The sequence below is a fragment of the Lineus longissimus genome, chromosome 17 (assembly GCF_910592395.1).
Source record: "Lineus longissimus chromosome 17, tnLinLong1.2, whole genome shotgun sequence".
In the NCBI taxonomy this organism is placed as follows: Eukaryota; Metazoa; Nemertea; class Pilidiophora; order Heteronemertea; family Lineidae; genus Lineus; species Lineus longissimus.
Window position 1 is genome coordinate 8919551 of NC_088324.1, and position 121896 is coordinate 9041446.

A 121896-nucleotide genomic window follows, 5' to 3' on the forward strand; every position below is an offset into this window, starting at 1 on the left:
TCTCTTCTTCGATCTGTTTGATGACATTTCGTGTGTGATTTATCAGTTGGACGTCAATGTCACTTGGCCGTAATCGCCAGAGCAAACCTGAAGAAAAAGTTTACAAAATTGGTCTGGAAGTGATAAAAGGAATGCAAACGTGAAAACAAAACTATCAGAATTACACACCTCTAAGAGTCTGACCTATTTTTACACGTCAAGAATCAGAAGGTCAGCTGGCCCAGATCTAAACATCCTCGATTACTAGGTCAGTCGTATGCTCTTCCCCTCGCATGACAATCTCCGTTGCGGTTGGTGCCGAGTATCGGCCTGAGTTCAGGATGAGATCTGAAGGGTCTCTAAACAACCTTGTTGCACTATCAAAGAGCTGTACAGATGCAGATACGCACCTGGTCGAACACAGATCATGCTTTTACTTTGATGTGCTACACTCAAAAGCAGTGTGCCAGGTAGTCGAAGAGGCCAGCTCATCTTTATCAATCAACTCAGTGTTCGTTACACCGTGCTTGACAAGATCACACAGTACTCACCAGCAGTGTGCCAAGTTGTCCCAGCCGTCAGCTGGTCTTTCTCAATCAACTCAGTGTTCGTTACACCTTGCTTGACAAGATCACACAGTACTCACCAGCAGTGTGCCAAGTTGTCCCAGCTGTCAGCTGGTCTTTCTCAATCAACACAGCGTTCATTACAACTAGCTTGACAAGATCACACAGTACTCACCAGCAGTGTGCCAAGTTTTCCCAAGCCGTCAGCTGGTCTTAATTCTCAATCAACACAGTGTTCATTACAACTAGCTTGACAAGATCACACAGTACTCACCAGCAGTGTGCCAAGTTGTCCCAGCCGTCAGCTGGTCTTTCTCAATCAACACAGTGTTCGTTACAACTTGCTTGACAAGATCACACAGTACTCACCAGCAGTGTGCCAAGTTGTCCCAGCCGTCAGCTGGTCTTTCTCAATCAAAACAGTGTTCGTTACACCTTGCTTGGCTAGATGATACAGGGTGTTGCAGCCAAGCGATCCGCCTCCAATAATAACAACATCGGCAGACTGGGGGAGGGACGAGTCGCCTGCTGTTGTACTTTGTAACGTTCTAAAATGAAAAACAATGCACAAGTGAGTTTTTGATCATCGCACACTAACTCTAGCATCGAAATTTGACATAATTCTGGACACATGTGCAAAGTGATTTACAGGTAATTGATTTTTTTGGCTCTGATTCATCTTCTTCAAAAAGGCCTTATTGTCATATGGTGGTTACTTACTTATAAGGTACACCAGCATGCACATGCTCATCCCCTGTGGCCCCACTGCATGCCCTGGATGCAGGTGGCTGCAACCTTGCGATGAGAGATCGTGAATGGTATATGGCAGCTCGCAGCATGGTGATCGCCTTACTCTTTATACTCCGATACTAGTTGTAGTAGTTAGAGGCACTTCGACGTCTGCCAGGAGCGTTATAGTGATCCACCGCACACAGAACAAGGCTTAAGCTTACCAAGAGAGGTTGGCGGTCTAAAAAGTTAAAGCAGAGAATTAGGGGTAATATCAGGGACATTAGCATAGGCATAGTTAATTGACATTGCGTCATTGGCATAATTTACGCGAAACATAGAGAGATCAGGCACGTCACTGGCGCGCAACTCGGCACGTGCTCGCACATACATTCCGCGTCCACTGACGTGAAGAAGGACGGATGTTAATTGTGATTTGGACTGTAAGTGGAAAGTGTGTGGTAAGTGGTGCATGGAAAGTGGTAAGTCAGTGCTTTCTCAAGTACCCTACCGAAGTGTCACAATAACTTACTTGCTAACTACATTGTTGCTTGGCATTGGAATCGAATGTATCTATAATTCTAACTTTCTCTAATAATAACTATAGACTAAAATCGGATAAAAATTTTCTTACGGAGCTGAAATGTTTTTTCTCCACCCCTCTCGTCTGCTTTTATAGTGCTTATCAATAGTGTAAAAAAGATTTGGTGGCACTGCGGTTCTTAAGCAGTCATGAAGTTAAGAAAGTAATTTCTGCTAATTTTCTTTCCTTTCTTATCAATTTTACCAACGATTGGCAATTTTAGATCGGTGGATATGAAAGGAAAATATCAATTATACATTAAGATAATTAAAAGGGCTTGAATTAACAATTTAGATACTTGTTCACTACACGAACTGTTGTAATATTGCATAGCTGTCAAAACCAGGAAGTATATTTTTCTTCGTACATGGGATAAGCGTGAGCTCAATACATTGCCACTATCAGCTGCATTATGTATACAATGATATATGTTGCATGATAAGAAGGCATAACACAGTACTTAGTCTAAGATAACGCTACGACGTTACAGGACCGGCACCAGAAGAATACCTTTAAAAGTTGTCTTTTGAACCCTCGGGCCTCGATCAGCCTCGATAAGCCTCGATCAGCCTTGATTGGCCTCGATCAGCCTTGATTGGCCTCGATCAGCCTCGATTGGCCTCGCCTGTGCTGCCCGGACAATAAATAATTGATGCTCCCCTAAAAACTATGTGGTGTCACGTTATGGAGCCAAAGTGTAGCTGGGTTGGGAATTCTACCTGGTGCCGAAGTTAAAGATTCGCGAAATACGACAACAAAGCCAGACTTCCATTAGAACCGTTACTTACACAGTACTTAACAAAAATAACGATAATGGTGTCGAAAGATATAAGCTTAGTTTGTATGCATTTTCAGGTGTTTGTCTACAGTAGTACCCCAGACTTGCCACACGTACAGGCATGACAGAAACATCTGTAGGCCTAAGGAGCTGCCAACTCTTTAGTGATGGAGAATTAATAAAGACTAGTCTTATATTCTTGATTAAATGTTCGTTTACAGAGTCTCACATCTCGCCACTGTAGAACTTCCCCAACCTGTGTTCTCTTCTCTGCCCCCCAATTTGGTCTGTGGGCCAGCAGACAAATTGCACTTGAATTTACATTTACCACTAGTACAATACCATAAGACCATATCTGTTGCAACTTTACGAGAATAACTAAAGTCTTTCTCACCTCAACTTTAGACCGGCATTTGGGCATCACAAGAGTATTAAATTACCTATCACTATCAGGAACTTCCTCCCACTGAGACAACCAGAGCAGTGATCATAGTCTGTACAGAAATCATGCAGAAGTGAAACAGTTGCATTACCTTTGGTCATAGTGCTTAACAGTATTAATGTAACTCCTGTACTTCATTCTCCCAGTCACTTTCACTCTCTTATTCAAGTGGGGAAGCCAGGGGATTCCCCACACCATAGCAACAGGCAGGAAATTCCATGCAAATCGGTTACATCTGAAACTAAGAAATATGAAAATACATGTACCTTTATCACCTCATCTACCACTACAGGAACTTCCTAGTTGTCAATTGGTACGCAAATTTGAATTTGATTGACCCACAGCCAGAGATAATGATACATAACACTCAGACAACATAGTCATTATCTGGTGTGCCCAGGTGTGTAAGTTAAAGTCAGGTTGTCGTTCATTAGAAATTTGTAATTGAATTTGAAAATATCCAAATGCGTAAATATACAGTCGTAGGCCTTTTTGAAGGTCTTGTTTGATTTAGAGATATAAAACTATGGTATTTGTGGAACAAGTATGAATAATGCTGATGTTATATAGAGACACCTAGTTTATCAGCCCCTTTCACCTGACTTAATCTGGGCGACATGGCTCTATAGTCTGCCTTTAAAGGTTGTGACATGTCCAGGTTGAGTGTTGCTTAAACCAGTTCTGGCCGACCTTGCTATAGCCTTCCTTTAAAGATAGGGTAATGACCGATTGAGTGTGAGCTTGAAACCAGGCCTATCTAGCCTTCCTTTGAAGATAGGGTAATGTCCGGGTTGGAGTGTCAATTCAAACCAGTTCATATTTAATCTTACTTCGGATTTATTAGATTTAAAGTTATTGTCAAGTATTGGTAGGCATGATCAAGCGAATCCCCCCCCCCCCCTCCCCCCGATACTGTGCTTATCAACTTAGAGTAACCAATCTAAGTTATTGAATTGTATGCAGTCCTAGTCACAATTGACATCCCTTCTGCTTCACATGCAATTTGCGTGCTGAATTGCACTCCAGTCTGGTGCGCAAGTGACGAGGTTATCGCTCTATCTTTCGCAAAGGTTGTGTTTGTTCTAATAATATGCACTTTCAACATGGCAGGTTTTTTATGATATGATATCTGATGGCCTGTAGGCCTACTTTGGATTCAAATTGAATGTCTTCCAGGGTTTACTGACCTACACTACATACTATGTGAATGAACACCATGCCATGCATTGACTGTCATCTCGTACTTAAGTAATGCCATTTTTATGATTGATGGGATGTCATAATTGTGACCCTTTTTTGAAATTTTTCCATATGGCACAAATGTATTGCTATAATAATTGATTTATCAGTTTTTCGTGGCACCATTTATATAAATTTATCTATCATTCGGCCTGCTGGCGTATACCTTTTATAGTTCATTTGGCCAGAAGGACGTGTCCCAGTTTAAATTTTACTCATCATCATCATCATCAAAAGCATGTGTGCTTCTTAACCATGATTTTCCTGACCATCATGAAAACAGGTGTGCTGCTTTTTTACTGAACTTTCTTCAATGATTTCAGGTGGTGACCCCAAGTCAAAGAAAATATTTACCAAAATGGCCTCCCCTGGAGAAAGGTTGATTAGTCTTGGGGCAGGCATACCCTGCACAAGTGTCCGAGTTGATGCTGCCAAGGTTGTCCAGAAAGCTGTTGAGGCGCGCATAGTAAGTGTTCTGACTGAAGGTGTTCAAAAGGTCTTAGCAGGGTGGACTACGGAACTGGGGATGTCAGATTTCCACTTTAAGGTGAATTTCTGACTTTTTCCTCTTTGCTGAATGAAGGATAAACACCCTTTAATGCCATAAGATTTACAATACAGTGTCACCTTTTTCTGCCTCAAAAGAATTGTTTCAAAGAACTTTATTCATTTAAAAAAATGTTTTGTACAGAAAGAAGAATTGGAGACAGGAGCACAATTCTTGACGTACCTGTCCACAGGAGAGGGGCACCCAGAGTGGAGAGAAGAGATGTCAAAATTCTTATCTGAGGAGTACGGAGATCCTGTATCAAGGTAGGTACAGTTGAGCCTCTCTATTTAAATGCTGTCCTTAATAGGGAGGTGTCCCCAATGGTGGTCAAATTGTATAGAAATGACTCTGTTTGGGGACAAAAATCACTATCCTGCTTTCATAATATTGCACTACGATATTTTGTACTTCTGTTTTCTTGAGCCACCAGTAAAATACAACGAACACAAGCACCATAACCCTTTTAGTTCAAAAAGCCGGCATGGACCTAATCCCTGTCTACTATAAACAGAAAACAAAACCACTTTTTTAACATAATTTTATTGCACCTAATGATACCTGTCTATTTTCATTTTTCAGCGACGACCTCCACTTGACTGCTGGCGCCACCCATGGATTGCATCTGGCAATGACTCTCCTCCTTGAGAAAGGCTCACCTTGCTTCACTGAGGAACCCCACTATTTCCTTGCTGCTGGCGCCATCAAAGACTCTGGTATCCTCGGAGTTCCAGGTAATTATGAGGCGCTATGTGGGAATGAAATTATTTGGCAAATTGATTTGAAGTAACAGTAATATTATGGGGGACAATAGAGTGACGAATGGAAGAACTAAATGGGCGTCCAAACATTCTGTTGACTTGTTATGATTTAAATTACCAAACTTTCATCCATTCAGAAAAGCTGTGACAAACTGCTTTCCTGTTGATACTACTCTCAGTAACATAATGATGCTTTACCCTTGATATAAAGTTGCCTTTTAAACAAAATCGTATTCAGGTTTGATTTAAAATATCCTTCAAGTTGGCGAGAAAAACCTATCATTGAAATTGTTAGTCACATTGCCCGCTGTTGAGTGGTAAGATTCCCAGATGCGGGCTGCGAGAATTTGCATGATGTCAGGCTGACGTCATTTTGTTGACAAACTATTGATGCTGGTTTTTTTCTTCTTTCAGTCGAGATGGACGATGATGGACTCAGTGCAGACGACCTTGAGAAGAAAGCCTCGGCATACGAATACACGTGGGACAAGACACCATCTAATAAACCTTACCGCGGTGTAGTCTACATGGTGCCAATATTCCATAATCCCACTGGGAAATGTTACTCCCCAGGTACATATATAGCTCTGTAATGTTTGCTTGGTCTACATGGTGCCAATATTCCATAATCCCACTGGGAAATGTTACTCCCCAGGTACATATATAGCTCTGTAATGTTTGCTTGGTCTGCATGGTGCCAATATTCCATAATCCCACTGGGAAATGTTACTCCCCAGGTACATATATAGCTCTGTAATGTTTGCTTGGTCTACATGGTGCCAATATTCCATAATCCCACTGGGAAATGTTACTCCCCAGGTACATATATAGCTCTGTAATGTTTGCTTGGTCTACATGGTGCCAATATTCCATAATCCCACTGGAAAATGTTACTCCCCAGGTACATATATAGCTCTGTAATGTTTGCTTGGTCTGCATGGTGCGAACATTCCATAACCCCACTGGGAAGTGTTACTCCCCAGGTACATATATAGCTCTGTAATGTTTGCTTGGTCTGCATGGTGCGAACATTCCATAACCCCACTGGGAAGTGTTACTCCCCAGGTACATATATAGCTCTGTAATGTTTGCTTGGCCTGCATATGATGCTCACTAATCTCTCATTATTATTCAGAGAGATGTCGAGCGCTTGTTGCTATCGCCAGAAAACACAACCTCCTGCTGTTCAGTGAAGACGTGTATAACCTTCTCTACTACACTGGCAACTTGCCACCCAAGAGGTTTTTCTTCTATGACAACAAGTAAGTCGTATGAAAGAGACTCGCGATGCAGTTGCGGTGTAGTGGCTGGGACTCTCGACAAGCAGTCTGGAGATCCTGGGTTCCATCCCCACTGTTGGCGTGAGACTGTAGGCAGGTCTCTTTGTCTTACTTGCCTCTCTGCACCTAGGACTATAAATGGTTACCAGTCAGAAATGCTCAGATTGTAGCCCTGATTGAGCAGCTCATTTGAGGTCTACTGAAAGGTTTCAGGACAGACCAGGGTTTCAGTGTAAAGTCGGATGATAATCTATATCGTAGTTGATATCAGACTATAAACCCTAAACTTTGACATTTCGTTGACAGGCAATCGTGGCATGTTTTCTGGCCAGTCAAAAAAGTGTAGGAAAAACAGACACCATGTGAAAAAGGCACTGATATTTAGTTGCATATCTACACAATTAGAAAATTTCAAAGTCAAGATCAGTTTTTCAAATTTTCACTGAACGCTTTATAATGCCTGTACTGTGTTTTCAGATCAGATGCGGACTACGTTGGCAGCGTGATAAGCAATGGCTCCTTCTCGAAGTATCTCGCGCCTGGAATAAGAATCGGATGGTACGAGGCGCCCAAAAGAGCTATGGACTGCTTTGAGAAATCGTAAGCATAACCTTGTGATTTACTGAATGGGGGGTGGGATATATGAGACGTTCGCTGGCAGGAGTTGGTGTGGTTGTCACACAGAGAAACGAAGAATATTCTTAAAGGACTGGGTCATGTTTGATTAAACAATGAATACATGTTCCTCATCCAATTGGAATAGATAATGTGCTGCGAGAGATGGGAGAGACTCCTATTGGCAACTTTCGGTAACTCTAATCTACCTGGCTCCGGCCTATACTCTCCCTTTAATATTTCAGCGCCCTTCTAAGAAGTGGTGGCCCTGTAAACCATTTTGGGTCGGGCATCATCACAAGTGCCTTGAAGCTCGGCATCCAACAGGATTTCATCAAGAAACTCCGAGCTAAATATGCGGTGAGTCGATTGATTTTGCTACAGGTAGCTGTTTAGGGAGAAGGTCAAGCTATAGTGAAGCAAAAAACAAACACTGTCTGTTTTGGGGGAGGGTGTTGACGAAAACAGCATTATGTGTTCGTCCCTTTATCATTTTTGGCGAAAACTAATAAGATTTTAACAGAAGTTTGAGAAATTCTCCACTGAACAAAAAAAACGTTTGGTATTCATTGTATCAATAGACATAAACATTGCCATAATGCAATGATTATCCATGCAAATTCACTGAAACTTAACAGCATTGTTGAAATGTATATTTGAAACGCATTTACACGAGAAGAAGTTTTCAAATTCAAGATCAGTGTTTGAATTTCTCAATGAAAAGGGAAGGCCTTTTATTAGTTTTAATAAATCTTTTATTCTACCTTTTCAGAAGCGAGTGTCGTTATTCGGTCAAGTCCTAGAGGAGCGCCTGCCATCATCCTGCTCATTTAAACTGCCCAAGGTGAGTATGTGTATTTATTCATTAATTGGTATCATATTTCAAAAAAACTATTGAGTTGAGAGCTGAGCACCACTTAGGACAGGATTAGCTCTATAAACAACTGTGGGTGATTTGTATTGTTAAGTAGGAGGAAACCGGATACCTCGGAAACCTTCCCTGACAAAGAGAGATGGCCTCTCTATCACATTATCATCGGGCTGGTACAGCAATCGAAATTGTCTATGGAAAAATGTGATTACAAAATGAAGGCAGGTATTTTGCCAACATGAATGTTTACTTAGGGGCCATCCCTAAGATATGGACGCATCAAACTTGGGATTTTGAGACCCCCCTTCCCGTCTATGTACATTTTGGACAAAATGTACAGGCCAAATGTACAGGTGTACGCAATTTCCCCAAAATTCCTAGACCCCCTCCCCATTCAGTGTGTACGTACTAAATGGATGGCCCCTCATGTTATTTTCCTTATCTTTTTTTAGGGTGGATATTTTGTCTGGATCCAGCTGCCAAATGGTGTAGACGGCATTGATATAACTAAGAAAGCAGAGACCGAATTCAACGTGATGGTTCTTACTGGCAGTCTGTAAGTGTGAAGTTGTATTTTAGTCTTCGGTCGTCAGTCACAGTTTTGAGAAACCACAATCGTCTTCAATGTCGTCATCATCATCATCACCCTCTCTTTTACAATCAAAATGATGCAGAGGGGTGGTCAATCTTTGGCCTCTTCGACCAATCAAGGTAATAGCATTCCGCGAAGATGACGTCACTGCAGCTGCTGGCCTCTATTTCCCCATCGCTGAATTACAGGCAATGTCGGACAAATATGCGGTTTCGTAATGGATTCAGGCTTTCTAACTGGGGCAGTTAGATTCAATCTGGCACATGTCCGAGTGTTGGAAATACTACATAATTGTTCTGAATATTTCTCTCTCTGACTCTATGGTATCATTCATGCTAAAAACAATGCAGGGTCAAAGATAATTGACTTTGAAATAAGCTCAAATGCGTAGAAATAAGTGTCGATGTCCGCCTGTCACGTGACTAAAACTTCATCAATATCTTATACAAATGACCTTGTGAGCTATAAATAGTAACTTCGCGGGATGCTATTAGGGGTGGTCAGAGGGTCTAACGACTTGATATCTAGGTGACAAGGTGTCTATCCCTAGAGGGGGGGGGGGAGTATAAGCTATGAATGGAATGGTGATGGCTGTTATGGTGTCTTCTCTGAGTTAAATCATATTCTTTTTTGCAGCTTCTCGCAAACTGCTGGTTTCCGAAACTGCATCAGGCTGAGTATTTCGGCAGTGGAGGATGAGGAGATTGTTCCTGGACTGACAGCCTTCTGCGACTGCTTAACCAAGTATTTGCCTCAGAAGTTGTGAAGATGGCATTACAGCCGAAACAAAAGAGAAATGAATAATGCAAGATGTGTTACATATCGTTACATCTTACAAGTGTACGGGTGTTTACACAATGGGTGATATGAATAAAGACTAGCAAATGCTTTTATCTAAAACTTTATGTACATTTACACTAGGCCTTTCTGTACTGAATTGAAGTAAAAGCATTTGCTAGTCTTTATTCATATCACCCAATGTGTATGTGTGTAAACTATTTTTTCTGCTGATTATTGGGTGCTTTGCAATTTTCCTTAATTTGTTTTTCAAAATTTCTATCATTTGATATTTATACTTAATTTTTGATGATAATTAAGTCCTCTGTGAGGACAGAGTGTTTTAGGGGTGTTTTTCAATTAAAAAGTGTGACCAGTGTATTCATTTTACCTTGTTTTTTGTATAAAAACTCATAAATGATAAAAACCACATGAAGAAAATGGATTAAAATGGTGATTTTTTACAAAAAAAACCACAAGAAAGGGGGTCAAAATTTAGATGGCAATCCCTTCTGAAGGGGAGTCATTTTAGAATATTTTGGTGGTATGAGCGCTGGTCCCCCTTAAATTTGCTGAGGGGTGGGGGAGGGGGTAGTGATAGCCAGTTAGCCCATAGGGAAATTAATGCAAATTGTTGGTGAATGAGTCTTAGATTGTGATTTAGAAATACATGTATGAAGTTTATTTGATGAATAAATATTTTCATATGGTTTTCATATGCCACATAAAGGCGCAAAACAGTAGAATCTCCTCTATTAAGGACACACAAGTTTTTGTCCCACATTGCTTGTTCCCATTCGATGTGATCTCTCTTTCAAGGGCACCCTCGGGACTGACAAGTGCTGTCCTTGATAGAGAGGTGTCCTGATTAGAGAGGTAAAATTGATGGAAATGACCAATTCTGCTGTATTTGTTGTTGCGACCTGCAATCGTGATCACACAACAAAATAACGCTTGATTTTCGTTGGTCATCTCCAGCACCTGCAACAAGAATCGGTGAGCACAGCGACCTTAGATCATTATCAAATCTGGCAATAACCAGGTTGACCCGCGAACTAGAGATGTTTTTGTATGTTTACGAACTTCATGGTCTGTCTGACCAGACCAGACTCGAGGACGACTTCAGCTTATGAATAAGACACATATAATAAGATAAGATTTTATTAATATACTATGTTGAATATAATTCATGAGAACAGAGTCAGCCCAGTATGCAAATGTAGCACAATCAAAAGTTGTGCACAGTTAGTTTGATTGCCTCGCCTGTGTGTGGAACGAGCAAAAGTCGTAACGGCTCCTGGTCGGGCTGTTGAATGTTCCTGAAGTAGTTCTGACTTTAGCTATCAGATGGCGACACTGTATAATTCAAATGCGGGTCATTTTGTACGACGATCGGGCACCGTTGAGACTTTTGTTTGTTGTTTGATCTGTCTAATATCGTGACAGATGATGGCTATCAGTACTTTTTAAAGGCATAGGCCGAAGGACCCCCCCCCCCCCCTCCCCCCGTTATTGACAGCCCCACTAAGACCGTGTTACAAAATGATATCAATAAACTATGTTGAATATAATTCATGAGAACAGAGTCAGCCCAACATGTAAATGTAGCACAATCAAAAGTTGCGCACAGTTAGTTTGCCTCGCCTGTGAGTGGAACGAGTAAAAGTCGTAACGGCTCCTGGTCGGGCTGTTGAATATTCCTGAAGTAGTTCTGGCTTTAGCTATCAGATGACGACACTGTAGAATTCAAATGCGGGTCATTTTGTTCGACGATCAGGAACCGTTAAGACCTTTGTCAGTTGTTGATCTGTCCTGTCGGGGGAATATCGTGAATGATTGATGTCGTGTCTTGCTTTACAGTATTCCTACATGTAGACCACCCCTATCCCCTTACCTACAAGTACCAATATCACCGCTTAGATACTGGCAGACCGTCTACTGGACAATTCATTGACGAATTTGACAGCCAAGTGTCGATGCATTTTTCATGATATCCATGCCCGCAAGGTAGAATTTTCATCACATCTCCAGTCGAGAAAGATTCCATGCAAATTGGACACTTATCCTCCCGTTTATCGCAAACTTTCTCAGTCCTAAATCTACTCAGAGTCTTTGAATCGATTGTCTTTGGTTTCACGCACATGTCTAATGTCAGAAGAAGTTCGTAGTCGTTGGGTGTGACTTCCCTGTGCTGAAGGTCAATGAGAAGACGGATTAAGCGCATCTCTGCGGAGTTCTGAAGCGAAATGGGGATGTTTCCCGGGGTAAGGGTGTATCGTTGGGTGCGTGGGTCCAGACTGGCAGGTGCAGGCCCCGGCGCAACGGGAGCGCCGGGTTTACAGTCAATATTTTGCTCCGTATTGGCACGTTTTGGTGAGGGTGTAAAATGCAACTTTTTAGCCTCTAGATTCATCCCTTATAAACAATATGCTTGACGTATAATCGTTTCCTGTTGTTATTTTTCACGCTCCTGCAATGTTTCGTTTTGACTTGTTTGTGAGCTTTTTGTTTGCGATGGTTTTTTGTGTGGCGCAACCGACGCTTGGCACCAAAGCCAGCAAAATTGTCAAGGTGTTCAAACTTTGAGAACTTCTCTTCGAAATCTATTGAGTCTTTTGAATGAAAGTATTCCTCCTCCATCTTGTGAGTTAATTCAGTCACCGGTTGTCTTGGAAACAATGAACTATCCGGCGAGCTTGTCCATCCCGAATCCTCCCATGACGACACGAGCGCGTTTTCATTTGAAGTCCAACAATTCTCTGGTGACGCGGCCTCAGCTTTCGATTCCTCTTTGTCACCAATGTCCACTGATATGACAAAGTCATCATGAAATCCAGCAGGGAAATCACAGGAGTCCCACGATGTGTCACTAGCATCACTTACCGGCTGCCTTGGAAACAAAGAAGAATTGAATCTCGTCTCCTCCAAAGACAACACGCGCCATTTCATTTTGGGAGACGTTTTCTTTTTCGCCGAATGTTTCGCTTTCTTTTTCGGCTTCGGAAATTGTTTAATAGTCTCCAAGAAGTCTTTCGTGGGACTGAGTTTTGGTCCCACGATATCTGAGTCCCTAGTGTCCGACATAAGAAAGTATGAGTTGCCCCACCAAGATTCCGACGATTCAATAGAATAATCCGTGACATCGTACTCTGGCTCCGACCACCCGCGACAAACTTCAACACTGTCCATGTTTTCGTCGCTGAACTGCCACGTCTGAAGATCTAACTCCTTATTTCGGTCGCCGTGGTTTTCACTAAGTTTTTTCTCCTCAGTTCGTTTTATGACGATTTCTTCGAAATATTCTCCAGGCATTACTTCCCCAAAGACTCCGTGGGTCAGGTTGCTTTCGGCGGGAACGTGGTCCTCTGTCTCGGTTTCGGTGGCCACCATATTTGTTTCAAAATGGAATGGTCGTCTGCTCGAGGAGGCCAGATTCAGAAGCAGAAATTGTCGAGGATTGGTTGATAAAATTCGGGCCCAACCGACCGGTTCAGACTTCGGTTGCGAACTACCGCTTGGTCAAAACGGTGTCCTACTTTTATAGAGCAGACGACGCGCTGATTACGGCCGAACACCCACTTCACGCATACTACAAAGCCGCCTGCTCGGATCGATTTTGAGCTAGAGTTCGGGCAATTAGCGGTATTGCACCACTCTCTGTCAATCGAAGGGAAAATCCTCGTTCGCTCAAAATAGAACATCGCATAATGAATGTCCTGTCACGTGTCACAACAGTGTACCGTTTGATCAATTTAATGATCCAATTGAATGCGAATATCAAATGAGGACAGTCGTGTTTGTGATTGTGATACATGTTAAGAAGTGTCCTTTCTCGCGATATTCATTGGCCAAATGACATGTTGAGAGGGAGAGGGGGGGAGGGGGCTTGATAATAATTTCCATCCGTCCCAGATCGGTCTTTCAAGGACAAAGTCACCACCAAAATCCAAGTATACGACCGCTTGAGGACACAGTCGCGTTAGGTCGATTGCCTCTCTCTCTTGCTTTTGGCTTTGATGTCTTGTCGTCGAATGATATCCCATTTATGAGTCTTTTTCATTAGGCCTATTGCCGGAATCTCAGTCTTGTAGCTTGCTGGGCTATACGCCAGCACACCGGCGAGTCGCCCAGCTCAGTCAAACTATGTGAGCAGGACACTTTTATTTGAAGTCAGAGATAATGGGCGATATGACTAAAGACAAGTAAATGCTTTTACTACAATTTTGTACAGAAAGGCCTAGTGTAAATGTACATGGAGTTTTAGATAAAAGCATTTGCTGGTCTTTATTCATATCACCCAATGTCTGCGTTTAAGACAAGCGACAAGGATGATATCACAATGTGAACCGAATACCGGGGACAAATGACCACGCATTCAATCGAAAGCGATAACTAATGAATGAATTTGGAAAAAAATATCTATATTCTGTTAAATTTATTTCCAGTAATTCATATGATGAACAGAGATCTTAACCTGTGACTAGGACCTGATAATTTTGAACGGTAGACGTACGCTATAGGGAAGTTGAGATTGACTCCAACTACGTGAACGAGTCCCTAATGTCACAGCTCGATACATTGATTATGGCCTGAACTTGAGACGTGTCTCCGCTTGATATATCTCCCTCCTGTTAAACGCTTATACAACGGCACATGTGACGGGTAATCCGTCCAGAGGACAATTCATTGACCTCTCCATCAACCAAGTGTCCACACAGCGTTCATGGAACGCATGATCACACGGCAAGTACTTCATGGTTGTCCCAAGCTCGTATGGGTCCATGCAGATAGGACACCAGTCGGTGGAGTCAGTCATAACAATGACTGTCCGAAGCGACTTGACTATGTCCGTCTCCAGTGTCTTCGGCGCGACTGATTCATCCAAGCGGAGGAGGAGTTCATAGTCTTCCGGCGTGAGGTCCCTTGTCATGAGGTCAATCAAAGTCTGATTTGCGGCGTTTTCAGATGTATTGGGCACGTCCGGCTGTGGAGGCGGGGCAAGGAGCGCCCGCTCCAATTCCTGCAACTCCAGTCTCCGTGCTTCGGACATCGTCTCAACAAACGTATCCTGCATCAACCCGCCCTCCAACGACAACAGAAGTACTAAATCGTCATCCGTGAGATCTCTGTGCTGCAAGTCCACAAGACTATTCAGAGTTTCATTGTCTAGTTTACGTTTTAGATCAGAACTAATTGTTTTCGAATCAACTTCGAATTTTGGTTTCGCGATTGGCTTCCTGGGCGGTTGTGCCGCTGATGCAACGGCGCGTTTCCTCTGCAGTTCTGCATTTGCGGCTTGCATCTTGGGGCTCGGCAAAAAGTGAAAACCACGTTGGTCCATATTAATTTTCTTGTAAACAATATGTTTGATATAAAGTCGTTTTCTGTTGTTATTTTTCACACTCCGACAATGCTTGTCTTTCACTTGATTCGCCGCTTTTCTTTTCTTGTGTTTGCGCGTCATGCGCAGACGATGTGACGTCACAGCATCTTTGGTGCAAATGTCCAAATCTGCAATGTTTTCGAAGGCACTGCACATTGTCTCGAACTCTAGATACTCAGAATCGCATTCCATGAGGCACATATCCTCGAAATCCTCACTACAGTTACTGGCGCAATAACTGGGAATTGGTCGGGGAAACAGCGACATTTTAAACGACGTCACATCCATTACGTCTGCAGGCTTCCATTTCTTTCGTTTGGTCTCAGTGTCTGTAGCACCATAGATTATAGAATCCGCCGCATCACTCCCCGATTTCTTTACTCGAAAGGATGGACGGGTCTTTCCCTCTTCCGAAAATGACGATTTTGCGGCACTGTCGTCGTTATTGAGGCTCGTCTTTGTCCAGTCGGACAGAAACGGTCCGACAACAACACCGGGCGACCGTTTGAAACGAGACATATCATAGTTATTATCATCAACTGAGTCAATGCCTATTTTCATATTCAACTTCGCACATCTGTTTCCCAATAATTCAACTTTCCTGGTATCAGTAGATATTTTGCCATTGTTCGCCGTAGAATTAGCATCAACGACAGATTTAGGTTTAGCACCGTTTGGCTTGGAGACCAAGTTCGATATTAAAGATGCGCCTGGGTTGGGCAGGCAGGGCCAGCCGATGTCATCAATGACTTCGAAGCGGGGCGGAAAACACCTAAGCCAAGGACCCGGATCGTTACAAGATATTTCGGTCTCGCCTTCCATAACGTATCTGTTGAAGGGCGTAAGCCTGTGAGAAGATTTTTGCGTTATCCGCGGTTGAATTGGCACCGGATGAACAGACGAATAGGGTCTCTTACTCTCCTCCCTTGAGACTCACACCTCGATCTTTTTATCCCTTGAGAATACAGATAGAACGTATTCCTTGGTCCCTCAAAGGTCCACTTCTCGTTGACTGAGCTACAAGTGCTCCCGATCCTGGCTCCCTCAAAGTTAAGTTATTGTCCAGTTCAATTCCACTTTACTTCAAACCCGCTTTGCTTTCGACGGAAAGAACCTCTCCAGCCCTCTGGTCGTCGTATGAGACAATGAGACTCTCGGCTGTCTCATTATAAAGCCAGCAAATCGAAATTTCCCAATCGTCAGCAGTATTTCGTCACGGATATTATGCCAAGTTTGAGTGTAATCAAGAATACGTCATCAAATAACTATCTAGGTCAGGATTATTCAAAATATCGATCATTCATGCAATATCCCAGGGTATTTCACAATCATTGCCAAGATTGTGCAGTTAAAACCACGTGTTGCATCTGTTTACATGCTATATGCAGATGCAGCGTTTGCTGATTGGTGGAAACGTCGAGTCTGTTCACAAAGTCATGTGACCGGTCAAAATGGCAGCCGCCATGAAATCGAAAAACTCGTCGATTCCGACCAATTCTTCCCCAGAAAACCACACAAAGGTTAGTAATCTTCAAATATTTGCTGTGCATTAGCTAGAATATTTTAGTATGCTGAGATACGATATGAGTTTGTTGATATTATTGTCTTAGATTTGCGATAAAAGTGGATTGCTGGGCGCTAAATTTATTTGGGACGCTAAATTTATCTGGGGCGACATCTATAAATTTATTGTCACACTAAATATGTATCGCGTGCCGCGGCATGCTGCCTTGGTGTGGTCACACTTTAACACGTGTTGTATAGGTTCTCACTGCTGACAAATACAGCATGAGAAGATATTTCTATATACAAACATTTGCGTTGCCTACTTCGGCTACTTTGCCTTCGACAAGAGTTTGTAGACATGATTTTGAAACTAATGTTTGCTGTGTTCTTTTAGCGGTGTTTTATTAAGGTTGGGGCTGTTTGAAACTCAAATAATGACTATATGTTAAAGGTCTACATCTTAAGCAGTTGAGTATAAATTGGTACCAACATTTGTTACCCGGTACCTTAATTATTTGGGAGGGAAGTGAGCCGAAAGACTCTGCCAAGCAAAGCAACTGCCTGGTAAACCCACGCGCCTCCGTGTCAGACCTTGCGATACATTGTAATCTTTCCCCTTTAAAATGTGGTTAACAATCCAACCTGGCGCCAGGGCTTGGCGGAGGCGCATACTGATTTCGGATGAGGGTGCTGCAGAGACGGCCTGAGCTCGAGCGATGATACCGGTGACTCTATTCTTTTCAGTTAATTGAAATAAAGGATTATGGATACGAAGATGTTGGGCAACAGACAGCATGTTTTCAAGTTTATATGGATTTATGTGAAGGTACAACTCGAATTCTAAAATTCTAATTCAAAGCCATTTTCCAGGAACTTTGGCACTTCTTCTGTCTCGCTGGTAAAAAAAACCCGGAAATTGTATTCTGAAAGTTTCGTGGCAAATATCATAATTGCAATATATACTTTGTAAGTCAAATGTCTAAGTCAGTTCACATGGCAGTGATGGTTTTTGGTCTGAATGGTAATTGACATATTTTTGAAAAATTCTTGTTTTAACATATTTCAGTTCGTCAGTGGTATAATGTGGTCATCCACCCTTGCGAGTCTCTACAGATGGTGTTCATATCTGGGCAGTATCGTCCGTCCGATCCATTCGAAGTCGTACTACCCCTTCCCGCACAAACAGTGCTGAGTTTGGAGAAATTAGAGCAATACATTGAAAACATACGACCTCCTGATGACAGCTTTACAAATAAAAGGTACGTTTACAGAAAACATTTTGAAAGCTTAGGAAAATTCGACTCCTGGGGCAGTTCATTTGTCAGCACAAGGCTGGTCCACTGCGTCAGGAGTGTACGGAAGATAAGACTCCACGGATAATCCCTTCACACCTACCGATAAATACAACTCAAAAAGCCATTCTTAAAAACGACACCTCCCCGAACAAGTCGAATACGATCCTCGTATCATGTGCATGCTCCTTGATTTTTAGCTCACCTCTTAGCAGAGGTGAGCTTATCCCATACCGTGGCGTCCGTCGTCCGTCGTCGTCGTCGTCGTCGTCGTCCGTCGTCGTCCGTCGTCCGTTAGCAGGGCACGTTTCGTAACTGTTAGAGCTATTGAGTTGAAACTTGGTACACATGTACCCTTATGTAATGACACCTTGGAGACCAAGTTTCGGTCCAATTCGTTTCATGGTTTGGCCACCAGGGGGCCAAACGTTAAAAGTGAAAATATGCAATATCTCCCTTAATAGTAGTCGGGAAATTTTGAAAAAAATATGGTAGGTACTTCTAGCAAAGGTGCATCATATATCCTCCGGGTTTTTGATTTGACCTCCTTTTCAAGGTCACAGAGGTCAAATGGTGTGAATTGGCCGTTAGGATGTAACGATGGCACGTTTCTAAACTGCAAGGGCTATTGATACCAAATTTGGTACACATTTACCCCTTAGTCAGGTGATCTCAGGGACTGAAGTTTGGTCCAATATGATTCACCACTTGACCACCAGGGGGCAAAACCCAAAAACCTTAAAAATGTGTTTATTCCTTAACTTCTTGCCCGATTGCCACCAATTTGATATCATGGGTACATCTAACCACCATACAGTATATGTCACACAGGTTTTTAATTTGACCTTCGTGTCAAGGTCACAGAGGTCAAATGGCGTAAATTCGCCGTCAGGCCGTGACTATGGCACGTTTCTTAACTGCAATGACTATTGATCACAAATTAAGTACACATGTACCCCTTGGTCAGGTGATCTCAGGTACCGAAGTTTGGTGCGATCTGATTTGCCGTTTGGCCTCCAGGGAGGGGGCCAAATTCTAAATTCTTCAAAATGCCATTATTCCTAGTAATGACTTGCCCGATTGGCACCAATTTTATATCATAGGTACATCTAATTCTAACAACCATTCAATGTGTCACCCGGGTCTTCTTTGATTTGACCTACTTTTCAAGGTCACAGAGGTCGAATGTATTGTAAATTGGCCATTTTGGGGAAATTGTAATTGCTTGGACCTACATCAAACCTAACACTACATGACACAATACCATGCTCTTTATCCATCTTTCCTCCACATGAGGTGAGCACAATGGCCCTGGCCATTTCATTATGTGAAGTATCCATTACAGCGGACACATGCTCTCGATAGGCTTTTTTCAGACAAGTGGAAGTAGGTACATTTCCACAGCCCACAAAAAGTACTTTTGTGGAAAATTCATATGCCAGGATATGGTTACAATATACCTAATAAAAGGCTCTGGAACTCAAGATGTGAGATACCCACTTTATGGATAATCGTCGTAGTCTTTATTCGTACTGACTACGTATTTGCAAAGTCTTTATCAATTCTTGGTATTTGTTATGTAATTTGTTATGTAATTTGTCTTGCAGTCTCACTCTTGCCATTGTCGAAAAAGACACCTCGACGGTCTACTATCGAGTATCATCGGGTTTGGTACCGCCAGATTCGGCAGAAGTCAACCAGGGAAAGAAACGAAAACACCGGGATGCATTCCAGAATAGAAAAGCGCTGTCTTCCTGGGCTCTCGAGCAACATGAACAAAAATTTAGCGCAGGGTGTGAACAAGCTGAGGCGGAGATTTCAAGTGACCCTGACCCCCAGGGTCTCGATCCTGGCACTGGACATATAGAGACAGAGGGTTCGGACGTGTACCGTACTAAAATTCCTGAATTAAAACCGGAGACTTTAAGTGAACGAGACTCAAACTCGTGAGAAACATGCTCAATTCCCCTACTGAGAATTCAGATATAAAAACCTCTGATATGATGGCTGAACTCTTTGCACGCAAGGGCTGATGCGTGTTCCTGATGGTACATTTCTATCTTTGGAGACCATGTTTGGTTACCCGTCAAACAAACACAAATGATTTTGATGTACTGCGAGATAGGAGAGACCCCATTTGGCAACTTCGTGTAACTTAATTGGACCTACCTATAGTCTCCCTTTAAGTTGATTAATATTTGAATTGCGTGTCTGTCAATAAAGGATATATACAAAATGTGCACCATTTCGGAGAGTTGTTTTTATTTTTTTTGCAGCATCATGTTAAACGATCTCGTAGGCATCAGTATAGAAGGTATGCGTGCGCCCTCTTAGCGGACGATAGCACGCACGGATACGTTTATATCGCGCGCAAAAACGGAAGCATGAATGTACACAGTATATTATCTTGAGACTGACGGTTTGGGCCTGACTAACTGCTGAAAATCGCCCTGACCCAATTTTGGTCTACCTTGTTTACAAAGATAACATATCGAGGTTGATGAGAATCTTCGCCTCTGCCTCTAGAATCGAGGTTGCCACCACCTCGCCCTTCTCTTGCCTGGAGCTTGGGTGACCTGGCTTGGCTTGTGTCGGTTCAAGGAGCTAAGCGCTGGAGGGAGTTTTGTGGACAGCAAGACATGATGTTTGCCAGGATGGAAGGAACGGCTTTCGTGTTGCTTTTGACAGCAGTTGCGGTATATGCAGGTAAGCAGTTTTTCTGCTGTTGCCATGATAAAGATATTGGTACTCTTATCATTTATTATCCACCAGATAGTAGGCATTCACGTCATGCAAACCCATAAGGTTTTTGTCAGATGCGAAAATGCATGATTGATACCGACAGGCCTCGCCGGTATGTCGGTCGTATGTCCCTCAGGAAAAAGTGTCCGTCCCTCAAACTTCATGGTGCATTGGCGGATCATAAGGTTCAATAAAGACCCATACCTTCACGATACAAGAGGAATAACGGGGCATAACATAGTTCTTCTCGGATTTCATCCGAGGATATTAAAAACTAATAAATCGGATGATTTTCATCATTCGTTGGTCAACAAAGAGGTAGCATGAGAAATATCATTCACGATGAGGACTCGGTGGCAATTATTCTGATAATTCATGCCCTCCGTTATTGAAACGACAAAGATACCGGTACGTGCTATGGGGGGAAACTTGCTCTACTGAAATGTCTTTTGCCAAATCCAGGAGCTATATCGCTGTCAATAAAGAAATGCCATCCAGCAAACACAGGCCTATCCTTCTTATTAATTAACCGTGGCCTAGTATTTGATATTGTTTCACTCTCATCACTGTGCGGCCGGTATAGGTTTATCCGCCAGAAAAATAGCGGGCATTGTCAGCGTCTCTTCATTATCTAAACATCTTCGGACTCTGCATCAAGGCCGCGCCAAGAACGCATAAACAGGGTTATGGAATTCGACAAACGAATTCAATCTATACCGTATGACTATGGTCGTCCCAAATTTTACTCGACGCATTCGGGCTGCTTATACTTCATTTCACGAGATGCAAGCAATTGATATTATGTCCATCTATCCAATGGTCAGTTAAGGCTGTCCTCCACATTTGTGAGTCGGTCCACGCTGCGTATTTTAACGCCGGTAGGCGTCTGTCCTTGTGCAATGCGACAAAGGTACATGTCGTTAATGCCAAAACGTGTCATACGCTACGTAGCACGGTATTGTGGAGGAAGGCCCTCAGGTACCAGTTCCCGCTCACCACAGACAGCGTCTGTTGTTATGCGTTATTATGTGGTACATTTTATTTTAGGCCGGGTCTATTTGGCAAGCCGCTCGCCGAACAGGCATCTTTTTTTGTCCTGTTTGGAGAGCCGCTTGCCAAACAGCACTAAAAAGCCACCCTGTTCGGCCAGCCGGGCTTGCCAAACAGGTAAAAAATCTACCCTGTTTGGCGAGCTGGAGACTTTACTTTAATATTAATGAGTTCGGCTCTCCATTCAGGACAAGAAAAAGTCGCTGTTTGGTAAGCCGAGCTTGCCAAATAGTCACTTCCTTTATTTTAATCCCGGAGTACAGTAATAGCCGCGCTGTTGTGTAGAAATACATTTCAGTACACTTTTATAAAACACGTATCGGCTATAATCGTACCTTACCTTATAGGTTAAGTTTTAAACCTTTTTTCTGCCCTCCCCTTGTGCCCGCTCTTCGGAACTTTTCAGGTTCCCATTACCAAGTAACTGACATTGCTATATAGATTGTAGCAAGGGGTTCTAGCACAGGTTGTGTTTTGTTTCAAGGCAAAATACATTTACATGTATAAGCTATATCTTGACATAAAGAAACAGGTGAGATGATATAGGCCTGAAAACATACCTTCGTGCCATGTCAGGTTCGTTTTTACGAAGAAACAAACACATTATAAAAATGATAAAAACAACAATAAAAAATCAACAGCTTTTCTGGATCATCTGTCTTGAAACAACGAATTTCCTAGTTCTCGCGAGAAAAAAATCAAACCAGTTGTTGGGTTCGACAGGGATGGATTTGTTTACATACCCTCCAGCCCGGGGCTATATGTTACATAAAGATATAAGATACAGAAATTGTTTGGGGGCCACTGTTATAAAAGGGATGTGTGCACACTTGTGACCAAGAGTAACCATCCTGAGATCGGGTGTTTGATACTCCTACGTTATAAATCGAGAGGCGGAGTAGATTGAAAACCGCTGGTGCGAGGATGAAGAATATACAGGCAGCATCAGCTGCTATAGAGCTCTCCGTCATGACGGACTACTCCACATTTGTATTAAGTGAAGTCCCAATACCAATATGACATTTAGGCTCTCTTCTATCCGCTATCCAACTTCCAGGAAACAAAAAATCAAGTTGTGATATCCGACTACTAGATTTTATCTATGATGATATTTGGTATGTTGTTGAGAGAATTTATACGCCTAATGACAACACTGAATTATTCTAACTGCATAACAGGGTGAAAGTTAAGCCTGCATCCACGATGATTAGGTTTAGGATTCCACGCTGTAAACATCGTACTACGGTAGAACTGTACGAGTAACTGTCGAAATTAAGCACAAGAAGCTTGTGTCGATGCATTATGCTGTTACGACTGTGGCTATGTGAAAGCAGCCACAGTAGAACACATTCAAACAAATCTGAAACCCATCAAAGGCGGAGAAAAAAGAAAACTGGATCTGAAGGCCAAGCTCAGATCAAAACATTGCTCTGTGGGCGCATCTTTGAAACAAAACCAATTTGAAACAGCTACTCTCGCTTAGTTCTGACAATGCCTGCATCCGCGCATCTGCAAACCATCTCATTAATGCAAACATTGATACACCAGCCGCATTTTTCCTCACCGCAAACTAGAATATTAGTAGCTAGGAAAATAACAGAATCTGCCTTAGAGGTGATGATGAACTGCGCAAGGTCTATATCCCGCGCGGAAAAAAACACAACTTTTTTTCGAAGTGGGCTATTGGTTAAGTGAGTTCACAAGAAAAGTCATCAGGTATTGAAAGTTCGCGAGAACATGATGGGGAAGGGGATGACGTCTGGTGTCACATCGCCTTCGGGGAAGAGGGCAAATTTATAAATACAAATATGCACAAAGTATACGTTGTTGTTTCCAAAAACCACTACTGTCACTCTTAAGTCGGAAAATCGGAAAAATATACCTGACCAATGTCGTTTGGTATCAATAATTGATACCAAACATAAGCTCTTACTAAGAACTGCATACAATTTACAAACGAAAATAGAACGCTGGGAAGGGGGAGGGTTGGACTGATCCTAAAGATGATCATAATCAAAATAAAGAAGTTACAATATTGTCCACTCGATTGTTATAACCATCAGAGAAAAACAAAGAAAAACACGAAAAATAGTAAAAATAGTAAAAAGCTTGGTATGGAGCGTACTATACATGTATCAGTCTCGCAGACCCATGACTGTACCAAGCCACGCCCAAGAATGCCTGGCGAATGTTTTGATAACCACAAATCGGGCGCATAAGTTGCTATGATGTGGAACAGAGATGTTATTTCTCGCCAGTTTTGCACTGATTAAGGTTATGAAAGCATAGACAGTGTTTCTACGTTTATCTTCAATGCAGTATGCGCTATATGCGCTGTACACACACTGGTCACACACTGCTCTAGAAGGTTGCCTAACTTCATTTCTTTGTCTTTCCAGTTCCAGTGAAATTAAAGGCAGTCTCAATTTTGGTAGGTCGTTTTACGAATGTTAGGTATAAAAATGACCACTCGCAACTTCGACTCGATTCCTGAATAGAATCGACTACTAACATGTTCCTCGTCCGCCGCCATCTGCCCTCTGATATTAGAATGAAAAATGACGGTCCTAATATCATTCTCTCGAGCTGAATTGTGATACCCAGGCCTTAGTATCAGGTATGATAGAATACATTTGAAACTAATGAATCTTTACTCCAGTGCTTTTTAGAGTGCTCCATTCGCCTTAGTGTCGTTCTGCAATGCAACTTTCTTTAATGCTGGTAAGGAGATCGAAAAAAGATATTGGTTTCAGCTTGATGTACATGTGTGAACATCTGGTAAAAAAATTGGTAAATATGAGGATTCATGTTTTTTGAGTTATCAATGATCTAATAGTAGGCAATCTTTTTTTGTCACCTGGTATTACTGTCAATGAATGATGATGTCAGAATTTTCTTTCAGCAACCACCTTTTCTCATGGAAAAGGACGACGCCGCTAAGTTCTCGGGGAAAGACAAGTACGAGGGGTTTGTCATAGACTTGCTCGACGAGGCCTGCGCTACAGCTGACTGCACGTACGACATCCAACTGGTGGCGGATGGGAAGTACGGGCAGAAGTTGGATGGCGGGAAATGGAGTGGTATGGTGGGCGAGGTTCTGGACGGGGTAGGTATTAATTCAAGAAGGAACTGGGTGGGTTTTGACCTCTTTGGATGAGAAATCTTCAAGCATTCAATCCTTATGTCTTTTTGGACACTCTCTGTAAGTCAGTTAAGATTGTCTTATTTACATAAAAGGTTACCTCCTGGCTAAAAGAACAAAAAGTCAAGGCATGGAAATGAGTGGCTAAATGCCTACCAAACCTCTTGATTCTAAAAAGTGATATAGTATCAAGCCATGCTTTTGTAAGCGAGTGCGCTCCTTCCCACGAGTCAACTTTATACACCATTTTTCCTTCTTTCCAGAAAGCGGACTTGATAGCCGCTCCACTTACTCTGAACACGGAGAGAGAGGCAGTCATCTCTTTCACTAAACCGTGGATGACCCACGGCCTGACCTTTATGATGAACCGTGAGGATGTCTTCGGCGAAGCCGGACTGCCGTACAACCTCGCATACTTCTTGTCTCCCTTCTCAGTCGGAGTCTGGCTGCTTATTCTTTTGGTGTTCTTTGTGGTAGGTTTGTTGTACCAAAATCTTCATAACTGACTCCCGAGTCGTCAGTTTGGTTCACATTCGGTCAATATTGCGTTCAACGTGACGAAAGATTGATGGAATAAACCGGTCATATATGGGTACTACAGAGAGTAACGCCGAATTGATTTTGAAGCGTTTTTCAAGCAACGAGGTACGGTTCGTTGGCACTGAGACATGGGTACACTCCCTTTATATTGCAATTGCACAAAGGAAAAGTTAAAACTTGCTTTGTCTTGAGCTAAAACCTTCTGTCGGATATACCGGGGTATGATAAAATTGTAATCGATCTAGTCAAATCTTATTTGTTTTTTTAGGTGAGCATGATCATAGCTTTATTTAATATGTTTGACCCCTACGAATACGGGAAGAAGGTGGATCGTGGGTCGCTCAAGCAGGGGCAGTATGGGACGTTTGACCTCAGAGAGGCTCTCTTATTCTGCTTCGCAGCGCTAACATTCCAAGGTGAGGGCAGTAGAGAGTACATATTTATGAGTACAGTCTTACCTTCTAATTCGATCATATAAAAAACGCTCGCTCATCCATTGTTTTATCATAAAGTGGTGGTGGATGAGATGGATAGCCAATCACAAAAAATAACCAGAGGTTTCTCCTGTCCAATCCATTTTATGAGAAAAAAGCTGTCAGAAATTGTTGCATTCTTCATGTTGTCTCTTCATTCCAGGGGTGTACAAGCCGCCACTGTCCATCGCATCCCGAGTCATGGCCGTCTTCTGGTGGTTCTTTTGCGTCGTCACTGTAGCAACCTACATCGCCGCCATGGTGCAGACCACAGCCCTCGCCGGATCCCTTCAGAGTCCGAAGTTTGCCGAGTTCCGGGACCTTGTGGCTGCACCCGAAGACTTCAAGTTCGGCCCGATGGGAGGCGGTTCAACGGAGGCCTTCTTTAAGAAATCTAGGATACCTGAGTTTAGGAAAGCTTCCGAAAGGTGGGTTCAGGCTGGTAGAAAGAAGTTAACATCGCTGGTTTCATATCATTTACGTGGTCTTTGCAGAAATAGCTTGAGTTCTCGCCCGCCTTCCCACAATGTCACTCGCAGGAGAGTAACGCGTTATTTCATGTAGATCGAGCACCGGATGGACATCTGCCTGCCTGAGTTTTCCAGCCGTCTCAGGGGTTTCCCTCTCCCCGAACTCAATCTGGAGTGGGATGCTCAGCGAAAGATCCCTCGCATATGACAAACGAAGTCTGTTTCTCATTTACAGAATGAGTAAATCCAATGACAGCACCTCCGAGAGTACCTCGGCAGCAGTGAAGCGAGTCCAGGCCGGGAAGTACGCTTTCATCGGGGAGTTCGCCATGATCGACTACGTGGTCTCAAGGAAGTGCGACACGGTGATGGTAGGGAGTCTTTTGACCAGCCTGAGCTACGCCTTCGGTCTGGCCAAGGCGTCCCCGAACACCGCCAAGCTGAGCGCAGCCATACAGGAGCTGGGAGAGGCGGGCAATCTGAATGCCCTTCATGATAAGTGGTGGCACACAAACCAGCACTGCAGGAACTCCAAGGTTGATGCGGACGAAGTCACAGGTCAGTATTCGTGACTGTAAATGGTACATTCCTATTAGAACGCACTTTGTTAGAATGATGCGTTCTCCGATTTTGACGGAATAAAAATGCATGCGCTCTTTAAAAAAATGGGCGGTGCTGATACGTCATGTCCACTGTTGTGAGATCTTTCGGTCGTGCTGTTTAATCATAATTTCCAAATTCATCTCATTCGTTTTATTTTAGGGAGGGATTCAATGTACGAGGGAACTGGTCTGCCCATCACGCTGAACGAGTTTGGTGGTCCCCTGATCGTATTACTCATAGGTGTTCTTTGCGCGGTCATCGCTCTAGTTGCCGAGATAGTCTACTACAAATTGAAGGGAAAGGTAAATATACAGAATGAATAAAAAAATATGCTAGTCTATTTGCAGAAATAGCTTGAGTACTCGCCCGCCTTCCCACAATGTCACTCGCAGGAGAGTAACGCGTCTATATATGTTTATTTGTGGACAGTATTACTTTCGAATTTAGCAAGGAACATTATTTGGCGCTAACTTCGTCCACGTTCATTTTCTCTGTGACTGGTTTGGACAGAAAAAATGTGTGAGTCTAGTGCCGAGGGTTTGCACACCTGTCATTGCCTGTCAGCGACTTTTGGTGACTTTATCTGGCCCATCTAACTCATGCCTATATTCTCCCTATAACATTGGAATTTGTTTTTCTTTCAGAAAGAAGGCAGCAACAAACGCCCGCTAAACGAGACAGGCGGGAGCACGCATCCACTTGAGGAAAAGGCATAGGAAGCCGCTGCTATCACGAGGAATGATCGAAAGCTGACACTTAACGTACTACTGGGTGTAAAAAAGCATTATTGCCACTTTAGATTCTACTTAGTACGTAGTTAGTATTTTGATATCACAAATTTGAAATGTGGTATAATGATCCGACGCGACCCATGTCAAATTGTGAGGACAGCTGTTGATATGTGGACAGTATATTGGTTGCGGATCGATAAGACCCTGTTTCATTCTGAGCAAATATCTGAAGTCAAAAGTGGCTTGATGTGGCTTCTAAAGTGGTGTTTACACTGTTTTTTTATTGTTGTTGGTGTATACAATATATCAGGCTTTGTTATATTTTCACTCGTACTTACATGGCACCTCATAGTTATGTTATGTGAATTTGCATTTAAATATGGCGTAGGGAGATAGTGAAGTAGTTGCTTTTATCATAAGCCCTCTGTAAGGGGATATAACTTCGCTTTGGTAGAGCTTTTAGATGTGGCTTTCTTCATAAATAAAGGATGACTGTGTATGTGCATACTCTTGTTCTTTCGAGGCGTTAAGGGAAAAAAGTGAGATATGTGTTTTTCATCACGAAAAAGGTACACGATTTCTTGTAAATTGGAAAAGAAATAATAATCAAGAAAATACTCCTATTCGCAATAAACAAGTCAATTATGATATTTGTAATGGTGTCGAGGCTAATGATATTCAGGTGTTCTGGAAGTACTTGTACTCTGTTATTCGCAGAAATCGACCTTCTTTTCCGTTAGGCCTACATGTATATGCACGTCAGACACGAAAAGACCCTGCACAGTACATATGCTGAGCTGAATCCACAATATCTAGTTCATCAGAGTAGGCCAACGTTCTCATAAATCGATCGGAAATATTTCTGTTTGGCGAAGAGCTGGCCTAATACCATTAAGCCCCATGGGTGGCGCCGATTGGCTACCGTCACAAATGTAATGTACGATTCTGCACGTGACAGACCAGCAGAGAGCATATGTTGGTTGGTGAGAATTCCCTATAGAGAAAACACTAGGTATTTTCATCATGGCCAACCAGGAAGAACCTTCAACCGAGCCGGAGAAAATCGTGGCGATTGCAGTGGACTCCAGCATGCACTCCGAGAGGGCTGTGAAGTGTGAGTATCAATCCTTACAGGCATTCCTTAAATTGAAATTTGGAATTCAATTGATATTCATGATATTCATGCACAAGCACCATTGAACCACTTTTAGTGCATCACTATCATAGTAGGTGACACAAAAAGATTGACTCTTTCGATTTAAACTCCCAAAATAGAAAAAATGTTATTCCTGAAATCATTTCCTTTTTAGTTTATTGCGATTTTATTCACAAACCAGAATACAAAGTTCTACTGATCCACACTACGGAACCAATGTACTTGACGACTGTAGCGGCGGCTGGATATGTGAGTCAGGGAAGCGGATGTAAGTATGTTAGTCTCTGGCATCCAGCCGACGATACGTATGCGAGATAAAGTCAAGTTGTAGTGAGGTCATGGCTACTGCTACTGTCGTGTTTTACCTAATTTAGGTGAGAACTCATTTCTCGACAAAAAGTGCAGGTCTCGGCTGACCTCCTATGAATCATGACCTAGGCTGACCTACTTTAAAACCGTTGGAGCCAAAACATTTTTTGTTTTGATAAGATAAGTCGTTCTTGATTAAAAAACCTAGCTCTTCTGCACGATGTAGTTGGGATCTATTTTAAGTATTATGCGTGTGAAGGAAGACGCGCATGTGTACAAAATTGTCAAAAGGAATAATGGCGGTCAGCCTCGGTTCTTTTTATTGCCTCTGTCGCTTCAGTGTCCATGAAACAACTGCAGCAGATGGAAGCGGAGCAGAAACGTCGGGTCCACCACCTCAAGAAGCAGCACGAAGAACACCTTAAAGGCAAATCTGTGAGTCGCACTCGCACTTTTCAGAATGGGCAGACAAGTTGGTAATGAACGTAAATCGATGAGAACAGGCGTGCCAGCGGGGGGATGGCGATGCCGATTTATCGAGTTATAATGTTGTTTTGCACTAACATCTCATATCTTCTTAATCATTGTAATTCCAGGTACACGTTGACTGGAAAATCGTCGAGGCTACTACCACTGCCGGAGATGCCATCGTCACGACTGCCGGGGATGCCGGCGCTCTTATGATACTCATGGGGACACGAGGACTCGGCGCATTCAGAAGGACAATTCTTGGCTCAGTCTCGGACTATGTTTTACACCACGCGAAGGTCCCCGTCATGATTTGCCACTGAGCACACTGAACGAACTGCTCAATGCGCCAAAAACTATGTCATTGTCAGCAATTCCGAAATTATGAGGTCTTCCGTCACTAATGCAACACCCGTCCCCAAATACACAATGATGCACAGTAATGCATTGCATATGCATTGTAATAGTGCATTGTAGACAATTTGCCGATAGAAGAGAGGTTGATCTCTGTGGTAAATAAAATATGTTTCTCAAAAATAATATATGATTTTCAATTCATTTTCCTTGTCCAGCGGAGGTTTGAAGGTTGGGCGAGACCACTGACCCGATTACTTTTAAGTGTGGTTGTTTGGAACCTAACATCATTTCTAGGTGGGCAAGAGGTTTGCAAATCAAGTGAAGACATTTCTCTTCAATGGAGTCCTTTGACGTTTGTAAGCGAAAGATCGAAAGGGAACCCCGTTTTATGACTTTAATTCGGACATCCTCCCATTCCATGCATGTTCCCTTTTCTTTGCTCATACTCCAATCGTACGTTCCGCCGTTCTGACGGACGTTGATCGACTAAAACGCACTGATCGCAGTTCAAAATGTTGGACTGCTTCCACAGTAAATAGTCTGTCATTTATTAACCATTTGTATGTTCTAAACATATTCTCGTGTCGACATAACCATCAGAGTACGCAGATTTTTATCGCGTTGATTCTGCAAGGCAAAATGAGGGTATTCGGAACTTTGGGAAGTCAGTCGGGAACTTAACTAGAAGTCTTTTTGCAATGCTGTAAAGAAAATGGCCGGGTCTATTTGGCAAGCCGCTCGCCGAACAGGCATCCTTTTTTTGTCCTGTTTGGAGAGCCGCTTGCCAAACAGCACTAAAAAGCCACCCTGTTCGGCCAGCCGGGCTTGCCAAACAGGTAAAAAATCTACCCTGTTTGGCGAGCTGGAGACTTTACTTTAATATTAATGAGTTCGGCTCTCCATTCAGAACAAGAAAGAGTCGCTGTTTGGTAAGCCGGGCTTGCCAAGTAGTCACTTCCAAAGAAAATATAGTTCGAAAGATCAATGTTTGTTAAGCACGCAGCATACTTTATGGATACGCAGCTTACTAAAAAATCTGTCACTGGTTGGAGAGTGATTGAACAGCAACCATACGAGTCATACTATAGTTGCAGTACAAATAATTACGACTGTCGATTAATTGAAAATACCGACGTTTATTCGTTTTATCAATCAGATTTGACAACATTGGAAAATTAATCATAATATTGTGAAGTGCATCTCTTAAACCATTGTTTACAAAGTTAAAGGTCAATCGTATCCTTATTGACCGATAGCAATAACGCCCAACGTTTTGCCCAATGACTTCGGGCTGCTGATCAACACGTAGACGTCAAACGCTCTAAATCGCGTATGTGTGTATGGGCCTTAAAGGAGCAGCTCCATACTCTGGTGAAGACTTCTATCGTTGAGGTTATAAACTAGAACACTACATAAGTATCCCTCTGCTTATTGTCTACATGTAGATGAAATTGTTTTATGATTCGCTATGAGTCGTTTTTATTTTAAATGACATGTCCATGTAATTTAATGGCGTCCGTGAGAGACCAGAACGGGAACTTTAGCATGATGTAACACGTAATCTGAAACACTTCCCAAAATTGTCCTCCTGACCGCCCCTTGGCCGCGACTGCCGACAACAATCAAACTCGCGCCAACCTCATTTGCGGTTGCTACAATTGCCTCTCCGGGTGCTGCCGTTGTTTCTATCACCCGCCAGTGTCGTGGAATCTGAAAATACATTGTTCTGGTGAGTCGGATGTTCCTTTAAGAAACTAAAGAAATGAGATGGGTGTCCTTTTAACATTTTTAATGCTGAATATTCATTAAACAGATCAGAGAAATCTCGCAAAATCTTCCCAAATTCACACCTGGTTTTGACACCAATAGACAGAACGAATTGGCAAATCATCATTAAAATCAACAAGGACATTAAGTAGCAAGCGTTTTTTTTGTGAAAACCTTTTTCAAAAGGACACTGGTTCGTGCGCCCGTTCAGGATTTTAGACTGGCGGTAGTCGAATCGGCGGGTTTGAAGTGCGAAATAACTCGTTCGGGCGACGACTCGCCGATCGGGGATATCTTGCCTGACTGATAACTAATGAGGTCTCACGAAAGTCAGTCATCTCTCAATATTGTAATCATCTTCCAAAATCAAGAACAAACGTCAACAAAAAAACACCTCTCACCGATTTTCCCTCAAAAAGAGGCTCCAACTTCGTCTTCAGCTGCCTGATCTTCTCTTTCTGCTCTGCTGCCATTTGCTGCCAATGGCTGGAAGGAAGAGCAGCCACTAAAACGAAACAAAATCAAACTTTAAACTGAGGACAGACACCGCGATTAGAAAATGTTACGCCAGATAAAATTTTGTCAAAGACAGTTGATTTTTTAACCGCATTTAAACTGTTTATTCACCTCACAGAAGACTAGGAGAAACGGGCCGTACGAAAAGCCTGTATAGTACTTCGTCGTTGACCTTGACACGGGATGACGTCACACATACGTGTTGGAAGTACAGGTAACTATAGGAGATGTAAATGAGACGACAGCTGAGTTTTTTTTTTTCGCCTTTTTTTATTACACGTATTTGTATATCTGACTTCACAATGGCTGTGTAGAAATGTATATTCACCGCATATTTGCACGATAATAAATTTTCAAACTTGCAGTCAATTTTGTACGATGGATTACCCGAATTACTGTCTTCCTCAGAAGTCGATAAACTTACGAGCACCACCCTGACCAAAGCCAGCCGAAGCCACAAGAGATGTTAAATAGAGTGGGTCGACAATGTGTAAGACTAGAACTTTGGAACCTGGCTGGTGGGCGATATTGCAATAAACTGAAAAAGCAACAAAAAGAAAAAGCTAACAGAAAGAAGTAAATACCAGCAAGATAGACACCCAGGGCGGAGACAAGAGAGCCACAAATTCCTATTAGGTTAACACCATGCCTATATGATGAGAGAAAAAGTTGCAGGAGACAGGCCTACCTCGCGTTCTTACTAAGTATGCTAAATATTTGTGTGCGTGTGTGTGGGGGGGGGGAGGGGGCTAGGCGTGGCGTTCCCTCAACACCAGGTAACAGACCATGTGCTCACCTCGGGTAATGTAATGCATGTCATTTGCAGTGGATATGGGAGAACAGTTTCTGGCTAATTTCACCAGTTTTGATTCCATTGAATAATATTCTTCTTCTCGGCTCAATGGCACAAACGAAAACTACCGCTACCATCTAAGTACAGTATAGCATTCTGGTTATAAAGTTGACTAAATTTCAGGGTTATAGAAGAGTGTACATGGAAATTGGTTGACATCTGTTCAATCATTTATTCTTCTAAATATCACGAAAAGACAACTTGATCATGTTCTCAAAATATCAACATTTTTTGAAAATTTTCTTGATGACGTGGTAAACAATGTCAGTCTTAGTACTGAACCAAGATTTGGGGTGAAAACATCAAAGTCTAGTTGATTGAGAGGGAATATCGTTTTCGTGATATTTGACGAATAACTGCCAAACCAATATTGATATGAAAATTTCGCTTTAACATCTATCAGATTATGTATCTATCATCAATATCCCGCATTTTCAACGTTATATCACGCACAGTTTGCGGATGCAGACCACTTTTGAAATACCTTGTACCCAGGTCTTACAGGCTTTTCAGTCCTATACATTCTTGCTCATGGAAGGTCATATAGGCCCTGGATCCAAGGCCCATTTTTGAGTTTGATGACAGAATTTTGCAAAAATTTACCAAATGTTTGAAAAACCATGAAGCGGTTGGAATTTTGAGCTGATTTTTGCATGCATCATCTGTACGACATCAACAACTACATTGGCAGTGTTTCATTGGTTCTGATATGTCTATATATCAATTATAATAATATATCATTTTGTGTCATTTTTGGATGGATTTTCAGGGCAGACACTAGCAACGCTAAGTTGCTGAAAATTTTGGAACATTATGATAGATACATAATCTGATTGATGCTAAAGTGAATTATCGATATCAATGCTAATTAACCATTTATTCTTCCAAATATCACGAAAATACAACTTGAAAATTTTCTCAAAATATCCACATTTTTAAAAATTTCTTTTAATGACATGGAAGACAATGTCAGTCTGAGTACTGAACCAAGATTTGGGGTGAAAACATCAAAGTCTAGTTGATTGAGAGGGAATATCGTTTTCGTGATATTTTGAAGAATTACTGCCAAACTAGTATCGATATAAAAATTTCGCTTTAACATCTATCAGATTATGTATCTATCATCAATATCCCGCATTTTCAGCGTTATATCACGCACAATTTGCGGATGCAGACCACTTTTAAAATACCTTGTACCCAGGTCTTACAGGCTTTTCAGTCCTATACATTCTTGCTCATGGATGGTCATATAGGCCCTGGATCCAAGGCCCCTTTTTGAGTTTGATGACAGAATTTTGCAAAAATTTACCAAATGTTTGAAAAACCATGAAGTGGTTGGAATTTTGAGCTGATTTTTGCATGCAGCATCTGTTCGACATCAACAACTGCATTGGCAGTGTTTTATTGGTTCTGATATGTCTATATATCAATTATAATAATATATCATTTCGTGTCATTTTTGGATGGATTTTCAGGGCAGACACGAGCAACGCTAAGATGCTGAAAATTTTGGAACATTATGATAGATACATAATCTGATTGATGCTAAAGTGAATTATCGATATCAATGCTAATTAACCATTTATTCTTCCAAATATCATGAAATTACAACTTGGACATGTTCTCAAAATATCAACATTTAAAAAAAAATTTTTTGATGACATAGAAGACAATGTCAGTCTGAGTACTGAACCAAGATTTGGGGTGAAAACATCAAAGTCTAGTCGATTGAGAGGGAATATCGTTTTCGTGATATTTTGAAGAATTACTGCCAAACTAGTATTGATATAAAAATTTCGCTTTAACATCCATCAGATTATGTATCTATAATCAATATCCCGCATTTTCAGCGTTATATCACGCACAGTTTGCGGATGCAGACCACTTTAAAAATACCTTGTACCCAGGTCTCACAGGCTTTTCAGTCCTATACATTCATGCTCATGGATGGTCATATAGGCCCTGGATCCAAGGCCCCTTTTTGAGTTTGATGGCGGAATTTTGCAAAAACTTACCAAATGTTTGAAAAACCATGAAGCGGTTGGAATTTTGAGCTGATTTTTGCATGCAGCATATGTACGACATCAACAACTACATTGGCAGTGTTTTATTGGTTCTGACATGTCTATATATCAATTATAACAATATATCATTTGTGTCATTTTTCGATTGATTTTCAGGGCAGACGCGAGCAACGCTAAGATGCTGAAAATTTTGAAACATAATGACATATACATAATATCGTTGATAATAAAGTGAAATATCGATATCAGTGCTAATTAACCATTTATTCTTCTAAATATCATGAAATTACAACTTGAACATTTTCTCAAAATATCCACATTTTAAAAAATTTCTTTTAATGACATGGAAGACAACGACAGTCTGAGTACTGAACCAAGATATTTGGGGTGAAAACAGCAAAGTCTGGTTGATTGAGAGGGAATATTGCAGAAGCAGTTACGCGAGTGGAACCCTTAACATAAGCAAATAATAGCCGACTCACTGGCTCCCATGGTGTACCCCGACGCCGGGATACAATTTAAGTCGTGGAGTGGCTTAAAGATGGCTATGAGGACGAGTTCGAATCTACTCGAATGAATATTTTCCAGGTAAACTGAAAAAAGAAATTCATCTTCTGGCTGGGAAAATAAAGTTACTTCAAACATTACACACGAGCCTTTGATGTAGTGATATTTTTCATAACGTAACGTACATTTTCCCTTCCTCGGACCGTAGTAGTCTTTACCGGACGTCTATACTAAGGCCTCTACAGATATGTAGACTTCATCAGCCGGGGACATTGACCACTGGGACACTGGCAAGCAACCATCCATGTGTGTGTTCTTATTGTAAAGGCCAAAAATATTATATGGGGTAGGCATGGTGTTTCCCTCTGGTCATCCCTCAACACCAGTGCAGTGAGAACACCAACCATAAAACGACAAGAAAACAAAGCCAACAATCTTAGAAAGCCGCAGGTGGTGTACTTTTGAAAACGGCACGCCGGTTTTCGTTGTTAGGCCTACAGGACTCCATCACAGCCGCAAGCTTCCTCTGTACATTTTTACACACAGAACTCTACTGATCTCGATGGATTTTCACAAGATGAATTGAAGCACTGTCGTGAGCTACCAAATCTGATCAAGGATCTCCTCAAACTTGGTTTTTGTAATGTATTGAGTACATTCGAGCATTTTAGTTTTCCTGTAGGTAAGGTTGCATGCCGTAACCAATAGTACACCACCTGTAGAAGCATGCGATCCCTTAACACGATAACCGACTCACTCCCTCCCATGGCCGGGAAAAAGTTTGTGTCGTAGATGGGGTCCAGAACAGAGATGAGGACCAATTTGCTTTCTCTTGAATGGATCTTTTCTAGGTAAACTGAAAAAGAAATACACGCAGCTTCCATTGCAATACTCAGTATGCAGACGAGGTTTATTGTCGAAGTTGTTTGGTCTACAGAACTATAACATTTTGGCCAAACAGCTCCTGTACGCATGTGAGTTCCGCTGAACCTGATCACAATGCCTTAGCGATATATCAAATAGATCATTCAAAGAGCGTAACAAATAAAGCGATGTTTCTTTCGATGACAAGAATGGAATGTCGATCCTCTCAAAACATCATCTATACCGTGTCTGTGGGTCTTTATGTAACGAAATGTGCTTCAAATGGCCTTGCACTCTCCAAGCATACCTCTGTCACGCAGTGCCACAGTATCTTTTCGAGTAAAAGTAGGATGTAATGTAGATAGGGAGTTTTCGCAGAGCCCCCGCCGAAACGTCCACTAGAACGCCTATCCCATTGTTCGACCTCCTTTATCGAACAATGGGATAGGTTTCGGAGGCTTTACGAAAACTCCTTATCGACAACGTGTTTTTGAAAGAAAAAGATTTACCAGTGTCGCGCATAAATACCACAAACATTCGTACTTAGTCGTATATCGACGTTTGTATACTTGGCTTGAGAAACCTTATCGGTGACTGACCATATATCAACGATGTCGGTCACGAGGTCTTTCAGGGGATAACCTTAACGAACCGTCAACGACCAGGTCGTGTATGCTTAAACAATATAACGTATAGGTATACCGCATGTGAATAAACTTCATGAAACATCATATTCTGCCGACATATCGATCCGTAGTGTCACGTTCATTACAATTGGGATAACGGCTGTTGCTTTCATAGGCTAAATACATATCTCGCATAGGCCTATCATGTGCAGAAAACTACCATTCTGCATAATACTCAAATTATCAGTGTGGTGTCATTAACGTATGCAAACCAGATGGAACCGGTGGAATGCAAATAGACATTGCAATGAGACATTGTGTCGTTGACTAACTTTTGCGTGTTATTTGGAATAAAAAGAGAAGGTGATAAATAAATGTAGCAAGAATAAGTAATATTAGTGACAACATTAGCAAGAATAAACACAAACTTGGCCTGGTTGACGTCACTACAACGCCATCAGCACGCAAAAGCACACAACAACTCGCAACAAAATAAAGGGACACCAGGGCGCTGACTTTGTACATGTGTATATTGGTAAACATACGAGACATAACTGATGTAGTTTGTCGCTTAATTCGTGCAGGCCGTTAGAACGATGCAAAATCTGCTCAAGTCAGCATGACAGGCGGGTTATTCAGGATGTGCGCCTTTTACCCTACTTGAGAACTCAAATCTGGACTTGAAAACTTACATTCCAACGCATGCCGGAAGTATTCGCTCTGGTCTATAGCAATTGCGACGGTTCGGGTTGGTTCTGTGTCTGCCATGGTCTAGTTTCTGAAAAAGAACGAGTGGTGATTGTGTCAGCTGGAACCGTCTGTAAAAAGGCGTTAGTGAGACATTTATGTTTGTTCCTTTATGGTAGGAACAGTCAGGTGTCCGGTGTAACGTTTTTGAGCGTTTCCCAAGATTGTTTGGACGGGAACGCTGAAAGATAGACAGGTTGAGATGCTTTTCTCTGTTTCACCCTCAGGCCTATGTAGGGTAAGCAGGGTCTTATTTGATAAAATGAAATCGTCTTCACTCTGTGTAGAATCAGAAGAAATGCCTTGAAGAGGTCGATAGCCTACACCGGTGTAGCAGTCTGAAATGTCCGGTGTGACAGCGGATATAGTCCCCCTGGAGTCATAGTCCGGTAGCATTGTATTTGACCAATTAAGCAGCATGATCTATTGTACCGCTAACCCTAACCAAAACATTTAGCAATGCGGGCTATTGTTACACGGACTATCAGCCCTAGTACTACTATCCCTTGCACACCGACCTTTGACTAAAAGTTTCCGACCCTATCGCAGCATGTGTATACATGTATATATATGCATATATGGTGACGGGCTATAAGGTAATGGCTCATCTATATTTTTATAGCCCAGGTCCATAAGAGGTCAAATGTGCAATGATTTTGTGGAGATGACAAGGAAGACCTGCATGACGGCGCAGCCTCCCCGCGGGAAGCCTAAAAAGGGTTACACCTACCTAAAATATAGATGCGCTCGATCAAAAATGTCACTAACGCTATTAGACAGCGAGCAGACGACAAGCAAGACTCTCCGTGACCTTTCCCGCTGCGGTGTACTAGTCTCGCGCACGGCTCAATTACGTCTCTATCAATGCGTATCTTTACAATTTCCGCAGGTGCGCGAGATTTGATATAAATGGTGACCTAATTTTCCCGCTTTTACGTGTAAACAGCTGCGGAAAGAGGCCGTCAGGTCGATTTATTATCACTAGACGTATTCTGTACATTGATTGTTCAACATTTGCTCGATCTGTGTAGGTTAAGGTCGACAGATTTGGTGGATCGAGGGAGGAAAGCGGTAAGGTTTTGAAGTGTGGAAGGTGGGGCAGTGCAACTGCGACAACTTCTTACCGACCACGTGTCTACTTTAAGGGTTGACCATAGGTCCATAGGTACCGCCATTTTGGGTAGAACTTGAAATCATGAAGCAATTCGAACTCCTTCAAAACGTAGTGAATGCTCATTTCTAGGGCTGTAGTATGTTCTTTGTGTTCCAGTGAACAGACTCCAGCCCTAAAAATGACCATTCAATACATTTGGAAAGAGTTTTATTGCTTTAGGATTTGGAGGTCTAGCTGAAATGGCAGTAGGCCTACCCATGCTATGGTCAACCCTCAACTTACATGTATCTGAGTAGGCTACTGCATGGGTATGGGGCTATCATCTTGGGGGTTCTAGCTGATGTGTAGGCTATATATACTAGGCCTACCATATTCACCAATCACTAGGGACTATTGGTCCTCCAGTCAGTGCCTGTGCTCTCCTCATGACAAGTGTAGGCCCTATAGCTTGAACCATGGCATTGACAGAGGCCAGGGGCAAGGCCTTGACCTTGCTTATGGCCAAGATTTATAGCTGTTTCTGTGTATTCTGTTTGTTAGTGAGAGGCCGGATGCTGGGGCCTGATAGGCCTACAATAGGCCTACAAAGAATAATACATGTACGTGTAAGCCCGGTGTTCATGGTGTAGGTGACTATTGGCATAGTTATAAGCTTTAGTCGGGTCATTCTTCAAAAGACCAAAACGTGTACATGTATATAGGCTACTGAATATCAGTGGGCAAAGGTAGGCTGCCTAACTGCATTTTCCTCATTGTGATACATAGCCATGTATAGCCTACTACTCGACTAATAGGTTCCAGTGATGACCAGTATGGAGCAGGCATGTAGATTCTCTGCCTAACCACACCATCAAAATGCCAGCAGGCCTATATCTTTACCGTTGACCAGCAAAACGATGACTTGAACGTCAAAAGTATGATTCTACGAAAATACTGTAGAATTTTCTTCTTTTTTTTTCAGTGACATAGCACAAGAGAATCGTCTTGCGAGCCAGAATGACAGAAACTGAAGCGCCTATGGACACAGCCCAGGAAACTGAGGCGCCAGTGTCACCAACCGAAACACATGAAAAGCGCTTTGTAGCTCTAATCGCTATTGATGCCAGTGACCATGCCAAAACTGCTTTTAAATGTAAGTACAGTAGAACCTCTCTATCAAGGACACCCTCGGGACTGACAGGTGCTGTCCTTAATAGAGAGGTGTCCTGATTAGAGAGGTCAAATTGTTTGGAAATGATCCATTTGGCTTATGTTTGGGACCAGAATCACTGTCCCTATTAATAGAGAGGGTGTCCTGGTGGTTATAGAGGTGTCTACTAAGGGAGGTTCTACTGACTTGTACAATGTTCATGTTCAATGTACATGTAGCTGTCTTGTCAATACATCTATACATCTTATCTCGGGCTGTGCTATCACAAGTTTTCCAAGATATATTAAAAGTAAGTTGTTTTGTTTGCTGCCAAAATTGCTGATACTCGCATATAACCTAAATTATAATAGGATGTGACAATTGGCACACAGAAAGTATAAACTAGTCATCTGACCTTCATTTGACTGTAGATTAATTATAGGACAGTTTGACTGCCTTGTTCATCAGGTATTGTATGAAAATGACTTTATGTACTGTTGTATTCTCATGGTGGAAAAAACACTGTACGAATATAATGTCGATGCCTTGAAGTCAAGTTGTTCGTTGAAGTCAAGAGTAGGTCAACAACTTGACTTTACAGTACACAAGAACTACTCAGTTAGGCCAGGAAAAATTGTTTCACGTCCGAACATTTTATTGAAATTGGGGGGGGGGGTACTTTTTATCTTTTTCCTCTATGATGGTAGGCAGAGTCAGCACAATTCAAGAGAAAATACGTCCGCACCATGACCTTAGGACATTATGTCATGTTTCTAAATGAACCCTCCTCCAACGGAGACACAGAATATTAGAATATGGCAGGAATGAAGGAAATCCACTAATTTATGGAAATATGTATGAAATTAGTACAACCTAATACTTGTAAATAGAAAACCCTTTGTATTTGGCAGTTGTTTGAAGATTTTTTTCAAATATTCTTTCGAGCCTGTTATCATTTTCATTATCTAGCCGTGTGTTAGCAGGCACCATTATTAATTTTTTTTGCAGATTATATGGAAAATATCCATCGCCCAGATAACCGCGTTGTCTTTGCCCATAGTTGTGAACCTCCTCATCTCCCCGTGGGGGTTGGTGCAGTTGGATTTGGACGTAAGTATTCTGGCATTGTCCTTGGAAGTAGTATTTGTAATTGCAAGCACTGATATTCCCTTTTCTTTGGTAGATGGATACCTAGGAGTTGCACTGGCGTGTATGGCAAGCCAAAGCGGAATTTATTCAAGACTTTAGAATTACCATTCAAGAAGCTAAATATAAGTTCAAGAAGGAAATATATGTTCAAGACTAAAATATGTTCAACCTTGAATCAAATGTTTTCAACCTTGAATAAAATATGTTCAACCTTGAATAAAATATGTCCAACCTTGAACAAAATATATTCAACCTTGAACAAAATATATTCAAGACTCACGTGACCATATTCAAGACGCACGTGACCACAAAATTGATATGGTACTTGTGTTGCGTTTCGGAGCTCGAATTGTTCGCACGAGGTTTTGACACATGGTTGTACACGTACCTAGCCGCCTACACCTGACATGTACTGTAATCCTACACATCATGACATGGATGCCGAGTGAATGTCAGAGTCGATACATGTTTCACAGACATATCAGGCAAATTATAGGTTCAAAATGCGCAATGCCTCTCACCTTTGCCGACACCACTGTATCGGATTCTCGTTGTCTTTTGACATGTTCGAGTGTTATCATGTCGTGAAACAGAACGCATCAGAAATACCACAGATTCTACGCTCTACGTCATCAATTTTGTGGTCACGTGCGTCTTGAATATGGTCACGTGAGTCTTGAATATATTTTGTTCAAGGTTGAATATATTTTATTCAAGGTTGAACATATTTTATTCAAGGTTGAACATATTTTATTCAAGGTTGAAAACATTTGATTCAAGGTTGAACATATTTTATTCAAGGTTGAAAACATTTGATTCAAGGTTGAACATATTTTAGTCTTGAACATATATTTCCTTCTTGAACTTATATTTAACTTCTTGAATGGTAATTCTAAAGTCTTGAATAAATTCCGCTTTGGCTTGCCATAGGCGTGAAGCCGGCCCTGGAATCTTACACCTTTAACTGTGTTTTTAAACTGTGGCTCGGACTGCATCATGACGTGGTTCCATTTGAAGTGTGCCCTTTTTCTCCAGACTAAATTGCTGTGCCCTTCTGTAACGAATTGTGACCCTGCATCGCTCTGTTGCATGACTCCTTTCTTGACTCTTCTGTGACTCCTGCGTTTTGGCACTTCTTTTAGGAAGTGGTGTCTTAATCACCCTGGCAACCCAAGATGAAGGTAGGCCTAGTCATTAGGTCTGTTCCCTTTGCATCCATTGTGCCGGTTACCTACGACGATGAACTTGCCGGAATCCATTGTGGTTTGGTGAAATTAAGAGGGAAATGAACTGAAAAGAGTGACATGTATTCTTATGATAGTGCGACTGTACAACTGTACTGTCTCAAAGTATATTCATTCCCCAGCCTTCGTATCAGGGAAACCTTCCTGTAGAAACCAACGTTGTTTCCCTTCCCCTTACAGTCAACAGATTATAAATTAAAATTAGAAAAAAACAGGCCTTTTGTGTGATTTTGATGTACATTTTTGCAAGCTAGATTCATCTAAAATTAGAAAAAAACAGGCCTTTTTATGTGATTTTGATGTACATTTTTGCAAGCTAGATTCATCTCGTTATAGTCTCTACTGTAGCTGAGTCTATTTGTTTCCTTTTCAGAAATGGCAATCCCAGCAGCTCAATGGGACGAAATGGTCGTCAAGAAGAAGCAGGAACTACGTCAGCTGAGAGACCACTATGACAAAATGATAGGAGATGGAAAGGCAAGTTTTCTCTTTCATGTGTATTTTGCATCAAAATCTTTTTACAAATTTGTGAGCATGTTGGCAAAACTGGGTGGCTCTAAGAGTCTGTGTTTCCTTACGGAGCCAATGGTAAAAATCTAACTTATCTATTTTATCTGCTCCAGGTGAAGCATAAGCTGCATGTTCTCGAGCATGTCGGCAAACCCGGCGAAGCAATCTTAAAAATCGCCGAAGAGGAGAAGGCCAATCTGATAGTCTTGGGCACGCGGGGCCTCGGTGCCGTCCGACGTACAATCTTGGGCAGCGTAAGCGACTACGTTCTCCACCACGCGCATATTCCTGTTTTGGTGTGCCACGAGGAGGAAACTCATGATAAGCACCACCATCATAATAAGCACCATGGACGCTTCCATTTTGGAAAAAGCAAGCAGAGTAAGGAAGAAGATGAGGAGAAGAAGGCTGAGTAGATTGTTTTTGGAACACCCTGTGGCATGTTAACATTAAAGGCCAGTGCTCTCTCGTTCATTATATTTCCTTGTTGCGCAGGAAAATGGAAAAAAATCGTTGCTGTAGTGCTTGGTTGATAGTTTGCAGTACATGCAAAGTCGATGAAACCTGGGATTTTAGAATATGTATATTCATGTTTTGGTTGTAAAACAATCGTTTCCAGTTTGAAGTACTTCATTTAATTTTGTTACATTTGACATTGAAAATAGTATATGTACTACATGTATAATGTGTGAAAGTGAATATTCTAAGGTTACGGACTATGTTTTACATGGTTGAGTTTCATTTTGGTGGCCTTATTTCTGTATCTCTGAAGCATAGAATAAACCTTGTATCAAAAACTTTTTTCTGCGACTTCGTGTTGGTGGTGGTATATGTTAACTCTCGGTAAATGAATGTGTGCCGAAAGCTTGTGACTCTGCTACTACATAATTTGCCAGCAGGCGTCAGGCAAGAAGCATTACTTTCATTTTGACAAATATTCGGGCCCTGCTGTGCCCATCATTATGTCTCCCGCCGTGGCCCTTGAAATGCTGAATATATACCCCCTAACCCCCGCCCTATTGTTGGGAATACTCCCTCCTCCGGTTGACATATAAGAATGATGCATAAAAAGAGATGAGTGTGAGCTTATGTGTGTCGTGCAGGAGTGGCAATAGATGGAGACGCCATGTGCGTGATCTCCCTGCGTGCTGGTTGTGACTTTGTCCTCGTATAGTCTGTGTCCACGTGTGCCTGATACCGTGTCATGGTCGGTCGTCAGTTTTTGGCCATTCGGATTTACCGAACGCCCCTTATTTTTGATCATGTCTTTGACGAGGGGGGGGGGGGGCTTACACTCGATGGCATCTGCAGAGCACCCTACCCCAAAATGTGTGACAGGCGGCGCTTATTTGTTGAGGAAAGGATGACGACCCATGCAGGACAAATAGACGCACATCTTTCAGCCACAAGCTCCTCAATACGCCTTCGGGCATCTGCCACCACCTCACCAGTGCCTTTATCTGGACCTAGCCACACCATCATTCACGTAACGCCAACTTTAATGCAGAGTTGTGGACTTGTCAATAAGAGATCTAGTGTTACTGTGCTGTCCTATTTCCATGTTTACCGACACTCGAGCTGAAGATGCGCTCATGAAAAAAAAATGACGCAAAGTTGCATGAATTCTCCAAAATAGAATCCGTCACAAAAGATTTAATGAAGTTGAGCTTGAAAAGGAGAGATGTTATCAATGGAAATTTCTCGAGAATGTCAACACTGATAAGTTGTCACAATGGATGGAACGCATCCTATAGTACTGTAGTACAGTTCGGTAGTAGACGCTTGGGCGACTTCCAATTTGAGTTGGTTCGAAGTGGTTAGAGGAATTAGCAAAACGACTTTGAAATGGACGCAATAACGGATTAATGTGGTGTTTAAAGTCATTGGTGGGGCGCACGGCAACACCACTGAGGCATCAGTGCGAAGACATTCAAGGAAAATTACCTTGCTTTCGCTGGGCGTCCCACACTCCCAAACTAGCCTTCAACAAGAGAGCGTGAAATGCGCAGTACATAAAGCCGGCAACTAGAAGCGTTATGCAGAAAAAAAAAAGAAAAAACTTTTTGAACCCGTGAAAAGCTCGCTAGAAATGTTCATTTTGCTTGAAAACGAGTTCTAGGGCCTAGGCCCCGAAATTCCCCACACCTCTCATTGATTCCTTAACATTCCCGTTTCACACAAGAGTTTAAAAAATGATGCTTTTGAAAGTCGCTCTTCTGCGGTGATTAAGGGCAGCCTTCATTTACATACATTGCTAGTTAACATTCTCTATGCGACAGTCTCGCCCGCATCCACCCACTCCTGTTAGGCACGAGGTTGAAATATCGATTGCGGGCTGTGTAGGTAAATTTAGCACTGTGCGCATTTGCAGCAAGCCGGCTTGAGGATAAGACTGGCGGGATATCAAATACGAACCTGAATACGGATACATACGGATTAGCGTTTACAGGTAGGTGATATATGCAATAACATTTCACCATATCGAACGTCTGATAGTTTTTCATAGGCCACCTTAAGGGTCGATTTTATCAGGGATTAAATTGTTGTCTCCTCTCCTCGCTTTGCTTTTGATTCTTACCATCAAAAGAGGTACCGCATTTTTTAAGAGAGCTTCATACCTCCCTTTTAAAAAGGCATGCGCTGCACGGTGGTTATTTGAAAGTAATACGTAAAAGTTTGGACATTCCAAAGAAGGGCGCAGTATCGTTTCCATTTTATAATGTATCTGTGTGATATTTGAAATATGCACCAACCATGAATAAAACGGTATTATGTTGTCAGGAGTATGCCTACATGTACTTAGAGTGAATGTATGTGTGTTTGTGTGGCAGCGCTTGTTGAACATGCTGATAGTTCCCGCTCACCACTCTGATATTTGGCCCGAGACTAGATCAGTCACCACGTTGCCTAACTGGGGGAGTGGCCACGCTTCTGCAACTGACCCTTGTCCTACCATGAAGCCGGCTCGATGATGGTCTTATATATATAGCCCTGCTGTATGCCATACGTCCGTAGTTGGGTCGGCAGTCGCATTTCTTTACCTCAGTTTGTTTGTAATTCTTCAGACCATTTAACGTTAACCGTCCAACATTTGTCTAAGCCCTACTGATCCGTAATGACCATCGTTTTTACACTGTATAGAGAGTATGAGAGGTGGGGGTCATGTTTTTGTGACAATTGCTTTTCTCTTTTTTCATTGTGATTGTCAAACGATGGGCAATAATAGTCACCTTTTTTTCTCAAACAATGTACGTTGTACTTGTTGATAATGTTAGCAGCTGGCAGTCGAACTCCCGTAAACGCCTGCCCGGGCATTATCATTGATTTATCGCGCTTTATATTTGATTTATTCGCATTTTATACTATTATATTGCTGGAACGTCCTCAGTGCGGCAGCTATATTTACATGTACACTCTGTTAAAGGCGTGATCTTTTTTCTCGAAATTATCTGTAATCATGTCAGTAGGTAAATTCTGAATGATTTCTGTCCGCTTAATTTCGTTTCTGGTAGAACCAGTCATTCCAAAGCACTTCTTTTTTTATCAAATAATCATTATGAGCTTTCAAGTGTTAAAGGTTTTCTCGATACCAATATTGCCCATAATATCACATTATCTCGATGATAACTACATTGTATACTACTGTACCAAAAGGGACCAATGTCCTATACATACTCTTTATATTCCTGGGAAAAAAACGTGCCACGCTGGGAAAGTAGAAACGAGGACACTACTAATACTTTTGGTAACCAGTCAGTTCACCACCAGCTGGGGGCGATGAAATGATAGTTTCACGCATGGACGACCTCTCACCCCAAATCCACTTATGGGGGCAGTTGCTCAATAGGACGAGATGAATGCCTAACGCGGCGGATGGTTGTCTGCGGACTCCTTGTCATTCTTTGCTTCGGGCTGGATTGCATTCCTGACCTGCTTCGAATTCTGATAGTCTTTGAGAAACAGAACTGATAGCCTATGAGAAGACAGTTCATGGCTTATTTTGATGACCTCCATGATTACAAAAAAGGCAAAATATCGGTTTTACCAAACATTTTAACGGTTTGTATGTAGGATGGATCCATTATCTCGCCATAAAGAAGCAGCCGCGGACTGGATACGTGAGGGGGGTGGGGGTTATGTTGCTGGCCGGCGTATTGGAGAAAATTCTTCGAAAATGAAATAGACCGTAAATTTTAGGAAGTTGACGTTCAAATACCCTATTTCCCGGTGACGTATGTTCCTTCTCGGATCCTGATTCCATCCCTGATAAGGTTCATGTACAAAGACTATGTCTGCAAATCGTGAGCACAAAGATTTTGAATGTTGGTCCGTTGACATGGCAAAACCTTGTCCTCAAACGACCGGTGTCAAACACCTCCATGTGCCGAGAGGTGTTGAAAGATTGTTTCCTCCAGTCCACCGTTGCCAGGTTCATTGCCGTGGCAGAATATCTGCAATGGTGATTTTCACATGATCTCGAGGTCAGGTCAGCATTTTGAGGGCATGGAATTAAGGCTGTATGTCAAGAACGACACTGGTAACATTTCTCCTACGTGGAGGCCAGTACTTGTAGTAGTCCGAATAAAAGAGATGATCCCTCATGCAATAACCAACCTGTGCTACTAATCCCAAGTATCTTTACTTGGTTCGCAATGGACTGGTTGCCTTCGCACTAGTGGTGCAGCAGCCCAGGTTTTGCCAGTGCGGGTACAGCCTTGGCTGGAAGATGAACCCCCTCCTGTCTGCTCACCATAGTTTGTTTTACTGTCTTCTCACAAAACTTTGTGTGACTGACTGTCTTTGATAATACATGTATGAGGGTTTTATGATTTGGGGTGTTTCTGTTCTACTTCCTCCTCGACAGCTGCCTCGCAAACCAGAGCTATTCTCATGCCCCCTCCCCTCTTTCTTCATCCTGATAATGTGGGGGCTTCGTCCCAGTTCAGTTTGTTAAGTCAGAGTGAGCGACAAGAAATTCATGAGCTATCCATGCCCCGCGAGGTCACAATCAGAATGAGGACATTGGAATCAATGCCTGCTGTGACATTCCACACATGGCACACAGTTACAGTTATTCTGGAGTCTCCACGAGTACCATAAATGTATAATTTCTTGAGATTTATTGGGTTGTTGAGTTTGTCATTGTTTTAGGAAGCCACTAGTAAACATTGGAAGGTCACACTGGGACACACACCAAGTCTTGTCAGCTTGTTACTCCGATATTGGAGCAATAACATTTATTGTAGGTGAACTTTAGCGCAGATTAAACTACCAATCCAGGCTATAAATGTGATAAAGTGCAAATTGAGTCGAGGGATTTAGGGGATGGGGCCTTGAGAATGTAGTATCATTTAAGCGTTGCCAAGAAAAGGTCTATCGGACGGGTTAGTGGGCCAGGGCCCCAACTTTGTTGACCCACGCATCGGAATGGAGGTCAAAGCTTGTACCTATATTCCCAAATAGGACAGGGTTGGGGTGGGGGGATTTATCTCGGAGCCTCGCCGTTGGTAACAGGTTCCAAGTCAGGCAGCTTGACATTATCGTACTTGGGTCTGTAAGGTGAATCCGCTAACTGTGACTTGCGACTCTACCTTATTATCGTGGCGGAAAACAGAGAAAACCGAATCCGTGCCTTTCAAATTATTTTAGTAACATCATCAGTACAAAATCAGCGCAAGTGTCATTGATGTGAAAATTACTTTGACAGACAGACAGTGTTCTGTGATTTAATGAAACCCTCATGGAACGCTGATACTGCTGGTCCTGGCGCCGATAACCGCTGGCCCTTTTGAAAAATACATGATTACGAGGACATCAAAATTAGGTGTAGCCTCCATCATGCACTAAACTTTGAAACCCATACATAGGGCGGAAACAACAAAAGTAATGACTGTCCTTCAGATCATTTTCATGTAAGTTTCAACATCACAAAATATCTCTCGGCGGATGTTTCCCTCCATGACTCAACGAAACCCAATGTAATACGCCAATCTCGAAATTTGATTACGCAAATATTGTCACAAACTCGATATCCTGCTGTGCGATCGTCATTAATGCTAATCGTCTTATTTTTACGACAATAGCAATGGCGTCAAACGGAAATTGCCACTTTTCGATAGGAATCATTTGGTTGAGTTAACGATGTTGATCACTGATAAATTAGACGAATGAATGGCGATGTCAATATTGAAGAAAAAAACGATGTTTCCATGACAAGAGGAGTAGCGGCTATTGCTAACATAGATCCATTGAACAAATTTCAACAGTTCTGCCCACCTCTTCTACACTCTGGACGCAGTAGACCGGCCTCGTCCCTCACCGTGAGATCCAATTTGGATAATGCTCCGGACTGCCCCCGGAGTCTAACATCTTCTTGAATTATCAAGGGTCCCGGTCGTATTCACCTTAAAATCTCCATCGCTCCTAAAGTGGAATTGAGCAATCAATTTGTAGATGTTGATTCGGGTTGGTCACATGCATGTACATGTACCTAGGCATGATGCGCTTGTCGTAGATTCGTTGGCAAAAGTACATGTACATTGCGATTGCCTCTTTCATCGCCACAGACGTATATGGCGTAGGCAGGGGAGAAGAAGAGGGTGCAGTACCCCTTGAAGTATTTCAAAAGTTCTGCCGTAAGCCGTTTTTATTTTCCCGAAAAAGCTTTAACGGGAATGCATCCAAATGCCTTACTGTTGATATCTTGCTTTCCTTCCGGTTCCTTTCTCGAAGCTCTTCTGGCGGTATGGTACAACCACCTTCATTTGTCGTGTTATTTTGTTTACACTAAACAGCTATCATATCGACAGTAGAGCTCCGATATAGACCTAGTCCACAGGTGAAACTCCTACTACAAACCAACCTGATAATGAGAAAGGTCTAGGAATCGAAACCTGATATTCTTGGCGTTATCTGATCAGGAAGCAGTGCAGTGCCTATTCATGAAGGCCTCTCTGATCTCATTTGCTTGCTCCTTTCCTTACACGTTATCGGGGAGTTCATGATTCGACTCAGTCCGACCTCAGCTTCACCATTGAGTGGTTGGTCTCCCTGGTTGTGTTCGGCTCGAGAACTTCTTTTATTTGCCCTCATACCACAAGCTACGTCACCTGCCGGCTGGCATTTTCGGCTGGGAGGTTTTTTACCATCACCAAAAATCTTCTCTTACATAGTCATTCTTTTCTGCACGCCACTTTGGTCTCCTGCGCCTCAGGTGTCACTCCCAAGTGTCATTTCTGGAGCTTGCCGGCAGTGACTTTCCGTGAGAAAATACTACGAATTATCATGCATATGTAAACTCTTTGAAAGTCATTCATACGTTATTGACGTGCGAAAGCCAGGTCCTGAAGCCAATACATTAAGTATAAAATCAATGTAACAGATCAATACATGTGTGTACACAGCAGTAGGAAGGCTACATCTGACACTGTCATCACTGTGTCAATATCGTAGAATATGCATAGGAGCTTGAATAAGTTTTGAGTTAATATTGTTTTATGTATTCTTGTGTTACATCCCGAACGCATACCAGCAAATGTCAACAGCAGCCTGATCATGGATTCCAGCAGATGGCTTGCTCCTGGGTCGGTTGTTACGTCAGAAGTAATCGGTCTCTGACCAGTCAGGGATTCCAATTAGGAATTCCGAGCTAGCTAATGGTCGATTCTGTAGCAAGATTCCCGTTCCGGTTTTGCTGTCCAAGACGCTGGTCTTAAGCATCGAATGCTTATATCAGCACTATCAGCCTGGACTGTCAGCACTGTCCATGTGGATGATGGGGATAGCAGTTCGAGGGTTCTGTTTAAGAGTTGCTTCAGATTCCCGGACTGCATACAGCGCCGGTTAATGCCCGGCTTCGCTTTTAAAGTTCCAAGTTGGCTCTTCGAAAGATGCATAAAATACGTGCTCAGATACGTCACCTGTGTCATCACCGCCAGGGTAAGTGTAAGGCTGGAAGTGACATTCTTGATAAAGGCAATAAGCTGAGCCTACTCTGCCTTTAACTGCGGACAGATGGACGTCTGAGGGTTAAGAAACCGCATACATCTCGATCATGTTGATGCTTGTCCTGGTATCTCAGAGGGATTCCAGGCATGTTTTGAAGTATGGATCTGATTTCCGATGATGGAAATATCCAGCCAGTGAGATCGAGCATGTCGAGTGCATGGCATATAGTACTAGTCTTTCAATGTTATGGTCCACTGGTTCACTCATCATTCATCAATTTCCGTATCTCACATCGGAGTGAAATGAGCCGAGATTACATGATACAAGAAAACGACGTGTAGCTGAGCCTTCGCAGCCATGACTTTGACATCGCGTAAACGGCTGGTAAAGCTAGGTGTACCCGACATTGGCCACTATGGGGCTGCTCGATGGAGCAGTTAGCCATTGGATTCGGGTTGAGCTTTTTTAGAGCTAGTGCGCCAAGGCCGGAGCCAAGCGTGGACTGGTACGGGTCGGCGAGAACATTCGGGATTGGCTTTTTTTCTCGACGACCCAGTAGATCAGCTTTTGGAGATGTTTGTTTCAATGAATCACTTGGTCATCGCTCAGGAATTCTAATTTATCGAAAATGAAACTTTTTCAGAATGTTTGGGAAGTCGGTGGTAGGCGGGTGATTCACCTAACTTTACAACTAAAGATTTGGTAGACTCCACGCCTCGTTCTCGACAACATCAGACAGGCCACCGCGGTCGGAGAGACTGTTGCAAAGGCGGCCAAGAGCTGAATTGAGACCTACCTTGATGCCCAACTATGCAGGAAGTAGAGTAAAATGTATATATCGGATGACCAGGTGCTAATAAGTGTTGGTCAGCAATACTTACTTTGAGTAGATGGTGTGAGTTATTTATTACAAACGCTGGGTAATTAACAATTCTGATAGGTAACCTTGTAGACTAAGAGGCTGCTGCCTTCTTGTCATACCAACTTCTCTAGCCGAGCAAAAGCAACTTCGATAGAACCAGGTCAGAACATAAAAAGCCTATCGATGAATTACAAGTGTAAGAGAAGCATAACATAGTACTTATGGTTTATATTCCAAAAATAACGGGCCTTGCGATTCCTACTTTCGAGAAAGTGTTTAGTAGTATCGCTATATGCGATATAAAGGGAAGGTAAGCTACTCAGAATTGGCTTTGGTATAATAGTGCCAAATAATATCAAACTAATCCTCTTTCTCAACTGCATTCGCAGTATTCATAGCCCCACTGTGCAGACAATTATAAAACCTTGCTGAAGCTTCCATAAAATCTAGGAGTGTCCTCAAATGCCGTTTGACCACGGCCAAATTATTATTTATTTGACAAATGGTTTGTTTGTGTACATCACTCACGGTCATTTATCAAAGTGGAGTCGCGTGCCCCCAAAAGTTCAGCCGGACAACGAACCATACTATCCCAATGTATCTACTTGTATCAATATTTACCATTGCATTATCAGTTATCAAGAGACTTGTCAATATCGGGAGGTTAATGGTAGTGGACCGACTGACATGAGCGGTCAGGTTACGTCGGGCGCGCGAAGAATCTGATAACCGCTGACCCCGAAGACCTTGCTGACCGATGTCCGATCTGCAAGCAAGCTAAGTAAACAATTTGCTCGTTGCAGATATACAAAGAAGTGTTTGACCAGGAGGCCCAGCCTCTGCAAGTTTTTCGCTAGCTTGTGAACCTATTCTACTTGCTGACCGAATAGTTGGGGCGGGCCGCTGACCTCGATCGGACGATTTCCCTCACTGACATCCTAACCTAAAAGACGTATGCCGAATGTTGTGCATGACCCATCAACGACAACGGAAGGTTGTAAAATGGGCTTGCAACGATATTGTGTGGATATTTTTAAGGTGTTTTATAGTTGAAGCACGTAGAGCTGTTGTAAACTGCAACTCTCTTCTTTGAACTCTTCCCCTACCCCAGCAGCGGATCCACCACCACATGTTCTAAATGCCGAAGTTGTGGAAGTAATTACGGGAGCATATAGCACCTGTAAATGATACTCGATCGGTTGTGATGTATGGGCGGGGGGGGGGGGTTGTTAGGTCACTGGACGTTCAGCATTTGTACCATGTAAATAGTGATGCTGCAGGTAATGCGGAAAGATGCGAAACCTTTGGTCCACAACACGGTGCTCAATCGAATGGTAGCCTACCCGCAATAGACTCACCGACATGCCCGAGTGTTTCTCAAACGGTATTTAGAGTGGTGAAATGCTCTCCTTACGCCTCTCAATTTCAAAATATCAATGACAGGCTGGTCTATTGTTGCTCATCCTGACATAATCAGTGATTTTCAATATATTCCGCCTCTCACGAGGTAGGAGTGTCAAAAACCTGTATCTCGGGATGATTGTTACTGGAAATCCAATCCCCACGCTACAGCGGTCATATCAATTGGGCACCGCTGAAATGCTAGATGGACATATGGTCATGAATAGGATGCTGTAGCGCATCCTCGGGCACTACAACATTCGAAAATCGGTTCTATTTCCAAATTAGTCGGATACCGGCATAGTCCTTTGGTGATGGTACATACCGAAACATAAGATCGATCGCCCACTAGGGCAACATTAAGTAGTTAAGGTACTAAAAAACAGTAAATTGCGGTCTAGTTTTCACGCGTAATTACGAATTGAATGGCTGTTGATGGCATGGACAATTGTGTTATTCGGGATGAAAACTTAGTTATTCTTCGCATGTACATGTAACAAGTCCATGGTTATTGTCACAATGGATGAATGTTTTATCATGTCTGGTAATTACTGCATCAAAACATCGGGTATTTTACCGTCGAGATGATGCAAAATATATTATAATATATTCCTGTCAAGTTCATATGAGGACATATATTTTAAGTATGAACTCGAATGGGATGAAAGCTAACCGTTCATAAAAGCTTCCATAGAACAGTCACACTTTGTGTAAGCACCCTACATCATTTGCATTTGTTAAGTAATAAAACTGGTGTCTTAGGGCCCTCACGTGGATGGGACGATGTCGAGAGAGCCCTCCTGGTTTTTGCCAGTGTCCCTTGCTTCAAACTGCCTTCGCGTTCTTTCTAACCGCTTCGTCAGAGTTCATAAGTCAAGTGATACGCTCCGTATTGTCCACAGGGGTAACTCTGAGGTCCACCTAAAACATTCTGGATGCCGAACCACCGCTCGTCGTCTAGAATGCTCTACGATGGTGTGGGTAATACATAGCCGATACACCCACTATTTTGCCCCAGGCAGCAGCTGCAGATAAATCGCTAAGGTTTAATTTCAGACATCATCCTTACTTTTCGGTTTCTTGCGTGCGAGGATGTCTATCAAGTCTATCAAAGCAGGTGCTCTCTCTCCGGTGCTAAACCTCCGCCTTGAACTTCCTCTCTGTGGGTCTTGGCCTGATCTTCCTCTTCTTGAATTGTAGGCTATATTTAGGTAAGATAATTTTAGTTTCTAGCGGCCGCTACCTTGCATAACAGGTGTTTGCATCTCTACATTTCTACCGAGCCTCGTCAACACTTAAAGCACCGCCATCGCAGCTGCCGGTCGATTCTTGGCCACTGACCGGAGATCTCCAATCGGGCGTCACAAAAACTGATTTCACCGATTCCTCTTTGCAGCTCTTGACTGCTACGCGGTTGGGGGACAGTTCTTGAACAAGCAATTCTAATCAGATATGTGAGAAGGATGATGTGCCCTTTGTCTCCGCCATGTCGAAGCATTGGATCCTGGTTACTCTAAGACTGGATGAATCGTTAGTTCTGGTTTGAATTGATGCGCATCTCTACTGATTAATTGGGAGTTAATCTAACGATGGCAGCCGTGGTGAAGCGCATGATCAGTCAAGCTCCTGCAGGTGCTGCATTTCTCTTGGCTCTGACCTTCATTATCTGCCAAGCATTCGGCAGTTTTGGTGTCGGTCTCAGTACAGGTTCGTCAGAAATCGTAGGAGCTTACTCCCAACTGATTTGTCTGTCGGGAAAAGAACTTGGCCAAAGAATCAGATGAGAGAACTTGTCTATCTTCTGGACCACACGAACCATGCAGCCCCAAGTGTTTACACAACGCCCCATCGAAAACCCAACAAGTACTTTCAGGTGGTTTTCAAGCTTTTCATTCTTGAGTAGAGTGCATTCAAAGATTGTAAGTTTTTCTACTATTTGCTCAAGATAAATTACCTACGAGATGGTCACCCAAATACCGGATCCATGTAAAACCCGGAAACCTACTTGTACTGCTGTTTGGAGCATTGCGGGATGAATTGGAGACAGAAGAAAAAAAGTGTCCCACATTTGCTACTCATTGCAAACCTGCTGCAACCGATACAACAATGCACCTAACGGGGTGTTTTATTGCTAATCACGGTCTTTAAGAGTACAAAGGTCTGGAACGCCTTTTCTAGCCTTTAGGAATGAACGTAGTGCCAGATTGAGGCTCATGATATTCTACTTGTTCATCATGTTCAACAATCCTGGTTAAAAAAATGAAAAATTTACTTCCACGGTAGGTAGACAAGATTTTTTACTGGCACGGTGTTGCCATGAATGCCTCACAATTTTGTGAACCAAATCTACAGGTGTGCAGTTACATGTACATGTAGCTGGTAAGTGAAAAGTGCGATACAGGTTTGGAGCAGGTATGCTGACTGTAAGCATCCAGAGTGAAGGACGGGGCTATTGCCACATTTTCTACATTTTTCCATCTGTTTGATGGTCATTCCAGATCACGCCCTTCCACAGGCTTTTCATCTGCACTAGCGGGGCTCTTTGATTGCTCGTGTGCTTCTTATCTGATGCTGCGTCTTACTTCATTCTGATCAATCCAATCCGCACTTTAGCAGGGATGTATTTTCGCAAGGTGATCTGCGAGCCTTGTGTGTCTCGATGAGACTCTGCCGCTGTGTGGTTTGACATTGTCTGACTTCCTTGTTGCATTCAGCTACAGCTTGTACGAAATTCTACGGTCTGTAGATATGACCAGCCTGCACCCTCGGTCAATCGCTTTCCTCCACTTAAGTGTGGGAGAGTTCAGAACCTCTGGCCGGGTTTGCGCCTGACGCCATGACAGTCCCCAATGATTAGAGGTCTGTTCTCTGTATTTGGCCATTGGCATTGAGGACATCTTGTCACTTCTGCAAGTGGCCTCGTTCTCACCACAACTGTGCATCAGGTAGCTCTCCTATACGAGCTACCCGGGCCTGATCTAAGAGTTTTCTAACATGCCCCTTCTTAGAGTGCCTCTCTCCAGCGGTCTCCACCCCTGACTGACTCACTGCAAGCAGAAACATGAATACAGGAACGCAAGAATGCAATCAAAGCACTTCCCAAGGACAAGCAGAAATGCAATTCTATCTATTACACGATTAACAAGCACTTCATCTGGCTACACTAACTTTAGAACATTAAAACATTTCTGCTTCGCCGAAGTGTTTGCAGCGGTTTTGGTCGCTTTGCTTTGTTGACCGTCAAGGATGCGAGCGCACATCGCATGTTTGTTTAAAGGGACTATAGGTAGGAGTTTTACGATCCAATTAATGATCTCTTCGGTGACTCATGCGCAGTTAGCGGTTTTGGTCGCGATGGATTCAGCAATGTTTTTCTGGTACATGTACATTGTAATTCCGATGTACTGTGAGGCGGGCGAGACTCGTGTCGGCGAATATGTGCAACTTAATCTGACCTACCATACGCTGATCTACATAGTCTTCCTTTAAGAATGATTTGTAGTGCTTGCGATTCAAGTAGGGCCATACATGTTCGTTGTAAAATTTGCGTTTCAAAAATATCTCCATAGTGATATTTGCATTAGTGGCAGTTGTTCATATGGAAACAGATGCGCCATCGCACTGTACCTTCTAAATGAACTTGGCAATGTACAACACATATGTATGGTGAAAAAAAGGCAAATTCATATCGCATATTCCACAATAATTGGTGAATGATACGTGGGATGAATAATGCATAACATAACTAATGAGCATTACCATGGAGACACTAGAAACGCCATTAGTTGATTGTGGATGCGTTTAAGTTGATAATTCGTCCATGCGGGACCTCTCGTAGCAGACACCCCCCTATTAAGTACACTCTCTCTGTTACGGGACTCTCACAGTTTTGGACCCAAATTGGTTCTTGCCATTCAATTGGACCTCTCTGATCAGGATACCTCTCTAGTAAGGACAGCACTTATCGATCGCGCCGGTCCCGAGAGTTTCCTGAATAGAGCGGTTCAACTGTACGGCGCCTGAGTATTCATTTACCAGAAAAACTTAAAAAAAACGTACAGTATAACATCTAAACAAGCTTGGTCTGTGCATTGCCTGATATACGGTGAAAGGACAAGTGGCACTCGTATTTCATAGTTTATATTCCAGCAACGAGGCATCGGTGAACCTGCACTGAAAGTTTAGTCAGACGCGGGTCTGTATAACTAAAAAGAGCTAGCTACGAACTGTAAATCAACAGACACATTTGGAACTAAACTTAAGGTTGAGCAAGTTAAGTTTCACCAACTGTGATAAATTTGAGGCAGCACTCTTCTGCGATTATGAAAGTAACAGAGGCTGTTCATAGCGATCCATCCGGAAATTCCTCTGCAGCAGTGATGTTGTAGTTCACTCCCACTGTGATGTTGCACAGACTCGGCTGCACCTTCCCATTTAGATAACTGTACAGTCATGTTGCTATCTAGTTTAGGCCGGGTTAGGTATCCGCCAATGATGTGAAAGAGATGCAATGCAACAGAGTGAAGACCCAATGGAGCAATGCTATAATACCGATTGGTTGTATGTGTTCGTCAAGAACATCCCTCTCCCGTGTACTGTAATATCTGTCTTCATACGAAGGTGAACACTGATTGCTTATGTCGTTTAGAGACTTGGCCATGATCTCGGACGGCTGAAGGGATGCGGCAGCCTCTGTACGGTAGCTAAAACAAACTCCCGACACTAACCTTGCACACCCGATGCCGACCTTAACAAATCAAATTACCATAATTTACATTCCAAACACTTGCAAAAAGCATTCTTGGGTCAAAGGCCAATTTAGCAGAGGCGTTCCAATAATTTACAAGGCTGCTAATTGTTGGTTGTTTTGCAGAGGGAATATGTTGCACTGACATTGTAAGTAGTTGAAACAATAAATAGTAACACTATGACACAGTCTTACCGCTTTAAAGGGAAAGCGGTCGAATACGAAACTGGGCTTTGGCCTACGCTGTAACATCCTCGAATACCAAGATCAGTTGCGTGCTCTTCACTCTTATCTGGAGGTATTGCCCGGTGAAATGTCCTGAAGTTCATGTCTCATGATGGCTCTGTAGTAGCCAGAAGATGAACTAAGGCTTTCAAATTGTAAGTCCGTGTCCTTCAGAGCATGCAGACATTCGCCATTACTTTTGATAACTCGCATGTCTATAGTGTTGAGGACAAAATAAACCAGAAATTAGACTCTACCAAACCGTCCTCAAATTCATTTACTGTAAGTGGCACGTCATGAGGTGTTTTGCGTAAAACTCATTCCGGATATGTTCGATCAATGGACGTATTTTAACAGTAGATGATGAGTTCTTGTCAAATGATGTGACAGTCACCGAGAGACCATGACAATCCTCTTGATATCCGCGATGAAATGCACAGGATGTAGACACAAAGAGGGTTACTGGACTACGTTTAGATATGGCTGTAATGATAAGGATAGAAGTCGGTGGTCTCAGTGGGTGAATATAACGTATGGGACAATATGCCAAGTAGATGTACAGTGCTGAACGTAACAGTTTATAAAATAAGCAACATAAAACAAACAGTAACAAGAAAGCGAAAAATCAACAAACGAAAATGTTAAAAAGAAAGAAAATGTAGGACGGACGACATCCCGCTGATAATGTGTTCTGGTTTGCGACAGGAAATTTAAAAAAAGAACTGCTCGAGTAAGAGCATATCACAAAATGCAATGAGTTGTACTGTTGCACTATTGGGAAATTTGGTTAAGAGTGCAAATCAACTGTGGTGTTTCTTATGCCCGTCTCAGTGATCACTGTCACTCCGCAATTCGGGTTCGCACCGGCCTCCAGGGACGCGAGCCAGGGCAGGGAGTGACCGAAGACTAAGCAGTGAAGTGACCAGAGACAGTAAGAGTAAGGCCGGGGAGGATCGTCCCAACCTTCATTGATACCATGAGAGATGAATTATGTTTATCTGGGGATGTCTAGTTCCCTGTCAGGGTTTGGGGTTTTAATCACCACTATGTCAGCATTCAGGTAAAATGTCGTTGATGTCAGACATCAGTTTTTGATTTGGTCATTTAGAAGGGGGTCAGGAAGAAATGAAAAGCGGCCTAACCAGATTCGTTTTGCTTCAGGGTTAACAGTGGAGGTATCCGTACAACCGACATCGTAAAGATATCGATCAGTGCAAACACGCCCATACATGCCATAGCAATTCGTGTTAAATGATAGTCTTAGTCGGTGTCCTTTACTATCAAAATTCCAGTCCTTTCTGCAACGTGGTTCATTGTAAATGCTTTGATGTCTGTGATGATGGCTAATGTGGCTATACATGTGTTGCAGTACCACACGCCCATGACAACTTTTTGAAAATTCGAGTCAAGTGCTGAATTCAGTCAGTTCAAGGGCCTTTCTCCTAATGTGTTAGACGTGGCTTGTCTGCAGCATAGTGGCATTGTTTAGGATAGCTTTCAAGACTGTATATCCTGCTGTGTCTTAGCCCAATTTCCCGACTAACATGCTATCCCCTTTCATCGTTTTTTTCCTCAAATCTGTTAAATTTGTATGGACTTACTCATGGACCATTTCCAACTGTTTTCACTGGCAAAATCCTATGCATTGCTGTAGATATCTAATTGCTGAACTCTTCAGAGTAGGTTGAAATCAACGTCGTATTTCATGGTCGTCAACTGGCTCGTCGGGTCACGAATCTCAACGAACCACTGAAGTATAACCTTTGTGCACTATTAATGTTGATGTTCTTGTCTCTTCGATTCACCAAATTTCGTGAATTTGAGTAAAATTCAACGATTTTTGTTTGGAGAAGGGGCTCTTTATCTGAACACCTATGCATTACTCATCGTATGCCAGAAACAGATACCTTTTTGCATCTTGTCCACCGAAGTTTTTACATCAAGATGTCTCAATACCACGGCTACGTTTCATGGGGGTATGAGACCATGAAGTTCAGGGTGTTTTCTTTTATATATATGGACAGGCATAGGTTAGCAACATGAATGGTCCATTGGACAATATGGACTTGCATCCCAAGGTGACATTTGTAGGGCTGTGTTGGCCTCTGGAACAGCGTAAGCTCAGTGATAAAAATGGGTAGGCCTACATATAAGATGGTAGTTTTCATTTCACCTTGTTTATCCGGAATAAGTGAAACATAAGACGTCCACAGACTAGGCGTAAACAAAAGTAGCCCAATACAGGCTACTTTCCAACGCAGATATATACATCTAAGGAAGGGAATTCAATTACGATCAAGAAGATAAGTAATTCACCGTATCATTCACTCATATTGTTTCCAAATTTATTTATCTCACTTAACAGACTATCAAAGTCCAGCATGTTAAAATTGATGCGGAGTATAATATATTTTCCGGATAATGATGCTTCACATTACTTTACGATGCGTCATGCAGTGGAATCGAATAATTTGCGTTCTCAATGGTGCTCAGGGTACAATTATGCAAGTCGCATCCATTGATTTTCTAAATCGTACTCAGAGACATTTTTCTGAGGTCATGACTGAGAGTTATAAGTGCAGGGCGACTCCCTTTTACTGCCCGAAATGTGTCCTCAATGATATACCGGAGACCGTCAGATTTTCGCGCCTCCTGGTCTGGCGGCCCACCAGCCTCCAAAATGGGCAGCGGAGAACACTGAATATCTCTGTCAGTGGGTTAGATATTCCACTAGAGTGAGTAATATCATGCATTCTAACGGAAGAGTTTGTTTTTGTTAGGAATCACAGAATTAGGATTCCAACTCCCATGTTTATGTTCATTTTTTAGACGCCGATGTCTGACTCTGACCACAACCATCTCTCCACAAGATGATTCATTCGATAAGCCCACGCCAAAGATAAGTTATGGCAAGGTGTCTTGGTTCCCAACGAGTTACACTTACCGTACAGAGCAAGGAATGCCTAAATAAATGGAGAAGTTCAAGTTGAAAACGAATGTGTGCCTTTAAGGTTTGACAGACCTCTAAAGACGTGAATGACCTGACTGAAGAGTACTCCGCTTCCTTGCCCCCTCCCCAAAGCCCCACCCACCCACCAAGTCAAATCAGCGATTTCATGATTAACCCTATACGAGAAGGGAGCTAGTCAGTGACTGGCACGACTCCATGTCTTGGAAAAAAGCCATGAAAGTTGCTCTTACCTGAGTAGTGTGATATGCAAAATGTACTAAGTAGTCTGTACTGGTATCGCATATACAAATCGGTTGGAGTTCGTTTAAATGATGGCCCACCTCCCGTAGTTAATTGTAGGTGTTGCAACCAATCTATAGGCGGAAACTACAACAGAATACGTATGTTCTGTTGATGTGCACGACACTGCTGTACAGAGCTTTTCCAGAGCAGCATTATTTGTAGAATTGGGACTTTCTCGTGCTCTGAGCCAATCGCAACCTTGGCCGCGGTCAAGGTCAAATCTGATCTTTCAGCAGACTTCTCCTGAAGGACGCTCGTCATAAACACCATTCAAACTACTTGAGATACAGACCGATAGAACATGTAGATCAATTGATGACATTGGAAGAAGGTTTTCCCAGGGAAGAAGAGGAGTGGGAATGGCGAAGATAACAGAGGCGTTTGTTGACAAACGAAAACTAAATGAAAGAGGACATGCAGTCACTTGTCGCATGGATAACTTAAGTGCGTCGGATTTAACAAAAGCAACTGGAAGTACTCCCTACTGCCGTCTTGGGAAGCCCATCTTTCTGTTTATCGGGAGTTCATTGCATTGGGCTACATATCAAAATGTTTGAACTTCCTGGTGAAAAGAATTATTGTGAGACAACATCCCAGTCATGGTGTAAAGCGTGTTGGCCGACTTTTGTTACTGATACCAAAACAGAGACATCCCCTCTTACATGTAGAGCTTTGTCCGATGAAAAGCCTTCCTCCTTCCTGGCATTCCCAGAGGACAGATCCCATGGTGACTGAAGCATACCACAATCCTAATACTTCTATGATGGCTCAATCGATTGGTGTAACACTGGCAGAAGTTTTCTGCGTCAAAGTTGTACACACCCTGGATGGATGTATCTAGAAAGAACGTGCACAAGAGGCCACGTGTCAAACAATGCACTCTCACATTGACAGTCAGCACTCAACAGTCCTAAAACCTCTTAAAAAATCGATTGGTAACTAAAAGTATCTGAGGCATGGATGTATCTTGAATGTAGAGAGTGCAAACACGAATCTTCTTCAGAAATGAGCGGTCTTGGATGCGGAATTGCACTGTGAGCTCGTTGAGTCATTGTGTCGTGTAGTTCGGTGTTGGTTCGTTTGCCTTGGCATTTACCCTTGGTACTTAAGGTCATATAGCTAATAACATATTTGTCAGCTTCACCACATCTATGTTTATGCGTGTGACCCATCCCAGCACAGTGCTGGCAACGGCTTGGTACTGACTCAGCGTTTATCTGTGCAGTGACAAGTCGGCCTGCACAGCTTCTTTAGCTTCGTTGATGATTAGCAGATCTCCTCTCTCGACAACCGACAAAAGTTAGACTAAATATTCTACCATCCAGTGGGGAAGCATTACCGCCTACTCACGAAATGACACAACATGAACAGTACTTTTTTACTCGGAGATGAATGCTGCTTTGTTTCTCAATGATATAATACACCGTACAAAACGTCTTCATGTTGTCCTAATTTCTGTTTCTCTGAATATGTCCTGGCGACTCCGGTTAAAAAAAGGTTGATTTTTAGTAGCCTGTCGGTCAGCATGGCATTGCATCATTTTGTGGGTGAACATTTTCATGGTATCTTGAAGAATTTGACCAACCCAGAGTTTGACTCCTCATAGCCGTATCACTGGCACCAAGGCGATTATTTCCACCATCTCATTCAGATTCGAAATGACTTTATTGCCATTACTATCTCCAGTATCGTGATCAATTGCCAGTCGAAAGAACCGTGTGGTCTGTTTAATAGCATCTAGTAAATATTGCCCCGGCACCTTCCAGCGTTTATAGCTTTGACTATTAGGATTGGGCGCCCACACTCATTTTTCTCGCTTTCAACGATCCTAAAAAGTATGCTTACGTTTAATCGGAAAGATGCAGGAATCAGGCTGTGCACTGCTGTGTACTCTCCAGTGACTTTATCTTGTAAATTCACAGCGCAGTTTTGCCATGATTCAAAGATTCTAACACAAACCAGAATTTGGTGTTTTTGCTACGTTTTAACCCATTAAATCTTTCATTACACGATTTGAGGTCGAGAGTAGGTAGTAGTCTGAAGTATTACCGTAACTTTTGTCAACTATGATAATTTTGTAAATTTTCTATTCTTACACCACACCTTCTGATCTGCTCCGTCCGAGTCCTTTGGAGTATCTGTTGCGTCACCTCCCGGGGAACCTAAAACAATACAGTAGAGACGACGAGGAGTGACGACCTGCATTGCCTCACTGCATTCCCCCTTTAACACAACAGAAGTCGCCGTTATTTATAGAAATACCCAATTTCCTGATCATTACTGACGTCAATTTGAATGGCGGCTGGCTAAAAAAACTGAACTGACAGATCAAATCATCACATGTTTACACAATTTCACTGTCGCAAATGTGACCTAATTACTAAATCAAAAAACGATGTTGAGTGAAATTACCGAAAATCGTTTTGAAATGATATCAATCAAGCTACCAATGCTGTCGATAATGTATTTTGTCTTTGCATTACTGATTGAAATAACACTCTGGTAGGGCATGGTACTGGTATTTTGTTGTAAATGCCAGGAAGCGCCGCGATCCGAAGCAAGGGATCTGGACTTCTAGCCTAAAAAATATTTGGTTGAACAGGTAACGGACTCCTCGGTTTGAATACTTTGCCAGCTAAATGACTTGCTCAAGGACAATGACGACAAGTCAGAAGCATCGTCGTCGTCGTTTCTTACTGACCGATAGTCACTCCGGCCATCTCGAGCGCTAGGAGTGGGCGCGTCAACGACATTGATGGATACTCCACTCTTCTTAGCCGCTAAATGGCCACCAGTCCTTCAGTCAACAAAACCAACCCCACATTACCGTTTCCTTTATTGCTATTGTGCAATGACGCAAGAAACGAACGTAGATGCTTTCCGGCCGGCTTCTCCCAGTTTGATCTTACACATTTGATATTATCCTCGCTCAGATGTGGATCGGGAATGCATCTAGACAACTCGTAATAAGGAACGTCATTATGCTGGTCAGATCATACCTGGTCGCCTGCTTCTGCGTTATCTTATTGCATGGCCGGCAGAGTTCTGAATACTAGTCACTTGACGGTAGAGTCTACGCCTCGCGATTTGGCGAAATCCGGAAAAAAACTCAATGAGGGAGGTTTTGTACTCATGCGTACTTTTTCCCAGCAGTTGACTAAAATCATGGTTCTTTATTGTCGACCACACAGCCTTCTTTGCCAATCCTGAGCCAGGTGCTCCAGCGGCCGTCAAAGTTCTGCCTAACCGATTCTTGTATCTTGCGGTCAAGTGGCGACCCGTCCTTCATTCAGTTAATGACACTGATACGGTCGTCATGTACCATAGGGCCATATTATCCATTCCTTTATTGCTATTGTGCAGTAACTCATCAAGTTTATTACATTTTGCACACACTCTATTTAAGGTTGGTTTGCATCTATCAGAAATAATTGACTCTCAGACTACAGCAATTATTTCAAACTCGTGATAAATTGAAGAAATCAATCTAGATATTTGATTTTGGAGGCAAGGGTCAGGGTCGTCATGATTCTATTGGCTGGTACGACGGTACTGAATTAGAAAACTTGTCCATTGATAAATAATTTTTAAGAACAGCGAGAATGTTTTGTTCTGTACAATATGAAAAGGCTTCAGCAACCTGAGAACAAAGTGCACGTTCTGTGATCTGCACCCAACTGGGCATTCCTTTTGCTCAACTTGATTCACTCAGGAGTTCGCCGATGTTCAATATTATCGTGAACGCCCATATTGCTTCTCCGCCATAAGTGAAAAATATCCCATTCTCAAGACCAATTCGTGTCGGTAAACATTGCCTTCTCAATCTTTAATTCATGGCAATAATTATGGTGGCCGAATGGCTATCGCGACAGCTGTCAAGCGTCGAGGCTTATGCTCCTTCTCACAAGGATCGTCGCTTGGATATCTCGCGCACGGGGATGCACAGTAGCTCACTGCGCTGGGTGGAAGCACTGTTGAGACTTCCACCCAGCAAACTGACAATGCGATTTGCACCAAGGAGGAAGGATATGTTATCTTGTCCAGAGTTTCTTCGAGTCCTCCATACATACATAAATACGTACGCACATACCAAATTTCTAGAGCGCCGGTTTCAAGCTGATGCTCGTTCACGGGCGCTTCACATAGTTACAAAAGGCTTACAGAAGGCACTAGTTGAAAAGATGCGTTTTTAGCATTTTTTTTGAAGATGTTTAGACTGGGTGCCTTCTGTAAGCCCTCTGGCAATTGGTCCAAGGTTTTGACTAGCATAGACAGTGTATTTTGTTTGTTTTAATTAGAACTGTTGATTAAAACTCTAGAAGACTAATTTGCCCACTATGGAATCTTGATGCTCATCACATTTTCATTCGATATATGAATGGTTTAGCAAAAAGCTGTAATGATGAGAATATCTTGCGAAGCTTCTGTTTCACATCCCACCATGAAGCCGATAAAGGTTATCCTATAAATAACGGATAACTTGAGATGCGATGACGATATCTTAAGTGTCACATTCCCGACAGCGGCATGAACCTTGTCATGAACAGAAACCCTTCTCATAGTCATGATAATGGAATGAGATAGAGTAAACATGTCCATCTGGTTACAGAAGAGAAAGGGATGAAATCAAAGACTGCATAATTCAAGCGATTACTTCCCAAATCGACTCAAGAAACGATCGGAGGCATTTGTAAATAGCCCGTGAAGTGACTCATACTGTCTGAGAGTGAGATCGGACGACAAACTCCCCTGGTAAATCTCCCTACACGCCCCTTGGGCCCTCCTTTCGCGGTCACAAGATCGGACATGATAACAATGGGACCCTTGAGATTAAACAGCCCCGAAGGAAATCATGGATGAAGATGCGTCACGTTTAGAGTTCAAGTTGACATAATCATTTATCTGAGAAGAAATAGTGAGATTATGTTTTGATATCATTATTCTGATATTTAGTGGGTGATTCGGGCGTGTAATGGATGGTTTTGATCACGTTCGGCTGTGTGACAAAGATGTTGGGGTGTTCCTCTTGACCCCGTGAGTCACCCCCTTCTGGCGAACTGGCTAGCGGCCGGTGGAGTGCTGGTCAAGCGTAGATCGCAGCCGTGTCCGTTCTTGGTAATCCGCGAAATTCAGGGCTGTTAAGTTGCCTGATTATAATTTGTTGACGTATTTTGTGTCACCAATTCGTATGGCCTATCCGGAATGAATCCTTTAGATGACCTGGCCATTGGTGGCATGCCCATTGTTTTACAGCAATAACATGCAACTACAATATTGGAGACAGAAAAAGTAAATTTGATATTCATGGTTGTACGCATTTAGCAGAGACAACGTTCTCCTTTGGCGATAGTACATGTATGTCTACAATACTCTTTTGAGGACGTTGAATCATCAGCAACACGACAGACAGAATTTGGAACCAAGAGGCGCTGCTCCGTGCCCGGAGTCCGCAAAGGAGCAGTATACACGAAGCACACGCATGCAGCTAAAGGTTATGGTTATCAAAGGTTCTGACAAATACCAGAAGCAGCCCTACAAGTATAAAAGAAGAACGTTATCAGAAGTGCTCTTCCTAAAGATGACTACTGCAAAGATTATACCTGGACCATGTAACAGTACAGAATCTACCCCCGTTCACGGCTATTCGGAATTCTCTAGATATGATGATGTGGTGTGGTTTTAACCTTGGGCTGGTCACTTGACACTATTATCGCGGTCTTCAAAATCATTTCAAAACTGTGCCTTGGTATTTTTCCATCCTCGGACGTTTAAACCTGTTTTGATAGCACATCCCTACGGCAGCATTTTAGTGCCACTAAAGAAGAAAAAAAAGAAAACATTTCTCGTAATAACGACTTTTAATCTCGTAATAACGACTTTTAATCTCGTAATAACGACTTTATTTCTCGTTATAAAGTCGTTATTACGAGATTAAAAGTCGTTATTACGAGATTAAAAGTCGTTATAACGAAAAATAAGGTCGTTATTACGAGAAAGAAAGTCGTTATTACGAGATTAAAAGTCGTTATTACGAGATTAAAAGTCGTTATTACGAGAAATTTTTCTTTTTTTCTTCTTCTTTAGTGGCACTAAAATGCTGCCGTACATCCTATTAGATGTTCTTAAATTTTTATCATGAGGTCATTTCTGTGACCGATATATCAAGTCGGAGGAAAGACTGTATTTTTTTCCGCTGACAGCTTTCGTGACTGGAGATAATAACAGGTATATGACCGGTTTATGCGGAGCCATAAACGATGAATACGTTTTGTGATCAAACTCTTTGAAAAATACACGACTTGCATTAAATGTGAACGCGGTGACTATTTAAATTGTTACAATGAAGATAATTTAATGTCGGCATATACCTGTCATGCTTGGTATGTGTGAAGTCAAACATGTCAGATCATGGGATCTGAAGATCTACAATGTTGGTGCCCCGTTGAGAGCTGGTGGCAACTGCAACTGTCTCCTGGTTCCTTCAAGCTAGCTTGACGTTTCGTGGTCGTTCACGTGCAAGCATGTATGAACACCTACCGAAAAGAATTATGCCTATCGCCTGCCAGCGTTTTTAGCATGCATTTGTTGGCAAAGAGTCGTTTGTCTGCGTATGTTATTTTGGTTTGCATTCATCGCCAGCAACAGCCAGGTTCAGCAATAAAAAGCCATGCAGTCTATTTCATGAGTGCAGCAGTCTGTTGGATTTTGCCATAGCACATACTTTTATAAAGGCTCGAGGCTACATCAGTTGCAAAGCAGCCGGTTCTGTATGGCTTTCCGCTCGTTGATTCGGAACCAAATGGGTCTTTGGTTGAACCTGCTTCCAGTTGACAAAGACCTTACACTCGTCACTGGGACAGGCAACGGAAATGGACTTGATATCACGGCCGCTATTGGGTGCAACACGGCCGTATGAAATCAAGCTGGGCTGGCAAACAACCCCTTAGCCATTGACTGTGGTCCCTCTCTAACACCCTCCGATCCGCTGTTGTCTCTGCTTCAACGGAAAGATCAAGGCCAGGATTTCCTGGAACCAATAGTAAGCCAGTGGCAGTGCCTCTCCCTAGGCTGTTGAATGAAACATTTACAAACATCCGGACCTGCGGGCAAAACGAACACACGCTGTTACTTCTGTTCTGTCCCCGAGATTCCACGAAGTTCCCTTCAGCTTGCAGTATTCCCTTTCCTCGAGGCTTGGGAATTCCGTGAACTAGGCTAACATCCGATATCCCTCGGGACTCGAAGCAACTTTCATGATTCACAAGGTCCCAGGATGATACATTGATCGAGCGACTGACGCAGCAGTTGGTGGCATCAATTTCTCAGTTTCAAATCTACTCAAGCCGGTGGCTAACATTTTTCTCATGAGGGGCGGGGGGGGGGGCACCGCCTGCCTGCCAAAATATCTTCATCAAAACAATTATTTTGTGACCTTTAGGGTACATTTGCTCTCAGCCCCCTTCCCTCTAGTCTCGCACGGCCCTGAAACTACCAAGTCATATGTCATGTACAAACCCCAGGCGCAGAATGCTCAATATTATTTTTGGCATTTTGAGAAAAGGTTTGGAACTCAAGTAATCAACACTGGTAGTCATGGTAGAAGCCGACAATGTGCTTCGAAGTTCATTAATATGCCTGGTCGTTTCTTTTTTTCAAATACACAAACCGCGTGAAGCTGTTGCCTGGGACGACATCGAAAATTTTCATTAATCGTCTTCCACTGACACATTTGGAAATCCCACGTGGCCAATTTAGAAGCCAATTGGTTTTGCCGTCCCGTTATTAATCTGAAATGGTTTTGCAGATACGTGTAGATACATGTAGGTCAGGTTTGCTGTTGCAGTGTAGTGAAGCAGTCCTCCGGTAGAGATGAAAATGGTCTGAGGATCTCAGGCCTGTAGCCATCGAACACTCCGATCATCCTCAATAAATCCCATTCGTTTCTATTGGGTAAAGGACTGAAAACCAAGGACGAACGTATGCATATTTTAGTTGCAACCAGTCATTTGGATTCAGCACTAAATTTGATAACAAATCTCTCAGAGATGAGTCACAGAGGATGGTATCCCCATTAACATTAATCGTCCCGCTATTTCATAGACAAGTCCAGTACTTGATCCCCTTAAATGGTATGTGTGTTCCAAGCATCAACTACAGCTAAGTCAGTGTTTGAATGAATTAACGTGGAATGTGCATCAAACACATTTAACTAAGGCTGCTGACTCAGACATGTCAGAGGCCACTTGGATGTATCAGCAATCCCAAATTTGGTAATCAGCTATTCCAAATTTAGGTACTACCTTGCTACAAATTCCTAAGTTTCTGAAATATGATGGTTGGCTGTGAGCTCCTTATAACTCAAGCCTCCTCTCTATAGTATAATCAAGAACTAATAAATTCTTGGTGTAATTACATGTAAATATATATCTGTTTTATCCAAATGTAGATATGCCTGATTATGTGAGGGTGCCACGCTCTTTTTTGTGTGTTCGAATGCACTCTTAATGCACTCCTTCTTGTAATCATAAAGTGTTTGAATGCACTCTTAATGCACTCCTTCTTGTAATCATAAAGTGTTTGAATGCACTCTTTATGCACTCCTCTTTGTAATTGTAATGTATTGAATGCATTCTTACTGTACTGCTCCGCTCAAAGTTCTATGTGTGAATGCACTCAAAATCTCTAATTGTACCGGAAATTGCTGATTGACTCTTGTCTATTTGAAAGAAACGAAAAAGGCATGTTCCAGAGGGCAATCGTATGATTATTTCATCATTTTGGTCATTGGACAGGCCAATAATTAGGCTATATCTTTCAATTTACAAAAAAATTATGACCGCAGTTATGGCTGTTGACATACACTTTTGGTATGTTAGTAGGTAATTAGCACGCCCACAAAACCGGTGCTGAAATATGAAGTGGTGGTCGTCGGTAGCCATCTTTTAAGTAGGCAACATACTCAGAAACGTTTGAAAGGAAACCTTCTTGAAGGAAGGGGGTACCATGGCACTCCACGTGTCCTTACCATTAAATAATGAAGTGAACATGTAAAGTGCCCAGAGTCACATGTGCTCATGATTCATTCCTAGGTCGACAGGTATTCGACACTATCAATTAAAAAACCTTTATTCTTATCGACAGCGCGAAGACGGGTAGAAATTAATCGTTCGCTTTAACACTGGACACAAATTCACCTGCCTATCGCATGAGACAGACTATACTGTCATCTTTATTCCGACACTGGCCAAAACATGCTAAATTTACACCAATGTGTACACAGACGTACAAATACAGAGTATCCGTCATACAGTCTGTCAGGATCGCATCTCGTTAATTTGACCGAAGTGCCACAATCTTTCCATTTATTTCCATATAGGCAAATGCTTTTATCCATACAACACTTTTTGTTATGAATATTATGGGTGTCAAAATGTTTGCTTTGTGGTTTTTCCTTACGGCCCTAGAATGTTGATTTATGTTTGTGTGATGATCTAGATACCAGTTTTTCTTTTTGTTAAACTACAGCAGAGTGGGCTTATATTGTTAAGATATCGTCTAGACCTACTCAATGGAATGGGTGTTACTGGTCGAAATTGTGCGGGCTCATCACTTCTGACATGTCTGAGCCCAGGGCCACTTCTTACCAGTACACATGCTTGGCTTCTCTGAGCGCGAAATACCCTAAAATTCCTGATTGCGTGGAACGTACGGCGGCCAAAACTACATCGCTATCATTTTCCTTCTTTCGAGTTCAACTCGTTTAAGTTCATTATCTTACGCTTTCAAGATGAATATAGGAAAGTAAACAATTTACACACGAAAAATCTGTCCTCAGATATCTAAGGAATGATGAACAACAAATTATAACCTTTTACCCCAAAGCATATCATTTTCTCTCTCACTTTCATCGATTCGCCAAAGTGCGAAGACGTGCCTGCAGGAACTCATTTAGATCTTAGAACATAACAGAGCGAAAAACAAACGACCATTACTTGAGGCCTTGAGACACTCGAAACATTCAACGACAAGGGAATAACCATTGACCTTTAAAAAGATTGGTCACACTAATACAAAAATCTCAATTTAATAGAATGGGTATCAATTTGCTGGAGGTTTACCCTCCTGATAACATGCATTAAAATCCGGGTCAACCGGGCGACGATTGATGATTGGAGCCAAGATTATCATCATTTTATACTTGATATGCTGTAGAAAAAAATTAAAGTAATTTGAACTAGGCCTTTGGGCCCTTAACCCTTTATCCATTTCTAATGCATACTCTTATTTCACCAACATAAGACCGCATTTAATCAATTACCTCAGAAACAATTTGAACGGCATGGAACAACCGTGTGCTTGGTATCTCCCATCTCTTGGATGTAAAGGAACAGTCTCAGACCAGTGAAACTAGTCATGTAGAACGATTGCATAACCTTCGATGTGGTCGTGTTTCACATGGATGATATTTCTGCCTGACGTGACGAATGATCTTCAAAACTTTTAAAAACATGACCGGACCCGTTGTGGTCTCTGACTGGTTTGGACGTGTATGGCCACTAATTAACTTTCGACCAAGCTTCAGTGCGGTCCACCGCTGCTGAAATAAAAAGTACATTCGGTTCGGCCATCAACATATTTTAACTCTCACAAGTTGTTCTGGAAAATACCTTCGTGGGTAGATGTTTAACAACATGTACATTGGCAACCACACTACGCACTCGTGTACGTGTAGATGCAATAAACAATGGATACGATGCGATCTCTTACGTACTTGATATACAAACAAAACGGTACCATTCAAAAGTACCATCAAATATCATTAAAAAAACATGATAATAGTATGCAATTGGTGTGTGTTGTTTGCAAAGGTATATTTTATCGCCATTAATTATGGTCCAGATATTATAGGAGTTGGCACAGTTAGGAAATTGAGTGTCCACTATTTGGTAGCGTTGCAGAGCATGGCTTGATATATTTCGAGGTATTAAATTTAGTTCAGATTTAGGCCGGTGTAAGCCTTTGTAAGCATCATATCTCGAGCCCTGGGTTCAAGTGATGACCCATCCAGGTAGCCTCTAATGCATAGTATCATAATGCATAACATTATGTACTATGAGAACCTCGCACTGTGCTGCTCAACCAGCGGGTGATATAAGGCGACCTATTTTCCTTGACCTTTTATACCCCAGAAAACAGAGGAATTGGCCTTACTCAATCCATCACTTAAACCATTACCTTGCAACCACACATTTATTTTTTCTTCTGAACTGTGTAAATTGATAGAAGATGTTTTTTTTCTTACGCATTCTCAAGTAGTGATCCGGTTTCGATGTACGTGTCTAGTTGTACATCACCTGTAAGGGGAAACACTGAATATCTGAATGAATACATCGTATCATTGATTGATGTTCCTTGTTATGCTCCTAGAGGAATCTATCGTGCACTTGAACAGGAAATGTATTCAGTTTATTGGTTTAGGCTTAGCGACCCCCATGGAGCTGTTCGCGAGGGTCAATGTTATAAAGATGTGCCCTTATAACCCTTTGATGAGACATCAGGCCGACGTGCGATGTTTAAAGTCAAAAGACAAAGACCGTGTATTGGGTTACGCCTGATATAAGGAGCAGAATAACGTAATGTACAGTTAGTTCAGTAGATTCATAGTTATCGTAAATATCGTAAGCTCATTATTTTTGCATCGTTGATTTCCTACTGTAGCCGCAAAAATGTTCGCGCCTCTTAGAGTTTGCCGTTTACAAACTAACATTTCGAGAGAAAAACGGTCTGTCCTCTGACTTTTCAGTAGACCTCGGATTGGAGTCTCATCCCATCTGTCTCACCAGCAAGCTAAAACGCTTAGCGTTCAATTTTGACAGATTAACATGAGCAATCTGTCATTTTTCTCCGGCGTATAGCCCCTGCGTTGTCGATTTTATCCTAACCATCTATTGATCTATAGATCAAGTATTCGGCGAGCCTGGCTCTCCATCGCGCCACGGGGTCGCCATAGTAACGGCGTAAAACAAGTATTGGCTAGCAGTTGGCGCTAATGCTAAAATTGTCATTCGATAAGCGACCAGCCGCTAGCCGCTTGATTATAAGGGCTGAATTAGCATTTACAAGGCCAGACGGGAATGGATGAAATGAATTAGGTCAAGTTACCATTATGGATTTTGAAGGTCGCCTTGCCAAGCTCTTGTTTATAGACTAGCGGCGGCGCGTATTTGGTTTTGTGTTGCTCATGTGTACTGAATTAGTGCTTTCGCTAACAATGACAGATGGGGAATGGCTTATACGAACAAGGTCAAGTTACCATTTGAAGGTCGTTTCGTCATGCTGTACCGAATAGCATCAACAAGCCAAGGTTGAACCGCAGCTTGGGTTTAGAAACTTCAAACATAAAGAAGACTTCAATAGAAGAGAATGAGGGTTGTTTTCTCATCACATCGCATACGGTACCACTGACTGGTATATTACTCGTGTCTATTAAGCATCCCATTGAGTGATTTACAGTTCAGCTTTCTTTTTCTAGAGCTGAAACTTAAATTAGATTTCTTAACCCTGTAAACTTCACATTTGTCTAAAGAGCAAAGACTAGCTTCCCGGGCGCAACATCACGGTATAAAATTGGCTCCGGTTTAGTGAGACTGAAATGCCGATGTTTGTTATCACAACATAAGGATGATAAGAGTACCTAGAGTCTACCTAGACCTGAACAATCAATGTTCTGAGGAGATCGGTGAAGTAACGTTGCCTGCGAGAGGTTATTCTCGACATCCGTGATTAGGCGAGGCCACTTCAGCAGCTTGAAATCTCGTTGCCTCTCTAATGAATTAATTACTGTATGTGCTTTACCCGTTCGTCTAATTAGGCCACGTTCTCTAATGAACTTATGAGAAGCTATTACATTTTATAATAACTTACAAAGGTCAACTTTGGTGCACGATAATTAAGGCCTTGGCTTTGATCGCCGGGCATGCACCAGTTGATGGCGTGTTTATCCTGGTGGACCCATTGACTTCCACCACATGCAACATGAAAAAGCCATTAGGGAAACACAAGAGGTCATCGACAGTACTTAGTACTGAGATTTTTGTTTAGTAAATTATCGTTACCATCTTACAGTATCTAGTACCCGCTACCGGTGCTCAATAAAACTGCTCTTCCTGGCCAGTCATCAACTTCTGAAAGTCCCAATTCGGTACCAGTCCTTATTTTTAAACTGATTTAAGTTTCACGCATATCGAACGATATCAATGTCTACCGTTTCTTCTCGTGATTAGATATCTTACCAAGTGGTTGTGTGGTCGCTATGGCAACCGCCGGAAACCATTCAGCCCGCAGTCACGTCCTTGACAACAAGCACTGTTTACATAGTAACGTAACATAATGACTAGCAACGGGAACAAGCCGGAGGCCAATCCGTACTGTACATATTAGATATAAGGCTGGCATCAGTCACGAAAGAATGTTCACTCTATTGGCGTTCGATCGCATCTGCCAATAAAATTAAGGTCATTCTGTCCTGTAATATTGATGGAAGTTTAATCAATTTTTCAATTGCATGTTGCAATGCAATGTGCATAGACCGTTTAATCAGTAGACGTGCCTTGTCCCGTGGCACTTGGGAAGCAGCTCAAGTGAGAGATATAAAAATATCTCGCGGTTCGGTAATATGGCAGAGTTTGCAACATTTAATCGATTCCGGGGGAGGGGGGTTCCAGAGAAAGGATTGCCCCTACGAGTTTTTACGATCCTTGAGCTGTTAGTGTTCTGACTCCGTCTTTGCCGAATAGCGCAAATCCTCTGTTCTTACATGTAAACTCATTTCCTAGTGCTTTGCATTTCACCTTTCACCTCTTTAAATATTAATTTTATATACACCTGATGAAGTTTGCTAATTTCTCGTCATTTTTCTATTGTAGGTTTAAATATAATCTAAGAAAATGGATAACCTTCCAGCCCTACTTTCGGTGATCACACTTTCATGTAAGTATAACTGCCTACCACCGCTCAGTGATATGTAACGAAAAAAACAATGTTTGGATATCGCGGCTGGCGAGAGTTTGCTGTAGCTGAAATATAAAGTCGCCATCTTTTGAAACGTAGTGAAGTTACCCTGATGTTGCTGACAACGATTGGATCGCCTTGTAATATTTTGCTAGAGAGTGAGAAATGAAATACACGGTTCTTATCATATGTTCTGGTTTTCTTCCAGGTTTTATCTATGGCGTAAATTTACAGACGACAGGCATTGGTTGCCCTTTAAACCAAGAACCGGCCAGGCCAATTAAAGCATACAACATTACATTAGAAGATATATTAAATGGTGATATTCTTATGAATAAAGATCCAGAAAGCCTAGAATTTCAATGCAGGTAAGTCATCAAAGATATTATAGTAATGTAAGGCCTGTTTTCGTTTTCTCTACAAGGCATATTTGTCAGGGCGTCCCGCCGTACCTTGGAGCAGCCACCCTACCCATGCTCTAACATTTCGTAAGCGTAAAGGGTTTCTATAGGTGCACCCTACTTGAAGTATCTGGCCACCCTACATTGTGTTGCACACTGGCAAAACTCCCTGAATATCAATGTACCACCCTACCTTGTGAAAACCATGTGGTTACAATTATATAAACACTGGACATACAACGTCAACGGGACACCATTTTATCTGTTTGTCCTCAGATTTTACTTTTCAGCAGAAGAAGGTTGGCAGTTCATTAAGAATTTATATTTCTTAATGGTGTCATCAGCCAGGTTCCCGGTGAACTTTGTGCCACGGGGAGGAAAAGAATTTTGGCGTAAAATCAAAATGTATTCAGGAAGGCCATTTTCCGATTCATTTCCCCAAATATTAAGTTTTGTCATTATAACGTGATCAAATATTGAAATTTTGCCTTCCAGTGAAACAAAGAGGAAAACGGAATTCAACGGAATGGTAACAATTCTCAACAACGCCTTAGACAACTGTAACTACGCCAACACTAAGCCGCAATTAGAGGCATTCAATCCGGCTGGATTCAGGGACGCATTGCAGTATATGTGCAAAAATCTTAAAGGTGGGTTAAAGGGACACAGAGAAATGTAGCTCTGCGAAGATAGGTGGCGTGAATTTAAAAGAAACCTACTGGTAATTCTTCAAGAAGTTTGGTATCTTTTATCGCTGGCTGAAGATTACGGCGATACGTACGTACATTCACAGCAAACTAAAGCTTTCGCTATAACAGCTCAAAAAGATTTCATGATTATCACAACAAACCAAAATTTGAACATTTGATATTGTTTCCTTTCAGTGTTCAAGGATAACTTCGACTGTTATAATAGTTCACAAGACGCACTCAGGAAATGCCGCGACGAGCAAGTCGCTCTTGCCGATAAGGAGAATAAAACACCATTGGAGAAGCAATGCAGGTAAATAAAAGCAATGTTTTCTTGTCGAGGTGGATGTTACTATTGTTATCAAAAATAATGTAATCGCAACTAAAAATATCATGAGCAGGACTGGTCTTGTTTCCGATGTCGACCATTGTGATATATCGAAGTGTTAAGGTTGCCCTCATAGATTTTTTGACAGTTTCTCTTGCTTGTGTCTATTCCTTCTGTGAAGATAACGAACCTTTTCTTTCAATTTTGCAGCACACAACGTATCCATTCCTTCTGTGCAGATAACGAACTCAGGTCGCAATGCAATGATGCAATTGCAGATTATAAAAAAGCCATAGCAGATCACATTTTGTCTCCGCAGTGTGGCTGCCAAAGAAAAGGTAAATTAGCACATGTACTTGGCTTTTTTCGAAGTAAAGATATCCACGTCCTTCTTGGGCAGAAATGCGTGGGTTGATTTCTTTAAAGATTGTTTTTTTCTTCACTTCGAAATATTCATTTTAAAGCTTCATTTAACATACTAAATACCATTGTCTTTCAGTTGTGCGGATGCCGACGGGGGAGATGCTTGATGAGTGCTATGTCCAGAATTGCCTCCACGACGGCATGGGCTACACCACCGAAGTAGCTGCCACCGATGGAATAGTATTCGGACTGAAGACAGCTGCAATGATTGAGAAAACATGCGTGTAAGTGTCCATTGGGAAAATACCGTAAATAAAAACGCCGCTACGCCGTCCATTCAAATGCTGATGGAACAGTTAACCTAATTTTGGTCATCCTCTGATCGTTGTGTCAAAGAAGTTGTCACATCTATGCAACAACATATTTGCACTTCTGTACGTGTTCACCACATTCGGCAACCAATTAGAGCCTTATTTTCACTCGAGTTTCCAATGAGCTTCCCATGATTTTCTCTGTATTTTCGGTTCTTTGGGGCGGGGTCCGACCCAGCGTATATTATATCAACTGGCTACATCAAGGAGTAAGTACAAGTAATTTGAAACTGTCGTGTCTTTGACCAAAAGTCACTCAGGCGGAAAGTGCTGTCAAGACTTCAATCTCTTGGGCAACCCAGTGGTCTCTTGCTTATTTTGATCGTTCTTAAACATCATATCACGTCATTCAGAAGTCTCGAGATGATCAAACAGGATTAAACCATTCGTGAGACACAAAAGGGAAACACTACGTACAATTTTGTTATCTCAACTCAGATAATAACTGATGTGTATGCATTTGTGAGATAATGATAGATTGCCCTCAACATAATCAGACCACTGACGGATAATTACACTTGTCGAGGCGACCCTTTGTTGACGGGGAACTAATGGTTCACTGTGAGTGGGTGAGTGTAGGTTGTGACGCGCGCCGGATGCGATGATGGCGCCATGGATGCCATGAGTCATCCTTCACTGAAAATTATCGTCTTGGAGGGTCGTATATCCATTCAAGGTCTACCCGGCCCACTGATATGCGCCAGTGCATCAGTTTAATGAAATAAGGGAACTAAAAGTACCCTCTCATGAACGGACAGTAATAGCTCAGTTTGTGGTTCAAAGGATAAATGAAACCAAAGGTATCAAGGAAAAATGACATGAAGAAATAAAAAGAATTGATACGGATGACGTTTAAACTGATTTGACCGTCTCTCCAAAACGAAATATCCGTATGGGCACCATCCGCTGGTATTGAAGAGTGCCTAGCCATTATGGCCGATTGTGCGCGGCACAGGCGACTGAAATGCCATTGTTCTCTGTCCACATGTAACAGTCACCCCTCCGGCATGATTAATTTAAAGGAAGTGACTACTTGGCAAGCCCGGCTTACCAAACAGCGACTTTTTCTTGTCCTGAATGGAGAGCCGAACTTATTGATATTAAAGTAAAGTCTCCAGCTCGCCAAACAGGGTAGATTTTTTACCTGTTTGGCAAGCCCGGCTGGCCGAACAGGGTGGCTTTTTAGTGCTGTTTGGCAAGCGGCTCTCCAAACAGGACAAAAAAAGATGCCTGTTCGGCGAGCGGCTTGCCAAATAGATCCGGCCTTATCTAAATGATAGAAAGAAAATTGCAACTCCCCGCGGACCTTTAGGCGTAGCTGGTCATGCTAGTCACGGCTTGCATGCGTACCCAGGTCGAAAAAGCTGATGTTTCATGTACATTTGCATGTACATTCGTTTCATCACTCTTGTAAAGATTCTTGATATCTCAAAAATCTTGTAAGTAATGTACATGTACCTGTAAAACGAAACCGAATACGATATCTAATAATTGAGAATCGTATAAAAAGCTTATCAGGTTTTTCGACCAAGGGATTAATAGCATCTAGAAAGACTTCTCTAAGATAGTAGAGTTAGACTATGGTAATTGGGTCTGCCTGTACGAAATGAGAATTTAGTAGTTGTTCCTTTTTAATCTGTACGATTGCATTTTCTGTTTCTATTTTTGTCTTTCTGTAGTCGAGTAGATGTCAGCAGTGTCAATGTCAGGTACTTGTAACCTTCTGCAATACACTTGTCCACCATTGCTCGCTGGTGGTTTGGTCAAGGAAGGGGCACTGTCTTCCTTTAGTTGGCTTGTTGGCATGGTGGTGTAGCAGAGATGCCAAGTAAACCCTCCCTTGGAAAATGAGACCCCCCCCAAGCCCCCTCTTGCTGCCGATCTCCACAGCGTTTTCAAAATGCATTTTCCTTTGTCCTCCCTGGTTGTTGTCCAGTGCCTCCCACGTTTTTCAGAAAAATATTTAGTGGGATTTCCATTTCCTTCCTTCCATTCCCCTCCCTAGTCTGTGACCACCTGGGTTTTTATTCCATCAGCTTGGCAGCCGAGCATGAATGGCAGCCGAGCAACGCCGCTTTGTATAAAGCATAAAGCTTCTAGTTGTAGGATCAAGTGTACAAAATGGACCTCTGCGAGGGTCTCCGGTATAGGCAGAATATGTATTCACTAACACAGCTTAGCTGATGCGCGGACGAAACGAAGATATTGCAATCGTCCTATTCTGCGAAATCAGCATCCAGGAAATTGGTATATCATACACTTCTTATAGGATATTGACCTCTTGACATGCCTGGCCTTATGATTTCTTTATGGACCCGAATATTACCCTTATTCTCACGCATGGGAACATATCACACATTTTTAGCATGCCGCACATATCACAATAATTACACCAGCAACCCTGTTATGTCATCATATCCCTAAACTGCCTTTTCCCGGATGTTTCAAATTTATCTGAATTACCACCAACACATACCGTCAAAGATGACACATGACTTGTGACATGGCGGACAAATTACTTAAATTACCAGTTTGAATATCTCCTGCTGTAGACAGATGCGCTGAATCAGGATATCCTGGCGCCAAACCACTGCGCGATGCATGCCAACGCAAACAGCGAACGCTAAAGAAGGAACGCATTTCCCGCGGCAATCCATCATGCTATGAACATGTACGACTTTGCCCTCCATTTTTGGTAATTGTTTACCAAGGACAATCCTTCGAAATCATGTCTTTCCTGTTGCAAATATATAAACAGTTTATTTTGATATCATTCTGATGCCCATACACATGTATATCAGTTTATAGTAAACAACTAGGTAACTAAAATACAATAGACCAAGTATGTATGAAATACATTTACATGTATCCTCTGTAATTGCAGATCCACTGCTGACGGCAAGGGCTATAAACTTCCCACGGACCTCAAGTCCTGCCTATCCCGGGACTGCGGCTACCGCTACAAAGCCTACAAGCTGAAGCTCATCAACCAGACGGGCATAGAAGCTGCTGCCAATTACATATGCGAAAATAGAAACTGTAAGTAATCATAGAATAGAGGTTATCTTTTCACGAAATGGTATTGAAACGATCACTCCTTTAAGAACTTTGAGGAATCGGCAGCTCGATTGGCAAAAGTTGCACACGGAGATCATTGAAGACCGTTTCTTCTTCTTCTTCTTCTTCAGCGTTTCCTCTGCGCTTCGAGGTGTTATTCTCCATGGGGAATTTCTCCTCCAAAGGCAGGAAGAGCGTTTTTACGCGCAGCTACGGCTAGGCGCCAATTGGGTTTATTGGCCGAATGACTCTGACTTTGGCCAGAGGTATACCACGCAAGCTACTCGTGTTTCTCACCTGGGTTAACGTCTCGCCATTACAAAATCTGGTGTGGGTATAGTTCGCCATGGGGACAAAATCTAAAAGTCGACCCTGTCCTGGAATTGGTGCCTAAAAATATTTTGTTAAAACGTGTCTTTCTTCTCAGATATGATGGGGTCAGAGGATAGCAGGAAGATCATCGACGAACTGCTGCCCAAGGCCCAGGCATGTCAGGTCGAAAAGGTGAAGGCAGAAGAGGAGAGATTGGACGATAACAATAAGTTTAATGACATGAACGAAGTCGTCTGCAGGTAAGCTACATGTAGGAAATACACAAGACCCCCCCCCCTTGGAAAGATCATTTTTCGAAGAAAAAGAATGGTCAGTGTAGAATGATAAAAGGGCGAAGAAAACACATTTTATTGTGGTACTGATTCAAAGCATGCTAGTGATTGTTGGTCTGCGCCCTGCTTCAGCGATTCATCTTATTATTTTTATGCAAAAACTTGTTTATTTACGTAGTTTGGCGGAAATTTACAGGACAAAATGCTGATGCGATGCGCCAGTCTGTCATCTCCCCTTGGCAAATGAGTCTTGTTATTTTTGCTTCTTACATAACAACTCTCGTTCTGACATTGATTCTATTAAAAAGGATGATTTAACAACAACGGTTATCTCTGTTTCGAATATAACGATAATATATTTCAATAATCATCGTTATATTTACAGGCAAGAGTATTTTCCTGTGATTGTATTTTGGAATACAACGATTGCTCCATGGATAAAAACATACTGCATGCCGTTTTTTTTAACTTCTTCTTCTTCAGCGTTCAACCTGCCTAAGTAAAACTATAACCTCAGTCCTGTGGCGGAGATGAAGCGGCTTGTCGCCCGAAGGTCCGGCTGTGTTCCCCACAGCTTTTCTTCGACCTTCGTGTCTTTAGGCCAGAATCTATCTCGTAAATCCTGGTACAGGGGACAGTCCTGTAGGATGTGCGTTGGTGTTTGCACTGCTGTCTGGCATTGGCAGTTTTTTTTTTAAACAAATCATTACTGTTCTATCATCGTTTCTAATACAAAGCTTTTTCCTTCTTCCAGCAAACACCGCATCACAGAGCAGTGCATACGGAATACTTTCAACTGCGCCACTTGCGAGACCATCCGAAACCACCTCCTGAAAGCTTGGGACATGCGCCTGCCGTCCCTTTGTACAAAATGCCATGACGTGGGGTACGCCCCTGTATTGGCGGCCTCGGCAACTTCACCCAATACTAGATCTGCAGCCACTATAATAGTGCAGAGTTTGTTTGTATTAACTGCCGGAGTTTTCGTGACACTTTTGAAAAATTTTTGAAAAATGCCGCTGTAGATTTTTCATATTTACTGTTGCACCATCAGAGGGGAAAGAGGCTTATTATCCAAGGGCAAGATTTCGACGGAAAATAGCGACTTTGTATTCAAATAGTACGCGAAACGGTGATTTGTTGAAAAACAAGCAGTCGGTACTGAAATATATTTTAACTAGGGGAGAAAACAGGGCAAATATCATCATATTGATACTCACTTTGAGCGATTGAGAGTTTTTCATGGCGAATTTGTGTGCCAATAGCACGCAAAACGGCGATATTTTGTTGTAAAAAGCACTAAGTCGGTACTGAAATATATTATTCTAAACCACGTGTAGGCCATGGGAACTTACTTGGAGCGATTGAGCTCTGTTAAAGAGGAATTAGTGTAGCGCCAGACATCGCCATTACGGCTGCCCCGGCCTTGGATAATGTTACAACTGCAGTATTTCAATCCACCCGAATCCAGTCCGATCGATAATCGCATGGCTTCATGTTCAAACTCAGGTTCAGCCAAGGTACCTCTTTCCCTACCATGCTTTTATACTGTGCACCTCTACCTAGTCTACTGTAAGGCTTCACTTGGGCCGACGGTTGACTATGCCCCAAAGGCCAAACGTAGGTGCGCGATCTAGTAGACCCATTCTCCAAGCAGATATAATATTCTATTGTTTAAAAAAAAAAAGTTTCAACCGAAATATTTTAATGCGCTATTCTAACTGGTATTATTATATCCTCTATCCGACAGTGTACGGGGTGTCACAATGTCGTATCCGGCCACAACGCCCAGCTCACAGTAGCTCTGGCATCTTGGCGTCGTGTTGCCATAATGTCCGGACGAAGCCAAGTTTGGACATTTTGGCATTTTGTTTTTCATATAGCAAATGTGTGTATCTTTGTGTAGTGTTAGTTGGTTTAATCCTAATTCAGATGCAGATCGAATATTCTCAGCATCCGAAAGAAAATAGATATCTATTCCCTCTCGGTAGGTTACATGTAGTTGAGCAAGTGTCTCATGCGATGTCTTATAGTAGTCAAAACAAGTCCTTCAAGCAAAGAGTAATGAAGACAACCGTGTTTTTTGTCAACTTGTATTGTTATACATGTTAATGGTGCCATTATATGACGCGTTGTCGTGAATATAGGCTGAAAGTCGTCCATTATCGGGCCAGGCCCAAACTGTATGTAGAGTTGCATTATGATCGTGTTTGTGTCCAAAAGTTAACTCTTTGTGTGCGAGACTGTGTTATGTGTAGCATGATTGAGGTTTGAAAATATCAATCTACATATTATGCTGTATTTGTCGAAGAATGACTTAGGTGGTGACAACACTGTTTCGTGCTATATGCATCCCTGATATTTACCTATGAGTATGATGCCCCATTCTTTAAGTGTCCTATTAAAGTAAAGGTTAAAGACTGTGACGAACACCAGACTTCTTGTGAATATCATACACCTACTCCATTCAGCCCTCTTTCCAGGTGAGTTACCAGATACGGAGAGAGTTTCCTCGCGAAAATGACGCGGAGCGCAGCAAGTTCCCTGGCGGTAGGACTTGTAACTATTGCGACAGGCTTTGGTCTAATCAAAAGTAGATAAATCAGATTCATCTATTTCCGGTATGAAAGGATGTTGAAATATTTTGTGTCTCATTGTAATAATCACGCTTCTAAATGTAGATTAGATGTACATGATTACCATTGCATGTTTATATACTCCTTTTTATGACCGATTATAATCTTTTGTACAATTATAAAGTATAGGCCGATTAGAAATATGATGAACACAATTTGTGTATATTGAATATATATTTATTTTAACGCCAGATCATAAGGCTATCATATAGTCTATGTCGAGAGGAAATAACGTTATTTCCTCTTGACTATGTACATACACTTTATAGTCTGATAGCTGTCGAGCTGTACTGTATACGATGTTGGGTAAAGTGGTACAGTTGTAGACCTGGTATGATAATATAGCCCATACAGTGTAGAAAACAGCGGGCAGTACACATTCATGCACACAGAGGCTATAATTGTGCCAGAGTCTATATAATTGTACCTTGGCTATAACTGTACCACCTTATCTTAAGGCCAGCCTTCACTCCTCAAACTCGTCACTGACGAGTTCGTCGATTGCCATTAGATGGGTCTGCATTGATGATCCTGGACAGGATTAAGGTCGGTCCTTCCACAACAAAACTATATTACCGCAGTATTTTCTTCCTGACACTAGTGGTTTTCAATATACTCCGCCTCTCGATACTTCCAACGAATTTGTATACGAGGTAGGATTATCGAAATCCTGTATCTCATGATGCAGCTTTTTATGCATGTTCTGGCTACAAGGCTAGCAAAAGAAGTGGCGTCTATATATATATCTTTTGACGTTTTCGTTCTGTACAGTTGTTACTTGTCAGTACATGTAGATAAAGATGTAGATTCAAAATGAAATAACCTGACCGGATTTAAATAGGAGCGATGACCCAGTTACCAAACCTCACTGTGAGCACTTAATGAAAAACATGTTACTGTACGTATTGGAGGTAATTTCGGATGAAACTCCAGCTCAGTAAAACTATGATTGATTTATCAAAATTTACAAATTCATACAGAATCTTTTGTATTGGTGTAAAAAATCCGACATCCCAGTTTACCTTGTAAATCAGGCCCTTTTATGCCGTCACACCATATATAGCCAATGAGAAGTCCAAAAATACATTGATACTAGTACTTATTGGCATCGTCTCTACGGCGAGACCACTGCACACGTGATCCAACATGTAGGATATTGCACTACCGGAACGACTTATTACAAACCGCGAGAATGCGAAATCGCGAGATGCCAACCTCGGTGGAAGTACCACCCGCTACAGCATGATTATTCAGATTTTATGCCATGTAACACAGTGATTCGATGGAAATACTACATTTATTGTGTTTTTATAGAATAAAGTCCGAAGAAATACAGCAATCTTTGAGTTATGTTTTGTGGCCATCGATGTTTGCGAAAGCTCTGGCTTTTTGTGAGGTGTACATGTTCAATACAAAGTTTGTACATGAGTATTCGAATGTACAGATTAGAGTAAAATGTCATCGTCATGCGTTGCCTGGTGTTCCTTCCTTTTCATAGCGTTCATGTATGGTGCGACCAGTGCACCCACGTTTGCAGTGTAGTGCGTTTTAAAAATTGAAGCAGAAAACGAGTTCAAACAGTTCATGTACAAATCTTTATTTATGAATGAAATGTTAACAATGTTTACAGGTTACTCTATTGATACAGCTACATCGACAAATATGTTATAGCTATCATGAACGTATCGCGTTAACGCCCCCCCCCCCCCCCCGATTGATGGTTTATTCTTGTTGATTGACTGTGGAAAAACAACGTATTGTCTTGAAGAACTCCTCCCCTACTTAAGTAGTCCACTTTCGCCACTTTCCTCAAGCAGCAAGTTGAGACTCTCTGACAGGTATTGCCCAAGCAGAAGAGAGCTCTCATGCTTGTTCGGCCCAGAAAGCACGGCCATGATCACATACGGTAGTTTTGATTGGTCAAAACCTGTCACCTCACTAAAAGTCCTACTTGATTTCTGCTTGAGGAAAGTGGCGAATGATCATATTGATGACCGGGGTGGGGTGATCGTGCGTGTGTTACTGTTCGTAGGCTCTGAGATGCAGGCGGGTTGACAATGAAAAACAATACTTAGGTGTCAATTGGTGATGTTAGATAGTACAGAGGTTCAGATGCTGATCCGAGAACGAGAACGATTTTTTCTCTCTGGTTGACGCCATCAAGGCAATTGTTTTGTATTATTAGCTTTTCTGGGCATACCAAACATTCACACCAACTTCTTCTTCAGCGTTCAACCTGCCTAAGTACTATAACCTCAGTCCTGTGGCGGAGATGAAGCGGCTTGTCGCCCGAAGGTCCGGCTGTGTCCCCACAGCTTTTCTTCGACCTTCGTGTCCTTTGGCCAGAATCTATTTCGTAAATCCTGGTACAGGGGACAGTCCTGTAGGATGTGCGTTGGTGTTGCACTGCTGTCTGGCATTGGCATTCTGCTGTGTCTCTTACTCCTATACGTTTAAGATGCCCACGCAGGCCACAGTGGCCTGTTCTTAGACGGTAGATGGTAGTAGCGTCTTTTCGGTCAAGTAGCCACAGCTGATCTGATTGGGGGTGGTGGTTTCCCTGGATTTTCTTCCAGTCATTTCTGCATTTCTGCTTCAGGAGTGTTGTTATTTCTCTGTATGACTGCTTCAAACCAACTGTTTCATTGCATTTCTGACAACAAACAACGCGTGGCGATACATTTCGTCAAAAAGGCCACTTCGTTCTCATATCAAAATCTGAACCTCTATAATCCAGGCTGGTCATCACGAAAACAGTGCTGGTGGTTGAATCGTACTAACTAGAAAAAAAACAAAAACCGAAAGCGCATTGAACATTTGTGTACGTCTCGCCTACTTGATACTGGTATCTCTACTTCAACAATCTTGAAGCAGCTGATCCAAAATGGCGGCCTGAGTTTGCATTCAAGGAATGGCCATCAGTAAATCTAGTTCCGGTCCTGCGCTGGAATCTAGTGGTCTAGAATCGCAATCGTCAGATCAGCATTCGTTGAAACAATCTTAATGTCAAGTTCTCATTGGTGAAGATGGTTGGTTCGATACATTGTGCCCTATGCTTTCGATGTTTTACAATTCCAAATACATATGTACTCAAAATGTATTGAAAACAACGGATTATCTCCGGGGTGTTCGTGACCTACATTGTACAGTACGTTCCTTCATGGAGGTAAAAGGTTCATTTTTGTTCCTGTTAGGAGGAAACTATCTAACTGATAGCTAGATCAAAACTTCTAGGGGTCCATAGTCCTTTTTATATGTATTACAGTGACATAAACTACCCCGTTTACCCGAACATAGTAATGCTGTTTTGATCACAAAAAGGAGTGAGACTACACGATACAACAAGGGAGATTGATTTCATCGTCTGTTGTTTCTATTTGACCTACCACTATAACACAAGTAAATTCCTTTATTAATCGACGCCTAAATTTCTTAACTATTTTAATTATTTCACAAACAAATTATGTTCTTTTTTTATCACAAATAACCCGAGTTATAAAAACACTTGAGAGTCGATTATCCTTCGAGCTGCATATCATCTCGTATTGCGCTGTAGTCCACGTTCCGCACATCTTCATTTAGGCTGCAATGAGAGAATGATGCAAGTAATGTCTCGGACCACCGACCACCGATCTCCGACCTTGACCCCCCAAGTCGATGATTGCCTCTCTGACAGTTCTGAGAGTATTTCTGTTCGTTAGTTGTTGGCTGTCGACATTGACATGAAGATGTTACCTCCTTCGAGGAGAGGATACACAAAATGGGCTGTATAGTGAATCAACTCCGTCACTTGTCTAGATTTCACTCAACAAGAACGGCTACATGTGTCCCTCAATGAGAGGGCGGGGAAAGCTCCCTGGTCAGTGATAGCAAAATTACTTGGTGAGCCCCTTTTGGAGACAGCCTCTGGTCTTTTCGGAGACTACGCCACTGACATCCGTTCTACTTAAGAACGGGTCAGGAAAAAAGAAATAATGCAGTGCCGTTGTGCAGTTATCATGCATGCATCTTTGCTGTATATTGATATATGAATAGTATATGTATTTGTATATCTGTTCACACAACGGCAGTGTTATATTCAGTACGATTTACGCAATTGATAATTTTCAAGTTCAATTACAAATTTTTAAGTTTTAACGGAACGACGAAGCCCTTTAACGGCACAGCCACGGCAGATGTCGAAATCGATAAACAAATGTTCATCAACAACAACTTTTTTACAGGAAACCAATGCTTACTCGATGTTTCTCCTTCTCATCGACTGCTTGTCTCTCTTGTCCAAAAGATGAACTCGGAGTCGTAGAAGGCATATGATGCTGATGATGAGGACGGGGAAGCAGAACACGACAGCTGTGGCTGTTATCACCAGTTTCTCATTTGAAAGTGATGAACCTGAAGAGAGAAATTTTGCAACATTTTAAAATGTTGCTTACGGAATTCATACCGAACTGAGGTAATTTATTTGAGATTATCTATACACCCTCGCGGCGCTTAGTGGGACAACCAATACTGCCAATGAGGTATCGTCTTCCATTACAAAACACTTTAAACTTGATATACACATTTTAGGCAAATCCACCGAGAATTTGTATTCGACATATTTCACACCGACCTAATGGTGCTGATCAGCAGCACGCTTTTGTATAAAATGAGTGGCTGATGAGGTTGCGGCCAATAATAACTTCAGCTCTATTTCATTCTGGACCTCTTCATATCTCTGATGCGACACGCGGTGAGAATCTATTTCGTGGGCACTAAATGCCAGTATATCGACTGGAATGTTATTACGGTTTCCTTGATGAAAGAAAATACGATGTAATATACTTTCTCAGTATTAATAGCTTTTTCTATTCATTTCTCTATTCTATCCTTTGAATGCTGAGGACGATCTCTTGACCATAACTTGACAATGTTATTACATACACTTCCTGGCTCCTGTTTTGGATTGTGACGAATTGGTCCTTTGACATTTCCATCATCGTGTTGGTAAGGTCATTAAAGGGGTTCTCCGTTCGAAGTTACTGATAGGGTCGAGAGAAATAGAAATGCAACTGTACACAATGCCGTAGTGCAGTTGTCATGCAGACGAATATGCTGAAGTATTTGTATATTTGTCGACACAACGGCCTTCTTGAATTTATACACACTATGTATTAACACAGTTTGAAATTTTCAAATTCAATTACAAATTTCAAACCTTAAACGAACGGCGTAGGTCTTTAAGTGATGAGGATATTGCTGGGTTTGTCCACTGGCCGGAAATTGGCTTCTCGGCCGGGGTTCAGGTTGAAAGAGAGCAAGTCCGATCCGTGAATGGATACGTCGTTAATTTATATCAATGTGTCGGCATGTATATGGCTCGTGGCCTAGAGCCTCAGTAGTTCTAGCGAATGCACTAAAGTAATGATACAACAGTTAACTCTCACGGTGATATATAGATCGGTGGCTACATTAAGGCCTGTAACCCGCCGGGTGTAACAGTGTAAATAATGAGGTTGCGCACCCTTCCGTCCTAATGATGCGCAACTTCTGAAAGTTTCGCCATAGAAATGAAAATTTGATTTTTTTTGAAACAGCTCTTGCCTTATGCAATTTCTGTTGTCAAATAAAGCCCGCTCGCACCTCAGCCTAGGTCCCCAAAGTTCGACAGTCTTCAGAGGATCATCAGGGCAACTCATGTTGACATCGACCCCCACGAAACGTCTTTCAATGTAGTCGATTGGCCTAAGGCAAAGACAATGAAATAAACGTTACAAGCAGTTTCTATCATTTGTCTATTCACCCCATCGTGCATACTTCCAGGTTACAATATTGCCAATAGACTGGGTGTGGTCACAGAAATTGTACCAGATCTCTCAGAAAAAAAACTAAGACTTCAAAGATGCGTCTCATCTTACTACAAAAGCTATAAATATATGGTGACTTGATCTTGACTTGCTGGAAGGCCAATCTCGCTTTCAGCTCTAGCTGTCTGTATTACCTTCCTGTTTTATTGTACAGGGTGTGTCTAGTGTACATGTATATCCGCCGCCGACAACAATTTGATGTACAGCGTGTTCAAACAAAACGTCTTTATTTTTTCTTTAGATCCGAAGATGCTGTCTCTACTATGAACCGAGGTCAAAGTAATTTTTGGCGCCGATGACGTCAGATCAGTGGCGGATTTACATCAAATGTTCGTGTTGATTCCCTTTAATCATAATGATCAGTGGTTCTGTTCATCCCGTAACCTTTTCAAAATAACGCCATTACTATCAGCCTTGCTTCAATAACATGGGGGTAAAAACACCGTCTTCAAAATTCAAAGAAAAACCAGCTGATGCGCAAATTACTAGTCTCGTTTCCTTTGTCTGAAAGACGGTTTACGCTCGTGATTCTGCAATTGAAAAGAACTGCAGCTCCGTTTTTCAGTCGAGATGAAAGCAGACGTGAGAGAATAATTTCTGTAATCACGAAAAGTACAAATTATTCCGTGGCACTTTTCATGACAATCATTGATGATTTTATTTAAACATGTCAAAGAATATCAATGCCTAGTACTCTAGTTTCACCAAAATAAGACAATTTCTGAATATATTCAAATTTCAAATATACATTAAAAATGTCAAAATATTTCGAGTTATGCACTTGGTCGTTCAATGTGGTTAGACGGGTTTAGTTTGGGAAGCGGACAATAGGTTGTCGATGGTCATTAGCATCATGTTTCGGCTAGGTCTCTGTATCGGTGTTATTGCAAGAAATTAAGAGGTCTTAGACTGGTGAAACCAGTGTATAAACACAACTGTTACATTGATATCCGTATATTATTGCATTTATCTCGTGCGTTTCTGCCTAAGTGGCACGTTTCTTTTGCAATCAATAGCTACTAAGAAATCCTTTTATCCCTCGTGACTTAAACAAAATAGATCAAAGCCGCCCCCTTTTTATTGCGCTGTTTATCCTGACGCAGAACAACTGTGTCATCCGACCACCGCTTTCTATACGTCAATACCTATATCGGTGATAATTAAAAGGCACAGACTCGCAATTGAGAGGAATAAAGACATGATCGATATAGGTAGAAAAGTATATAATATTGGCAATGCCGTAATCTTTGTCATCGTCATCGTCGTCTTCGTCGTCGTCGTCGTCGTCGTCCTCGTCATCGTCATCATCATCATCATCGACGTTGCCCTCGACCTCGCCCTCGCCCTCTTCATCATTATCATCATCATCATCATCATCCGACATTTGGGCGACCGGTGTAACGTATATCAGTGTTCCCATATTTCAATGTATCACTCATCACTCTCCTTTCACGGATGGCCACATTGTTCTACAGTCTTATGAAAGGGTCAACAGGGTAAATCTTGGTAACATCGACCACAACAAAACAGCTTTCAGGATGGTCGATAACGCCTGAACCGACAAGGGCAATAGTATTGTACGTGTTCACATCAATCAGCCAATTGCTTTAGACTTGTTTGTTGTTTTGACATCGTTCTATCGACGTTATTTCTTGGTTAATCGAATCTGATAGTATTTCAAAACATCAGAATATATTTTTTACCATTATCAATGTATTCGAACAATCAGCCTGTCATATGCCCACGGGATGTTAGTTACTCTTCGTTCCCAGGCTCATCACGAGGAATCATCATTTAAATTTCAAAGTCGAATCCGATTTTCAAAAGAAAGCTGTATACGCTTTGATATCCGCATCAGAGAAACGCTATTGGATTTTATCGAAGATCTATATGTATAATAAGGCAGTATTCATACATAAATGAAAACTGGAAATTAAATAGATGGCCGCGTCTATTTGGCAAGCCGCTCGCCGAACAGGCATCTTTTTTTGTCCTGTTTGGAGAGCCGCTTGCCAAACAGCACTAAAAAAGCCACCCTGTTCGGCCAGCCGGGCTTGCCAAACAGGTAAAAAATCTACCCTGTTTGGCGAGTTGGAGACTTTACTTTAATATTAATGAGTTTGGCTCCCCATTCAGGACAAGAAAAAGTCGCTGTTTGGTAAGCCGGGCTTGCCAAATAGTCACTTCCTAAATAGATTGGTCTGCATGACCGGCTATTGACGTCAGTTTTCCCATTTGTGTTTAATTTCGCATCTGAAACATGACATTTAAGTTCATAAAGACATCAGCATCCTGTTGTAGGATTCCCAAAACCGCACCAGCCGCTTAGTTTGAAGAAAAAAAACCCGAAATGTACTAGGTTGCATGAGAGCTGCATGTAGGATACCATGATGAATGGCGATGAATGCTTCCTCTCAATAACTGCTGTCTTTTGCTATGAGATTCTTTCCAATCAGGCGTGAGAGAAGCGGACAAGTGCCAATACTTGTTTTATGCCAATAGTAGATGATTGTCTTTTGGCCTTATTGATGACTATTAGGATTCACAGCCACTGACTAGGACATTAGGCCGCTTCCATGGAAGAGATTTGTCGGTATGCTCATAGTTTGATGCACCTCTTGTAGAGGACATATTCATTCAGCAGGGGGTAGCTATCAGGGGGGGGCATGGGGACAAATGGCGCCCAGCGGTTGGCAAAAATGTGTTTTTGACCATGATTTTGGCCGAAATATTCAAAAAAAGTCGTCTTGCCATCCCCAGAAAGCATTTGCTCCCTCCCCCTCCCCACCACCAAAAAGCCAGCTACGCCCCTGTTCATTGAACGGGCCGGAAGAGCATTACTCCGTGTTTCGGACGAGCGACGAGCGAGTTTATACCATTAACCTGATAGACTTGTCGCCAGTTGACATCTGCCACGTTTCCTTGAATTAAGTGGTCAAAGTTAAGTGGTGTAAATTCTAGAAGAGTCTTTCGAAAGACACTGGTTCTAGGTTAAGTGCGTGATCAATAGCTTTTAATGGAAAATGTAACCGGTAGATTTATTTGGTCCACTTTCTTGTCCTGAACTCAGAATATCATATAGTTAACATCATTGGCCTACCGCAACTTTTGGAAGAATGCGATGATCGAAATCGGTCATAAATATTGAAGAGCCGCTGATGGAGTGGTCTAGTGCATCTCAGACTCGGACTCTCGATTATCGGCAACGAGCTTCCCGGTCCGAACCCCTCAGCCGACATGAGACTCTCGGCATGTCAAACTTGCCTAACTCCCCCGAGTTGTGTCATGAATGGGTAGCGGCCAGAAATGCTCAAGTTGTAGGTTTACTGAGTGCTTTCAGGGTAGACCTGATGTGAAGTCGAATAAACATCTACCGCGGGTATCATCATACAATACCGTTTCACTTCCACGTTTCTGTGTGGTGTCTCTGTCAGCGGGAGCCGCTGGCTTGAGAAGTTTATACAACGGATGCCCTTGCGCCATGCACCCTGCAATATCGTGCTATTTTCTACATGGCAAGGTGTGCATGCTACCCGAAGAGATTTTCTTTTGGTCATAGTTCGCAAGAATTCTTGATCGCAATCCGGTATTTATCGATATGAGCCGTTTTGGCAAATAAAGCTGCCCTTCGGCTTGGCGATATGGACAACTGTAATTGCTCGCTTGGGAAGGTACTGCGGATGCCCTTGGCGATCTCGAGGAAACTGGTGTTTTCTCTATACGGCAAGGTTTTCACCTCAGAAACGATTGTCTTTCTGCAAAGGCACTTGTGTAAAGTTCATCAGCTAAACCTGATAAGGGCGGTTGACCAGTGCGGAATTTCAGGGTCTGAAAGAATTCGTGCTACCACCTGTTGTTTATAAAGTAGACATTTTACACAAAGTATCTTGTCACAGTGAAAACCGTAACCGGAAGTCCTGTCAGTCGCTTCGAACCAGTTGAAAATGCTGAGATTACAGCGCTGAGTTCAGGAACAAACACATACAGAATCTTTGAAATCTTGCACATTCTGTGCGAACGAATGACGTCATCAATGGTATGACGTCACTGCGCCTCACGACGACGACGTCGAAATTGCCAGGTGACGTCGCCATGATGCCGAGTTGCCGTATTTTCGCGAAATTTTGAAATGCTGTAATTTTCTGTGGACTATTAATCAAGGTAGAGTAACTGTTACTGTCACTATCAATAAGTTAAATGATGTGTTTTTCTCATATGCAATACAATGAACTAGTATTTCTATCATTTAGCAATTTTGCATATGACCCAAGTTTCTAACTTTATTTCAGTCTCACTCTTAGCCAGGCCTTGCATGCAGCGATCGCCCAACAAAAGTTTGCCCATACAAAAACATGAGCGCCGAAAGTCACCGCATCCCAAGTACTGACACAGTTAGTCAAAAGGATAACCGCGATGAAGAGTCGAATCATGGATTCAGATCACGGATTCCCCGGCGACAGGAGCGGGGAGCACTACAGATGATGTGCAGTCAATCACGGATAAAGAGTACCACTGCCGTTTATCCTCTAGACTGTAAGAAGAAAAAAATCGACACGCAGCTACAGCCCATTGACAGCTGCAAAGGAGGTAGAGGATACTGTGTTGGGGCGGGTAATTGTCAGAGGTCAAGGATTCCGTTCCCCTTGTTTCAGAGTGGCCGGCCAAGACGAGCACATTCGAGTAAACTTTCCCCTTGCGCCGACGAAGGCGCAAACTCTGAGAAATGCGATGTAGAGATTGACGATGGATCCCGGGAGTGTCCAGAGTCCAAGATCCCACGGCCAGAGGTGCAGATAGGAAAGCGCAGAAGGCTTCCCCTGAGTACCCTATGGCCCGCCGAATGCCTCCGACCATCTGCGGCATTAGAACCAGTTCCCGACGAGACGGAGATCACACTTCTGGAATACTTCACAGAAATGTCACGAGATTTATTGAAAAGTCGGAACAGCCACATGGAGGATTCTAATGAGAGCAAAGACACGATTTCTTTGATCGAAACAACAGAGAATGAAAAGAGAAATATTCTACAGAGACTGAATGAACGGGGTCCACCCTGCAATATGTCGCCTAGTCCAACTCGGAGTTCGCCAGTCTGTAGCCGAGGCTGGTGTCCCAATGAGATGTAAACAACCAAATAAATGTGATGAAATCAACCGGGCAGCATATTCATATTTTCGAAACTTCTATGCTTGCATGGTTGTGGCATGGTGGTGGTGGTGGTGATGTGTGTTTTGGGATTTCTCATGGTTTGTATGTTGGTATAGTATTCGTCCAACGAGAAATTATTCTTCATAATAGACACATCTCGAAATTCACTACCCGCTGAGGACGAACAATCTGGTTTTCTGCTAAAGAGAATATCCGCAATATAAATTCCATTTACTGTCGATCATTGAATAATTCCCTGCGGAAAGTGGCTTGCCGCGTTCAACAATGCCTGAGGGGCCGTTGATTTAGCATATACGCATTAAGGGTGAAGTGGAAAGGGAGGGGGAAGGTTGAAGGCATTTGAGAATTTTAGGCCCATCCTGTGTACGCGTGCGCTTTGACGGGGGATTGTTTGCGTAGGTACGCAGGGTGTGTTATGGGTGCATGCGTAACAGGCCATGGCCTGCGCCACACTACACCAGGGGTTGGTTTAGGCACCACATCTGATTGCTCCGATGACCCCGTGGAATGACACATATGTCTAAACAGCCTATGATCGATGATCGATCTTTGGGAGATTACTACTCTTCATCATCTGGCTGTGCCTCCCACTGATTAGAAGATATCTACACTCTCAATGAAGGATTTATAATATGTGACCCTCTAAGAGGGTACGGCTAAAGTTAGCAGCTGGTCGTTCCCGAGACGACGCCACCATTTAAGCATTGATGAAGTTGGAAGGAACAAACTATCAAACTAAGTCTGAAAGTTGAGGAAAATAAGCGGGCGAACCAAATATCAACCATATCACAAAAGTAATAAACGAATCACTTGGCAAAGCCATCCTTTAAACTAAGCGGGCAAGCCAAAAATCAGCCAAAAGTAATGAATGATACAATCACTTAGCAAAGCCATCCTTTAAATTGAGTTGCGCGACTGAATGATTTATTGTTAGCTTTGTAAGCGTAATTTATTGCTCGTGATATATGCGACACGGTATCATGATTTATCCATCAGTTTTGGAATATCATAGATGGAACGTGAAGATACATATCATGAGAGGCAGCTAATGGGATGTTTCGGTTGCAAAGTAGGGATCGAGCGCGAGTCTTGTAAGCAGGAAGATCGTGGGCTCAACTCCCGTGAGGATCATTTCTGCTTCGACGTTGGGTTCTTGAGCAAAGTATTTAACCCTAAGGTGATTGGCCCTTTGAATGTGACGTAAAACCGATTGTTCTTCTACATTGTGCCTTTGCTGTGCAAACAAAAGATCCTACTATTAAAAGGAGAAACATGAGTAGTACCCGATGGACTCTTCAAACTTCTTGCCGAACGGCGAACGAGCAGATGTTTTCACTTTTTACTGAAAACCTTATATTTTCATCCCCCTATTGAGCTGATAAAACCACAGGATTCAACTCTATTCGCCAACAATCGAGAGTGTACTCGTCACAGTTTTAGATTTCTCTCAGAATATATTTCCCATTTAAGGGCTCTCGCTGAAGCATTTCATCATTTCAGTGACGAGCATGCACCAAGGCAACGCACTGAGCTGGGTCAATGCAAACCAATGCACTTAGCCCTAATTTCGCCATGCACTCTCAAAATTTCTCCATCTCTTGTCGATCTAAAATCATCTCGATCATCAGCAAAAGGAAACGTGGACGTCCGGACTTCTCAGTTTGGCCAGTAAGTGGGCAAAATTGCTCGCATGGCGTGAAAGCATAGCCCAGATCACATGGCGGAAAAAAACACGCGATTTGATGCTTTCGCGCCTTGGTGATGCTGGCACGGGAGGATGCTGCCTAGCTTCTTCTTCTTCTTCAGCGTTCAACCTGCCTAAGTACTATAACCTCAGTCCTGTGGCGGAGATGAAGCGGCTTGTCGCCCGAAGGTCCGGCTGTGTTCCCCACAGCTTTTCTTCGTGTCCTTTGGCCAGAATCTATTTCGTAAATCCTGGTACAGGGGACAGTCCTGTATGCTGCCTAGCGACTTGAGCGCTATATGAAACTGATTGGATTGGTGGTTGACGTAGACATAATTGTTAGCCTTGGTTCCCAACCAAACATGATGATGCCTTGAAATTTACAACCCTTAAGCAACACAGTTGCAAAATATATTAACACCTAAACCTAATCTTACCACTCTCATACAAATCCCCTTGAATGATAAACTCATCTCATCAGCAAAGGTCAGTGTCAAAAGAAGCCATGGACAGCAGTATCCGGACTTCTCACTCTCGATAATTGTACAAGATTGCCGTGGCATAGTAGCATAGCTAGCTTATGATGTGTCGTATGACATGAAAACACGCGATATCTTGCTACAGCGATCTGGTGATGCTGGCCGGGCTACGATGTTGTCAACCAAATGTTGTAGCCACAGAATGGTTATTGGGCATCACTTTTTTTCTGGAATATTTTTTCAACCAATCATACTGTTGTGGAATTGACAACATCCAACTAGCCCTGTACTTGCTAAAAACCCACCCAATCTTAATTTTACCACTCCAATACCCTATTTACAGAAACTCATCACATCACCAAAACTGCCAAGGGATATAGGGACAACATACGGATTTCTCATGATATAAAGACAGCATAGTATGGATCACATGGCGGGAAAACATGCGATTTGATGCTGGATAACGAGACGTCATCTGGCTTGGTGATGTTGGCTTGGATGCGGCCAAGTAATGTTGTGTATTAACGGGCACAGTTTATTTTGCCTTGGGATACATGTACTTGCCCAACCAATCAAATTGTAGTGAAATCTACAACACCTAAGTATTCTTCTTGTTAACAATATAACCACTTAACCTTAATTTTACCACTTGATTCTACTAGTTCCCTTTTGACAGAAACTCATCTTCGCAGCAAAACTGCAAGGAGAAGGACTTCTCACGCTATTACACGAGATTGCCCCTGCGTGATTGCGCATCCAGGATACACAATGGCGAGGTGCAACGCGATGATCACGGTGATGCCTTGAAATGTTCCATTGAAACCATGCGAGAGTTAATGGATGTCGCTCTTTTTCGGAAGGTACCACTGGGTTAATCACCCAGATGATGAACACCATATACATCACGTTGTATTTATGAGAGGAAAGTTACGCCAGTGTCTGCCATGAACTAAGCCTCTTATATCACCTATTCTAGTCACACACATTCTGCGAATGATGCTGACAAAGCACGAATTTAGGAGCTCGTTTTTTTCTGGCTGATCATAATATATTGCTAAAAGCTAGCAGCGCTAAAGATGTTTACACAAATGATCTGTAAAGATTTCTTCTGGACTGGTGATGCTATATAATTAGCGAAAGTGAAATGATTTCCGTGATATTATTCTGGTGGCCAAGATTATATAGTGCTGTATTTACCTTTTTTACCACCATGTTCTCATGTTCCGTCACATCCGTGTGCATTCTGTCAGTGCAATGATTTGGAAAACCACGTCGTCTAATAGTTGACGCATAATGACGCATGTACATGTAAGCATGCTTGATGTAACGCATGTACGACTCGGGCTGTACATTTTTAAAAATCTGATCGACCTGAGAAAGATTTTGATTGTAAAATATCTCACGACAAAGATTACTTTTTCCAATTTATCGGGAGTTATTTTACTGACCCTGATTCTGGGTTCCAACGCCTAGACGTGTTCGCAATATTTATTGCTTTACCTCTGTTAAGGCAGGAGCAGAGGGGCTAATGTGGCCATCTTCAGGTGACTAATATACACAGTAAGCACCCTGGGTAATGTCCGATTCAGCACTAAATGTATTTCTCGTACAAGTGACCCCTATTGACGACTTCGTGTAACTTTATCTTGCATGCCTAGCTGCTTCCTATATTGTCCCTTTAAACGTATGTTTATACTGAAACTTCATTTGTATACACATTAAACTGAGTACGAGACGCTGATAGCACTTTTTCAATTTTTAATCAAAAATGTGTTAGATCTCACCGCCAAGATAATGCGGTTGACGGCAGCATTATAACCGACTTTGATTTGCTTTTTATACGCTGCGTTACAAGGGGATTGAAAATATCGGTTGAGTTCCTGATCCTAATTCATTGCATTTGAACGAAATCCTGCGTAAGAATTCGACTCAGGCAAATCATTTTACACTTTGCGGTTTCCTTTCGATATTCATTCACGAGCTAAGACTCGACAAAAATAAGATCAGTGTTAATTTACTTTATTCAGCAAAGGTTTGGGGTCGGATTTTGATATTTTCATACCTTTCATTACTGCCGTAAGCGACAGTTCGCTGTGCGAACTATAGTGTAAATGAGTCAAGGATTGATCATAGGCATCACCATTTTGGCTAGAACTTGAAATCCTAAAGCAAGTATTACTCTTTAGGAAGTGACCACTTGGCAAGCCCGGCTTACCAAACAGCGACTTTTTCTTCTCCTGAATGGAGAGCCGAACTCATTAATATTAAAGTAAAGTCTCCAGCTCGCCAAACAGGGTAGATTTTTTACCTGTTTGGCAAGCCCGGCTGGCCGAACAGGGTGGCTTTTTAGTGCTGTTTGGCAAGCGGCTCTCCAAACAGGACAAAAAAAGATGCCTGTTCGGCGAGCGGCTTGCCAAATAGACCCGGCCTACTCTTTAATACAAAGTGAATGCCAAAGTCAAGGTTTAAGGTCAATTCTTTGTTTTTCAAAGAACAAACCCCCGCCCTTTAAATTGGCTTTCACTTCATGTTGAAAGGTTCTAATTGCTTAAGAACTTCACAAGTTCGAGCCAATATGGTGGAGTCTATGGTCAACCCTTTAACGCCCACCGTATGCAGCCGTCAAAAGTAAACCCTGTACACCACTAAATTTCGCTGCACGCCGTAAATTTACATCTTCAAACTTAATCAAAGTAACAGCTCATTGAGACGTTAAATTTTGAACGCGAGTAGCACATGTTCGCCTCCTCTGTCAAAAATGTAAGCTGACTTCAGGGCAAAAGCTGGACCTATTCACCAGTCACACATTGCTCACGTAAATATATTGTCAAGGGATACCGCCACGGTCTTATGTTATCCTTTCGATGATACAAGCTGATTCCGAATCCCATAATCACGTTCGAGGTATCCGCCTTGTCGGCCTGATGATGAGCAAATATCCCATTCATCTAGTACATTATGAACCCCAAGCGTTAGGGGAATCATTTATCGACTTTTAACATTCCCAAGGCAGGAACCGCCAGCGCAAATGACCGCAACCGGAATAGTAAGACCGTTGGATATCTCAATAAAATAACTTGAAGGTCTGGGTGAAATTGCCACGCAGGTCGAGGAGAAGGTCACCCTTCCTACACTCAGAACCATCAGAGGAAAGTCAAGAACCTCCATCCCCTGTTGGTGTAATGGAGTACGGAGCGGAGTGGATGGATCCCAAACTTCAGGGTCGAGATGCCTTCCAACGGATTATCCGGCTTTTATGCATAGGACGGAAAAATAACGCATTCAGCTGATCCGCGAATGAACCACCAGGCATGCCAGACGTAAGGGAATCTCTTATCGGCTATTGACGTCCCAACGGGAATGCAGGGAACGCCATAGTTCTAGACCACTGCAAACGAGAATTTTTGGTCGCATGCGATCAAGGGCGCTTTCGAAAGGGAATGTAAAGTGACATTTTAAAAGGTTTCTGATCTGTTGACTCCCAGCTGAGACGTACCGACCACTCCTTGTAACAATTATACCACCAGGGGACGACTGCTTGATTCCTCTTGAAGTGGAGTCACATATCAAAGAACGTATAGGGTCGCCCGCCCGGAGCTACTTTAATAGGAAGCTCCAGAGCGCATCGCTTTGATTCGAGGGTACCATCATTTGATTCAAGACGTTTGCCTCTGATCGAGTTGCTCTTCGTTTACAAGGAGCTTGACTAGAGGAAAGACAGCCGGTTTCCAATAGAAAGTTATTTGGTCTAAACATCCTGTCACGAGATCATGTTCTTTGAGCCAAGATTGAATTTGACCCTCAAATGAGCGGATAAATACAAACACCGGATCTGAAATCTAGAGAAAACTCAGAGAAAGTCATGATTGAATTCAATTTTTTCACTAGGCGCGGATAGTGTAGAAACAACGCTAATGTCTCCCCGATTTCTCCCAACGCCGTAAGGAAAATGCTGCCCGGCAAGACAGTGATGCCTGTTCAATTTTCTGTCGGCGTGTTTTTGTATTGTCACAAATGGAAATAGGGAAAATAATAACTGGATTTTTTTAATAATAACCACACGATGTGCTATACCGGTAATGAATAATATTTTTTCACTTTTTTAAATTTTGCCGAAATAATGAACCGAGTTTTCGATGTTTTTCTGTATCCAAAATGTGTATTACATTTTGTGGCAGGCGGCATAATGAAGCTTGAATTGAACGGCAGTTTATTTGCTGCGGGCCATGTTTTGGTGATGTTTTTATCAGTTCTCTGTGAAGCCCAGTGAGTAATGAACAAATTACAGCTTATGCTGCAGGCCTTGATTCAAGACCATGATTCAAGACCTTGATTCAAGACCATTGCCATCGGAGAGTCAGTTTGAATGGATTGGAATTTGCCCCGCCCATCCCGCAATTAAATGAACTAGTGTGTTTTTGCCTTTTGGTCAAAGATTATTTTGGTTGGGTGTGGTGAAATACACAACTAAATCAGATAATCGCACCAGATCTTGGACAATAATGCTCGGTTTTAGGAAACAATTACCATGGAGACACTCGTGTGTTCCCAAACACATGGGAAAATGCAGTATACGCAGTTGAAGCGAAAGGATGCCTATTGTAAGAATAGATCTCCTTTGAAGACAATGCTATGCCAATTTCTCGCCGCAAAAATAGCCTTTAAATATACAACTACATTGTATCCGGGTCCCATCTTATCCGATAATGTTTAAATGTGAATAACAAAATAGGATTACTTGGCAGGTGTACTGAGGAACATCTCAATTCTACTACCGGATATTGCGGTTTCTTTGTAGATTACCCCGATTAAAGAAATTCAATTATACCTCAGCTATTGACACTTTTGCTACTGAGCCAACTGTGGTGATAATTAAAAGCTAAATCTGTCGATGTACCCGTAGCCTGCAGCTGAGGAAAGGCATTTTGACTTTCTTTTTGGTAAAGCTGCTTTTCTCTATGGCAACAGCAAAGCACTGCTTCACCCTATGATATAGATTTCAAGGAATCAAGAAAATATGGAATCCTAAGAAATAAAATTGGACTGTAGTTCTTTTTTTCTTTTCTGGAATACGATTGTTCACATCGGCCGCAATCTCCAAAGATATGCGAATGGAAAAAACAGAGGGTGTGAACAACTTGCAGGGGCGTAGCATTAGCGGCGAGGGGGGGGGCAGCGAGCAAATCCTCCCTCAGGAACCACCAAAAAAATGTGTTTTTGACCGTAATTTTGGCCGATAATTTGTCAAAAAGTGTCATTTTGTCCCCCAGATACGGTATTCGGTGGCCGTGGCGTCGTTGCCTCGGCCTTTGTGTCGGATTCGTGGTAATAAATGAAGTGGTCTCATATCGGTGAAACTTTAGCTGAAAACCTTGCTCGCTAACAAGATCATGCTTGGTCAGAGATCAACATGGAGAAACATTGCAAACCCTGATTGATTATTGAAGGATATTCAATTTCTCAACTGACAACGCGCAATTGGGTTATCTTGCCGTCTCCTTGCCAATACTCTACAGCCCGACATTCAAAATTGTGATGTTTCCGTAGTCTTCGACTTATCATGAACGGAAAGCACTTGGACGGGTAGTCGGCCGGTTTACTTGGCATGGGGCGCATACATGAGCATATGACTTGATGATCGCACTGACTTTCGTACGTCCTCGTTCGTCATAGGGATTGCAAAACCTGCCTATTGGGACCTGACAATCTTCCAGCCTATCATCATTCTTAAATGAATACCGGTAATTTGTATATGTTTAAAAATAAAAGCCACGGCAATGTAATTGGACCATGCACTCAGACGTAGCGTGACCCATAGTGACGATTGGCGCCATGTAATCCGATCCAGAGGTCAGACGATACGAAGATAACATCATCTCTAGGGAATTTCGGCGTTTCTTCGAGTAAGTTCGTCCTTTACATTCATCCCTCCTCGAACGCCATGATCGAATGTAAGTATGGGGGGGGGGGGGTCAAATCTTCGTTGCTGTTAGTTATAACTGCAAGTGCAGGGGTAGTAGTAGCCGACAAGAAATCTACATTGGCTGTGTTTCCATGGTGGCGGCGTGATCGCAAAAACAACACGTGGAAGACAATGAAATATCGTCTGGGTACATTGGAGCTTCCTGTACATGTATACCAGGTAGGTTGATTGGCGCCGGGACTTGACCCCTGTGTCTGGATACGTAGCGGGCGCACTGATATTTCTTCGGCAAGATTACTGTTTCGCATGTTTAATGGCCCATATTTAAAACGCGCTTCGCCATCAAAACTGCATTTCGTTTTTCTTTGACCATTAGTAATTACGAACGGCGTAACGTCCAAATCCAAATGCTAACCTCTGAATAGCATTCCGCGAAGATGATGTCACTGCAGCTGCTGCCCTCTATTTCCCCATCGCTGAATTACAGGCAATGTCGGACAAACATGCGGTTTCGTAATGGATTCAGGCTTTCTAACTAGGGCAGTTAGATTCAATCTGGCACATGTCCGAGTGTTGGAAATACTACATAATTGTTCTGAATATTTCTCTCTCTGACTCTATGATATCATTCATGCTAAAAACAATGCAGGGTCAAAGATAATTGACTTTGAAATAAGCTCAAATGCGTAGAAATAAGTGTCGATGTCCGACTGTCACGTGACTAAAACGTCATCAATATCTTATGCAAATGACCTTGTGAGCTATAAATAGTAACTTCGCGAAATGCTATTTAACACAACAAGCTGGTGTGCGGTCAGCTGGAGGGGAAGACTTCAAATTCAGATTTGGTCCCCCATGAGATGCCTGACTGATCGACTCTCCGCTATTCGAGGAGCCATAGGCAGCCTGGTTACATTTGTGTCTGAGATCGACTTCACCACCCCTTATTAAAGGGGGACTATAGGCAGGAGCTTGGGAGTTAAATCGGTGTTCTCTATAATGTGACATTGCGCACGGTTGGAGTACGGGATCTGGTTTTAGCTCAGTGATGAAACTATTCCTTATACAAGCATGACTGATAGTGCTGTCGCAATGTTAGGCACATGTATAGAGACACCTATCGATGACCTTGTGTAACTTAATATCACCCACGTGGCTCCTACCTACGCTGAGTATTCTTTTAATCTGCCATACAAAATCCATTAATTCTAAAAAAGTGTTTACCTGTTGAACGCCATACACCAATTACAACCATCAGGAACGTGGAGGGATAAATGATGTATGACTTTATTCTAATTCGCTGTGATGCATTTATCGACGATTCAATGTGCCTTGGGGCAATGGCGTTGACATTCGCTTGAAGCAGTTCGAGAAACATCAGTCATCATTGTTCATGATGCAGAATATGTCAAATGATATTTGATTCGTTGGCCCACCGTGTACATGCACATGCATGGCATGATATGCCCGCAAGTTGACGACCATCCTCTCCCCTCAACCTCGGCGAAGTGACTCGTCGGTTTCGGCCTACATTTCAGCTCCACCCTCCCTGAATTTAGCTGCATCTACATGTAATATTTTGTTGATTTTAACTACAAAAGCATGTCTTATAATCCAAAGTTCCTTTTTAAAAAAAAACAATACCTAAAGCTATAGAACATGGGAAGCTAATGTAAGCGCCCTACAAATGATTCTTTTATACAATTTTGATCCTTTCTAACTGGATGATTTTCTTCGATAATAAGTTAAAAAGACAGCGTGTTTCTTTATGCGCGCATCTCTGGGCCTTGGGCAATCAGTGTGCGCATCTCGGAGATGTTTTGCGTCACAATTCCCTCAGACGGATTTCTGATTAAAGCCCACTCATGTCGAATTTCAATGCCGCAATTATTTACCTGGCTCTCCATTGATCAATCTGACTTACGGCAATCGTTCGAAAGGTCATCATTTAGAGTTATCTATAGTTTCATTTTTAAACCTTATCTCATTTGATTGATATGTTTCGGTTCAATGTGTTATTGTATATCAAGAGGAAAAGAGCAATCAGATTTACCCTTACTTTATCTTTGGGAAAGAAGTTGCTTTACGTGATATGCTTGGTTTGTAAAGTCTCACTTTATATCCGCAAAGACAAGAAACATCAATTTGGACAATAAATTGCTGCTATATATATTGATCAGGAGATTTTAAACTTCTACACCTTATTTATAAACCAACACACAATGCACTGTGGACAATACAGTGCTAAACGTGTCGTTGTCCGTTATCGCCTGTCATTGTTATGATGGGTCGTCATTCCCCAGCGGCATTTTTGTATCGGCTATACATTGACGGCAACGAAATGTTCACTCCTTTACCCAAATTAACTAGAAGGAAGTGACTACTTGGCAAGCCCGGCTTACCAAACAGCGACTTTTTCTTCTCCTGAATGGAGAGCCGAACTCATTAATATTAAAGTAAAGTCTCCAGCTCGCCAAACAGGGTAGATTTTTTACCTGTTTGGCAAGCCCGGCTGGCCGAACAGGGTAACTTTTTAGTGCTGTTTGGCAAGCGGCTCTCCAAACAGGACAAAAAAAGATGCCTGTTCGGCGAGCGGCTTGCCAAATAGACCCGGCCTAACTAGAATGTGGCGGGACATATATGGGAGTGCGTGTTCTTCTTGTCTGTATAGCCCTCTCTTGTAAAAAGGGTAAACGGAAATGTAGAAAACCATAGTTTTAACATTATTTACTCACCTGGATGGGACCCGGCATGGGTGGAAACGGTCGGGTTTGCTGTCACCGCCGTTGTCGTGAGGTTCAAGGTGAACTGTGTATAGTTCAACATCGGCATTTCTAAAGTTCCAACTGCCTAGTAGACTGAGAAATTCCCTATCGGTGTTAGCTTATAAATGCTGCGTGTCAAGGTTAGTTTTGCACCAGTAAAAACTTATCACGTGATGATGTACTTCCGGTGCCAGTTAGATCCGCCATTTTGTTGTATACAGTCCCGGGCAAAAATATCCGAATCCGATCCCTTTGAAAACTAGATCTGATTAATTTGATCCGATTTTAGTGAGACATATTATTTTTTATTCCAATGCAAATGAAAGGTAATACAGACAATTATTTTCAATGACGGAATCGTATATTGTGCGTATCAAAAACGACATTGAATTCACTCGCTATAGCCTTTCGAATCAATGATGGATCAATTAGGAAATGAATTGTCAGGAATTTGATAATCCGTTCCGCGGTAGTATATTTTGCGTCTGACCGTATATCGATCTTGAATTCCCAATACGTTACGAGCGACTGACGCCTACTACTTCCATTCTGGGTTAGAGGTGTCTTTACCAGGGTCAGGTTCGAAGGTGACAGCTTGTCTTGATATCTGTCGTAGCTTATACCGTCTAGTACTTGTTTGTCGGGAGGAGCGCAGTTCTTCTCTTGTCCCGGAAAAATTTAGGTCAACTTCGAATCCATCGACCTGCAACGATAAGATTTTTGAAATGGTAAGCAATTCCGTCAAAAATGGACTCTAAATTTTTTGAAAACTAGTACAAGTGTCGGTGCCTAGTGGCCAATTTAGGCATTCTTCCCTCCCTTGCTGAATTCACTGACCTTCTTCACCCTAAAACTCTTGTTGATCAGAACTATAATCCCCGTTGACGGGAGCACTCAGAATATCAAATTTGCAGAAAACTTAAGCTATATGCTTCATTGATACAACTCCTCTAATTAAGCTGAAAGGCGAATTCGCTGGCTCGCAAATAATTGATAAAGACCCAAAAAACAACGCCATAAACGCAAAAACCGCTCGATGATAAGAGAAAACAAGATGTTCCATGTTGCAGAGGGCTAATCTTTCCGCACAGCAGTATGATAAGATGCGCTGCAAAGAATGGGTTTGCTTCGATAAATCGATGAAAATAGGCACTCGTGGCCAAGTGTAGCAAATTTGCCAGATGATCACCAATAATTGACTTCGTTATTACGCCTAGTGCATTTTTAGTGTATATAACATGGAATAAGCTACCTTCGATGATATTTAAGCATTCGGCACTATTCAAGAGGTTTTTTTTGTTGCCGAGAGCCTGGTAGTCACCTAATCATTCATAGCCAATCAGATATCTTAAGATATTATTTTTAAACTATATAATCGGAGAGGCAAGAACGAAGATGGCCGTGCATGGTCTAATGCGGGTGGTCTACAAGCCAGTAGTGAGTTCACGCAAATCCCCCGAAACGCCAACAAGAACGCCTGTCCCATTATTGGACACCATGATCAGGAGCGCGAACAATGAGATAGTTGTTCGCGTTGGCGTTTCGGGGGCTTGCGAAAACTCCCTAGTTTCCCGTATCGTCCCCGCATCGTCCCCGTGTATTCGGGAACGACACTGAAAGCCAGAGGAAAACCTGCATAAGATTGGAATAATGGCGACATGTTCGTGTCCTTATTTTGCATCAAGTGAATCGTCTTGGCATGCCTTTATCGCTGATAAGTGCGACAAAAGAAAGATCACTCGTCTGCGGGTGAAGCCAGTAAACATCACTGGTGTCGCAGGTCGCTGCGAGCACCGATTTTACGCCGACACCTGCGTTCACCAAATCGTTAATTTGCGGGGCGCTTAATGCTTTCTCCGCTGCTAAGATACCATCACATAAGCCGTGGTTGATGTGTTCCTTTGAACCTTGATATATTGATAGGCCTAGAAGTTACAGAACCTGTTGCCATAACGACTGGCCCATGGTTATTGCAGTGCGGTGTAGTATAAGGTGTCGACCTGCCCTTTTGTGGTAAAGCCTGTCTTTTCGTGTATATGCGGTCTAGTCTTGGCGCTTCGCAGTATGAACCCAACACTACTTGTAATCGATGCCTCTGCCTGAGACTTGAAGTCCACGGTCTCACGAGGCGTGACCATTGATATCTGCCAAAGAAACTTTCAACGACCACGCGTTCCAGGAAAGAAGCAAAGTCGATAGTTGCTGTTGCTGCTTTTGTATAAGCATTTTGGCCAAGACTAACGATTTTCGATTTCACACACTTAGGCTGTCATGACGCCGCGCATGTAGGCGAAACAATACAAGGCTTTACATGGACATGGCTATAGCTTTTGTCGGCCAACCCAGTCATGGGTACAGCTTTCGTAGGCCAACTCAATGAGCTTCTGCAGGCCAGCGCAGTCATGGCGGTGGAGCTGTAGCTTTGTCGGCCAATGCAGTCATTGCTGTAGCATTTCTAGTCAAACGCAGCCATCAACATGCATATGTAGCTATTGTAGGTTGAGACTGTAGGTTTAGTAGGCCAACGCATTCATGGCTGAAACTTTTGTAGGTCAGCACAGTTTCAGCTAAAGGTTTTGTAGGTCAACGCGTTCATGGCAGTAACTTATGTAGGCCAGTCGCAGTTAAGGCGATACTATATCGTCTTTCGTACTTACATATGTAGTTGCAGGAGGATTCGGGGATTTCTTTTTTTTATTCGTGCATGAAATGTCATTTACACGATTCGACATTCGTCGTTCGTGGCTCCTAAGGCTTGCGAAACCTGACTACTATATCGATAAGATAAATGCAGGTACTGTATTAAGAGTAAGAAAATCGTGTTTTCTCATGGAATTTGTCGTGATAGTATATCGATACTATAAAATTACAAGTCTCTCATCAAATCTTCCACGAATTCAATTCCATAAATGGCCTATTCTGTCCATTTCTTAAACGGCTATTCTCAATTTATTAGTTTTCAATAAGTTACCAATGCCCGGGGCTCTCGTATATAACTCATAGAATTGAAGGCAATCACGGCTTATAGGCAGAATCCTGCCGCAGTGGGAATTATGGAGACAAGGCTACGTCGATATATTTAGGTGGCGATGTGTAGAAAGCAGTCATCGATGTGCGAAACGAAACGAAATCGTCGAAATGGAATGAAAACCGGCGAAATGCACTCTTCGAATGGTAGAGGACCCGTTTATATAGCAAGTAGGCCTAAGGAAATTCGGAACTTGGTGGTAACTATAAGTGCCTCAGGTGCGCAGCGATCCGTTCTGTTCGTCTACTAGACGAACTTCAGTTATGGTATCGGAATGTTCTATCATTTGGAAAGGCCCATTTCCAATTTCGTTTCGCGGACGATTTCGTCATTACGTTTTCCCCCCTAACATCGCTATTAAAAGAATTCAGGCCTCGCCCACTGCACGGCCCGCTCGCACCTACAGTAGGCCTAAGTCCCCATTGTTCTAGAGTCTTATCTAATGGTCATCAGGGCAAATCTTAATAACGTCGACCCCCACTAAACATCTTTTAGGGTGGTCGATATGCCTACACCGGCCAGGGCAAGTAAACATGATTGTCGATTTCATTTCATTTCGACATTTCATTCTGTGGAATATAAGTATCTTAGTTTCGTATCGACATTTCGTTTGGAATTTGATGAAGCGAGCTTTGAAGTCATAATGATCATCAGTTCATTTGTCAGATGAATGTACTCTACTGAGTTCCATCGCTATAAGACTGGTTGACTGCTTACAAAGAAATCGAAAATAAGGGCAAGCTAGGACATGACGTTATGACCATCGGACAAATTGTTGGTGTCGCCAACCCACTGTCTGTCCAAATTGAACTTGTTAAATGGCATCAAACAGCCATTTACGAATATGGTATTTAGTTAGAATTGCATATTATCTAGAATCGGTCCTAAATCGCTGAAACTAGAATAACTCTACGCAGACATATACCAAATATGTACGGCAATTCGGAAAAGGCGCCAGTCTGTTAAAAACTGTCGCAAAACTAAACCAAATTCAAAAGACATGTCAATATTGTTGATGATGCAGTAATAAACTTACCGCTATCCATCGATCAAACGGCGATCAACAGAAGCCGAGTAAATTTAACCTAAAAAATATAAATGCATTTCTTAATCTTTAATCGGCGTAGCTATTCTGGGCACGAGATTTCGTATCAAACCATTTAAACGATTGATGGGAGAAGCTTCTGATGACATCGTCTCAATTGCTACTCGTGCTTCTCAATGATTAATTAGAGTGTTAACGGAAGTTGGCAGTTCTTAACAAGAAAACGCTTTCTAATTGATTAAAGAAACGGAGCACTGAAAGAGCATATTAGTAAAAATGTGGTTTGAAATCGAGTTGAAAACGTTAATTGAAAATTGCCGCTTTATTGCACGACATAAAAGCCAACGAGAATCCGGTTTAAATATACACAAACCTACTAAGACAAGGGAATTATAGGTAAAACTAGTACCCAAAATTCCAAATACTTCAAACAAGACGCTCAGTTTCTTAACTACAGATCAAGTTTGAATGCATTGTTTCAAAGAAAGACAAATAAGAAAGTTGGATTTCGTATATAACAGTGCACGATTTTGATTTCGGAAGTCAACGCTTAACAGGAATTCGGCTTATCTGACGCAAGACCTTATATGTCTTTCCTGAAACACATTGGTTTACAATGTTTTAATTTTATTATCTACTAGGTATGAACTCGTTTGGAACAGAGAGGGTTTTGTGGAGAGACAATTACTCTTTTGGTTGCCTTGGTATGAAATGTCGCCTTGCAACTTGCCGATGTTTATACGTCCAATAACATTTTCAAATTGTGGTATTAAGAGAAATATAGTGGGAACTCGGTTACCATAGTTTCTGCGCAGGCAGATTCACCTTCTTTGTTTGTACTTGAAGCTCTTTGATGGTGTCTTATACACGGAACCATTTTGATCACAATTGCGGTGCATCGGTACAATAGAGAGGTTCATAATTTGATGTGAGAAAGTGAACTAGTGCGAGGTGAAATTTTGACGCGGATATCGCAATGCCTCACAGTAAAAAAGTGGTGTGACTCTGCACGAAAAAACGGTGTTACTTAGCGTCCATCACCGATTAACAGTTTTCAGGACCGGCGAACACTGATTTACGGCGGAACTGTCACACTGAAAGTCGGTGGCCCTGGTCACATCAACACCATAAATGAATGTAGAATATAAAGATCACCGTAAAGTGGCTATAGGATAAAGCTAGGAATATTTAAAAACACTTCAGTTTCATCGATCTAAGATCTAAGATCTTTTATGAATATTGTAATCTAGCCCCAAATATGTACATGTAGATGGTCGTTAAATGTCATTCAGCGTGTTTAAATTGTAGTACATAGGTTGACGACATCAGCTAGTCCATTGTTTCGGCCTGACCTTTGCATCGATTATCTTGTAACTTGTCCAGTGGTCTTATACAGGTGAAACTAGAGTATAAACCTGCAAATAGTTTCAAGCAACTAAGTATTAATGATCTGCTAAGATTTAAAAATGTCTTACTCACCTTATAAATGTAAAGAGATTACAAACAAGTGTTCTTCGAAGAAATCAGTCAAAACAATCCTACTCACTAGATCCTGCTATGCTACACACACGCCATACCCGTCAGGTTGTTCTCAGTCTTACTGTTCGATGAGAGAGATGGAGAGATTTGCCGCGTGGTATAAGGTATCAATTTGCGTCCCCTCTCGGACGATTATTAAACCAAGCAATGTCAGCAATAGCAGGAACATTTAGATGAATCTGATGTTTGCGATGGTGATGAGGAAGCGTGATTGATTCATTTTTGGAAGTGACTACTTGGCAAGCCCGGCTTACCAAACAGCGACTTTTTCTTGTCCTGAATGGAGAGCCGAACTCATTAATATCAAAGTAAAGTCTCCAGCTCGCCAAACAGGGTAGATATTTTACCTGTTTGGCAAGCCCGGCTGGCCGAACAGGGTGGCTTTTTAGTGCTGTTTGGCAAGCGGCTTTCCAAACAGGACAAAAAGAGATGCCTGTTCGGCGAGCGGCTTGCCAAATAGACCCGGCCTTCATTTTTACCAACGGATGAAGGTGCACCTGTTGCGAATTGGATCAAAAGCGGGTTTGACATGTTTGAATCTATCTGTAACATCTTGAACGCTTATCGACGAACCTTCATTGGTGCTGTTGTGCACGACAAGTTTTGGCTGGACTGTCAAGTCTTGTTCAGTTTTGGGTAGTCCCGTCGAAGGGTATCGGGTCCGTGCTAATAAACATTGCTTTAAGGACCATTGCATCGAATGGCGCTAGACTGGGGTTTATGGTTGAGGGAGTGTGATTGTAGGGGGACAATGTTGTAATCGAAATCATGGCCCCATAAATCAAAGACTGACCTATCTCGAGGACCTAATTCCATCACAGCATGTTACATCTCTCATTCTGTGTTACAAACAGCGCGCATACGTATGACTTTCCATTTGCAGCACATGTTGATAAAAATCAATCGGGCAATTTAAAGATTCAGAGGTAGAGAATATCGATACTGTACAGGCCTATCGCATGAAAAGCATGATGCAGTTCAGTCAACAGGTGTAAGTTCCCACTCGATATTTCGATCGGCCACTGGGCCTACGGATATACAACAAAGCACTTTTACATTGTCCAACGCGCCATTGCAATGTAAACACATTTACCATCAAAGCCATCACGAATAGCATCGGCAGAAATTTCGTGAAAAAATGGTAAGTAGTACAGTATCATAGATTCTTTTTGGCTCATCGTAGGGGAGTCTATACAACACCGCTGTGTCCGTCGTTGTCGTCGTCATTGTCTGTATCCTGTTTCAAAAACAGTGGCACGTTTCTTTACCGCTGCAGTTATCAACTTAAAACTTTGTACACAAGACCCCTCAGGTATAATGATAATAATAATAACAATAATATAATAATAATAATAATACATTTTAATTAATAATTAAGGCCATCGGCCCCTTACAATCATACAAATTATTATATCAAGCAATACAACTCAAGATGACAAAACAAAGTAATACAATTAGAATTCAAGTCTTCTACCCCTACTCTTGTATAGAAAAACTGACAAATTATGCAAGGTTTCTGCACACTTACTATTCATTAAGGAGACAAAGGAATACATCGTCGGCTCGGAGAAAGGTAACAATCTGGTACAAAGATATTGCAAAAATACACGCATACATTCAAAACATGAACTAGCTATCAGCAAGAGCTTGCGGCGGTGAAGTGCAGGAAAGCAAAATGACTAGTTGGTGAAATGGGTAGGGTTTTAATGCACAGAGAAAATGCATTGACTTTGTGAATATTCAAGATTGAACGATTTGAACCTCATGTCGCTACCAAGCGTAACGTGACTGCATATCCTAACTGTGAAGATGCTCCACCATATATCTCATCGTTCTGATGAGACGTCCATGTCGTCTGTATCCTGTTTCAAAAACAGTGGCATGTTTCTTAACTGTTGGGACCCTCTAGGTCAGGTGACCTCAGACATTGATTTCGGCCCGATCTAATTCTTGACTTTGCCATTTCTAGGCCAATATTGAAAACCTAAAAAGTGTGATATCCCTTTTTATAGGTGAATCGTTTTCGATAATATTTTTATGGCAGGTTCTCCAACCAAGGATACATCAGATATCGTACAGGTTTTTGATTTGTCTGTCAGTCGTCGTAGTCGTCGTAGTCGCCAGTCGTCGTAGTCGTCGTAGTCGTCAGTCGTGAGTCGCCCGTTGTTCGTCATCGTCTGTCGTCGTTCGTCGTCGTCTGTATCCTGTTTCAAAAACCGTGGCACATTTCTTAACTGCTACATGTGAGGCTATGAACTTGAAACTTTGTACACATGACCCTCCAGGTCAGATGACCTCAGACACTGATTTCGGTCCGATCTAATTCTTGACTTAGCCATCAGCAGGCCAAAAGTGAAAACCTAAAAAGTGTGATATCTCTCTTATAAGTGAATCGAATACACATGACTCCCTACGTCAGATAACCTCGGACAACGAATTCCGGTCCAATCTTATTCTGAAATTCAAAACTGAAAGGGTGAAAAGTGCAATATCTCGCTAATCAGTAACTTGCTTTCAATAATATTCTTATGGTAGATACTCCTACCATATTGCGACTGGGTTTCCTGTGTCAGACGGCGGAACCACATTCGACTCACTCACTATCTGCTCTATTAGAGAACTACTCTGATCAGACGATTAAAGCATAGCATACATATTCTGACCAGAATACTGACCATTAAAAACATTGATAAAGATTTGAAGTGCCTAGGCTCGTCAAAGACATCCGAGACAAAAATTAAAGTCTTGTGTTTATAAGTCACGGGGTTGACGGCTTTTTCACCCTTCCCCCACTCCCCCCGTGCGAACGTATCATTAGATAAAGCCAGGTCCTTGAGATCGTGATGGAATGTCAACAGAAATTGCAAGCAAATGCCAGGGAGACCACTATCTGACATCCATAACAGCTTGCTTCCCTCTTCAACTAGTTACAGTCGGTGTGACACAACAGGCGAGTATAGTGGTTGCCATATTGATTGATTTATAACATCATTTGAAATATATCCCATCAAGAAAAATATCAACAACGACAAGAGAGTCCTTCCTCTCCTTGAATACGCTCCAACACCTTTGGATCCCTACCACAAGAAAGACCTAGGCTGTCCTGTGTCTGGACGTTATGCAGTTGGCTGAAGCATAATCTGTTCTGATCAGAGGATTGCGGCTGGGTTCCCTGTGTCAGACGGTGGAACCACATTCGACTCACTATCTGCTCTATTAGAGAACTGCTCTGGTTGCCAGACTGGCCCAGAGGATTGCGGCTGGGTTTCCTGTGTCAGACGGCGGAACCACATTCGACTCACTATCTGCTCTATTAGAGAACTACCCTGAGCCAGACATTATTGAAACTCTTAGAGTCAGAATTTAGTAGAGCCAGACATTATTGAAACTCTTCTAGTCAGAATTTAGTAGAGCCAGACATTATTGAAACTCTTCTAGTCAGAATGTAGCAGAGCCAGATATAATCGTCCATATCGCTTCAAACACTGTACGTACTTTCTCAATCATGTTAATTTGGATTGGCGAATCGTCTGAATTACAGTCTGGGTAATGTATGATTCTTAAAGGACGGATGAGGAAAGTGGGTCAAAGGGCCGGATTCTGCCTTTTGAATTGAAAGCAGGAAATCAGGTCAATTAGACGTATCGTTGTCAATGGTACTGTTGTGTGTCAAGCCATTTTGGCGACATGGGTCTATCGCGCATTTTTGAAAACAGTCACTTATTAAAAAGTTATTGTCATTTTCCATAATCGGACTATATGTACACATATCTAACATGATATACCCCTGGGATATACATACGTTATTTATCACCATCGCAATGTTCACGGAGTTAATTCTAGAACTATTTCCCCTTGCAGATTGATGGATGAGAAAAAGCTTGACCTTCCTGACCTATAAACCAAACAACGAGAACATCACCTCCCCTCGGGAAAAAGCGTGACGGTAATAGCGGGATATGTGCTGCCACAGCCAACATGCGCTAAAATGGATTACTACAATTTGTCTTTTCCTAGCCTTCTTAGCGATGGTAGGTGCAGTTATAGTGAACTTGTCCCTGCATTCTTGGTTGTGACTTTGTCTACAAAGGACCAGGTCAAGTTGGGACAAATGAAAGTAATGATGATACACCATTGCCGTGCGACCCAGTGTAGAAGTAGAAGATGACCCTCGAGAGAGGTGTCCGGCGCCCTATTCTGGCGGATTGCGTCGCTCGAAACGCCACGCTGCAGTCGAGTACTGTAGGACCCTCATAGACTCTTTCTACTTTTTTTCAGGGGGCCAGTTTCACTGCTCCATGTGCCCTAGCCAAAAGGATTCTTGCATCATCCAATACGACAGCCAATGACATCTACTGGGCATTTGCAGCGCGTGGGATAGGCATTCTGCTCGGGGCGGGCGCTGTCGGGATTGGAGGATGCGAGGGTGGTTGTGCTGGCATCGTGTTAGGTAAGTTGGATCAGCACGGATGTCGGATGATAACATATATGTACTGCAACTTGCTTAAATTCAAGTTAAATTTAAGATGTTCGGGCATTCCAACGTCACTGTGTGGTAAACTTGAACTTGGAATTTATGCAAGTATCAATTCGTGTCTTGTCCCCCCCCCCCCCCCTCCTCAAGGGTACGACACCTTATCACCCTATAACGACATCTTAAGGCTCAAGCATCACCCTTTTTTCACCAATGCTACTTTTTCTTTCGTCAAGACATCACCATCAACAATATATCAGTTATCACCGTCATATAAAGTAACCGAACTAATTTTACTGGGTAAGGCTGTATGTTCGACAAGACATCGACACATTAGCATCCTTATTCTTTCCAGCTTCGCCAAATTTTCACTAAAGGAAAAATAAATACTACTCAAGCATCGGCAAAGATTCGTGGTGATAGCTTAACTACCCTTGAGGAGGGTGGGTACAAGAAACGAATTGATACTTGCATTAATGGGACAACTATACGTTGTGTTATGTGACTGTTGGTTCTTCATTCAGAAATGACTTCCGGTAGGACCGTTTACCTCCAAACGGGATAATGCAAAACTGCAGTAGATAGGACACTAAGAATTTGATTGTTGGCCTACTATATTTGGGTCAGAGTTTTTAAGCGATATGCGATAAGAAATAAAACAAACAGTCCACTGAAATAAAGGCAGTATGTGTCTTTTTCTAAGTAAATGAAATAAGACTTTTTTTTAATCAGAAGTGTTATCTAAATATTGTCCTGGCCTTTCATAGGCCAATTTTGTTTTCACGAACGTGGGAAAACCCCATATCCTGGTCTAGATCTGTTCTTTGGAATAAGTCGTTGCAAGACGCTTAATCAATATTCTTTTCATTGGCCTAATCGACATTCTTGGAACATATTTGTAAGTCATTGACCTAATTTTCGCGTCTGGTGCGAATAATCAGATAGGAAGTGTAAATCTTCACACTCTTACGATAATTGCCGAACTCATTTAGTTACTTTTGAGATAAGAAGAAAAATCTAATTCAAATCTCACTGGGAACTTATTTATTTATCATTTGTTGGAAAGTGGTACATGATAAAATGATAATTAAGATACAATGAACATGGAGAGTCAGTGCGGTTACATAAAATGTGCACATGACTTAGGCAAAGATACGAGCACTTTGATTCATGAGTTAGGCAGAATGCCTAAACGCATAAATGACTTGGGCGATTTTATCCAAGATCATTTTATGGCAGAGTAACACATTCCCCCGGAATTTTCCATGGAATATGTACATGTATAATGCATATCCCATTTATCTGACCACGACTAAATACGACCGGCGAACCTCTTTAAGATGCTTTCGTGAGAGTTTGTACTTGTAAACAGCGGTGTTTCATGACTTTGATGTGCGAAGACTGTTAGTGGAATGAACTAATTATGTCAAATTTTTATCTTTTGAAAGCCTGAAGACCTGCCCCCTCGCCTATTGAAACATTCCATGATCAGCGTCAGCAGTTAACTGTGTTTACCGGTATATTTTCAGGAATATCTCTGATTTGCATTGCCACTGCGACGGGCTTGCTGCCTCATGCCGCAAGCCTTGCAGTCCTGATGTTGGGTTTCCTAATACAGGGGGTGGCAGTCGGGCTAGTGTTAACAAGTAAGTTGGCCAAATCAAATTCTATCAGGTACGCTATTCTTTACTAATTAATAGTAATCAATTTTTTTATCAGGGCCAATAACTTGTAGCTTCAGTTCTGCCACCATAACAACACTGAAATGAATGGACAAATAACTTCACGTGGAGATTACTGTAGTTGCATTTTTTGCATGTCCGTACAAATTACAGCGCTAAAACAAAGGAAATATTTCGTCACCGAAATGGAATAAATTTAACTTTCACCAAATTATTTCCGTGTTCGCGTAAGAAAGTGATTTTGGAATCATGTTTTAACGTATTTCTGTTGATTGTACCATTTCGGGAACATTTTGGTCGCGTTCGATTTGATATTGGTTGCGTGCATTAACATGGTACACAAGTCATTATCTATTTGATTTTTTTCAGTTGGCACAGCCCTCTGCATCAGGATATGGGGCCACACCCACGCTTCATTTCTCCAGTTTCTCTATTTTGCCCTGAATATCGGGACAATGGTAATACCACTAATGACGCTTCCCAAACTCCTTGAGGGTCACCACGGTACCAAGAATGCAACGCAACAAGAAGCGTGGATAAAAACAAGATGGCCGACGCACGCCCGGTTCATATCATTATATCTTCTCCACATCGATATGTCAGAAAATGCAGGATTCTATTTCGGGGCGGTTGGCCTGGTGACATGCTGCGTTGGATTGACTTTATGGGTCGCAACGTGCTTTTATTATTCAGAAGGAGACAGTGACGACGCTGGGATGGAGGCAGCAGACGTCGGCTGCGTCGAATTCGTCCTATGCGCGTTGATCGCCTTTTTCTCCGCCACTTTGGCCGGCCTGGCGGAATCTTTCGGCGCCTACATATCGACATTTATGCTGCAAAACTATGACGCAAGCTTCACGGAATCAGTGTGGATAACCTTTACATTTTGGGGCATAATATGCCTGAGTATGCTGATAACAGCCATAATCGTCCGGCACGTGAAGCCGAGTTACTTCTTGCTTATCAATATTACTGTCTGCTCGACCGCCATCTTGGTTTTACAGTTTACGAATCTGATCCCGAACTATGAAAATCTCGTCCCCTGGATAGGAACATGTCTTTTCGCCACAGGGGTCTCATCAACTTACGCTGGAATATTTTCCTGGGTCGAGGCATATATCAAATGTAACGTCCACGTGGTTGCTCTCATAGTGTTTTCCCAAACGTGCGGGACAATCCTATTGCAGACTTTATTATCTTGTGTCTTTCAGTTTGAGCCAATGGCAATCATGTATATGACATTAGTTGGTATAGTGCTCTGTGACGTCACGTATATATTGATGGAGGTGACTCTATCGTGTCGCCGATTGGCTGGGTATGACGAGATAAACAAACCACTTTAGGATGGAGACGTTGTCATATCGGGCTATATGGTCGAAGGAGGTGAAAATTCAATTCGATATCCATAGATCCCCCACTTCGACATCGATTGGAACTTTCGTACCTTGGTACATGTACATAGAGTGAATCAAAACTTTTCTTTCTGCTGCTGCTGCTACTGCTGGACCTGTAAATGTTCATGTATACCACTTCTTTTTTGATTCGGTTGACCACTGATGTCCGATGTAAATTTGAAACACGTGACACTAAATATGTACAGGTGTAATTGTTTTATTGTCAGTTAAATTATTGATTTGACTTCCTCCGATAAGATTTCTTTAATAAAGCTTTTTGAAGACTTTGACAATTGTAGAGCCAACCAGATATGAAACACAATTACAATAGCAGCCGGATCACTCTGAACTTGAAGCGAGTGATACAAGGTTATGTTTTCATGCACAGGCAGGAAGTATTTGCCTTGAGAATATTTCGTCCCTGTACTGAAATAGTCAGAGGACCACCCTGATTTTCGGATCTGGTCGTTGGCGTAAAGACCGACCTTGGAGCGTTTCCAATCAATGCATGTAAAAACTTTAACAAAACAAAAATGCAACGCCAGTGACATTTGCAAAGTGTTTTTTCACCTCTTCGTTCTTAGATGTCAAGGCGAAGCTCGAAGGCCAGGCAGCGTCCGCTTCACTATTTCCATCCGTCTGTTGCCGTGTAACACTGACATATATAGGGGAAACATTATCAAATGTTCCTCATGATTCCCTTTTGCTCTGTCGGATGACAGCGGGCGGGAATCTGTCGAAGAATGTCCTCAGTGTCCCCAGCGCAGTATTTGCGGTTCCCACAAGAATGGATGGGGGGGGGGCGGGGGGCAGACAGAGAAATGAAAACACTGGGAGTAGAAACTTGGACGTCACCAGAGGCTTAAGGATTTGCATTCGTTCTTGGGCTTAACCTTCACCTTGGGTTAAAAAAACAAAAACAATAACATCATATTTTCATACCGCCATTTCTATGGCCAATGAAATTTTCTTGCATCCAGCTGTAGCAAAACGTTGATCATTCTGGGGAAAATAATGCAAATTCTGCTGGGTCTTTTCGATGATTTGATAATATCTCTTCCGGTCTACATCCTTGCGCATGCGCAGTTCATCTTCGATGCATTTTGAAACGTGCTGCCGCTCAAGGGGCAGAAATGGAACCACTTGGTCAATCAGGTCATATTTGGTGAATTCTTGGAACCAAGGATCCGGGAGTTGATGCAAATGTGGCAGGATGTCGTTTGCCTTTATTTCCCGCCTTAATATTCCGGCAGTAAGAGCTTGGTAAGTAATTCTGAAAGACAAACAGATACAATCTTAAAATCAATCTTTTAAAATCAATCTTTTAAAATCAATCTTCAATATGGATAGTTATGTTCACGTGACGAATGATATCGTCTGTCGTTATCCTGACGGGGGGGGGGGCAGCGTTATCCTGGTGAGGGGTACAGCGTTTTGAACATTGGATTGTTTTGTTTAAGTTTTAAAATTTTACGACGGAATATCCGGTACATTGTGGAAAAAAAGATAACGTACGTTTAAAAAATGTTAACCCAAAGAATGTATGCGTCCCAATGCGTGCGTTGATATCAGTATACTATCATACAGACCTGTTGATTAACTTGCCTCCAGAGGGGGTAATAACCACAACCACCAGCTTTCTTTTAGTGAGCGCCTTTTTCAAATCCATGAGCGCCCCTGTGACGTTTCGTTGAATTGCTTCATCGGCGAGTTCCATTTCCTCAATTACTACCAAATGCACGAAACAGTCATTCACGCCGGCTAGGATACTAGCTTTCAGTGTTTCGATCCCAAGCACCTCTTGTTTTCCGTTCTTTAGCAAAAGATTCATGGAGGTCGCCCTACCGTTGTCATGACTACTCAAGTGTTCCGCCATGATGTTCGTCACGTGACTTTTTCCAACGCCTGTCCATCCGTGAAACGTCATCAGAAAAAAGTGTCCCTTTGGCCTCTTTAGGTATTGCTCGACAGTTTTCGAAATAATCTCATTTGCAATGTGTTGGCCATACACCCTATTCTTCAGATCATTCTTGAGTTGAGACATTGGCACATCATTGCACTTTTTTTGTTTCTCAATCAACTGCATGCCGATTTCACAGAGAAACAATGTCATAAAAGCCATGAAAACTAACTTGCAGACGACACCTATCAGCCAAAATAACCAGGAACACATCATGCGCATACGTCCACCGTTCTCACGTGCTGCGTTGTTTGTTTTAGATGACGTCATTTCTGGTGTTGCTGTTTCCTTCTTTTGGTTGCTGGATGAGATCAGTTCCCGCCATGACTTCGGTGACTTCCTCTGACCAGGCGGTGACGTCAGACGCCGCATGCCGTACCTGAAACATCGTAACTGTTCAAATAACTACATGCATGTGTTTCAGAATATATTTCACTAAATCTAGATGATTGAAAAGTTATTATAGAGTAAACGATGTTATTCTCAAGTAAGGAAAAAAACTCACCTCCGTGACGATTTCGGCGTGCAGAAACTTGAAACCGTTGGAGACCTCACGGGGGATATCATAGTGAGTTGCTTCCTCCGTCTGACGGGCGTGCAGTATGAGGGGAGATTCCTGCCAGTGGCGGCGGACGGACTCTCGGGTGGCCAAAGGCCAGCATTTGGCGTGTACATCGATCTGAAACGACAGAAACCATGCTTCATAAGGAAATCGGGGTCTTTGCATCGAGTTGGAATACGTACACTCTGTAAGGCAGAACATGCTTTGGTGGCAAGGTCAGCTTTGATGATCAGTCTAGAAGAGGACGGATCTCCATACCTCAGATCACCTATTAATACAAGATTTGTTAACTGGACTAAAACAATACTATGTATACAATGTTTTGAATAATATTTTGTTTGTACCTATCAGAAAATCATATCTTTATTTGTAACAGAGACAACACACAACCATGCAATACCGAAAGGACGCAACAAGATG

The 121896-nt window shown here is 42.3% G+C and overlaps 12 protein-coding genes across 21 annotated transcripts in view; 7 read left to right on the forward strand and 5 right to left on the reverse strand.

Annotated features, from left to right (window-relative positions):
• Positions 1-3434, reverse strand: part of LOC135500943 (sarcosine dehydrogenase, mitochondrial-like) — a 14543-nt gene extending 11109 nt beyond the window's left edge. For 2 of the 5 annotated variants that reach the window (XM_064792648.1, XM_064792653.1), the window contains exons 1-4: positions 3344-3434; positions 1266-1515; positions 915-1093; positions 1-87 (exon numbers count right to left, since the gene is read on the reverse strand). The exon at positions 1-87 is cut by the window's left edge and continues 89 nt beyond it. In XM_064792648.1, the coding sequence (XP_064648718.1) occupies positions 1-87; positions 915-1093; positions 1266-1384 (385 nt within the window). In that variant the 5' untranslated portion in view covers positions 1385-1515; positions 3344-3434. Of the gene's footprint in view, positions 88-914; positions 1094-1265; positions 1516-1806; positions 1948-3168; positions 3190-3343 lie in introns of those variants that run through there. The other 3 variants (XM_064792652.1, XM_064792651.1, XM_064792649.1) reach the window with 3 other exon arrangements.
• A 428-nt stretch (positions 3435-3862) lies between these two features.
• On the forward strand, positions 3863-10445 carry LOC135500944 (uncharacterized). Its single transcript, XM_064792654.1, has 11 exons — positions 3863-3945; positions 4640-4782; positions 5008-5129; positions 5446-5597; positions 6039-6197; positions 6760-6886; positions 7382-7504; positions 7765-7879; positions 8292-8363; positions 8843-8946; positions 9619-10445. Exons 2-11 carry the CDS (start codon positions 4675-4677, stop codon positions 9746-9748), a joined length of 1212 nt encoding a protein of 403 aa, XP_064648724.1. The 5' UTR covers positions 3863-3945; positions 4640-4674; the 3' UTR covers positions 9749-10445.
• Positions 10446-14179: 3734 nt separating this feature from the next.
• On the reverse strand, positions 14180-16337 carry LOC135501226 (uncharacterized). The gene has a single exon (XM_064793214.1). It carries the CDS (start codon positions 15962-15964, stop codon positions 14399-14401), a length of 1566 nt encoding a protein of 521 aa, XP_064649284.1. The 5' UTR covers positions 15965-16337; the 3' UTR covers positions 14180-14398.
• A 107-nt stretch (positions 16338-16444) lies between these two features.
• On the forward strand, positions 16445-20163 carry LOC135501527 (tRNA-splicing endonuclease subunit Sen15-like). Its single transcript, XM_064793679.1, has 4 exons — positions 16445-16662; positions 17393-17474; positions 17715-17907; positions 19548-20163. Exons 1-4 carry the CDS (start codon positions 16594-16596, stop codon positions 19888-19890), a joined length of 687 nt encoding a protein of 228 aa, XP_064649749.1. The 5' UTR covers positions 16445-16593; the 3' UTR covers positions 19891-20163.
• A 257-nt stretch (positions 20164-20420) lies between these two features.
• On the forward strand, positions 20421-28190 carry LOC135501457 (glutamate receptor U1-like). The gene is made up of 9 exons (XM_064793584.1): positions 20421-20646; positions 24132-24163; positions 24635-24838; positions 25138-25347; positions 25683-25830; positions 26051-26315; positions 26593-26915; positions 27120-27262; positions 27605-28190. Exons 1-9 carry the CDS (start codon positions 20580-20582, stop codon positions 27674-27676), a joined length of 1464 nt encoding a protein of 487 aa, XP_064649654.1. The 5' UTR covers positions 20421-20579; the 3' UTR covers positions 27677-28190.
• A 351-nt stretch (positions 28191-28541) lies between these two features.
• On the forward strand, positions 28542-30160 carry LOC135501458 (universal stress protein MSMEG_3950/MSMEI_3859-like). The gene is made up of 4 exons (XM_064793585.1): positions 28542-28805; positions 29002-29115; positions 29497-29591; positions 29753-30160. Exons 1-4 carry the CDS (start codon positions 28715-28717, stop codon positions 29945-29947), a joined length of 495 nt encoding a protein of 164 aa, XP_064649655.1. The 5' UTR covers positions 28542-28714; the 3' UTR covers positions 29948-30160.
• Positions 30161-31097: 937 nt separating this feature from the next.
• LOC135501132 (universal stress protein Slr1101-like) lies at positions 31098-38734 on the reverse strand. 3 transcript variants are annotated; one of them, XM_064792974.1, is made up of 5 exons: positions 38616-38734; positions 37831-37916; positions 32689-32802; positions 32150-32253; positions 31098-31691 (listed from the first exon to the last, which is right to left on the reverse strand). In XM_064792974.1, the coding sequence occupies exons 2-5, from the start codon at positions 37904-37906 to the stop codon at positions 31488-31490; spliced, it is 498 nt and encodes a 165-aa protein (XP_064649044.1). In that variant the 5' UTR covers positions 37907-37916; positions 38616-38734; the 3' UTR covers positions 31098-31487. The 3 variants fall into 3 exon arrangements, with proteins under 3 accessions (XP_064649044.1, XP_064649046.1, XP_064649047.1); XM_064792976.1 differs by lacking the exon at positions 32689-32802 and adding an exon at positions 35624-35734; XM_064792977.1 differs by lacking the exon at positions 32689-32802 and adding an exon at positions 36406-36504.
• Positions 38735-38797: 63 nt separating this feature from the next.
• Positions 38798-43832, forward strand: LOC135501131 (universal stress protein in QAH/OAS sulfhydrylase 3'region-like). Of its 2 annotated transcripts, XM_064792972.1 has the most exons (6): positions 38798-38956; positions 39961-40131; positions 41137-41238; positions 42420-42458; positions 42895-42998; positions 43145-43832. In XM_064792972.1, the coding sequence occupies exons 2-6, from the start codon at positions 39996-39998 to the stop codon at positions 43445-43447; spliced, it is 684 nt and encodes a 227-aa protein (XP_064649042.1). In that variant the 5' UTR covers positions 38798-38956; positions 39961-39995; the 3' UTR covers positions 43448-43832. The 2 variants fall into 2 exon arrangements, with proteins under 2 accessions (XP_064649042.1, XP_064649043.1); XM_064792973.1 differs by lacking the exon at positions 42420-42458 and having other exon boundaries at positions 38801-38956.
• A 1524-nt stretch (positions 43833-45356) lies between these two features.
• On the forward strand, positions 45357-85261 carry LOC135501182 (uncharacterized). 2 transcript variants are annotated; one of them, XM_064793087.1, is made up of 11 exons: positions 45357-45480; positions 75392-75455; positions 75685-75844; positions 76373-76527; positions 76762-76879; positions 77105-77232; positions 77394-77541; positions 79308-79337; positions 80513-80667; positions 81113-81257; positions 82045-85261. In XM_064793087.1, exons 2-11 carry the CDS (start codon positions 75413-75415, stop codon positions 82298-82300), a joined length of 1338 nt encoding a protein of 445 aa, XP_064649157.1. In that variant the 5' UTR covers positions 45357-45480; positions 75392-75412; the 3' UTR covers positions 82301-85261. The 2 variants fall into 2 exon arrangements, with proteins under 2 accessions (XP_064649157.1, XP_064649158.1); XM_064793088.1 differs by lacking the exon at positions 79308-79337.
• Positions 85262-85640: 379 nt separating this feature from the next.
• Positions 85641-111455, reverse strand: LOC135501462 (uncharacterized). 2 transcript variants are annotated; one of them, XM_064793591.1, is made up of 4 exons: positions 111345-111455; positions 105763-106495; positions 88165-88318; positions 85641-87509 (listed from the first exon to the last, which is right to left on the reverse strand). In XM_064793591.1, exons 2-4 carry the CDS (start codon positions 105857-105859, stop codon positions 87443-87445), a joined length of 318 nt encoding a protein of 105 aa, XP_064649661.1. In that variant the 5' UTR covers positions 105860-106495; positions 111345-111455; the 3' UTR covers positions 85641-87442. The 2 variants fall into 2 exon arrangements, with proteins under 2 accessions (XP_064649661.1, XP_064649662.1); XM_064793592.1 differs by lacking the exon at positions 111345-111455 and adding an exon at positions 109857-109919.
• Positions 111456-115284: 3829 nt separating this feature from the next.
• Positions 115285-119155, forward strand: LOC135501663 (sodium-dependent glucose transporter 1B-like). Its single transcript, XM_064793901.1, has 4 exons — positions 115285-115435; positions 115683-115854; positions 117408-117524; positions 117930-119155. The coding sequence occupies exons 1-4, from the start codon at positions 115364-115366 to the stop codon at positions 118901-118903; spliced, it is 1335 nt and encodes a 444-aa protein (XP_064649971.1). The 5' UTR covers positions 115285-115363; the 3' UTR covers positions 118904-119155.
• A 735-nt stretch (positions 119156-119890) lies between these two features.
• On the reverse strand, positions 119891-121427 carry LOC135500998 (torsin-1A-like). Its single transcript, XM_064792716.1, has 3 exons — positions 121420-121427; positions 120544-121293; positions 119891-120227 (listed from the first exon to the last, which is right to left on the reverse strand). The coding sequence occupies exons 2-3, from the start codon at positions 121284-121286 to the stop codon at positions 119891-119893; spliced, it is 1080 nt and encodes a 359-aa protein (XP_064648786.1). The 5' UTR covers positions 121287-121293; positions 121420-121427.
• Between the last annotated feature and the right edge of the window lie 469 nt (positions 121428-121896).

Bases quoted from the DNA above. Each gene is read 5' to 3' on its own strand.
- LOC135500944 (XM_064792654.1), top strand. From the start codon at position 4,675: ATGGCCTCCCCTGGAGAAAGGTTGATTAGTCTTGGGGCAGGCATACCC. The intron at 5,130-5,445 runs GTAGGTACAGTT...TTCATTTTTCAG, and splicing joins TACGGAGATCCTGTATCAAG to CGACGACCTCCACTTGACTG. The intron at 8,364-8,842 runs GTGAGTATGTGT...ATCTTTTTTTAG, and splicing joins GCTCATTTAAACTGCCCAAG to GGTGGATATTTTGTCTGGAT.
- LOC135501226 (XM_064793214.1), bottom strand. From the start codon at position 15,964: ATGGAAGGCGAGACCGAAATATCTTGTAACGATCCGGGTCCTTGGCTT.
- LOC135501527 (XM_064793679.1), top strand. From the start codon at position 16,594: ATGGCAGCCGCCATGAAATCGAAAAACTCGTCGATTCCGACCAATTCT. The intron at 16,663-17,392 runs GTTAGTAATCTT...TATTCTTTTCAG, and splicing joins CCCCAGAAAACCACACAAAG to TTAATTGAAATAAAGGATTA. The intron at 17,908-19,547 runs GTACGTTTACAG...TTTGTCTTGCAG, and splicing joins GACAGCTTTACAAATAAAAG to TCTCACTCTTGCCATTGTCG.
- LOC135501457 (XM_064793584.1), top strand. From the start codon at position 20,580: ATGATGTTTGCCAGGATGGAAGGAACGGCTTTCGTGTTGCTTTTGACA. The intron at 25,348-25,682 runs GTAGGTTTGTTG...TTGTTTTTTTAG, and splicing joins TTCTTTTGGTGTTCTTTGTG to GTGAGCATGATCATAGCTTT. The intron at 25,831-26,050 runs GTGAGGGCAGTA...TCTTCATTCCAG, and splicing joins CGCAGCGCTAACATTCCAAG to GGGTGTACAAGCCGCCACTG.
- LOC135501458 (XM_064793585.1), top strand. From the start codon at position 28,715: ATGGCCAACCAGGAAGAACCTTCAACCGAGCCGGAGAAAATCGTGGCG. The intron at 29,116-29,496 runs GTAAGTATGTTA...CTGTCGCTTCAG, and splicing joins TGTGAGTCAGGGAAGCGGAT to TGTCCATGAAACAACTGCAG. The intron at 29,592-29,752 runs GTGAGTCGCACT...TTGTAATTCCAG, and splicing joins AACACCTTAAAGGCAAATCT to GTACACGTTGACTGGAAAAT.
- LOC135501132 (XM_064792974.1), bottom strand. From the start codon at position 37,906: ATGGCAGACACAGAACCAACCCGAACCGTCGCAATTGCTATAGACCAG. The intron at 32,254-32,688 runs GTAAGTTTATCG...GTTTCGTTTTAG, and splicing joins CTTTGGTCAGGGTGGTGCTC to TGGCTGCTCTTCCTTCCAGC. The intron at 31,692-32,149 runs GTGAGAGGTGTT...ATGTATTTTCAG, and splicing joins CTCTTTTTGAGGGAAAATCG to ATTCCACGACACTGGCGGGT.
- LOC135501131 (XM_064792972.1), top strand. From the start codon at position 39,996: ATGACAGAAACTGAAGCGCCTATGGACACAGCCCAGGAAACTGAGGCG. The intron at 41,239-42,419 runs GTAAGTATTCTG...CACTTCTTTTAG, and splicing joins TGGTGCAGTTGGATTTGGAC to GAAGTGGTGTCTTAATCACC. The intron at 42,999-43,144 runs GCAAGTTTTCTC...TATCTGCTCCAG, and splicing joins AAATGATAGGAGATGGAAAG to GTGAAGCATAAGCTGCATGT.
- LOC135501182 (XM_064793087.1), top strand. From the start codon at position 75,413: ATGGATAACCTTCCAGCCCTACTTTCGGTGATCACACTTTCAT. The intron at 75,845-76,372 runs GTAAGTCATCAA...TTTGCCTTCCAG, and splicing joins AGCCTAGAATTTCAATGCAG to TGAAACAAAGAGGAAAACGG. The intron at 76,880-77,104 runs GTAAATAAAAGC...TCAATTTTGCAG, and splicing joins CCATTGGAGAAGCAATGCAG to CACACAACGTATCCATTCCT.
- LOC135501462 (XM_064793591.1), bottom strand. From the start codon at position 105,859: ATGCCGATGTTGAACTATACACAGTTCACCTTGAACCTCACGACAACG. The intron at 88,319-105,762 runs GTGAGTAAATAA...TTCTCTCTTCAG, and splicing joins CCATGCCGGGTCCCATCCAG to GTTCATCACTTTCAAATGAG. The intron at 87,510-88,164 runs GTAAGCATTGGT...CTCTCATTGCAG, and splicing joins ATGAGAAGGAGAAACATCGA to CCTAAATGAAGATGTGCGGA.
- LOC135501663 (XM_064793901.1), top strand. From the start codon at position 115,364: ATGTGCTGCCACAGCCAACATGCGCTAAAATGGATTACTACAATTTGT. The intron at 115,855-117,407 runs GTAAGTTGGATC...GTATATTTTCAG, and splicing joins TTGTGCTGGCATCGTGTTAG to GAATATCTCTGATTTGCATT. The intron at 117,525-117,929 runs GTAAGTTGGCCA...GATTTTTTTCAG, and splicing joins AGTCGGGCTAGTGTTAACAA to TTGGCACAGCCCTCTGCATC.
- LOC135500998 (XM_064792716.1), bottom strand. From the start codon at position 121,286: ATGCGGCGTCTGACGTCACCGCCTGGTCAGAGGAAGTCACCGAAGTCA. The intron at 120,228-120,543 runs GTCTGTATGATA...TTTGTCTTTCAG, and splicing joins GGAGGCAAGTTAATCAACAG to AATTACTTACCAAGCTCTTA.